Source organism: Tenrec ecaudatus, chromosome 12, assembly GCF_050624435.1.
Source record: "Tenrec ecaudatus isolate mTenEca1 chromosome 12, mTenEca1.hap1, whole genome shotgun sequence".
Taxonomy (NCBI): Eukaryota; Metazoa; Chordata; class Mammalia; order Afrosoricida; family Tenrecidae; genus Tenrec; species Tenrec ecaudatus.
In genome coordinates, this window is record NC_134541.1 from 53,049,819 (window position 1) to 53,193,997 (window position 144,179).

At 38.4% G+C, this 144,179-nt stretch overlaps 2 protein-coding genes and 3 pseudogenes across 2 annotated transcripts; 3 read left to right on the forward strand and 2 right to left on the reverse strand.

The window, feature by feature from the left end:
• The first annotated feature begins 461 nt into the window (after positions 1-461).
• XRN2 (5'-3' exoribonuclease 2) lies at positions 462-95,675 on the forward strand. The gene is made up of 30 exons (XM_075564048.1): positions 462-646; positions 12,251-12,378; positions 12,457-12,568; positions 15,417-15,528; positions 17,843-17,901; positions 17,978-18,067; positions 19,492-19,564; positions 19,699-19,749; positions 20,207-20,364; positions 22,775-22,849; positions 22,936-23,069; positions 23,175-23,232; positions 23,317-23,424; positions 27,729-27,773; positions 31,105-31,236; positions 37,718-37,836; positions 39,566-39,701; positions 41,298-41,405; positions 41,490-41,579; positions 42,154-42,226; positions 48,117-48,200; positions 49,089-49,186; positions 49,269-49,348; positions 52,232-52,288; positions 64,354-64,422; positions 64,513-64,644; positions 67,564-67,691; positions 80,017-80,080; positions 89,247-89,391; positions 92,747-95,675. Exons 1-30 carry the CDS (start codon positions 572-574, stop codon positions 92,810-92,812), a joined length of 2,859 nt encoding a protein of 952 aa, XP_075420163.1. The 5' UTR covers positions 462-571; the 3' UTR covers positions 92,813-95,675.
• On the reverse strand, positions 30,050-30,773 carry LOC142422480 (centrin-4 pseudogene; annotated as a pseudogene).
• Positions 95,676-99,098: 3,423 nt separating the features above from the next.
• Positions 99,099-100,378, reverse strand: NKX2-4 (NK2 homeobox 4). The gene is made up of 2 exons (XM_075528724.1): positions 99,925-100,378; positions 99,099-99,700 (listed from the first exon to the last, which is right to left on the reverse strand). Exons 1-2 carry the CDS (start codon positions 100,376-100,378, stop codon positions 99,099-99,101), a joined length of 1,056 nt encoding a protein of 351 aa, XP_075384839.1.
• Positions 100,379-104,726: 4,348 nt separating this feature from the next.
• Positions 104,727-105,958, forward strand: LOC142422664 (elongation factor 1-alpha 1 pseudogene; annotated as a pseudogene).
• Positions 105,959-130,616: 24,658 nt separating this feature from the next.
• Positions 130,617-131,414, forward strand: LOC142422482 (upstream stimulatory factor 1 pseudogene; annotated as a pseudogene).
• Positions 131,415-144,179: the final 12,765 nt, after the last annotated feature.

The window sequence follows — 144,179 nt, forward strand, 5'->3', positions numbered from 1 at the left end:
GATGCAAACCAGTAGCCATCATTACTGTAAAAATTTTTCAAATACTCCTTTTTAATATTACCTAGTGGCACAAAACTGGGGGGAGGGACGGTAAATTGAAAGAAGTAGTGGACTGAGATGCCTTGAATTACTCTGTGTGGACAGGAGTAAGAAAGGCGAAGAAAGTCATGCTCTCCCAACGAAGTGAGCAAACGGTTCCAGGGTACCAACGGAGCGCAGGAATTCCACCTCAGAAGAGGCGGACGACTCGAGAAGAGAGATCGTGGGAAAACCGAGAGGTCCGGAAGTTCCCGGGCTCAGGTACGCCAGTCTCAGCGGTCCAGATTATGGAGCTATAACGCGCCAACAGATAGCCTTCACTCTCACTGGCAAGAGCCGGCGGTTCACGCCTCCGGAAACCCTCCGCCTGGGCGGCTCCTCCTCTTCCCGGCTTACCCCGCGGCGCCGCTGTGACGTCATTTCCCGTCGCCGTCAAGCACGTGGGAGGAAGTACCGGTTCCCGAGGCCGTCGCCCGTCTCTTTGGTTACGTTCTCCCGCCCGAGTTTGACCGCTTACAATTGTGCTGGTGTTATGGGAGTCCCGGCTTTTTTCCGCTGGCTCAGCCGCAAGTACCCATCCATCGTTGTCAACTGCGTGGAGGAGAAGGTGAGTTTTGTGCAGCTTGCCGCCGAGCGACTGTCAGGGCCCGGATGCGTCTAGGCGGCGGCCCTCGGCGTCCAAGGCCCGCGCCTTCCAGCCACTGCAGCGGGTAGCCACAGCCCGACACGCGATTGGGCGCTGTAACTACCATTCGGGGCCCGGAAGAGGGGATTGGGCGGGTGGAGGACCGAGTGGAATCCGAACTGCGGGGAAGTTCGCTCCTCCTCTTCTTCCCCTCCCCTCGTTTTCTCTACCCGGAAGGCCCCGCCCACGGCTTTGTTTCCTTCAGGACCACACTACGGGAGTCTCTGATTAGAGGCCCCCAGGCCGGGTCCGGCGAGTAGACTGATTAAGGATTTTATCAAAATCAACTTGCAAAATGATCTCTGGTGGCGAGCCCCTTGTTGTTTACCATTTGTAAAGGTTTTCATCTAGTGCTATTTCTTGCTGCTGCTGGAGTTTAAATCAGGACCTTAGAAATAGCTAGAACAAGATTAAAGCCTGCTGAGTGCCTCCTCTGCTAGGCGCCCCTACCGCGAGTTTTGTGTTGATTTGGATACATTTGAACAGTAGAATTTTGTTAGTAGCTGTTAGCCGTTCTTGAGTTTTTAAATGTTTCTGTATTTCTGTTTGCGTTTCCTATTGTATCTTTAATTGGAATGACTGAATTGAGAAGGCTCTGGTGCAGATCATGTTCCACATCCCCCTCATTCGAAAGAATTTCCAGTTTGCCCCTTTAAACTTTCAAAAATTACATTGGTAAGATCTTGATTTTTTTTTTAACTTTCCTAGCTGCTGTCCAAAGAGGAACAGAAAGCTTTGTTTGGTGACATTCTTTTCTTTATTTTTCTACAAGAGAAACCGATGAACTAAATACTAGCTTAGTTCCTTTTTAATAACTGATTTAATAATTAGCTCATTAGTAAGTTTTATTGAACATGATATAAAGAAAAATAAAAAGTCAACCTTTGGCCTACCTTTTCTCACCCTCGTTTCAGAATCTCAAACATCTACTTTTAACTGTCTTGATTTTTTCTTCCCATACTTATATTTGCTTATTGGTTTTAGACCCAGTTATTAACTTTTAGCTATGGTACAGGACATTTTCAGACTGTTCTTCCTTTTCTCTTTTTGTAGTAAGCCATTATCTTTATTATTAACATACACAATTCACTAGTTTAATTGTATTAAGAGCATTCATCACCACAGTCAACTTTGGAACACTTTCTTTTTGTGCCCATTGCTGTTGACTACCCATTTCCCCCCTACACACACACACACACACACACACACACACACACACACACACACACAACCACCACCACCACCCCCCTCTCCTCCTGTGACTCTCGGTTAATTAATGCTGTCATGATTCACCTATATGGAAAACATCCAAAACCAAGGCAAAAAGAAACAAAAAAGGGCCCAGCATCAATGACCTAAAACGATAGCTTAAAGTAATAAGCTTTTTGTTGTTCTTATTCCATCACATGTAATCAAGATGTGCTGGTTATTAGAATATAAAAGAAACAAAGAGTAATCAATAGTTGGAAAATATGGTCTTACTGATAGATATGATGTTAGAGATTACATGATGGGCTTTTGTTTTTCTAAATTTCCTGTGCTCTTTGTGCTCTGCCTCCTCCACCTGCCAATACTATATATGAGGCGACTCCAAAAAGTTCATGGAATGAAATGGTTATAAAATTTTTCCACCAACTTTTTGGAGCCCTTTTGTACCCTAGCAAGGAGTCACTTCTACATAACACTAACAGTTTATGGATTACTGGTGTGTCTTGTGAATTACCATGTGTGGTCATATACTGTTTTATACAAAATTGGTGCATCCTCATTGCATCGCACTATATTCCTTAATCATATTATGTTTGGTGTCAAAATGGAGATAATATCATTCTCCCATGTAAATGTTAGGCTTTTTTTCCTTGCATATAAATGCTCCCAAATATTTCAAAGATGTTAGACTTTGGCAAGACCCAACAACATATTCATTGCAAATACTTTTAAGCAATATAAATGGTGACAGGTACCTCACAGAATAAACACGAGTCAATAGACCACATCTGTGCAAAGAGATGATGTAGAAGTTCAGTATCCATCAGAACAAGGACGTGCCCACCTATCTTTGTCCAAATTTGAACAACAGCTAGCCAACCAACTAAAAGAGATACGTATTCATGCCCATTACAAAGACAGAGAATATAGCAGTAACTGAATCATATTAATATCAAACACAGTTAAATTTTGCTGAAGATAATCTAGAAACAGTTGCAGCAGATGGTACATAGACAGGAAGCGGCCAGAAGTTCTAGTTGGATTCAGAAGAGAATATGCAATGGGAACTATCATTCTTGCTATCAGATAGTTCCTTGCTAAAAACAGAGGATACCAGAAAGACAATTACCAGTGTTTTTTTGACTGCATACGCTGTTGACTGTGCGGATCATAACAAATTAATGGATATCCTTAAGGAGAATGGGAAATCCAGAGCTCCTGGGGAAACCTGTACCTGCCAAGAGGCAATTGTTCCAATGATAAGGGAATACTGCATAGTTTAAAATCATACTCACTCTGTGTGCTGAGCAAAGTGTCCAAGAAGCTGGACTATATAAGGAAGAATGTGGCATCAAGAGTGGAGAAAGACTTACTAATAACCTGCAGTATATAAGATGTTACAGCATTGCCTGCTGAAAGAGAAGATAAAAAGTACTTACAGATGAAGATCAAAGATTACAGACTTCATTATAGATTACATTGCAAACTAATAATACAAAAAGCATCACAACAAGATCAATAAGCAATATTATTGTAAATGGAGCAAAGATTGAAGTTGTCAAGGATTCTGTTTTACTTAGATCTACAATCAACTTTAGTGGAAGCAGCATTTAAGAAATGGACACAGAAATCAAATTTTGAAAAAAAAATCAAATTATGTATTGCATTGGACAAACTTTTTTTTAAATCATTTTATTGGGGGCTTGTACAACTCATAATCCATGCATGCATCCATTGTGTCAAGCACATTTGTACATTTGTTGCCATCATTATTCTCAAAATATTTGCTTCTTGAGTTCATGGTATCAGCTCCTCATTTTTTTAACCTCTCTCCACTACCCCCCTTCATGAATCCTTGATAATTTACAAATTATTATTGTCATATCTTACACTGTCCGACATCTCCCTTCATACACTTTTGTGTTGATCATACCCCAGGGAGGTGGTTATATGTAGATCCTTATAATGGATTTTCCCTTTCCACCCTACCCTCTCACCACTGGTCCTGAAGGGATCATCTGTCCTGGATTCCCCGTGTTTCCAGTTCCTATCTGTACCAGTGTACATCCTCTGGTCTAGCCAGATTTGTAAGGTAGAATTGGGATAATGATACTGGGGGTGGGGGGAGGGGAGCATTTAAGAACTAGAGGAAAGTTGTGTTTCATCGTTGCTACCCTGCACCCTGACTGGCTCGTCTCCTCCCCGTGAACTTTCTATAAGAGGATGTTGGACAAACTTGTTCAAAAGCATATGCCACCTTGAGGACTATGTGGTATTGGATGCAAGTCATATTTTCAGTTGCCTCAATGCATTTGAAAACTGAACAACTAATAAGATTGAAATAGAATTAATAGATTTGAATTAGGGTGTTAGCAATGAACATTAAATATAACATGGACTCCCAGAGAAACCAACAAATTTATCTCAGAAGATCTACAGCCAAAATGTTCCTTAATGGGAGCATCACCTCAAGTATTTTGGACATGTTATCAGGAGGGAGCAGTCATTGGTAAAGAATATGATGCTTACTATATATCATGTAGAGGGTCTGGAAAAAAGGAAGGCCCTCTGTAGGATGGGTCAGTGATTGCAGCAGTGGACTCAAACCTTGTGAGGATGGAGCAGGGCCAGAGTCTTGTTCTGTTTTTAATAGGGTTGCTTTCAGTTGGAACTGACTAAATGGCACAAAAACAGCTGTTCTTCTCTTCCATCCCATGGTTCTGAGCTGTTGATATCCATAATTAAATTTATGTGACGCTGGCAATACAGGCTACTGTATTTATTATGGTAAATATATGGAACAAAAACATTTTACATGTATAATTCCATCATTAATTATGTTCATATTTTCCAACCATCACCACTATTCATTTCTAAGTTGTGTTACCTTTAACAGAACCTAACTGCATCTTAAGTAGTGAGTTTCCCTGCCCTTTCCTATTTCTCTCCTGCCTGTGCAAACTCCTAAAAACCTTTGGTCTGTATATACTTTTTTACTCTTGAGATTTTTTATGGGCTGTACAAAATTGTCTTTTTGTTACTTAATTTAGCATGTTTACAATGTTTATAAATTTTGCTGCATGTGACAATTTTATTTCCTTTTATGGCTGAGTAATATTTCACTGTATTCAGGTAGCACATTTTGCATATCTAATGAGCATTTTGATGGTTTCCGCCTTTTCATTGTGAGTAGTGCTACAATATCATTGTTGTACATGTGTCTATTTGTGTTTCTGCTGTACCACCAGACTGTTTTCCATTGTGGTTGAATCATTTTATAATCCTATTAGCAATGGATAAAGGTTCATGTTTCTTCACATTCTTGCCAATCCCCAAGCAATCATACTCATTGCCATGAAATTCTAAGAGATCTTAGGTGATAGTTTGTGTGAGATAACTAACTGAAAGTCTAGTGATATGAAACTAACCATCAGTGCCACAGGGGTGAGGTGGCGTGCGGAAACTTGGCAATTTGCTCTGTAAAGATTATATCCGGAAAACCTTATGGAGCTCTTTCGTTCTGTAATGGATGGGGTCACCATGACATGTATATATTTTATTTTAAGTCAACTTAGTTCGTGGAAGTGTTACCTTATTATGGCTTTGATTTGTACGACTTTAATGGTATTGAGTGGATCCCTGAGGCCCTAGTGGTTAAGTGCTCATCTGCTAACCATAAATCGGGAGTTTAAATCTGTTAGGTGTTCTAAAACCAAAAACCACCACAAAACCCAAACTCACTGCCATTGTGTCGATTTTGACAGAATGGGATTGCCCTTGTGGTTGCCCAAGACTAATACTTAACGGGACTAGAAAGCCTCATCTTTTTCCTTTGGAGTGGGCTGGTGGTTTTGTTACCCTTTGTTCAGCAGGAGAAAAATGTGGCAATCTGTTTTTGTAATAATTATGGCCTTGAAAACTCAGTGTACCCCTACCCAGTCCATAAGTCATTAAAAGTTGGAATTGACGCAATGGTTTTGAAGTTGCCTGGTGGTACTTTGTGCTCTCCTTCTCATGGAAAGGTTCATGTTCCTAAACCACCAAGTAGTCCTGCTGAACAAAAGCCTGGCAATCTTTACTCATAAAGATTCCAGCCAAGAAAACCATACACAACAGTTTGGTAACCCATGAGATTATCATAAGTCAGAATTGACTAGGTAGCAAAGTGAGGTGTTTTTTAAAATATCACAATGATGTTAGCCATCTTTTCAAGTGCAAACATTTGCCTATTTTTTGATTAGCTTGTTGGTCTTTTTCTTTTTCCATTGCGGGAGTGCTTGTCATACTCTAGATAATAAGCCTTTGTTTAACATGTAAAGTGCTCTAGTGGTGGTGCAATGGGTAAGTGCGCAACTGCTAACAGAGTTTGGCAGTTTGAATACACCCAGTGTGTCTACAGGAGAAAGACATAGTGATCTGATTCTGTAAAGATTACAGCAGATATGAGGGAATTCTGTTACACCACATGCTTTAGTTGTGTGTTAAAATAGACTCAACAAAACCTGACAAAAACATTTGATGGTTTCCAAAAATTTCTCTGAATCTATAGACTGTGTTTTCATCTTATTGATAAAGATCATTGATGAATGTGGGCCATCCCCAATCCCAACTATGTAGACCTTCTCCCCCCCCCCCCCCCAAAAAAAAAGAATGCACTTTAGAAGACAGCACTGGGGCTACAGCTTGGAGAGAGGGGTGCATTTGAATAGAGCACATGGGAGAACTGTAAAGAGATAGGAAGGGGTGGACATTCTGGCCCAGTAAGCCCTGAGGATGATATTCCTGCTTGGAGCAGACAATGCACAGAGAGGAGCATAGGGCTGGTGCCCAAATTGACATGATGCCCCTCACTAAACCATAACACTGCGGGGGACAATACTGGAGACATAGTGCAGGAATTGTGCACAATCTGACCCCATCACACTGGGGCTAAACACTAAGGGCATGCAACAGAGCAGCAAGGGGAGTAAAGGGATGAAATCCCCAAGGAGTACCAAAAATAGACTTTGGAGACAGAGTGTGGCATCCCATTAGAATCGATTGGAAAATACTTGTAAAGACCAACAAAAGACTCTGAACTATTTATAGGCCTTTCCATTTTTGTCAGTGGCTTTCTTTTTGTTTTGTTATTTTTTTGGTCTTGACTTCCTTTTTGTTTTCCTTGACTTTGCCAGGTTTTTGCGCTTATTAATGTATCTGCATGTCTATCTAGATAAGATAGGCGGGATAAGACATTTGGAGATGAAAAGAAAGGGATCAATGGTTCTGGGGAGATACGGGAGAAAGGGAGGTGGGAGAAAGGAAGGGGTGGGGGAGCCAACCCAGGGACAAGGGAACAACAAGTAAACTAAAATCAATGGAGAGAAGGGTGTAGGATGCCTATTGTGGCTTAATCAAAGGCAATCTAGCAGGGAGGAATTACTACACCCGATTGAAGTCTGAACCAGGAGGCAAAGGACATTTGTAGAGGTCTAAATGCAGGAATGTACATTTGTACATATGTGTGTGTGTGTGTGTGTGTATAAAATGAGGGGAATAGAACTATGTACTTATATCTATATGTTAAGAATTAAGGTTGCAGATGTGGGGATGGTGCAGGACCTGGCAGTGCTTTGGGTTTTGTTCTGCATAGGGTTGCCATTGGTCAGAATGGACTGGATAGCACCTCGCAGCAGCAGCAGCACCGTTTATTAAGGGGCTCTTCTCTCAATGCTATTCCATTGGTTTGTGTACCTGTTGACTATGCCAGTATCGGATTGTTTGGATTATTGAGGCTTTGTAATATGCTTTGAGATTGGGAAATGTGAGTCCTCCTAGGTTCTTATGTTTCTTAAGAACTGTTTTGGCTGTCAGGGGACTCTATTCCCAGGCATTTCATTATTGTAGATGCTCTTGTCAATGGAATTGTTTCCCTGATTTCCTCATCAGATTGTGTATTGAGAATGTATAAAAACCTGATTTTTGTATTGAGCTTATATCCTGTCATTTTGCCGAGTTTATTAGTTTTAGTAGCTTTCTTTGTGGATTCATTAGTCTTCAATGCATTGATTGTGTGATCTATGAAAAGGGGTGTTCCTTCTTCTTCCTGACTTGGCTACCTTTTATTTCTGTTTTTAGCTTAATCATTTTGGTGTATCTTTCTCTTATTCCTGATCTTAAGCTTGAAACTCAGTCTTTTTCCATTGAGTATGATGCTGACAGTTAATTCATAAATATCCATTCCCATTTAGGAAGTTTCCAAGAATTCCTAGCTTGTTGAGTGTTTTTATCATGAAAGGGTATTGAATTTTGTTACATTGCATTCTCTGTGTCCATTTAGGTGATCATGTGATTATTTTTTTCTCTAGTATATGAATGTGGTATACAAGGGACTCAAAAGTTTGTGGAAAAATTTAATTGAAAGATCATGGAATTTTTTCACAAACTTTTTGAGTCCTCATATTAATTCATTTTCTAAAGTTGTACTGCTCTTGCATCCTGAGATAAATCTCACTAGACTGTAGTACAGTCAGCCCTACAGGTTATAAAGATCTGGTTTATGTTCAACCCTTATTTACAAATTGACTCCCATAAAGCCTATTACATTAAAATTTACAGGTGCTACTTTGTGATGCATATTGAAACATTATTGTATTATTATGTTAAAGGCATTTTAGTGCTCCTGGAAGTGTTTTTGACTTTAATGCATTGAAGGTATGCTATCTACTAAGATAAATATTTGACTAATTGATGATGGTAGATATAAATTATACTTGCTTCAATTTACATGTTAATTTGACTTAAAGGATACATTTAGGAACAGAATTCATTTTTTGATCTGGGGACTGCTTGTACCCTATTTTATCTATTCACAGATTGATGGACATGTGGGTTTCCAGTTTTTGTGTATTATAAGTTTTTGCAAACATTCATGTGCAGGTTTTTATGTGTATATATAGTCTATTTTCATATGTACGAGTAAAATGTTTAGATGACATGGTAGATTACAAAATAATCGAACGACTAGGCTATTTTCAAAGTGGAAAATAGTTAAAATTAATCTGTTCTTTGGAATTGTATACTTTTCATGGTTCTATTTTATCTCCTTTTGGATTATTAACTACTGCATGGCTCTTAAAGTTATCCATTAGATATCTCTCTGGCTTTGGGAAAATTACTTCAACCAGATGCTTCAGTTTTTTTCCACTGTAGTATGGTGTGTTAACAAATGCCCTTCATAGTCAGCAGTAGTGTGATGTGTTAACAAATGCACTTTATAGAGAGCTTCTCAAAATTAGGACCCTCCCACCCTCTCCCTCAGTATAATTTTTCCTAGGTATTAGAAATTCTTATTTGGTTATACTCAACAACTGTTAAAAAGCTGCAGTGTGCCTTTGAGGTGCTAGGTTAGGCTGTATCCAGCCTTCTGGTTTTGTGAAGATTGGAACACAGCCATGTTCAAGCATCTATGTGTTGTTTGTGGCTACTTTTGGTCTACGAACAGAGTTGAGTCTTTTCAGAAGAGGTCGTTTGGTCAATAAGTCAGAAATATTCACTATCTGGCCTCCTATGGAAAACAAAGAATCTGGGTTTGAATTCTTCTCATGTGGTAATTGCTTGGTGCAGGAGAAAGCAGTATGGAGAGGCAGTGTGTAAAGCTAAGATGAGGAGGCAGAGCTGCTTGCCTTCATAGAATTTATTTTTTTTAATAGCCATCAAATTCACCTACATAGTATCCTTATTCCACCTGCTAAGAATTGATCGTCCTGCTTACCTTACCACGTATCCCACTTAGGATTTCTGATCAAGCCCCTTTTAATTGATTCACAGCATATAATCCCAGTGTAATAGCTTTTTATTTTCATTTTGTCCTTAAAACCTTTTTGATATGTTTTTCTCCCATTATTAGTATAACTTGAAGCTCAGTCACGTTCTTTGCCCTCCCTCTCAGAGATACTCAACATCCTGAATTGGGGTTCATTGTGTCCTTGCTTCTATTTGTTTTGGGTATTTCTCTCTCTAACCCTGATCATTATCTAATATTATTTCTTATATTAAAGAAATTATATACTGTATGTGTTCTCCTGTAACTTGCTTTCTGGCTCATTTATGACTATCCATCTCACTGATTGACTGTCTTCTCACTTGGACTTGGAATGCGGGTATGTGAACATGCCCGTTTATTAATCCATTTTCTTCCAGTTTATTTCAGCCTAATAATCTTGAACTTGTACTTTTATTTCTTTGTTTCTAACAGTTTTTTTGAGAAAAAAGTATACATCATTAAGACTCATCCATTTGAAGTATACAATTTAATTTTTCTTAACTACTTTGCCAAAGTTTCCAACCATCTCTACTATCTATTTTTAGAAAACTTTTGCCACCTTCAAAAGGAATAGTGTGCCAATTAGCAGTCAGTCACTTGTAAGTCTGTGGATGGCACAAAAGTTCAGCACTTGTCTACTAACCAAAAGATTGGTAGTTTGAACTTACAGGTAACTTGGAAGAAAAGCCTGGTTATTTGTTTCTGAAAGGTTCACAGCCTTGAAAACTGTGGCGCACAGGTCTACTCTGCAACATTGGATGATCATGAGCCCAAGGTGCCTCCTTGCCAGGGCACTTGTTTTGTCTTTTATAGCAGTCATTCTCATCTTTCTCATCCTGCACACCCACCACTTATTGCCTCTTAAATCTGTCTATCCTGGAAAACCCATTTCATATAAGTGGAATTAAATAATTTGTGGTCTTTTATCATGAATTTCTTTCACTTAGCATGTTGTTTTTGAGGTTTATCTATGATATAGCATGATAGCCTTTTACGTTTTTAGTTGTTTGCTATTAAAAATGATTCTTTGTATATGTTCAGGGATGTTATATTTTAAGTGATATATACATTGCTGTTGGCAACAGTAAAAACTCCATCACATTCTTTTGCTAAATCCTAAATGTGGAAAAGATTCATTTACAAAAATATAATTGAGTGCTTCAGTAGTGAATAAGGCAGTCTTTACCTTTTGAAGAACCTCTTACACTATCGTTGTGTTACAATGACAAATTATACTATGGGAGTACTAGTGCTAGAAATGGGTAAAATTTGACGAAAACACAAGAGTGGCTAATTACTTGGGAACTATGTACAAGATATTACAAAGGGAATGACATTTGATCTGAGTCTAGCCCTTGGGAAATAAAATTTCAGCAAGTGGGGGTTAATAGAGAGGAATAAATAGGGATCCTAAAAGGAGATAAAGTATGCAAAGGCATGAAGAAATGAACGGAGCCCTGCTTGTTACATGTTGGGCTGTAATCTGCAATGCTGGCAGTTTGAAACCATCAGCAGCTCCACGGGAGAAAGATGGCACTTTTGACTCTTGTAAACAGGCACAGCCTTAGAAATCAAGGGGGCAGTTCTACCCTGTACTATGGGGCCAATAATGAGTTGGCATCAACTCGATGGTCATGGGTTTGGTTTTGAGGACTTGAAGCAGCCCGCGTAGCACTGTAGGATGAGTGCTGTACTCCTAACCACGAGAGCAACGGCTCAAACCCACGAGCTGCTCCTTGAAAGAAAGAGGACTTCTGCCCCTGTAAAGATTTATAGGCTAGGGAACTGAGTCAGAAGCAATTTGATGGTAGTGTGTTTTCTTTTTTAAAATAGAGATGGAGCAGACCTGAGGATATTGTGAAAGGACAAGAGATAGTAGTAAGGGTCCGGATTTACTGGTCTGGACTTGGTTTTGCACAGTTGAAACCACGACGCAAGATGGAGTCACAAATACAATTTTGTTTTCATAAGAAAACTCAGGGTAGGGTGATGAAAATATAGAGGTCGAGGGGTCTACAAGATCTTTTAGGTGGGAAATGAAGACCCACCCGATGATCTTGTCAGTGGTAGGTAGTAGGAATGAGAGGAGATGGAGTTGGAGAAACAGTTTTTAGGTTCAATAGGCAGGACTTCTGATTAAGTCCTTGGCTGTTGTCTAAAAGATAGGAGGTTTGAACTAGTCATTTCTCATTAGAAAAGATAAACACATAGCAATATTGATTTTTTTAAAGGCTATGGTAAAGTAATAGAAGATAGGAGAAAGAATAGAATGAAAAAATCAGACACATTTCATAGTAACATGCTCACCTCAGCCCGTCTTGTGGTCTACCTCCCCATGGAGGTGGAGTAGAGAGAGAGAGAGAGCGCGTGAGCGAGCAGCAGCAATATTGATTTAATGGTAAAGATATTAAAAGTTTATCTCCAGTTCAAGAATGACATGATTCATACTGAGCCTGGACTCTTTATCATTTTTAGACCGGAGCAGTCAAACTATTATTATCTCTTCTTTTTAGCCAAAAGAATGTAATGGCATAAAGATTCCAGTGGATGCCAGTAAACCCAATCCCAATGATGTAGAGTTTGATAATCTGTATTTGGACATGAATGGAATCATCCATCCCTGTACTCATCCTGAAGACAAGTATGTATCCATTTTTGCCAGTGATGTCACAAGTACCAGAAGTACTATGTTGTTTACATTGTTTGCTTATAATTATAGACCAGCACCAAAAAATGAAGATGAGATGATGGTTGCGATTTTTGAGTACATTGACAGACTTTTCAATATTGTAAGACCAAGAAGACTTCTTTACATGGCAATTGATGGAGTGGTAAGTGCTAAAATAATGAATCTAGAAACAGTCTTACTTCTGCATGTCACCATTAAGAATGAAAGTTAGCTAAGTAATAAAAATGTTGGCCTTGGTTAGTTTGAGAAAGAAAACCTCTTCTGTTATTCATTATTCTTTAATTCATTATATTTTAATTGCCTAATTTGTGCCAAGGAATGTGAGATATTGGTGATACTGGTAACAGCCCTTGGTTTTGAAGTACTTACACTAAAGGGAGAGAGGTATAGATCAGTGAGTTAAGTCACTTACAAACTCTACAGACATTAGATATAGCATGATGCATGGTGCTGAGGGAAGAGGTGGGGGAGCTTCCTAGAAGAATCGGGAAATAGAGAAGAGGTTTGTCCTGTTGTCTGATTTCTTGCAGGGTAAGGAATTAATGCAACATTTATGGGAAGTAGTAGAGGATGGGTGAGACAAGCAGGAGAAATGGGGACTGTCTACAGTTTCTCAGATGTGCTAGGGAAACACAATTTCTATGTGTTTGACCACATGGACACATTTGGGCAGCAGCAGATGGTTTGAATTGTAAAATGACGTAGAATGAATAACTTGTATGCCTCATAGGAGTTTGGATTTGACCTTGTATGCCTCATAGGAGTTTGGATTTTATCTTTATGTTCTGAGTAGTCATCAAAAGATATAAGAGGAAGGTAGGGCATAGCTTAATGACCTATAAAAAATACTAAATACCGTATATACTCGACTATAAGCCGACCTGAGTATAAGCCAAGGTACCTAATTATTACCTGGGGAACCAGAAAAACTGATTGACTTGAGCATAAGCCTAGGGTGGGAAATGCAGGATGTGAATTAACACAGAGACCAGAGGAGAGAGACGGAGCACAGCCACAGACACATCCTTACCAGTTCAGCTGCCGGGGTAAGTGAATCACTACGGGTGCTTCTGCCTATTGGAGCCGCACGTCATAGGACGGCTCTGCTTGGTTAGATGTGAGTAAACAAACATTCAAAGCCCTGCAGTGTCAGCGGGGCTTTGAATGAACAGCGGAGGAGCGGCAATCACCTGCGAGATGTTAACACCTCGCTGGGGTACCACTGACCCATGTATAAGCCGAACCCCAGTTTTTCAGCATATTTTTTGTGCTGAAAAACTTGGCTTATAGATGAGTATATACGGTAGTTTAGGTTATAAATGATCAAGAAACTGTATATATGTATGGGTTTAGGGAAATTTAATGATTTTTTTTTTTTTAGATTTAGTACATGTTAAGGGCTGATGGAATGATTTTGAAATGCCAGAGGAAATAAAGTCCAAGAAGATTAACTTTTCTATAAGCTTGTATTTACTTAATGGAAAAATCGTAGTTACCTATTAACTTACTAAGTTGCATTTATAGTGACATAAGAATAGAGTAGGCACTTGTTTTATTTAGAGTATTTTATTGATCATATTCAGATAAAATTTTAAAAAATCTTTTAACTCCAGTATGCCCTTATTTCTAAATAAAGAATAAAATGTATGCATATTTTTGTGTGTGCCTATGTAGATGTGCATGTGTATGCACACATAGTTTGGTTAAGGTCAGCTGCTTTTATTATATTTTGCCCTTGCTTTTTAAAGTATATAGATCATAGACATGGTATTTGAAGGGACTAGACTAGATAGTCTCATTGGAAAGTTCAAAGTCAAATATAAACAGAACTTTCATTTACATGGAGCCATCCCGTTCAACCCCAAAGTTCAGCTGAGTAACTCCCAAAATATTACATTCAAACTCACTTTATTTAGCCTTATCCAATGATTCCAGTTGCATTTTTGTTAGAATGATATAAAAGTACTTTTTTGCTTGAAACAGTACCAACTAACCAAACAAAAACTCTTCTGCTTTTCGTTGTGCCATGGAGTGATTATTATAAAGCATGTTGTGTAGAACATATAATAACTGAAGTGTGTTGAGGTCCTATAGATAGAAATAGTTTTCTATTGTGACAAATTTATTCGCATTTGGAGACCATCTTTCTTTTTATGTATGGACTTAGGAAAGGCCTTCCTTTTCCCCGGCAAGGATTATTGAATGCTGGCTGGTCTTTGATTAAAATGAGTTGTACTTGAACTCTTTGAACCCCCAAGCCATTAGAATTGGTGTTAGGTCGTGGGCCTTGTAGTATTATATACCCTGACTTCCCTTAGAGGGTGTTTGTCCATGTGACATGCCATGTACTCACTTGACAGAAGTCAGCTTTTAGCTTTTGAGTTAAATGTAAATTCTCAGGATCTACTATGTCTCCTGAGAGGATTATTAAGCGTAATACACTTATCAATTTAGAGTGCCACCGTTAATAAGTAGCCTTGGTGGCGCTGGCAGGTAAATGCTGGAATCCTGCCTCACCACAGGAGAAGGATATCCTCCTCATCTTTTGCTTCCATAAAGATTTCCAGCCCAGAAACCTTATAGGGTCTTGATGAGTTAGAAATGACTCAATGGAGGAAAAGTTGACGCTATCCTGCTTCCAAGATAGCGTGCCGTAATGGCTTACACATTGAGCTTTCCACCACTGAGTCACCAGTTTGAATCTGCTCCTGAGGAGAGATGAAGTTTTCTGCTCCCATAAAAATTTAAGCCCTTAAAACCCACACAGGCAATTCTGATCACAGGGTTGCTATGCAACCATCAGAATTGGTTCAATGGCAGTGAATTTGGAGCTTGTCTTGATTCTACTTCTGTAAAGATTCATGGCCTCAGAAACTTGATAGCAGTGGGATTTGGGGTTTATTAGGAAAAAGACTGCTTTAAAATAATGTGGAGATGTATTTGTAAGTATTTTGAGTAGTGTTAAATGAATATGAAATACATGTTTTCAGGCACCTCGTGCTAAAATGAACCAACAGCGTTCGAGGAGGTTCAGAGCATCAAAAGAAGGAATGGAAGCAGCAGTTGAAAAGGAGCGAGTCAGGGAAGAAATATTGGCCAAAGGTAAAGTAGTTATGCTTTTTAAAAAAGTATTTAGAAGGTGGAGAGAGCAGAGTTTGGGGTGGGGAGTAGCCATCCTACATGCCATAGTATAGTCAGTATAGGCTTTCATTGGCAATAAATTTTGTGTTTTACTTTACTGCCCATGTGCAAGTACCAGGGGAAGTAAAAATGTATTGTTCTAGCCCAGTGGTTCTCAACCTTCCTCATGCTGCGACCCTTTCATACCGTTCCTCATGTGGTGGGGACCCCAACCATAACATTATTTTCATTGCTACTTCATCACTGTCATCTAGCTACTGTTATGAATTGTAATGTAAATAATATCTGATATGCAGGATGTGTTTTCATTGTTACAAATTAAACATAATTAAAGCATAATGATTAATCACAAAAGTTACGTAATTATATATTGTGAAATATTTATTTCTAATTACAAATTATTGTCTTGAAGCATGGTGTAACATGAGTAACAGTCTTAATATAACAACAGTACACTACATTGCCACATTTTGCTACAGTATGCGTGAAAAGCCAACATCGATGCAAGGTTGAGAGCTTATTTCTCACCATATCAGCTTATCTGCATGTGGGCATACCTGCTTGAAGACTGATGGAGGAACAGTTTCTGGGTTCCTAAGGGAAATAGGTGTTTTCTGATGCGATCCATGTGAAAGGGTTGTCGACCCCCCAAAGGGGTTGCGACCCACAGGTTGAGAACCGCTGTTATAGCATAATACAAACCTTTATTAAATTGAAATATCAAAATGTGAATTTACTTTTTTCTCATATCCTCCATCTATATATATTATTCTGAGGATGGTAATGTCTCCCTCTCGAATTCTTTCCCAAAGAATTTTATACTTTTCAATGTACACACCATCAAAATGGTAGCTTTGCTATCTTTGAGGGACTCAACTTGTGTTCTTTTTTTTTTTTCTTTTGGGTGAGTGTGAGTGAGTGAGAGTAAGTGAGGGAGTGAGAGACTGAGTGAGTGAGTGAGAAACTGAGAGTGAGTGAGAGAGTGAGAGAGAGAGTGATAGCGAGCGAGTGAGTTTAAGAGTGAGTAAGTGAGTCAGTGAGTGAGAGAGTGAGAGAGTGAGTCACTCGTGTTCATTTTGAATATGGAAAACACAAAGACGTCTGAAGGGACAAGATCCAGAGCTGTAGGGTGGATTGGGTAAGGTTTCCAGTGAATTATCACAAGGCAGCCTTTACTTCCCTCAAGAATGAGCAGGCGGATTGTCATGGTAGAAAAAAAAATACCTTGGCATAAATTTCCTGTTCTTTTTCCTCACTAATGCAGTTTGAAATTTTCTTGCTTGTGAGATGACCTCCCTGCCTTGAATTCATCTTTAGATCTTCCTGACCTTAAAGCACTTGATCTATCTAGAAAACTCTCATTTTATATGAGGTAGCATTTCTATAAATTTGTTTCAGTGATTTAGCAGAATGTTTAATTGAGTTTTGTTAACAATTTTATATTAGCCCTGACTTCAACACTTTTTTTCATTTCATTTTTCATGAGACTGAGACAAATGTGTGTCTGAGAGAACTTGTTTTTAACCATTCACTGAATGGAAGAGAGATGTTTAACATAGTTTGTTTGGAATAAATCAAGGCACGTATCTGGGACACTAGTAGTGATACTTTCTGGCATACCCTTTACTTTAGTCTCAGCTTGTAATTAAGACTAGCATCGTTTGCATTTATAATACAACGTCTTTGACTTTACGAATTCTCTCTTGAAGGTGTTGTAAAAATTACTTTTCTCTAAAGAAGCTAATTAATTAGTGATAAAAGGGGAAACAGATTCTGTGTCCACTTAGGTGAAAAGTTTTTGTCTTGTAAAATATGTTTGATTAACCCAGGCTTTAATATCTTATTTCTTTTTATAAAAAAAATTTATTGGAGGTTCTTATAGATAATAATCCATAAATCAGTTATACCAAGCAAACTTTTATATATGTTGTCATTGCCATTTTCAAAACTTAGTATCATTTTTCTAAGGTACTTTCATCTTCACTATAGATTCTCCAACACAAATGTGGGGTGTGTATGTGTGTGCTGCTACAGAGAGTATTAGGAAGAACATTATAAGTTTTGTATTCTTAATGTAAAAGCATTGTATCTTTTGTATGCTACTTGCTATTTAAAATTCTTGCTAAAGAATTATTTACATCTCAAAAAAGGAAGCATTGTTCTTCAGGCACCAAGATTTCTTTCATATTTTAACTTTTGTTGTTTCTCTAGCTTAATATTGAGCCTTCGGCCTCAATTTTATGGGGAGAACAAAACATTGCCTTTTTTTCTGTAGGTGGCTTTCTTCCTCCAGAAGAAATAAAAGAAAGATTTGACAGTAACTGTATTACACCAGTAAGTAGCCTCATATTTTGCTAACCCTTGCTAACTCTAAATAATAGATTAATTTATTTCTTTTTTATCACTTTAGGGAACTGAGTTCATGGACAATCTTGCAAAATGTCTTCGCTATTACATAGCTGATCGTTTAAATAATGACCCTGGGTGGAAAAATTTAACAGTAAGTTTCACATTTTGGTGCTTCAAAAAGATTAGGGTCGTCATGCTATACTGTGAGATGACTGGTCAGTATTTATCCTCCTTTCTCCCATATAATACTAGCTGACTGATAATAGAGAAGCTTCTGAGGTTTTTGGAAATGGGGTATCTTACGTGGCTAGGTTTTAAGTATCAGTGACAGCTGAATTTTCTCTTATGCCAATTTTGTCCTTACACGTGAAACTATGAAGCCATAAGTTGAAATTTATATAGTAAAATATATATATTACAAAATAATATTAAATGAAAATATCTGGCGTTAGAAATCAGTGTAGCGTGATTAGAGTTATGGGGTAGTATATATATTTTTAATGTATGCTGCAATCGTATTTAAGTGTAATTTAAATGAACTAGAATAATTTTTGAGTCATAAGTTTTTCTATTAATTAGATATAGTAATTGTATTTAATGGCTATCTTTTATCTGTTACTCACGAGGCTTATATAATTGAATTCATGTTGTTGGATAAGATCAAGAACTGTGAAACTTGTGAATTGATTAATTTAACTAATGCCTAACTCAGGCATTTTACTTTTTTCCCTTCCATTTTGTAAATAAATGAAATAGCTTTGGCGTGTAACACTCATATTCACACATACTTTATTCAAAAAAATTTCCATTTTCTAACTCAATCTTAATAGAATTACCTTATTAATTCATTTTTCACCCCCTGTAAATCCAGGCTTTTATTCATGCCATCTCCCGGACAGAAGTTGGGGGGCACTCATGCACAGCCTCTGTCTGCCTCCAAACCCTGATGGTGTTGGGCTGGGGTCATTAATTCATTTAAAATACCAAACTAAACTCATTGCTGTTGAGTTTAGACTGACTTGTAGGTACCCAATAGGACAGTAGACTTGCCCCTGTGAGCTTATGAGATTGTAACTCTGGGGAAAAAATTAAAAAAAATATATTTTTTAATAAATCCTTTTATTGGGGGCTCTTACAGTTTTTTTTGTTTTCTTACAGCTCTTACAACAATCCGTATATCAATTGTATCAAGCACATTTGTACATAAGTTGCCATCGTCATTCCAAAACATTTTCTTTCTACTTGAGCCCTTGGTATCAAATCCTCTTTTTCCTCTCGCTCCCTCCCTCTCTTACCTTCCTGCCCTGGTGAACCCTTGCTAATTTATAAATTATTTGTGTTTTCATATTTTGCACTGTCTGCTGAGACTGTAACTCTTTATGGGAGTGGAAAGCACTTCTTTTTCCCATGGAGCAGCTGGAGCGTTCGAACTGCTGATTTGTTCGTAGCCCAGCACGTAATCACTACTGCCACCAGGGCACCTGCAATTAATTTTAAGATATTCAGTCATGTTGATTTTGTGTCTGTGAAAAATGAAAGATGAGCTGAAGTGTTTTTTAAAAATGTTTTTTGCAGGTTATTTTATCTGATGCGAGTGCTCCTGGTGAAGGAGAACATAAAATCATGGATTATATTAGAAGACAAAGAGGTAAGCGTTACTTGTACATGCTTGAGTCTAAGCTCTGCTGAAAGAAGTAAAAAGCCATTAAGTAGGAAGCATTTGGTAGGATTTGATCATTCTGTGGAATATTAATTTCTTTTTCCCTCCCCTACTCTATTTAGCCCAGCCTAACCACGACCCAAACACTCACCATTGTTTATGTGGAGCAGATGGTAAGCTTTTTCTGTGGGGATTTGGTTCTCTGAGACTAAATCATGGAAAGTTTGTTGGGTTGGTTTCTAGAAACAGTTGTTTGGAAATTCAAAAATTGCTTACTTCATTATGTTTCAGAAGGCAGAAATAATTGACTTGATGTTTGGTGTGTGGGATTAATGCTCCCGTGACTTTAAAAGTTTCTATAAAATTTTAATGTAGCTATATGTACATGTATAGTTATACCTTTAAAATGGATTATTTTCCAGTTGTTTTCCCATGACTGGTAGTCATCTGGGTACTAAGTTGTTGATTGATACCTTTGAGAAGGTTCAGACTTTTTAATTTTGCCTCTTCAGTTTGTGTGCTCATTTGGGCACAATTGAGTTGTTCTTTCATTGAGTTGTTCTTTTCCGTCATTGAGTACTTTGGTTAAGTACTCACAAGTACTTATTTAATTCATTTTTTTATTAATAGCCGATCTGATTATGCTTGGCCTTGCTACACATGAACCCAACTTTACTATTATTAGAGAAGAATTCAAACCAAACAAACCCAAACCATGTGGTCTTTGTAATCAGTTTGGACATGAAGTCAAAGACTGTGAAGGTTTGCCAAGAGAGAAGAAAGGAAAGGTAAGAACTTCCAGGCAGTAGTTGCCCATTTAAACATGGGAAGTAGGGAAGGCTGTGGTTGATTCAGCATTCTTTTTTGCCTTCTTGTTTTTGTTAACCTTCAGAATGCGAGAGCTCTTAATCTTTTACCCATTTTACCCTTAGTCATTCTACGTTTGATTTATCACATCAGCTCACACCATGAGGAACTATGTAACTGCCAGACCAGAGAATCGTGGTCCAGCCATGGTGCATATTTCGTTGTGGTGTTGGTGGGGATAGGGAAGGGGGACAGTTTATAAATCAGCCCATGGAATCTTACCCCTTTGTGGCCCCAAATTCATTTTCTTGTCATATGCAGAACACTTTCACCCCATACTATCATCCCGAAAGTCTTTCAAGTCCAAATTATATAACCTATGGCAAATTTCTTCTTTATCTGATTGAATAGTTGTAGGACAATACTTTCACTACAAATGTGAGGAATTTAAAGATACGGCACTGAGCCAGTTAAAAAAGCTGCAGACCAGTTCCCTTTATTCTTTCAAAGTTTGAAAACAATCCTCTGTCCTACGGGCTCCAGGCTGGCCCCCCAGACGCTGGGTTAGGCCTATTAGAATGACAAGTGTGCTCCCTCAGCCTTTGGTGGCACTATTGTCCTAATACAACCACATGGCTACCACATTCTCAGAGCCCCTCGCCTCTTGGGCAGCCTCACACTCTTGAAGTCAGTGGGCAGAACTGACTCTTTCAAACCTAGGGGACTGTGACTTCTACCCCTAGAAGCTCCAGAAGCTGTGGTTCCACACTTTGAAGGCCCAGAAGTGTTAGCTCTCCCTTTCCATACCAGGCAGCTCTCCTTCCCATGTTCCAACTTCTGATTGCTAGGTCCAGTCTGGCCTTTGCCTTGCACAAACAAGTTTTAAAAGCTCTCCAGCTCTTCTGGAAAATGCCTAAAGGCACTTACTCTGCCAGTACGCCTCAGCCCTAGGGGCTCGACTCTCTCTCGGTGGATTACCTCCTTCCTTATCTTGCACTGCTCTCCCAGTTCTGCTGCGGCCTTACTTTCCACTGTTGCCCTGTCTTCAGTGTTACAACTCTCTTTACTTCCCGTCTCTCAACCAGAATTGCCTTTAAGACTCAGTTCCACCAACAGTTTTACTAATAGTTCCGTAGTACTCTTGCAACCTATACTCACTATCCGATTCAAAGCATCCCTTAGAGCAGCACCCCACTCTTCCAGTATCAAGTTTTGCCTACATATCTAGTGTAGCTGTAATAGGAATGTCACAAGTGAGTGACTTCAACAAACACATTTCTCTCTTAGTTTGGGAAGTTAGAAGCTCAAATTCAGAACACTGGCTATAGGGGGAGGGTTTTCCTTTACGTTCGCTCTGGAGTAAGGTCTTTACCTCCTTTCAGCATTTGTGGTGCAGCATTTCTTGGAGATCTTAACCTGGCTATAGGAGTTTCTCAGTGCATGGACCCCCCCAGCTCCAGAGAATGCACTCTACTCTGGACTCTTGTTTCTTGGTAGTAGTAGGTCCTGATAGTCTTGGCTTCTTTCTCTCTCCTCTTATCTTTTCTAAAAAGAAGGTATTTGGGATCACACTCCAGGTACATCAGGGCTGTGACAGGATTATTGCCTTCTACTCTTACGGCTTCTAAAATGAAACCACATCATGGGAATCGATAAGTAACGACCGCATTACATCATGACATAACTAACTGCCAGACCAGAGAATCGTGGTTCCCCCCAAGGTAGCACTTGCTTGGGGATGACACAGTTTGATCCATGGCATCCTCCTTCAAAAGCATACACACAGCATTTTTCTCTCAGTGTTTTGTTTTTTACATTCAGTTTTTCCTAACATAATTTATGTGAGCTTAAGCCTTATTGGTAATACTTTTTTAATGTGATTTATTTGTAGATGTTATCTGTTTCAAATAATTATTCTTTAGAAAAGGAACTATATATCAAATATATTAAACTTTATACAGTATAATTACTCCCTGATGACATGGAAATGTTTAAGGCATCTATATCCTATATTGGCTGGATACAGGTCAGACACTGGCAAACTGCAGCTCTATAGATTTGGCCTTTGAGCTGAAAATGGGCTTTATATTTTTAAAGGGTTGTTAAAAAACTTAACGCATAGCAAACTCTTGCTGCATAGTAAGAAACTATGCTGTTTCAAAGACTAATTTCTTTACCATCTGACCCTTTACAGAAATCTGTTTACACCAGCTCTCTGTTATTAGGATTATGAGTACTTTTTATTTTAAAGTACTTTGGTGAATTCTATCTAATATTTATAATGTTAAAATGAATCTTGCCTTAGTAAAAAGCCTTTAAAAGTTGTCATTTGAGACCACGAAGATGGAGGGCGTGTAGTGTTCATGTGTAACCGTCCTCCGTTTCTTACAGCATGATGAACTTGCAGACAGCCTTCCTTGTGCAGAAGGCGAGTTTATCTTTCTTCGACTGAACGTTCTTCGTGAGGTATGCAGAAATAATCATTGAGATGAGCAGTCTAAGGTAGGGTGCCTTTTGATGTGTATCACAGCAATATTCCTTTTTGATTTTAGTATTTGGAAAGAGAACTCACCATGGCCAGTCTGCCATTCACATTTGATGTTGAGAGGAGCATTGATGATTGGGTCTTCATGTGCTTCTTTGTGGGAAATGACTTCCTTCCTCACTTGCCATCTTTAGAGATTAGGTATATATATATGTGTGTGTGTATAGTTTTTCAAGCCGTTCTATTAGCTTTGCTGACTTTATAGTGCATACTGGTACTAATGCAGAGTTTGTCTCCTAATGACAGGGAAGGTGCAATCGACCGTTTGGTTAACATATATAAAAATGTGGTGCACAAGACAGGGGTAGGTACATTCTTGAATAATTTCAAAACAGCAATCTTTGCTTTTATAAGACAATCATTTTACATGTATTTTTTTCTCTTATAGGGTTATCTTACAGAAAGTGGCTATGTTAATTTGCAAAGAGTACAGATGATCATGCTAGCAGTGGGTGAAGTTGAGGACAGCATTTTTAAGAAAAGGAAGGATGATGAGGTAAAATGTTTCTATTGCAATAAATAAAATTTTATCCATTTCTTATAGGTTGTTATGATTTTGTGATTGTACCCTTACCCTTGTTGAATGTATTATTCTCTTAGAGTATACTAGACATTAATGTAATTGTGAGTGACCAGTACTTTATGTTTTTAAAGTTGTGATGCTTGCCACGTGGGATTGTTGCCTGTTTTACATTACTTGAATTGCATTATAACTTTTGCCTCTCTATAATCTTGATTAGGATATGCATTTAAATGCCTTTGCAATCAATATGATATGACATTAAGGGTTCTAGGTGTAGAAAAGTGTTGGGATGGAACTAGTGGTGTCATCTTTTATAGGAGATACTTATGCGATTTCTCTGACAATAGGCGCAAGAGGTCTGGATGAATTTACCTCAGCCAGGACAGAGGGTTGTAACTTAGTAAGAAATTAAAATCTAAAATTTCAAACCAAATTTACTGCCATGGAGTTGATGCCGACTTATAGCAACTCTGTGAGAGAAGAGAACTACCCTTGTGAGTTTGAGACTGTAACTTCTCACAGGAGTAGAAAAATCCCATTATTTTCCCTAGGTATAGGACTGTAGCTGGTGGGTTTGGACTGTTGACCTTGCCCTTAGCAGCCCAATGCATAACCGCTATGCCAGCAGAGCTCTTATTCAAAGTTTAAAAGAAGGCGCTAAAATAACAAAATACCTGGCCATTCTTTACATACGAGGGGTGAGCATGTAGATGAGAAGTCTACTGAGTTAGCAAGCACTGGACGGAGGAACAGATTGGAATGAGGACAGGGTAGGAATTGAATTCATTTAGAGATGTGAATTTGAGGTTCTAGGACACCTGAAAATAGATGTTTTAAAACTTAGGGCATAGTATATGGAAAGAGATTTGAAGATCATTAATAGTTCTCAGGTATTTGAAGTCATAAGAGTGACCACAGAGGCCCTCGGAAGAAGCCTTGAATGTAGGCATTCAATGACCTGAGAAAGGAACTGGCTCCTAAGCAGGGAGGAAATCAGTAACTGGAGGAGGTGCCACTGACACACAGTGCTGCCTGAGGCATCAGAACCAGATGGACACACAACTTATGCACAGTCTAGTGCAGAGTCTTCAGACAACTCTACCGATAGAGTGGAGAGGCAGCAGGCTAGAGGTTGGCTGCAGGTGTTGCCAGGAAGCCTAGTAATGGTTAAAATGACCACATTTTGATTTCTAGGAAGCAATGAGAGAAACAATTTCAGAAACTTTACTGTGCTTATTTTAAACAAAATGAAACAAAAGAAATCGCTATATTATTACATGATCTGACAGATGAAAACATCATTGGTAAGACAAATAGTGGGTGATATTTTTTCCATCATCTCTAGTGACAAAATGAGGCAACCAAGCATTCTTTCCAGAAGCTTTCAGTACTTAACACTCTTACATGACTTTAGCAAACTGAGTACCATTAAATAAGGAGCCCTGGTAGTGCTGTGGGTTAGGCATTTGCCTGCTAACTGTAAGATCTATGGTTCAAATCCACCTGGTCGAGTGAGAGATGATGCCCTCTATGCCTGTAAGATCTAGTCTCAAAAACTCCATGCCAGCACTCTGTCCTACAGGATAGCTATGCTTCCCAATCAACTCAATGCCGCTGGCAGCTGGGTCCTATTAAACTGATGGTACTTGACATTAGAGAGGATGTATAGCTTTTATATAGGTACGCTAGTGCTATTGATTTCATTAATATGGTTTCCATCTGACCTAGGAGAGAAGACATTTTAAACTAATGAATTTTGAGGGGGTGATCTTGAAGTCATATGATGTCATTTAACCTTGTTGAAATCAGAAAGATCTGCAAATCTCTCAAGTTTGATATAAAAGTTTTGAGTGTGTCCATTTTTCTGGGAAGTGTTTCCAAAGGAGTTCATAGCCCCCAAATGATTAAAGATCAGTAAAATCCACCCAGGTGGTACTCCTGTTTATTTGTGACTATCATCCTTAGAAATAGGTATTTAGCAGATAGGTTATGGCAGAACAGTTGGTAGAAGAGAGTCCATCTATCTTTATTATTATAATGGAGTAAAAACAAAGGCAGAAATGTGGTGCTTTTTATTTTGTGAACTTTGATGTTTGTCTTTCTCTTATAAATACTGTTTACTCACCCCACAGATATTTATTGTTTACTACCTGTCACTAAATGTTCTGAGTACTAGTGACAGAATAAAGCCGACAATGAGAGGGGTGGGGACAGTGGAGGAAATTCCTGTCCCCTGGAACTTGCATTCACTTTGGGAAAATGGAAATAAACTATGTAATGTGCTAGAGAATGACAAGTGCCTGAAGGAAATTAGAGCAGGCTAGTAGCAGTGAATGGTGACCAGGAATAGCCTACCTGACAGATGACATTGGATGAAGGAGTAAACCATGTGCAGACTCTGAGGTAGGTGCACACCCAGCATGTTGCCAGACTAGCAAGGACCCAGTGTGGTGGAGACATAGGAAGCAAGGAGGAAGTAAAAATGGTGGAGGCTCAGATCTGGTAGGACTTTAGAGGTCATTTTAAGAATGTTAGCTTCATTCTGCGTAAATAGGGAGTTTTTAGTAGAAGAGTAACTCAGTCTGGCACATTTGGAAAAGATAATTCTAGCTGTAATATTGAGACTCACTACAGTGAACTCAGAGTGGCAGCAGTGGAGATCATACGAGGGAGTTGAATTTTGAACATGGTTTGACAGAGGCAATGAGATTGACTAATGGCTTAAATGTGGGATGTGAGAGAGGGAGATACTGAGTGGAAAAACTGCATGGGAAAAGGTCCTGGTTGAAGAATCATCAGCATGTTTAAGGCCTAGACCTAGGTGATCACCCCCACCAGGAGTAAAGAAGTGGGAGGCTTCTAATACTGAGTCTCAGGAAGAAGAGATGCCAGTATGGGGAATTGAAATGTGAAGACACAGCAAGAGAGGAGGTAGAAAACAGATGAGATTAGTGTCCTGCAGGCCAAGTGAAGAAAGAGTCATGGTTAGGTAAATACTGTAAATGAGCTGTTGAATTTCAAATCTAGAAGTCACTGTTACCCTAACTAGGTTTCGATGACAATGTGTGCAAAGGCTTGGTTAACGAAATAGGTTGTTTACATAGTGTAATACGTTTTAGGGTAATCTGTCTGGACTCCACCTCAGAGAAGCAGACTTTATATCGAACTTTCAGCTCCTCCGGTAGAAAGCACACATTTCCATCTTGTTATGTTATCATATTGCAATTGGTAGTTCTAACCTGGAGGGGATAGAAGTGTACAACTAGTGGGGGCATAATACCTGCAGCCACCCTAACAGTTAGGCCATTCATTGCCTTGCTGGGTAGGGAAACTTGACCAGTAGAAAAGTGCTTTCTGGGGCAAGGGAGGCCTTTCAGTGGCACATAGTTAATGGGGAGTGAAATCAAACCCTATCCTGTTGAATCCATGACTGCAATTGCAAAATGAGTGGAAAGGAAGAATTAAGGCAGATTGGACTCTTGCATGAGTTAATTCGATCCAGAATATGTGGTGCGCCGATCTGAATTTCCTTCGTCCATTAGATTAACTTTTCAGAAGATGAGTAGTGTTTGCATAGAGGCGTACTTCTTTTTCCTTTGGATGCCCACATGCTACAAAGAGTTAGGAAATGCCCAAGTTTTATTTAGATTAAACTCAAACTCACTGCTATCTAATAAATTCTGACACAGCGACCCTATTGGGACAGAAAAGGACTGTCCCTGTGGGTTTCTGAGACTATAAAGAGTCCATAAAACAAAAGTTTTGGGGAGTTAAAAGCCTCATTTTTCTCCTGAGGGGAGATTAGTGGTTCCGAACTGCCAACCCTGGTTAGCAGCCCAAAGTGTAACCCACTAAACTACTAAGAATCCACTGTCTTTTTAAGTCAGTTTTGTTATGAAACTGCCATGTTGGTAAAACATTCAGATAAAACTTAAGAATTGTTTGTTTTCTTGCTATTTTGTATCTTCTCCACATTAACAACATATTTATTTACCTATTTGCTCCTTCAGAATGTCATGGCTTTTAAACTTTTTTACTGAAATGTCAAAAATTATTAGAAAATTTGTAAAAGTTAAATGATAACTATACACAATCTAGAGTTCTCTCTAGCCATTTAAAGTTCTGATAAACAACATTTGAACGCTAATTTAAATGTGTAGCTAATTTTCTGGTGTCTTTCTTTAAAACTTAAATTATGTTTTAAGTTTTTCCTGGTAATATTGAACTCTAATATTTGTGTGTGATAATGTAACAATATGTAAACTTTATACTTTTAGGACAGTTTTAGAAGACGACAAAAAGAAAAGAGAAAAAGAATGAAGGTTAGTAAATTTCATAAGATTGGCAGTATTATACATTTATAATTTGGGAGGAAGCTATTCCTTACAGGAATTCCTAAGGAGGAATTGTCAAGGACATAAGTGTCCACCTGGCTTCGCTGCTTACCTGGAGAAATAAGAACAGCAGGTAAGGGTGGCACTTAGCTATTTGAATTTTAACAGGAATTAGGTTTTTTTTTTAATTAGGTATTTTTACAATTAAAAATAGTCGACCTGTCGTATTCCCTTAAACGTTATTATATTCTGTCTTCATACATATTTGATTACTCTTTTAGACCATATGACACTATAAAATTTGTTGTTTCTCTGGTCTGAAATCACCACTGACACCTTACACCTGCAGCGCTAAGCTCTCTAACTTGGTGAAGGTCAGAATGCTTTATGTTCTGATCCTATTCCAACCTCCTCCTTCATTCCTGTTGTTTTCTAAATACAGAGTCCCTTCTGACTCAGAAGTTTGCCTGTTTGCTGTGCCCCCAATCGTTACAATTCTCCTACCTTACCTTCTTGTTGCTTCTGTTCAGCATCCAGGTTGAGCAGTTCTTTATCTTAACTCTGGTGCTCTTTAGCTTGTGATTTTTGTAGTGTAAAAAATAAATATATTTTAGCGTCTCTTAAGTGCTTTAGCTTTGTTTTCCAGTTTAGTTTTAAACTTCTAGGGCTTTAGGAACTGCCTTTTGTTGTTGTTTATTAGAATTGAACAATTTTAAGATTCTAAAGAGGAAGAACCAGCTATATTTTTTTGCAGGTAAATTAAAAACCACGTAGAGGGGGTATATTTGGTTTCCACCTTACATATTTCTTTGTGTTATTCATCTACTTTATTAGTTAATTATTGTAATCTGGTATGGCTATAGTTGTTCTTTAAAAAAGTTTCATTGATTAAAAATTCACATATATATGTCCATAGTTGCTTCTAAAAAGAATTGCATCTCCATCATCACAGTTCTAGTGCACCTTCCCCCCTCCTGCACTCATTATTGGCTCCCCAATTCCCTTAAGCCTGCCCCCATCCCCAGATATGCTGTTACACCAGTCATTGTTTCTATGCATCCACTCTTTCTATGTTTCATAAACTAGGAAACATAATAAAAACAACAAAAAAACAAAAGGGGATGGGGAGAAAAGACCACTGGCAATATTAGAATAAGTCAAAGAGAAAAATTTCTCTCTTGGAACAGTCGAGAAATATTTAATACTAGGGCAAATTTAGAATGAGTCAAAAGAGAGGTCCACTGACCAGGTGTCCATGTTACACCATCGTTCCATCTACCATAATCAAGCCTACAGTAATCTCTGCCTGATAGTAAGGCTGTTTGAGTCCCTTGAATGTGGCCAGAGGTTTGATCAAATAGGTACTCTCCAGATGTATTTTGGACTCCCACTGCCCTCCATATCCTTCGTCACAATTTAAGCTCTGATACCTTTCCCCTCATCTTTGGATTTTGTTGTATGTCATCTTTGGATCATACAGGCTGGTGTGCTTCTTTGATGTGGACTTAGTTGAAGCCTCACTTTAATGGCTGTTTGTTTGAATAATAGCCTTTAAGATCCCAGACACTTGGAGTTGATAGCTGAGTACCATCTGCTTTCTTCACGGCTGTAACACTCCTATCTTCAGTGATTAGTTCATGAAGGCAAGGAGGGTTGAGCAGGGCCATGTCTTAAGAACGAGCTGTTCTTGGATTGGGGCTAGAATTGGGAGCCCAGAATCCATCTGCTTGTCCTTGTACAACTCTGGTTTATTAATCAATTCTAATATACTTCGAAATGGTTAAATTCTGTCAGTGCAAAGGACAAATAAAAAGTATATGTCCTTCGGTGTAAGATATGACAAAATAATAATTTATGACTTATCAAGAGTTCATGAGGGAGAGGGAGTTGGGGAGGGAGGGGGAAAATGAGCTGATGCCAAGGGCTTAGGTGGAGAGTAAATATTTTGAGAGTGATGAGGGGAATGAATGTACAAATGTGCTTTACGTAATTGATGTATGTATGGATTGTGATAAGAGTTGTATGAGCCTCTAATAAAATTATTTTTAAAAGTTATATGTCCTTAATATATCTTAAACTGTTATTTTTACTTTACTATTTTTTTTGATGTGTTTGCAAAATTTATTTGCATGTTGGGCCAAGTTCATTAAACTCTAAAAAACAAAAGTCCAAAGACTGGATCCTGGAGCTTTTAAAAAATGGCAGTTGAAATTAACAGTCCTTAAAGTCCTCCTTAAAGGAAGTCATAATGTTTCCGTTGTTTCTTGAGACTATAGATTTAGCAAAGATAGACTGATAGAGACGTCACTTGACAGATGGAATAGACATCAAAAGACCAATCTGTCATAATTAAACTATTTGAAAATTAACATATTCAAATATCAAATTATGAAACTACATAACAAATACAAATTTGTTAACTTTCAAAGTGGAACAAAGAAACAGTATTAATAAAGAGTGGTCTTTTTCATCATTCTCAAAAATTCTTCCTCATTTATTTCTCCATCGCCATCACGATCAGCTTCATCAAGCATCTCCTGAAGTTCGTCTGTCAAGTTTTCTCCTAGTTCCTTAGCAACCCTCTTGATGTTATTTAGTGTTATGCTTCCTGTATCATCGTCATCAAATAATTTGAAAGCCTTCAATATTTCTTCTTTTTCATCTTTTTCACTCATTTTCACACTCATTATGGCCAAAAAGTCTTCAAAACCAATAGTGCCAGTTCCTTTTTTGTCAATATCAGCTATCATTTTTTTAATTTCTTCTTTCTTTGGTTCAAATCCTAAGGCCCGCATGGCAATCTTCAATTCTTTCACATCTATGGTTCCAGATCCATCAACATCAAACAAATCAAAGGCTTCTTTAATTTCTTGCTTTTGGGTGTCATTCAATTCAACTTTTGCTGCTCTTTTCTTCCAGTGCTCCGCACTTGGATGGTAGCTGGATGCCATCACCCCATCCAACGGCCCCGGCGCCGCCTCGAAGCACAGGGACCCTTTACTATTATTTTTGTTGATATCTTGAGTGCTTCCTGAAATAGAAAGTAAACCATAGATTAGCTTAGTGAGACTTGGGGATACAAAGTCTCTCTCAGAATGATCTATAATAACATTTAGGGGATGAATACTAAATGTTGCAGACTTACTTACAGGTTATAAGTTACTATCAAATCAGAATAATACAATCCTGATGTTAGACTCTATTTGATCTTTTAGTGGTTTGGTAGTTAAAGTGAAAATCCTGTTCCATTGCCTTCTTTTCTCCCTGTCATCTAAATGAGATTTACTTTAATTTCTACATGTATTTCTATTTATGTTAGAGAGATCAACCTGCTTTCACTCCTTCTGGAATATTAACCCCTCAGGCCTTGGGTTCAAGAAATTCACCAGGTTCTCAAGTAGCCAATAATGCGAGACAAGCGGCCTATGAAATGAGGATGTACAATACCTCCGTAAGTGACTTTCCTAATGTGGCACAGAAACGTCGTAAATGTGCCACTTTTTACAATTGTATGTGTACATGTGTGCGTGTATTTGTATTTTTTTTCTCAATTTTGTTTTCCTTGAGATCTTTTTTAACAGTTACATTATCTGTGTCAATATGAAATATTTATGTGCAAGGTAAGTATGTTCAAATGTGAAGATTCTTCGAATATAGGAGATAGTTAATGTGAGATAGATAGGTTTTTGCATGTAAATGTTTCCCTCACTCTCCAAAGAGTCTGAGTGATGCTAAAAACAGGATGGGCTATTCGTATGTCTCATATCTGGAGAAAGAGAGAAGGGTTGGGTGGGTTTTGCTTACATTGTTTCTCCTTTCCTTCCAGCGATTAGTCATGGACATTGCAGAATAATATTTTTCAGTCTATAAAACAGATATTCTTCACTGCTTAAACTCTTGTTGTCCAACTCACATGTAAAATAGATCAAAATAATATTTTAAGATAGCCCTCATTGTTTCTGCTTGCCCTGATCTGAAACTCAGGAACTGAATAGATCACCCCATGTTATTCCACCTCGTTTGAACTTTGCAGTCCACACTCTGAAGCAATGTAATGCTGCCAGAAGAAATGTATCAGTTTACTGCTGGAGTGACAATTTCATGATCTCAGGACACATGGCAAAGCAGTGTGGAGGGAGAGAACAGATCATTAACATATACAGACAGCAGATAATGAAAACTATTGTTTATTTCAGGCTAGAAATTAGTAGAGAGAAAATGGTACGTCAGATTTGGCCTCTTGAAAAAAATTGCTGCAATATATCTAAGAAAAGTACATAAGCTTAAGTACTTAAATTTATTTTTATAAGCCTAAAAATCTCAATATCCTAAAAAGACAGAGTAGAATTGGCCCTTTGGGTTTCGGAGTCTGAAAATCTTTATTGAAGCAGACAGTCTCACTTAATGCGTAGCCCATATAACAACAGCACGCCTTTTTATTCCAATACTTAACTCTGTGTCTCTTATTGTAGAACACCCCTACATGTGGAATTCTTTGTCATATCAGAAAATTGATTCCGTATATATATTCACATAAGTGTTCAACCAGAAATTTTAGAGCCTTTAGATTAGAAATTTTGAGAAATGAGCCTTTGATTATCGTGACAGAAAACAGCTTGAGTCACCATTGTGTGTGTGAGTGTTTTCTTATAACGTATATTACTAAAGGTGGGATGCAGAGCAGGGAAAAGGGGGTGGGTTTAACAGTGAGATAACTGAATACTGTAGAAAAGAAAAGATTGAATTACATGGACACACCCCTCCTTCCCCCCCAGAAGAATTCACTTCAGAGAACAGCACTGAAGCTACAGTTCAGGGAGAGGGCGCGTCTGATCAGAGCACACAGGAGCAAATGAAGAGGGAAGCAGAGAGAGTAGAACACATCCTGGCCCACCAAACCTTGAGGACGAGATTCCTGATCAGGGCATCCAGTGCACAGTGAGGACCATAGGGCTGGCCCCACCACGAGACATGACATCCCTCACTGACCCATAGTGCTTGCTATAGGGGATAACACTGGAGACACAGTGTGGAAATTGTGCCCGATCTGACTCCATAGCACCGGGTGAAATGCTAAGGGCATGCAACAGAGCAGCAAGGGGAGCAGAGCAATGAAGTCCCTGGGGAAAACTAAAATTAAACTTTGGGGTCAGGGCGTGGTACCCTATCAGACTCGACTGGAAAACACTCAAAGGTCAACAAATAGACCTAGAACTATGTTTAGGCTTTTCTTTTTTGTGTGTTTGATATTTTGTTGTTGTTGCTTTGTGTTTTTGTTTTCTTTTGTTGCTTTGTTTTGCTATGTCTTTGCATATCTATATAGATAAGATAGGCGCTATAAACAATCTGGAGGAGAAACCAGGAGGACCAACAGTTCTGGGAGGACATGGCAGAGGGGGAGACAGGAAAAGAAGAGGGATGTCAACCAATCTAGGAACAAGGGAACAACAAGTGATCTAAAATCAATGGCGAGGAGGGTATAGTATGCCTGGTTCGGCTTAATCAAGGGCAGTGTAGCAGAAAGGAATTACTGAAACCTTAATGAAGGCCGAACATGATAGTGGGACAAGAGGAAAGTAAAGGAAAATAGGAAAGAACTAGGAGGCAAAGGACATTTGTAGAGGTCTAAAAACAGGCATGTACATATGTAAATATATAACGATAGGGAAATAGATCTGTGTACATATATTTATATGTTAAATATTAAGGTAGCAGATGGTCATTGGGCCTCCACTCAAGTGCTCCCTCAAAGCAAGAACACTTTGTTCTAATAACCTGGCATTCCGTGATGCTCACCTTCCTGACAAAATCGCTGAAGACAAAATGGGCGCATAAGCAAATATGGTGAAGAAAGCTTATGGGACCTGGCTATCAAAAGATAAAGCATCTGTGGCCTTAAAGTATTTAAGATAAACAAGCAGCTATCTAGCTGAGAAGCAACAAAATACACATGGAAGAAGCACACCAGCTTGTGTGATCAGGTGTTGATCAGGTTTCAGGGATCAAAGACCCAAAGCAAAAAATCATATCAATGTGATTGAGGGGGAGAACGGAGTGGAGACCCAAAGCCCGTCTGTAGACAATTGGACATCCCCTTACAGAAGCTTCACAAGGAAGAGATGAGCCAGTCAGAATACAGTATAGCACTGATGAAACATCCCACTTTCCTCTAGTTCTTTCATGCTTCTTCCCCCCCACTATCATGATCCCAATTTGACCTTATAAATCTGGCTAGACCAGAGGATGTACACTGGTACAGATAAGAGCTGGAAACACAGGGAATCCAGGACAGATAAAACCCTCAGGACCAATAATGAGAGTAGACATACCAGGAGGGTAAGGGATGGTGGGGGAAGAAAAGAGGAACCGATCACAATGATCTACATGTAACTCCTTCCTAGGGAGACAGACAATAGAAAATGGGAATAGGGAGACATCGGTCAGTGTAAGCCATGAAATAATAATTTATAAATTATCATGGGGGAGGGAGGGAGGGAGGGAGGGAATGTGGGAGAGGGAGGGAAGAAATGAAGGTCTGATACCATGGACTCAAGTAGAAAGAAAATGTTTTTAAATGATAATGGCAACATATGTATAAGCGTACTTGACATGATGGATATGTGGATTGTAATAAGAGCTGTATAAACCCCCAATAAAATGATTTTTTAAAAGAAGAACGAGAAAAGATTGATAACCACTTTCAAGATAATAGTAACTGGAAGCCTACACAGAACCTACTGAGGCTGGTTTGAGAATTCAAATACGCTGTTTATCTGAATCAAACTTATTGCTACCTAGTTGACTTTGACTCATAGAAATTCTGTATAGCGTTTCTGTATAGTAAATCTGTACAGGAGCAGACAGCCCCTGTTTTTCTCTTGCGCAAGGTGACTGATGAGTTTGAACTGCTGACCTAGGAGTTAGCAATCCAACACTTACCAACAGTCTTACCAGAGGTTCCTTATAGAATGCTTTTTTCCTTTTCTCAGGGAAGCAGATTAAGTAAACTTATGCCAGTTGTGATGGCTTTAAGATTCCATGATTGTATTCAGGCTTCACAGGATTAGCCCCACTGTTGATTAGTAATGTCTGCCATAGGAAGATGTCTGCCATAGGGAGATGTGCTGATAAAGTTGCTTATTCAATCTTGTTTTAATCCCTCCAGACACAGTTATGTGTAAATGGTATGGAACTGGATTATTTAAATATGGATTTTCTTTGAGAATGTGCCTAATTTAAGCAATTCATGATATCAAGTTACCATTTCTTTAATGAAGCCATTAAGGGGACACTTTAAATTTATGGATTCCTGTTTTATTTTTTCTGAGATATTTGCTCATATTGATCTCTAGTATTTGACTCTAGCATAATCAACATTGTTTCATTATTTAAATAGCTTCCATTTCCTCATAGATAGGTGACTTTAAGTTTTGCATTTTTGACCACTTTTTATTCTATATGATGCTTGCTATCTTCATTAAATTTTGGAAGGTAATATTTTGGAAGGATTTGTTTTCTGCTCATCCTTAATTTAAAAGAATCGGATATGCAGAGAAAATACTGTATTTGTTGGTAAGGTAACCAGAAGAGAACAAGAGGGGATTCAGTGTTACAGGGCAGGAAGCCACTTATTATCTAGAGATGAAGTTTGTGTCTAGCTAGTCAGAATCAGATTGGGAAAGTTTGCTTTTCATATAAGTTCTTTGTACTTAGACTTTTTTGTTTTTAAACCGTCTTGGAAACCCAGAGGGGTAGTTTTACTCTGCCCTGTATGATTCATATGAGTGTGTTGGCTTTAACTTGGAGGATGTGTCTAAAGTAAACGATTTGGACAAAGCCCTAAGGATTCCTTCAGTGGCTAAATTTTGGGAGTAGCTAGCTAGCCCATCATTTTTATGTCATTGTCTGGACCTGTCCACTGTCATCAAGTCAATTCCAACTCACAGTGACCCTATGTTGACTTTTCTGGGACTGTAAATCTCTTTAAAAATTTATTTTTAACAATTTTCTAATAAACCTTGGGTAAGGGTTTAAGTTTCTGGTCATCCATTTTGTATTACAAAATTTAAGCTAATCACCAGCCCTTCTAGTAGTAATCCCCCCCCCCCCACCGCCTTCCCTTTGATCTCTCTTTTCCCTGATGTAAAATTCTGCCTTCCCCTTCACCCAAGTTAACACCTGTCTACCCTCTGCTATTGCTCTACCTTTCCTCTTGTGCCTTCCCTTTGGTAATCATCAAAGTCCTTCGGTGTGAAGCACGTTGTCTTAATTTTTTCTTTATAACAGTGGCCTCATAAAATATTTGCCCTTTGTGCTTAATTAATTTCATTTAACATAATGGGTGCTTTGTGATTCCTTGTATTTTAGTGATGTAGTCCATCATTATCAAAGTATTTGATTTGTAGTTATATTTGTATTTATCAAAGTTTGTCAGTTTTCCTATTGTGGGGCGTTTAGGTTATTTCTGTGTTCTTACTGGAGTTGGGCTATTCATGGAAATGTTACCTTCATGATTTAATCCAAACCTGTAGGGAAAGAACAGTGATGATGCTGTACTAAGTGGCTGACTGCCTCTGGGCAACCAGCACGCGCTGGTCTTTCACACACATTGTGTCATTTTGTCCTCGAAGTGACCTGTACAGAGATGAGACATTCTGATCCCCATTTTAAGATGAGGGTCTCAAAAGTTAAAGGAATTACTCAAGGCTACTAAAGGCTGGATTTGGTATTTTAGCTCAAATCGATCTGACCGAAAATACTTCATATCACAAACAACAGTGCATTTCTATTTCTATTCCTATTAAATGTTTTCAGTATTGGATACACATTATCATTTAACACTTAAATTTTATTCGCCTGTGATGTTACCTACCTTTCTGGTAGGTAAATAACCATAAGCATTTAGGAAATAGTAATATGACTTTATATAACATACATAAAACATTAGTGGGAAACATGTTCTGCCCCTTTTCTGGCGTTTTTGAACTTTTAAGTAGCTAAAGTTTAAGATTTTCTTTAAATCTTTAAATGTATGTAATCCTAAATTTGAAGTGTCATGAAGATTTTGAAGTTATAATCAAGGCCGCATTTTTATAAGATGATTAGTAGACTTTTAAATAGACTATTTTTTGAAGCCATTTTAGGATTATAGGAAAATTGTAGAAAGCCATTTTCTCCTTTCCCCCAACGTCCTCTCAGTAAACATGACATGTAATCCATTTATTATAATTGGTAAAATCAAAGAATTCTGTAGTTTACATAGGGAGCCCTGGTGAAGCAAAGGGACAAGCATTGAACTGCTGATTGAAAGGAGGGGGTGGGGTTTGAACTCAGCAGCTTCTCCAGGGATCAGTGTGTGGCACGCTGCTCCCATGAGGATTTACGGCCTTGGAAACCCTAGGGAGCAGTGCTGCCCTGTGTCCCACAGGGTCGCTGTGAAGAGGGATTGACGTAAAGGCAGTAAGTGTAGTTTACATAAGGTACATTTAAAATAATTAAACGTGCATTAATTTAATTAGATGTATCTAACCTTACATATGATATTTTTGTAGAGTGTGTGTGTTGTTTCTGCCCTTCCTTTTACTTCCCACTTCCAACTGTGCTGCTTGATGAGTGTAAAATGATTGTAAATTTGTCACCAGAAGGCACACACTCTAGGGGGAAGGATTAAGTCCTATAATTAAAAAAAATATTTTTTTCTTAAGTAGTTTTTACCCCAGTGTTTCAATTCTTTTGAAATTAAGTATGGGATATTTGGAACTATCATTCTTTCTTGAGGTGGTGTACAGTAGCTAAGAGTATATTTACCATATTTTTAAATAGCTCATAAAAATGTGTTACTGGGAAGCTTGGTGGTGGGCAATGACAGTTGGACTTAATACCGTATGCAAAATGAATAATTAAAGGCTTCTTTGTGTTGTAATTGTCTACAGAGTCCTTCTGTATCTCCCAATACAAGTTTCACTTCTGATGGCTGCCCGTCTCCACTTGGAGGAATTAAGCGAAAAGCAGAAGACAGTGACAGTGAGCCTGAGCCAGAGGATAATGTCAGGTGAAGCCATTTTTTGGTAGTACTTTGTTAGCAAATTGCTTAAATAGATGTAGTCTAATTAAAACTATTTATGTTAGAGCACCAGTGCCTGCAGATGCTTGTATGTGATCTTTTTATCCACCAGTAATTAATGTGGAGGGGTAGAATAGTCAGTAAATTCCAGTGAGATATGTAAGTGATAGCTGTTAAACCTAAGTATCTAGATTAGTATGCATACAGGTTTTCATCTTTCAAGCCACTTTTCCCTCTGAGACCAGGCGATAGATCAGCTAGATATGAGGTATTTATCTCTGACTATGTGATCTGAATGTTACGTTTTTGAAATTAAATTTTCAAGTTGTTTAACCCAGAACGTTCCGTTATACTTGGACTGCTTAATGAGGTGTGCTTTAATTCTTTCCACATAAAAAAGTTCTTCCTAAAATATTATATACAAAAATCATTCTGTTAAGAAATACATATGTATATTTTCAAAAGCTTGGCATATAAACAATTATATTTCATGACAGTGTAGTTTCCCTTTAGTTAAATATAGGATCATTACACAATAAGATTGAACATGAATTTAATCATATATTTAAATCTAAATTTGAACCCTGACTTTAACAGCAAGAAGCCAACTCTCAATAAGTCTGACTTAATACGAATACAGGAATAAAATATACAGGAAAACTTGTGAAAACCAGAGCCAATGTAAGACGAAGCCTTGTCAGGGAAGGAAAACCCAGCTGTTTCCACTAAAATGTGGAAACAGGACAAACTTGCAAGACTGAGAAAAGCAAGGTCGTCCCATGGGATTCTCACTCTCACAGGCGTTTCTGCGCATTTCAAAGTTAAACAGGAAAAGCAAAGTCGGCTACAGCACACGCTTTTTAATGAGATGTGGAAAGAGTATGGTTTGTATGTGAACTGCAATCAACCTGGAAGATTTGGTCCATGGTAGAAAATAGCCCTTAATGGAGAATCACCTTGATATTCTCTAATTGCCACCCCCCCTTTTAAAAACTTTTTTTTGTGTCGGGTGGGGGGGGGTGGGGGGTGGGGGGGTGAGGACCTTTGATAGCTTTGTATTTTAGAGAGTTAGAAATGGGTACTTAAATTATTTTTACTTTGAGTGGAAATGTGGTTTCTCACATGACATTTGTCAGGGATTAGTGATTGCTAAGTGGATGAATTGACCTGCTTCTAGGTACATTGCACAGCATACACACACCACACCTGTACATCTCCTTTCCTTCAGCAAACAAAAACGGAGAACCGAAAGTGGTAACAGGTCACATAGGTATACTTAGAATTGCTGTGGTTTTACAGATTAGTTTTTATAAGTTATTTTTTAATCTTCTAAAAATTAACTGAGAGAGCCCTTCTTTTTCTACCTAGTAGCTTAATTGACTATATAGTTAAGTATAGTCACTTTAATAAAATAAACTAAAGAACTTGGACTACATAAAATACCATTAGTACTTGGATCTTAAAATCACAATTAGAAAGCATGTAAAGGAGCATTAAAATTTGAGCAAAACATGTTTGGTATGTAACAAATGGTGGTTTTCACCTTCCCCCCCAAAAAATATGGTTTTATGATGCTCTTGTTGGAATCAGTTTTTGTTCACAATCTAAAAGTTAATAAATCTTGTGAAAGTAGACATTTTAGCAATAATTATATCAATTTATTTTAGTAATACTTCTAAAATATTAATTAAAGAAACTACTTTTGCCTAATTTTCAGGTTATGGGAAGCTGGTTGGAAGCAGCGATATTATAAAAACAAATTTGATGTCGATGCAGCTGATGAAAAATTTCGCCGTAAAGTCGTACAGTCTTATGTTGAAGGGCTTTGCTGGGTTCTTCGATATTATTACCAGGTACAAAACGATTTTTCTTTTTATCAACAGCTAATAGTTTAAAAAGGATAGTAGCTTTTACAATACTAAATATTAATTTTTGAAGTGATTCATCAAGTAAAACACAGGCCCATTTTCAGTAACTTTCTGTTCTCAAATTTATTACCTCGAATAGTATTTGTTTTACCATTTGCAGGTAGTTTTGCTGGGATAAATATTTCACCATGAAATAATTTGGTTAACTTTCTTTAAAATGATTAATGTTTTGTTTATTTTTAATTAGAAAACAAAGAAAAGGAGTACCTAGTGGTCACTAAACAAAATCCCCGAACAAAGGACAAAAGCCTAGAATTGGAGAGGAATAGGAATCACAGCAGTCTCTCCGTTTACTGTGGTGATGGTATAGGAAGTGCCTTGTTACCGGAGAACTGTGCTTCTCATTTAAACCTTCAGATTGTTGAGAAATCAGATGAGGGATTAGAGCACTGAAAGTTAATGTCTAGTTTTTTGCTGAGAGCAAACCACGTTGAAGTTGGTGGAATCTGTGAGTAAATGAACTTTTAAGTCAGAAATAACATACTATCATTTGTAAAATACTTAAGTGCAAGTTTTACTCCTACTTTCAAGAGTTAGTTCCTTAGACAAAGCCAAAACACATGTCAAAAAGATTATTTCTGGTTGTATAATACGAAGGATATAATCCACGGCACTGAATTTGTATGTAGAATTTGTGGTATTGGAGAATGTTTTACTGTGTATATTTTTGTCCCAATTAGAAAAAAGATAATTACATGAATAACAATGAGTACAAGGAAGAAGAGAATGTTCTAGGATTGAATGTGATGTCAGTTGTACAACTCTTCTTGATAATGATTGAATTGAATTGTATGATATGTGAATGAGTGCTAAAAAACACTGCAAATCTTTATAGAAGTAGAAAACTTGGTATTTTCCCCAAGGAGTAGCTGGTAGGTGGGGTTAGCAGCCCAACGCATAACCCACTATGCCAACAGGGCTCTTTAAAAATATACTAGGGAATTATAAAACCAACTTTTGACTCTTTCACTCTGAGCCACTCTGTTTGTCCATCTACGTGTTCATTAAGTATCAGTTGTAACTGCTCTTGTTGTATTTGATGATAGCAGCTCACGTGCTGGCAAGAAATGTCACCAAATATATTTTAAAGATAAAGTTTGACATTCAGTAGTGGTTATAAAAGATGCTTTTAGTGTTTTTAAAGTCGCCATTGAAATTGAGGTGTAAGGACTGTGAAATATTTACCACAAGTCATAGTTTTTTTGTTTGTTTGTTTTTACGTGGGGAAAGCATTTATGGGGTGTCAGGATAGAAAGAGTGCAGACTCCGCAGCCTCCTGCCCTGGGCTTGGGAGTCCTGAGGTACTGGAGCCGCCTGATGATTGGGTGCTCAGCCATTCACTGAATGGAAACTCACCAGCTTAGGCCACTCCTGTGTACTCCCCAGACACTGCTTAAGTCGTGTGTTTTATAAATAAGATTTTATAGGTTGACATTCTAATTTTATGTGGTTTTTTTCTTTTTCTCAAAGTACCCACCATTAACACGGGGTGTTTTTTTGCTACTGTTTTTATTATTTTAGGGCTGTGCTTCCTGGAAGTGGTATTACCCATTCCATTATGCACCATTTGCTTCAGACTTTGAAGGGATTGCAGGCATGCCTTCTGATTTTGAGAAGGGCACAGAACCGGTAAGCTTGATGATTTAAGATAAAATTCATAGAATTTTGACTTGAGTAAAACGTGTGTGTCTTTAACTTTTTTTTCTCTTACAGTTTAAGCCACTTGAGCAACTTATGGGAGTTTTTCCAGCTGCGAGTGGTAACTTTCTCCCTCCATCATGGCGGAAGCTCATGAGTGATCCTGTGAGTTTCTTTGTATTTTGAATGTGACGACGGTGATTGGATTTTTTGTCATGTTTTTCACTTACATTAGTCACAGTTTCTTTGCATCGTAGCTAAAATAATGAAGTATATAAATAAAATTAATGAATATGCATATTTTTATACCCCCAGCTTTTTTCATAGCCGACTTGTAAGTTTTCAATTTTATTTCTCAGTCACCAGTGGTGACGACCAGTGCTAAAAAGACTGGGTAACTGAAGTCACCTTTAAGCTGGCTGTGTCTACTGGCTAGAAGGAGTGGAGAATTAGACCTGGGGAAGTAGGAAGTATTAGTGTCCAGAAACTCTGCTTGACACGACCTTCGGTCTACAGTTGTCAATTCTAAAATTCTTAGTAGAGTAATGCCTTTTTAAAAAATCTTTAAGACAGTAAAGTTGTGAGATTTTATTAGAGCTGTGATTAATGAATATATATCTAAATATTTAAAGGACACTTCATTTTCTAGCTAGTTTTAGGAACTTAAATAGTTATTGCACTTTTTTTGTGACAGATGTGTAATTTTTGTCTTAATTCTATACTTGTCACCCTAATGAAGGATTCTAGTATAATTGATTTCTACCCTGAAGATTTTGCAATTGATTTGAATGGGAAGAAATATGCATGGCAAGGTAAAAATTCAACAATCCTCTCTTTAAAATAATTTTTTCATTTGTTTGTTTTTAATTCATTTTATTGGGGGCTCATACAACTCTTAACACCATCCATCCATCCATCCATCCATCCATCCATCCATCCATCCATCCATCCCATCATCCATCCATCCATTGTATGTCAAGCACACTTGTATATTTGTCGCCCTCATCATTCTCAAAACATTTGCTCTTCATTTAAGCCCTTGTTATCAGCTCCTTATATTTTTCCCTCTGTCTCCACTCCCCCTCCCTCATGAACCCTTGATAATTTATAAATTATTATTATTTTTTCATGTCTTACACTGTCTGACGGACCCCTCTTCACCCACTTTTCTGTTGTCCGTCCCCCAGGGAGGAGGTTATATGTAGATCCTTACTATCGGTACCCAGTTTCTACCCCACCTTGCCTCCACCCTCCGTCCGGTATTGCCACTCTCACCACTGGTCCTGAAGGGATCATCTGTCTTGGATTCCCTGTATTTCCAGTTCCTAACCGTACCAGTGTACATCCTCTGGTCTAGCTGGATTGACCAAATATGATTTATGGGATAAAAGAATTATCTATAGAAGATAAAACATTTTAAAAATTATATGTGAAAATTGATATTTTCCCTTTTGATTTAGGATTGGCGATAATATTTTAATGTTAACATTCTGATACACAGTAAATTGGATTGAAATACATTAATTGCTATACCTTTCTTCTCCTTTGTAGTTAATGGTTCTTGCTCTATTCCGTCAGTATATCATTATCCCCCTTTAAGGATACTGATAGATGTAGAAACATAATAGATAGCATTCAGAGAGAAATTAATTTATACTCTATTTAAACTTTAGAAAAGCTCATGAAGCACTTTTTAATTAAATACTTGTTAATGTTCATTACTTAAAGTTTATTTCCTCTTTATTACATATTTTCTCATGCCTTCTGTTAACATTTTATAAGAATGTTAATGTGAATTTATGTTAATACTAAATACATGTGAAGTATTAGCTACTCAACTAATATATGCTGATGATTGAATATAATGTACAGTAGAATCTCTTATACAGTAAACAAATTATGGTTTTATAATATGGCCCCTTAGTAACAAATTTGTTTTTTTAGATAGTTTTATTCATGCAAGCATGTTCAGAAGAGTTGTACACTCATCACCACAATCACTTTCAGAATGTTTTCTTGTAGTCATTCCTGTTAGCTCCCCACTTACCCCCAACCTCACTGTCATGCTCCTAGATAATTATAAATCCAGTTATTATTTGTATAGAATAATATACAGAAAATCACACAAAGCACAAATAGGAAGGAAACAAACAAAAATCTAACAACATTGACTAGCCTACACAGAAAACCTCAAAAGAAAAGAAAATTAAAAAAAATGAAAATAACTTTAAACTAGGTAAAAAAGCAGATCAAGTGAAAAGGTGTTACATTTTAATCTAACTACGTATGCCATATTGACTTTAGAATGCTTTCTCTCAAATAGCAAGGCTATTCACAACCTTGGACTATGGTCACAGGGAGTTAGTTCTCTGGAGGCTTAATCCATGCAGGGGTCCTGCAAATAGATTTGGGGCTTCCACTGTCATCCATAGCCTTCTGTAAAGTGGGCACTCCATTTAGATTTGGATTTTACTACATACATTTTTGGATCATATAGGCTGGTGTGCTTCTTCCATATGGACTTAATTGACACCTCACTAAGTTGGCTGTTTGTTTGAGGACAAGCTTTCAACACCATTCTTTCTGATAAGTGGGCACTATTTGGTTTCTTCCCTGTACTTTGCTGTATCACCCATATCTACAATGACCTCTTTGTGAGGGCAAATATCAAGGAAGGCCATATCATTAGAATTTACTGTTCTTAGATTGGGGTTAGGATTAAGTCATACATGTATGGTTTCTCTATGTGTTGCTGGTTCATTTTAGAGACAGTGTTATCATTTTAGCATAGAGAACATTATCCAATCATCTCCCTAGGGCATAAAGTAATTTTATTGACAGTGTCATTAATTGAGCCAGTGATACAGAAATGTTGAGAAATGGAAACTATACAACTATAGGCCAGCTCAAGATTACAATGCATGAAATGTTGACTTGTATAGACTAAACTCTTAAGTGACTGGACACTGTTTACATGAACTGTGGGAGTTGGTGATGGGACAACGCTCTCAGTAACATTCAGTCACAAAGGTGGATCTATGCCTACCAGACTAATACATGTTATAAGAAAGCAAGAGACCATTAAAATAGTAAATATATGGTGGTTCTGAGTCACTGTTAATTGGATACCCTCAAAGCAAGAGATCCTAACCAGAATTTAGTGAGTGCAAATTTCATACCTTTGATAAGCAAATTGTCTGCTTCTTCCAACACTAGAGCTTTTCAGCCTTAAGTCCAAGGGGGAAGTATATCGTTTCTTAAATCTGCTACAGATGAGTTCATTTGAGGTTAAAGCCCAGTTAGCTTTGTGAGGTTGCCAAATTGAACCATCTTGTGTGGCCTATAAGGATGTTGTTTGTCTTGGAGGGACAAGGTCTAAAGTCCCGTGGCACATAGCACATGGCCTCGGACACCAAGGACTGGGTTGGAACGAGGTAAAACGTGTCCAGTTAGGAACCTAAGACCTGGCACATTCTCCCCTTAGGTGCTCTATAAATATTAAACGCTTTTTTCTCCTGGTGGGAGGTTGCTGCACCGACAGAAACATACTGACTTATTCTGAGACATACCTACCCCACTGCTCCAGTGTTAGCTTGAATTTCCAATAAGGTGGCTTACCATTCTTGTAGGAGTGTCTTGATTTGAGGTGAGCTTAGCACCATGTTATATGGCAGCAACAGAATGGTCTACGCCCTCTCCCAGCATCTTGAAACGCTGACCCTGAGATGAGGTCTCTGTCAAAGTGGTTTTTAAGGTGTATAAATGGCTCCTGGGCACTTCATGCTCTGTACCTCGTTGTTTGAGAGATTGGACTTGAAGATTGCATGATCTAAGAGTAGAAGCTTGCCTTCATGTTGGTGTTTTTCTTTATAGAAGTGTATTTGTATATTTGTCTTCGCAATTGACTAACTTCACTCACCATAATGGTTTTCAGGTTCACTCATTTCACGTGTTTCATAGTTTCTTTGCTATTTTTTTAGGCATGGATAATATTCCATTGTGTGTATGTACTGGAATTTCTCTATTCACTTTTTCCCTGATATGTATTTGGGCTGTTTCTAGCTTCTTGATATTGTCAATTGCAATGCATTGAACATGAAAAAGCATTTTTCTGTACTTTGTCTCATTTCTTTGGGGTATATGTTAAGCAATGGTATTTCTGGGTCTTACTGTATTTCATTCCCAGTTGTTTAAAGAAGTGCCATATCACTGTCCACAGTGGCTGTACATGTTTACGGGCCCAGCAGCAGTGTATAGGAGTTCTAATCCCTCTGTGCCCTCTCCAGCTCTTGTTCTTTACATTTTTTTGAATTGGGCTAAGGATGTGGGTGTAAGGTGGTATCTCATCGTCTTGATTTGCATCTCTTGGCTGGCTAGTGATTTGGAGTATTGTGTATTTGTTAACAATTCATGTCATCCCTAGTGAATTGTCTATTCATGTTTCTTGCCCACCTTTTAATTGGATTTTTTTCTTTCTTACTGAAGTGTTGCAGAATTCTGTACATGTTAGTATTTAGTCTTTTGTTTGTTGTGTCATTGGTATCTCAGGCTCTGCCTATCAACACAGTAAGTATCTTAGGCCTGGGATCTGGGATTAGGTGCCTGGGATTCAACTCTGGGTTGGCCACTTACCAGCTGTATGACCCTTGACAAGCTTTTTAGTCTCTTGTTTGTGCCTCAGTTTCTCCTATAAATTGTAAGTAATTGCAGTACCATATAGTGTTGCTAACAGGTCAGAGTGAGGTGATGTAGTTTTTGGCACTTAAGCTTTATGTTAAGTGTTTATTAAATAACTAAACAAGGGTATAGAAAAAGCATTCCTGTAAAATGAAAGGAACCTTTATCAAATAAAAATATTCAAAATATGAAGCTATTGTTTTTCAGCATAACCTCCATCTAGGGTTATATGATTCTCTCTAGTCTTTCCTTGAAGAATTCTACACTCTCCAACTTTGCCACATTAAAACTGCTGTTTTTGTGTCCTCAAGGGACTCAATCAAATTACACTCCTTTTAAACATTCTTTACATTTAGAAGAAAAAAAATGAAGTGTTCTGGGGCAAGACAAGGCTGTAGGGTGGATAGGGTAAAATTTCCCAACAAAATTCTCATAGGAATGCATGCTACCATTAAAAAATTAGCAGTTACATTATTATGAAAAATCTGATTAACTATTCTGGCCCTTTTCTCACCAATGCAGTTTTCAGTTTTCTTAAAAGTTCTTTATGATACATCCCTATGATAGTCCTATGTCCTTTGAGAAAAGATCTATCAAGATCTCTCCTTTGGAATTCCTCAGAATAGTCCCAGCACCTTTCTAAGGTGATCTTAAACTGGCTCAGTATATCCCCTCCGAAACCACTTTTTATTGGACTCTTTTAAAAAGGCATCTTAATGAAATAAATGTGTTGCTGAATGTTTACATGTGGGATTTGTCTGCAGCCATCTACTCATTGTAGGACATGTTTAGACAGGTTTTATTTGGAATAAAACCCATGCACATATGAACTGGATCCCTAGTAGCAATCCTTTTTGACTTACCCTGCTATATGTGATACATAAGTATATTTCTGAAGATGCTTGTATATCAAATACTATACCCCTACCCCCCACGTGCACATGCAAGGTGCTGTGCCCTTCTGTTACCTCACTGAAGCTTCAAGATTTGTGATCTTGAACCTGCAGTTGACTGCCTCTTGTTTTGTTCTCTGAGTAGTCCCCTGGAGCTTAGAGTGAGTGACTTATAGTCCAGTTGAGCAGGACATGTGCCATTCATCAGCAGCCACAACTCTGATGCTGCAAGCTGCAGGAGCATGACTGCATAGCTGCTGGGCACTTCCTGACATCCTTGTAAATAAGACCCTTTTCCTCACCTCAGACATATATGTTATTGGTCAGACCTTGCCTAAATAGTTTTACATGGCAGTTGTTTGAAAATTAGCTTTATATAGGTTTTGTTTTTCATTGAGCTCTGGTGGCATGGTGGATTATGCTTTGAGTTGCTAACAAGTATTTAGCTGATATGCTATTTATATTATATCTAGAAGATTGTGTGAGTTAACAGCTTTCTTTTATTAATAGCTATTTCATTACTCAGGTGCATCTTTGAAAATAAGGCATATAGGCCCGAATCAAGCAATGGCCTAAATTCCAGTGTAGTCTGGATAAAAATTTTCAGTCATCTGCTCAGCTCTCTCCTCCCCGGGTTATTTAATCAAGTCTTTGGTTTTCTTGGCAAATAATTTAATAGGAGATTTAAAAATATAAGCAGTCTTGGAACTTTAAGAGCCCATGGTGAATTTTATTGGAACAAACTTTTGAGTCATTCTAGTTGAATGACTGCGTCTTACAAAAGAAGAAACAAATGCTTGGGAAGAGTAAGCCATCAACCACTTCCCTCCAGTTATCCTTGTAAGTAAAGTGAAAACAGACTCAGCCTCGTCGCTGCTTGTTGACTCTCACCGAAATAAGAGGAGGGAAACATGGCTTTCTATTATGAGCTGTTTCAAAGATGGAAATTACATGGAATTTTTTCTTCTATCCTGTGGACAGTATTTATAGTTGAGTTTTAGCTAAATGGATTTAGTCCCAAAATCTCTTTGTCACGGTCAGGTGTTCAGTTAGAACTGTGCATTTTGACCAGTGACCTGCAGTGTAGGGGATCCTAATAGCTCTGACCGTTCTTGTTGGTTTGTTTCCTCAGGTGTTGCTCTGTTGCCCTTTGTGGATGAGCGAAGGCTTCGTGCTGCTCTAGAGGAGGTGTACCCAGATCTCACTCCAGAAGAAAGTAAATCTATTACTCTTCTACATAGTCAGCATTCAGTCTGAGAAAGATGCAGTGTGTATTTATTTCCATGTAAATTTTCATCTTTTTAATTTTTCCAACTTTCTATAAAGGGGACATAATTTGTTGCTTACTTGTTTATAATGAAAGTTAACATTGCTTCTTAATTTACCTTCAATTGAGTAGTAATTACTTTAAAATTATTAAAAACACTTCAGGAATGTATTTTGAGTGTTTTACTTTTTATAGCATTGGACACACTGAGTATTTCTGTCTTCTGAGAAAAGCTATTGTTTATTTCCTTTATACTTTTCTCCTTTATGATCTCCTAATCCCAGTAACTTTTAGGGTAAAGCAAAAATATTTGCCTTCAGAATGGTAACTTTAAATATTATTTTGCATTTTAAAAACTGCATTTTCTCTTTAGTGTTGACAGTTATATAAATTGGCACATTCTAAAGCTGGATTGTATTGGAAAATTTATTTAAAACTGGTATAATAAGGCTATAGAAATTTCTTTTTAAGTTATGTTGAAAATAAAGCTTGTCATCAAATGATATTTTTTTCTTTATAATATTTATGTATTTCTTAAGCTTCGTGTAATAAAAAAGCCTTGCTGCTTATCTTACAAAATTATATTCAGATACCTTTCCGTGATTAATTCCTCTGAGAGTCATTGAGCTTCTTCGAAACTATATTGTTTTGAAAACATGATCAAAATGTTTTTTCTTGTACAGAGGCACATCATATATCTATTTAAGTTTTATATTACTTCTTAGCTATACAGTTAAGATTTTATATTGTAGGTGACCTTGTTTTATCATCACAGAAATTAGTCTTGCACATATAATTGTTGCTATATGAGTTTTACTCTTATTACCTTTTTTCTAGCTAGAAGAAACAGTCTTGGTGGCGATGTCCTGTTTGTGGGCAAACAGCACCCACTCCATGACTTTGTTTTAGAGTTATATCGAACAGGTTCCACAGCGGTATGCTATTTTCTTCCATTATGAATTGTTTTCAGTCTTTGTAATTATTCAGTCAATTAATGGTGAATGGATTTTTCCCTAGCCAGTGGATTTACCACCTGAACTCTGTCATGGCATTCAAGGAAAGTTTTCATTGGACGAAGAAGCTATTCTTCCAGATCAGTAAGTACTTCTTTGTATATAATTGAAGTGCCCAGCAAAGTATGGTTAGCATTTTTTCTTGTTGCTTGGGCATTTTATTTTCAAATAGTAAGAAAGTAATATTTTAAAAAACAACCTACCTGAACTGTAAAAAAAATGTTTGGGTTCAAAACCCCATTTATCAACATCATAGCTGTATCACCTTTTGCAGAGCAGCCCTGACGACCTTTAAAACCTTTCAGTGGCTCCATGAGGTCAAGACTATTCCAAATACTAGCACTGTTTTTCTTACCTACATAGTAGAAATAGTAATGTGAAAATTAAGTGGGATGTTATATGTGACTTTTCTTGTCAAAGCCCTGAGTTCGTGTGTAGGCAGGCATTGGATTACAAATAAGTTTCATTCCTCAGTCTGGGTATCCACGTCAAATTTGAATGTAAATCAGAACAGTTAAATACAGTTTGGATCTAATGTCAGGTTTTCACCTTGGTATGTTATATATACTAAAGGGCTTCAAAAGGTATAGGAAAATTCCAGTATCTTTTGGATCTGTTTTTTCCCCCCATGAATTTTTAAAAACCCCTCAGAGTATACCTTTTTTTAATATAAAAAAGATTTGGAAAAACTCTTCCAACTATATACTAAAATATTTTTAACATAAGACCATCCAAAAAATCAAATTCACTGCCATTGTCAATTCTGACATACAGTGAGCAACCTTATAGTACAGGATAGAACTGCTTCTTTGAGTTTCCGAGACTATTGACTCTTGTGGGAGTAGAAAGCCTTGTATTTCTCGCTCAGAGCATCTGGTTATTGAATTGCTGACTTTGTGGTCTACAGCCAAGGTGTAACCACTATGCCACCAGACCCTTTAAAATACAAATACTGAAATATTTTTCAAGTAATAAATAATAACAACAAGGTAATAATTAAGATAATTATGTCTTAAAAACCACAAAGTAGTGCTCATTTATTATTACAAATCAGTGTATGTACCTGGATTTTTTAATATAAGATTTGCAAGAGGTGGTTCTTAAAGTACGAGTTGTCAGATCTTTCTAACCCAAGCTCTACTTTCTATCATTTGACAATCCTATCTCATGAGATTCATATATCCATCTGTCCAAAGCAGTGCTGAATATCATTGTATATTTAGCTTAACAAAATTTCTATTAAAAGTTTGTATGACAAATTGACAAGTGCATTCAGCCCTTCTCTAGGTGTTTTATGAATTGTAGCTCATTCAAAGATTCAAGATTCAAAGATTTATTTATCAAGCCATACTCTGATTTCAGAGAGCTTTTGGATTATAAGCTTTTTATTCGAAATACATATAGAAAATGGCTATTATATATACACAAATATTTACGTATATATTCATACATACACACAAATATCAAAAATAAGATCTCTTGTAACCAACATTTAGGTAGAGTATGGCTCATCCTATCCACTATTTTGATTTTTCTGGTAGCCATTTCCTTGCTTTCTGTGTGTCTAAATAATATAGTTTTGCCTCTTTTTTGAACTTCATACAAATGGAGTCGTATTGAGTATTTTCTTTGTGTCTGTTCTATGTGTTGATATCGACTTGATGGCAGTTGAGTTTTTGACCTTGCAAACAATCTATTACTGTGAACGTTCCTGAATAGGTTTCCTGTTGCATATAAGAATGGGTTTCTCAAAGCGTGGTCCAGGAAGCCTGAACTGAAAAGTGTCCCTAAAACTCTCCAAGGGGATGCTTGAGATCAAAACTGTTTTCACAGTAATACTAAGATGTTATTTCTCTACCTCTTTCTCTGGAAAGAGTATACACTGGTGCTTTCCAAAGGCCAAATGAAGTGTATATCACAAGAGATTGATTCAGAAACAAAAAAAGTTCAGCTGTTAAGATAGATAATAAGCCAGATATTAAGAAGCATACAGAAATAGAAAACCATGATACTTTTCTCAACTTTTTGTTTTGTTTTAAAAATATATTGATAGAAATATTTGATAAAAATATCTGGATAAAAATGTTATTCGTATGAACATGTCTTAGGTTTTAGATAGATAAGTGTTGATCAGTATAATCAAACTAAAGCTCTTTGGCATCCTCGATGAATTTTAATAGTGAAAGGGAGTTTAATAAGGCTACTCGGGAAAGAAATTACCAGTCGTGGAATGCTTTCAAATTTTCTAGATCCTAGGTGGTTTTCCAGCGTGATTATCTATCTTATAATCACAATGGATCAATCATAGACAGAATTTGTGAGATACAAAATTGAGAATTTCTTTAGTTTTTGTTATTCTGGCAGATTTTTGGAAGCATAAGTGGCATAATAGATGACGAATTGGGCTGCTGACCACAAGGATAACCATGATGCTTTCCACTCCTGCCCAACCCACGGCAGTTCTATGGCCTGTGGGGTCAGTATGAGTTGGGGTTGACTCTGACAATAAAAAAGTGGATTATTATTATTACTTTGTTATACTTCCATTTTTCTGCTTATGCACAAGATTGAATACCTTTTTTCTCAATAAAAATAAATAAGTATTAATAAAAACTTTCATAAAAAGATAGTATGATAAATTGGTGCATATAGCCATCTTCAGATAAAATTTGGTTGTCTTCATTTGTGAAATACTTTTATTTTTCATTCACATATCTGTCTTCTTTTTTTTAGTGTGCAAGTAGATTTTACAAATGCTGATAAGAACCCATTGACCACAGTTCTTTTCTACTTATGAGGTTACAAACAAGGAAACAAGTCCTTAAGACATGCAGGCTTTTCATTCTTTTATCAATGCATTTAAATGATTTCTGTAGTATAGGAAACCATAGCCACCATGTACATTGAATTATCTAAAAGAAAACTAAAAAATTATAAATATATGGTTCTTCTCTTGTTTCCTTATAGAGTAGTGTGTTCTCCTATACCCCTGTTACAAGATCTGTCACAGAACACTGCAATCAGGTAAGTTTACTTAAAATTCGTAGTATTGGTATAGAGCAGGGGCTTGGTAACTACAGCTCTCAAGCCATAGGCTGCTCTTTCAGTATGTACTTGTAGCTCTGAAGTAAAATTGAAAATAAAAAGAAACCCATCATAGTTTCATGCATAAAAATTTTAAAGGCTATTACTCAGATTGTGGTGGTTTCATTTGTTTGTAAATATATATTTATGGCTCTTGAATAATTTTTAAATTGTCGTGGGGGACAGGATTGGCTCATAGATCTCAAAAGTTTGCCAACTATTGGTATAGAGCACAGCCTTGAACTTGGAGTCAAAGACCTCTAATTCGCACAGAAAATTGTGTTTATTATTCCATCACTGCTCTGAGATTAGAAAGTCTATGTATTGCAAACCTTTTGACTTAATTTTTTTTTTATTGTTACTGTTTTTACAAGCTTGTTTTATCTATTTTCTGGTTACTCATGCCAACCTAATTCTTCCTGGATTAGAAGGTAGGAGGTTTCTAAGAGCAGTTATATTTGCAGTTTTAATTCTGTAGGGCTTTTTATTTAAGGAAAAAATCATATAAATTATTTTCTTAAAGGTGAAACACAGAATGAGTTTGTGGACATTTTTGTCAACAGTTATTTCTGCAGAAAATTTCTTTTGTAAGTTTTCCCAATCTTTAGGCAAGACAAATGTATCCTGCATTTTAAAGAATTAATTCCTGAATCATCCTTTCCCACCCATGTTTTAAAATAATTTTATTGATGTACAGTGCATGTACCATACAATTCAGTGATTGAAGTATATTTAGAAGAGTTAAGTAATCATCACCGCCATCAATTTTAGGACGTTTTCTTCATTCTTTTTCCTATTAGCTCCACAGTTTTGCCTGACCTCTCGTCATAACCGTAGGGTGGCCGTCACTATAGATTTGCCTATCATGGATTTCATAAAAAGAAAACAACCAACAGCAGCAAAATAACACACACAAAATCTTCAACCTAAGAGAAAGCAGAAGATAGTAGAAACTAGAACAAATTATAAAAATGGGTCAAAAAGGAACATATGATAATATGTTATGTTTTAATCCAACGATATCTGAAGTAATTCACTTTCCAATGCATTCTACATGTAAAATTGTTCACATCCCTGGTCAGTGGTCTCAAGGAATTCAGTGGAGTCTTAATCTTAACCACTTTTTGTTATTTCTGCCGCTCTCAGCAAATAGTTTAGGTTTTTCTTAGCTTTCTTATTGTGATATAAGCATATTTATTTTCCTTCTTTAACAGATATCAATGTAGATAGCCTTTTACTTAAAAAGGATAGATGCGAGTTCAGGCGCTCTTCCTAGATTTGTTGCTTTTGTTTATCATTATACATTAAAAAAAATCTTCATACATAATTTGCCCTAGCCTTTTGTGTTTTACTATTAAGGGGTAAAGTGCACACTGAAAACGGTTTGACTCTGAGAGTGGACACTGGGTGAGTGCTCCTGTCTTAGGTGAGCAGTGGTGCTCCAGCCAGTTCTCTCTTTAGAGTGTCAGTTTTGTTTGTCTTCCTCAAGTTCTCAAGTGCCTTCCTGCTGAGTCGTCTGAATTACCCAATTTCTGGTTTCTTTTAGAATGCAGAGACTAACCCAAAGGAAGAGTTGTAGAATTAATCGACAAATCTTAGAATTTTTGTATGTCTGATGATGTTTGTGTCTGAACCTGAACTATCTTGGTATTATGTAGTATATAGTATGTTCATAAAATCATTAAATTTACACACATTTTAAAGTTTGATGCAATTGCATATATTTATTGAATGTAATTTTATAATAATGACAACTGAGTTTGTCTCAGATTATTACAGATCAAAATGTACTTTTACTTTATTCTGTAGTAGTTTTCAGTATTGGGTGATGTTCAGGCTAACATCCAATAACCTTTGTACAAATACACAAAAATTTGCATATCACTTTATAAACAAATTTCTAAAATTATAATCTTTAGTTAGTATCAAATGCTAGTTATTGCTATTTTGTTATTTGATGCTGTTTTTCCTTATATGTTTGGAAGTATCTGATATTTGCTGTTAAGTAGCTTTTTTCTAAAGTTGAGTTTAGCTGAAATTTTAATATTGGATTAAGTGTAGTGTTGGGAAAATAATAGAGGTTATTGAAGTATCATAAGTTCATTGAAGAGGCTATAGAAGACAGACCAGCTGTAACCTAGGACATCATATAATTTTTAAAAATTCTGACTAGATCCTTTATCATATTAGTAGCTAAACTTAGATTATTAACTGATAAAATGTTCTTAATTTTCTTTATCTTGGTCTTCCATATTTGTAATTTGCTTAAACTTAGTACTTTTAGAATAATTATTTGCTAACCAAAATTTTATAAAACTTTAGTGTATGATTTTAAACTTAGTTATTTTTTCATTGCAGCAACATAATTTTCACCTGGAAGCTTGTGTATACATATACATTCCTATGTTTTACCTTAGATTCAGTGGTCCAAAACACACGTGTGTCCTGTGCTCCTAACAAATGTTCCTTCTGGCCATCTGTGTTAGTTCCTCCACATTCTGTTTCTCTAGTTCCTCAGGCTCCAGAGCCTGTTATATGCTTCTGACTTTGATACTCTCCTATACTGCTCCCCAAGAGCACCCTGGTGGCTAGTGGGTTGTTACCAGCAGTTCAAAGACCCCAGCCACTGTGCAGAGAAAGACAAGGCTCTCTAAAACTCCCGTAATGAGTTAAAGTCTCTGAAACCCACAGGGCCAATTTTACTCTGCTCTCGAGGGTAGTTATGAGTGGAAATCAATTCCATGGCAACGAGGTTTGTGAGTTTATATTGCTCCACTTAACAGTGTGTGTAAGTCGGGCATATGCTCACAAGCAAATCACTCAGAAGCTGACAGAAAGGGGACTGCCTGAAAGTCCTCGATCGAGCTTAGCTCCCACTGCCTTTCCTGCTTTCCAGGACACGGGACTGGTCAAACCTCTTGTAGGGTATTGGAAAGGACTTCCCAAGTCCTATAATATAATCTCTTTTAGTGTTTTAAAATGGTGTGTACTTTCTCTGTGAAAACAGTTAAAATTGGTTGCTGATTAAACGTTTATTATGGAAATGTGTCAAGAAAGGTAGAGTAAAAGTGAAATTTGATATTTGGCATTTTCTGCTCTTTGTAAAGTCTCAAATTGTAATTGTATGCTAGTAGTCTTAAATAGTAATTGTATGGCTAATTCTTAAAGTAAAGTGAATCAGATATTGAGATGTTGTGACAGAGTTTTCTTATTAATAGTGTTTAAAGTACTAGTGGTAGAAATGAAAGCTGTTACGGTGTTCTTTTTCTCAACTGTGCATAGGTTTTAAATTTTTTACTTATTTTCCCTTTGTTTAACTTTTTTTAAAGATGGGTGATTAAAATAATAAGATTAACCGTCAAAGAGGTGAGGGACCCATTATGCTACACATGCGTCAGAGCTGCTCCGATAGCTAAATGAGTCATTTGGAGGGAATGGTTACGTGTGTACATGGCATTAACATACGACCCTCTGTGGGCAACTTTTACTGCTGGTATAATCTATTCAGGATATTAATGTCTTTTTTATTAAGTGCCTGTTTAATGAATTAGATGAAGCAGTATACAACTTAATACCGTTCTTTTACTTTAGCTGAGCAGCACTTTTTATGTCTACAGACTCTTCTGTTAACTCATTTTCTTCTCGTAACTTCTTAGAGATCAGAGTGAGTTCTCTTCGTATCTGTGTTACTTCTTTTCTTCTCTAGATAAATTAGCAATTAAGCCTCTTAGAATTTTTTTCAACTGTTTTATTGACATAATTCATACACCATGTAATTTCAGTGATGGAAGTATATTAAAAAGAATAATCATTACCACAATTCATTTTAGAACATTTTTCTTCATTCTTTACTCATTATTACCTCTCTATTTATCGCTGACCTCTCTTTTCAAAACCCTAAGAAACTTAACCCAGTTCTGCCTATAGAGTTACCTATCCTGGATTTCATACAACAAAAACCATGCAAGATAAATAAATAAAACCCCAACGACAGAACAAAATCCTTAATCTTAAAGAAAAGAAAGAAAATCAGAAAACAGTGAAGACTTGAACAAATTTAAAAAGTGTCAAAGGGAGAACAAATAATACAATCTTAAATTGTAACCTAGCTGCATCCTCTTTCTGATGCACTGTATCTGATAGCCAGGGTATTCACAGCCTGGTCAGTGATCAGAGGGGATTCACCAGAGGATTGATAAGCAATCCCCAAGAGACATATGATAATTCTATTAATAGTATTTTTTTAGCCAATGGTATAGAATTTAAAATGCTGTTTACAAAAGGAAAGTTTACATGTATACTGGACAGCTTTCAAAACTAAAATACATGGCTTGTTGACTTGTACAGTTTAAAAAAAACTAAGTGACGACACTGCAAAAAAATGAGGGTTGGAGATGGGGCAAAACTTTCAATAGCACTCATTCACTAAGGCCAAACTATGCTTGCTGGACGAAGGCATTCATAAAAAGCAAAGAATATGGATACAGCAAATAAATGGTAGTCTTAAGTTGCTAGAAAGTGGGCACTCTTAAAAAAAATTTGAACCAATGTTCAGTGACATCCAAGTATACTACCTTAAGATTAGAGTCCTCTGTTTCTTCTCATCCTAAATATTTCAGTTCCTTTAATCTACTACAGGTGTGTTTACGATAAAGCTCAGTTTGATTAGTGTAACCCTTTTTCTGAAGGTGGATTTTATCCCCTTTAAATCTTGTATGTATAAAAGAAGGAACTCTGAAAATTTGAATTCAAATAAAACATTTATATACAAAATTACCGATTGGTTTAGGTTGCTTCCTAGGCTCTCTTTACTATTAGCAAATTTATGTAGAGGCTAGTGTTTTAACTTTGAAAAGTACGGTTGAATTGTGCATAAGCCTTCTGTTGGTCTTTGATTTCTAAAATGTAACAACTTATTTTATATTTTTAGGAACATACTATTTTCTGTTGCCTTCGGTATTTCCTTTATAAAACATGAATAATGGATTTGGGGGAAACAATTTTATTAAAATTGGCATAAAATAAGTAGAATTTACAAGGAAGCTTCAGAAAATTCATTGAATATGAATGAAAGGTAATGGAATTTTTCTATGAAGTTCTAGAAGCCTCCTTTTAATCAGTGTTGTCCCTCACCCCCCAAAAGAGAGATTTAGCTCTTTTGTTATATCTTATTTTAACCATTGTCCTTTAGGAGAGAGTATTCCAGCTGCTCTTTTCTCCACAGATGCTGATTACTTGGGCTACTTTATTCATTTTCTTGCTCTTTCTGTGCATGATATGCAGATCTTTATCCCTAGCCACGCCATTCCTTCCACGTCTGCAGTTGCATTTGTTTGCCCAACATTCCTCTGTCAGCTCATGTTGAGGCATGAACATTCCAACATGATGATTTTGACGTTCTCCCTTAGCTTATGCATCACTTCCAGATAGTTTATCTGAAATGTGTCTTTGATCACTTCATTTCCTTACTCATAATTTGAAATGGCATCACATAGTGGTCAAAACTAGTCTGCATAATTCTAGTGCAGTTTAACCAACCTGTTTTACTTCCTATTCATAGAGTTTCTCAGCCGGCATTCCAGGAGATACATAAAGTTTGAGGCTCTAGGACATTTTGTTGTTCTTTTGTTGTTCTTTCCTGTCTAGGTAGGTTTTTCCTGTGTGTGTATTTTCATTGAGAGACTTTTTGTGGAAGTTACATACACACTGCTTTGACATAGTTGCATTTCACACTTATTTTCCCAAAACATTAGTATTAAATACTTCTTACTTCCTTAGAGGAAGAGACAGGCTTAGTTCCTGTTAAGTGTTTGTACCCCCACCACCATCATGAAAACACGTGCATTGTCCCTAAAAATTTGTTGGCTGAATTGCTGAAGTCCTGCGGCTCAAAGATAATCTGTCTTGACACACATTTGTTGTAGTTTTTATTTTATTATCTGGGACAGCAGATTTACCTAATGGGTGTTTGATCTCTTGACTGCTTCTGCCATGAGCATTGCTTGTGTCTCCAAGCAAGACAAAATCCTTGATGACTTCGATCTTTTTTCCATTTATCATGATGTTACCTATTGGTCCAGTTGTGAGGATTCTTCCCACTGAGTTGTAGTCCATACCGAATGCTGCATCCTTGATCATCTTCATCAGCAAGTGCCATTAAGTCTACACTTTCAGCAAGACAGTTTGTGTCATCTATATTGCAGGTTGTTTTAAGCCTACCTCCCATCTAGATGCTGCAGTCTTCTTCATAATCCAGCTTCTCTGATTATTTATTCATTTTAGCAGTTGAATAAATATGGTGAGAGGATGCAACCCTGATGCACACTTTTCCTGATTTTAAAGCATGGGATATTACCTTGTTCTGTTTTCACAGCTTTCTCTTGATTTGTGTCTAACTTCTGCAGGAGCACAGTGAAGTGTTGTGGAATTCCCAATGCCCCAAGGCTATATCCATAGTTTAGTTTATTGTGATCCACACTGAAATTCCTTTGCACAGTCAATAAAACACAAGTAAACATCTTTCTGGTAGTCTCTGCTTTCAGCAAGATTTGTCCAGTGTCAGCAGTGGTATCCCTAGTTCCATATTCTCTTCAGATTTGGCCTAAACCTCTGTCACTATTGTTACAATTGTTGTGGGATGATAATGCAGTAGAAAATTACTTAAATGTGTTATCAGTGATACTGTTCTGTAATTTAAACATTCTGCTGAGCCACCTTTCTTTGGAATAAATATAAATAAACATTTCCTCCAGTCAGTTGGCCAAATAACTGTCTTCCAAATTGCTTGACATAGACAAATGAGTGCTTTCAGTGCTTCGTCACCTTGTTGGAACATTTCAGCTGGTATTCCATCAATTCCATGGGCCTTAATTTTGGCTCATGCATTCATTGCAGCTTGAATCGTCCTTCAGTACCATTGGTTCTTGAGTATAACAACCTCTTGAAATGGTGGAGTGTTGACTCATTCCTTTTAGGATAGTGACTATTCAGTTCTTCATCTTTGGATGCTTCCTGCACCATCCAATATTTTGACCATAGAAATTTTCAAGCCTCTAATTTCGTTAGTTCTTTTCAGTTTAAAGTATGCCAAGCTTGTTCATTTTTGGTATTTTAACTCTAGGCCCAACATGCACTTTGATCTTTGTTACCCCTCTCCTGTCTTTTTAATGACCTTTGGAGCTTCTTTCATGTATGACATTCCTGATGTCCCACAGCTCATCAGGTCTTCTGCCTGTAGTGCTCACCATATCAAATCTGTACTGGAGGGGCTCCTGAAATTCAGGTGGGATATATACCTTCAAGGTTGTGTATGACTCGTGGACTTAATTTAATTTTCTTCAGCTTTATCCTGAACTTATATATGATGGCCTGTTCCACAATCTGCCCTGTCTGCTTTTAGCTATTGCTGTTTAGTTTCTCCACTGTCTCTTTCCGTAGATGCAGTCCATTTCTTTTTTATTTGTTGCGTCCCATCTGAACAAGTCCACACGACAGTCCGTTGTTGTGTTGAGAAAAGATGTTTGTAATGATAAAGTCATGGGTTTTGCAAAATTCAAGCATGTGATTTTCTACTTAATTTTTATCATAAATTTTAGACTATTTGCCAACCACTGTTCCTTCACCTTTGTTAACAACTTTTGTATTCCAATCACCAATACTTTTTGATGAGTCTTTATTACATGTTTGATAAATTTCAGACTGAAGGCAGAATTCTTCAATTTCTTCATCCTCAGCTTTAGTTGTTTGTGATTTGAATAATAGTTATATTTACTTGAATCTCTTGTATCTGGATAGATAATATCATTTCACAGACAGCCTTGTTTTTCAAGATAGATCTTGAAATGTCCTTTTTGATGATGAATACAAAGCCATTCCTGTGAATTTGTCATTCCCAGGATAGCAAACCATATACTTTTCTGGCACAAAATGGCCAGTAGCAGGCCATTCCAGCTGACTAACTTCTGAAATATTGATGTGTATGTGTTCCATTTAATTTTTTACATCTTCTAATTTTCCCAAATTCATGCTTCATAGATTCCAAATTATTAATGTATGCAGCAGCTTCTTTTCATTTCGAGCCATTTCACCCTGGTAACCACTAAAAATTTTTGGTCTATAAGAATAATCTAATCCGTCTATGGGCTGTGTTTGGGGTTGCTTGGGTTTTGTTGTTTTTTGCAGTAGATATGACAAAGAAGTTTTGGTGGCGCCCAGGGTTTAGTATTAGGCTACTAACTGCAAGGTTGGTGGTTCAAACCTATCACCTGCTCTACAAGATTAAGATGAGCCTATTTTCATAAAAATGTATAATTTCTGAAATGCTAAGTTGCATTTCTGCTCTGCCCTAAATTGGGTTACTGTGAGTGAGAATTATTTTGATGGTAGTAGGTTTGATTTGGGGTTTTTGGAATGTATTTGCCAAGAACCCCCTGGTGCTGCAGTGGCTAACGTACTCATTTGGCTACCCTGAGGCCAACACTTCACACTCACCACCTGTTCTGAGGGAAAAAGATGTGCCAGTTGACTTCCATAAAGAATACAGCCTTAGAATTCCTTTGTGTAAGTTCTTCTCTGTCTCATAGGGTTACTAATCAGTGAGAAACTCCATGTGGGTAGAGGGTGAGTGGGTTGGAAAGGGGGAACCGATTACAAGGATCTGCATGTGACCTCCTCCCTGGGGGACGGACGACAGAAAAGGGGGTGAAGAGTGATGCCGGATAGGGCAAGATATGATAAAATAATTTATAAATTATCAAGGGCTCATGAGGGAGGGGAGAGTGGGGAAGGAGGAGGGGGAAAAAAGGATTTGGTGCAAAGGGCTTAAGTGGAGAGCGAATGCTTTGAAAATGATTAGGGCAAAGAATGTACAGATGTGCTTTATACAATTGATGTATATATATGTGTGGATTGCGATAAGAGTTGTATGAGCCCCTAATAAAATGTTAAAAAATGCAAATAAAAAAGATATATTTGCTAGTTCTTATCTTTTTTTATATAAGTGAGGTCATACAATATCTTGTCCTGTTATCATTATGATACCAGTAACTTCCATCCGTAAGATAGCCTGTATCAAGATTTAATTTTTTTTCTTACAGGCTGAGTAGTGGTCCATTGTATAAGTGTACTATATTTTGTTTTTTCATTTGATTGTGGGCATTAAGGTTGTTTCCACCTTTTGACTATTGTGAATAGTATGCAGCAATGAACCTTGATATATAAGTATCTATTAGAATGTTTGCTTTCAAGTCTTTTGCATACCTATCAAACAGTGGAATTGCTGGGTTATACGATAGTTAAAGAATAACTAGTAAAAACAAAAACTAATTTGGGGTTAAACTACCACGCTTGTTTTCTCATGAACCTTTTTGTATCCTCCTAGCAAGGATAAGGCTTCCAATTTTCTCATGTACTTGCCACCTTTGAGTTATTTTCTGTTGTTTTACTCTTAGGCATCCTACCTGGAATAAACTGATATCTCATTATGTTTTGATTTGCATTTCTTTGACAGTTAATACTAAGCGTGTTTTCATGTGGTTGGTGGTCATTTGGATATCATCTTTCTGATGGTGGACATTAAACATTCTATTTTGTGAAATGTCTAATCTATTCATTTGCCCATTTTATGATTGGGTTGTTTGTAAATTGCAAAAGTTTTAGATACATTTTGATTATTAGATTTTTAATTGATATATGATTTCTAAAGGTATTCTCAGGTGGTAGATTAATTTTTTAAAATTTTTGGTTAAATGTTTTGATGGTCCAAAATTTTAAATCTCTATAAATGTCCTTAATTTGTTTTACTGATGATGCTTTTATTAATATATTTTCTAATCTATTTAAAGCTGATTCTTCAATCTTGCTCTCATGTTGCCTTTTAAGAGTTTCAGGATTTTAGTGTGCATATTTAAGTGTTTAATCCATCTTAAAATTGCTTTTGTGAAATGAGGCCTAGGTCCTGTTTATTTTCTTCATGTGTAAATTTGGTTTTCCCAGCACTTAGATTAAAAAAGATTTCTTTCCCCCATTGAATATACTCTTAGTGCTCTTGTCAAGAATCTATTTCTCCCCTTTCAGTATTGTTCCACCGGTTTATGTATCTTTTGACCATTGTGTTTCTTAATGAGTAAGTATGAGTTCTCCTATTTTATTCTTCTCTGTCATCATTACTTTTAGCTAAATTTCAGGATTGCACTTTCTATTTCTGTAAAGCATTATTTCCCAAAGTGGGCGATACCACCCCCTGGGTACTGGGACTACCCATGGAGACTGTAAAAGCAGATACCTATACTTTATCCTGGATTATGTGCTGTAGTACACAGGCTTTTCATTGCCAGCTGATGGCCGCTTGTTTATGGTCTTAAAGCTTTTAAGACCCCAGACTCTGTAGCTTTTGGTAGCCAGACACCATCAGCTTTCTTCACCACATTTGCTTATGTGATTTTATCTTCAGCGATTGTGTCAGTGAAGGTGAACATCACAGAGTGGCGTGTTAGTTGAACAAATTGTTTTTGTGTTGAGGGAATTCTTGAGTGGAGCCCCAGTGTCCATCTGCTGCCATGATACTTTATAAATAAATCTGTGTACATAGATCTATTCACCTGTCATTATATATGTGTTTGCATATATACATGCCTCTGTTTAGACCTTGTAAATGTCCTTTGCCTCCCCATTCTTTCCTCTATATCCTTTTACCTTTCTCCTGTCCCACTATCATGTTTGGCCTTTTTTCGGGTTTTGATAATTCCTCTCAGCTACATTGCCCTTGATCGAGTCGCCCCCAAGGATATTATGTCCTTCTCACCATCACTTTTAGATCACTTATTCTTCCCTTGTCCCTGTTTCTTGGCACCCTCCTTAGCTTTTAGAGTCGGCATTGTTAAGGTCTTGAAAAATACTTGAGCAGCATATAGGGGACATTTGGTAATTCTGTTAATAACCATAATTAGCTAATGGTTTTGAATTTAAAATACTAGTGTGAGAAGTAGGTACGTGTACAGCTCCTGTTTCCATCGGTCCGTCTTGAATTTGTCTTTGGACAGCGGTGCTGGGTGAGGCCTCCTTCATTTTTGTGCAGACTGTGTTCCAGTTGTGTCAAAACCATTTGTTGAAGAGGCTTTCTCTTTTCCAATGAATATTTTCTGGTCTCTTGTCATAGATCAGTTGCCTTTAGGTGGATGAGTTTATTTCTAGACTTTCTGTTATGTTCCATTGGTCTTAATATTAAGTCTTAATATTGGTCAGTCCATTATTATTAATAAACTTCAGTTTTTATGGTTTTAACATTAGTAAAAATGATATCGAGACTATCCATAAGTATAAATCTAGCTCATATTCAGAGTTTCCAAAGGTTTTTCTGAATCATATGGAAAACTTGCATTCTTGCTAAGTTTTGAAGTAGACACACACACACACACACACACACACATCTATACAGACACCTGGATAGATGTTTGACTCATTCTCCCTGAACGAAATGGGCAGTGTGCGGTTTTAAAACCCTGCCCGTTTCATTAGCAGAGGGCTCCAACCAGGGAGATTGAGTGCGGTTCTTTTCTTTTCCCCATTGCAAAATAGAATGCTCATCCACTCGTGTCCCTTGTTTGCAAATGTTCCACATGTATGTTCACCTCAGTGCAGCAAGAACTCATCCCAAGATGTTAGGAGAAAATATTGACAAGAAGAGATACAATGAGAAATGTTTTGTTGTTTCTTACTTTTTATTTTTGCTGACTTGTTACTATTAATACATCAAAATTTCTCAAGAATTGGGACAATGCTTTTATTGTTCTGTGATCTGTAGAGGTAACTGGAACGTGGCTATTCTTATAGAGAAAATGCACTAGCAATTAGGTGAGCAATAATCAATTGGCAAAAGCATTGATTAAAGTTATGCTTGGAGAAGATTTTCAAGTGTTTTGCTATTCTGTTTAAGTATGTGAAGTGCTTTAACTAATCTGATATACGAGTAAAGTTAATAAAATTATTGAATTATTATTCTCTTTCAGTATTAATTTTAAAGACCCACAGTTTGCTGAAGATCACGTTTTTAAAGCTGTAATGCTTCCAGGAGCAAGGTAACAGTAGTAAAATATTTACTGTCTAGGTTTGTTTCGTATGAACTGTGCTGTCTGTATAACCGCAGTGTTGTCATTTTCAATTGTCAGGAAACCGGCACAAGTATTAAAACCTGGCGACTGGGAAAAATCTAGCAATGGGCGACAGTGGAAGCCTCAGCTTGGCTTTAATCGTGACAGACGACCTGTCCACCTGGATCAGGCAGCATTTAGGACATTAGGGTGAGTTGCGGGTTTCTATTCCTTTGTAAATTTTGACTTTTCTGGATCACCCTACAAAGCAGTGAACATTTTTAACACAAATATTTCAGACCATAAGATACAATTATATCATAGTTAAATTACTAACCTGGATAGAGGTTTTTATTCATTTAAAAAATTCACTCCTGTTTATTTAATGTACATATTATTTTATGTATTGAATGAGAATTGCATTTAAGTGTTCTCATTAAGAGAATTTACTATAGACAGTTATTTCAGAGAAGGAAACATGCTCTTTACCCTAATGGAAATTTTAGCTGAACGGCCAGAATTCAGTTTTGGACAGAGCCAAAGCCATTTAGTCTCTTAAGTTTTTGCTTAGGCACTGCTTAAACGCCGAAATAAAGTTTTCATTGTTGCTTGAATTTGCATTTAAATCCAACCACTTACTAATGGAAACCGAGTATCTAACATGTTTAATATGTGTATTAGTCTCCTAAACTTTTCTGTGATTTTTCTTGTTGCCCACATTAACTATTCAGTTTGCTTTTCCCTAACTATAGTAGAGAGAGTGCATCCTGGGTAACTTAGTGTATCCATAAAAATTTACAGCCTTATCATGCAAAAAAAAAAAAAGAATATATATATACACACCATAGTGAATGAAGGGGGAAGTGCAGTGTGGAGACCGGAGGCCCAAATGTCGGCCACTGGAGATCCCCTCACAGAGGGGTTTAGGAGAGGAGATGGGTCATTCAGGGTTCAATGTAGTACCGATGAAGAATAAAGCTTTCCCCCAGATCCTGGATGCTGCCTCCCCCCAACTACCATGATCCGAATTCTACCTTGCAGGGCTGGATAGGACAGAGGTTGTACACTGGTACATATGAGGGCTGGAGGTACAGGGAATCCAGGGTGGACGATACCTTCAGGACCAGGGGTGTGAGGAACTATGCTGGGAGAGTGGAGGGTGAGTGGGTTGGAAAGAGGGAACTGATTACAAGGATCCACATGTGACCTCCTCCCAGGGAGATGGACGGCAGGGAAGGGGGGGAAGGGAGACTCCGGATAGGGCAAGATATGACAAAATAACAATGTATAAATTACCAAGGGCACATGAGGGAGGGGGGAGAGGGGAGGGAGGTGAAAAAAAAAAAGAGGACCTGATGCAAATGGCTTAAGTGGAGAGCAAATGCTTTGAGAATGATTGGGGCAGGGAATGTGCAGATGTGCTTTATACAATTGATGTATGTATATGTGTGGATTGTGATAAGAGTTGTATGAGCCCCTAATAAAATGTAAAAAAAAAGAAAAAGATTAGGGCAAAGAATGTACAGATGTGCTTTATACAGTTGATTTATGTATGTGTATGAATTATGATAAGAGTTGTATGAGCCCCTAATAAAATGTTTTAAAAAAAATTTACAGCCTTGACCTCCCAAAGTGACAGTGAAATTTTTAGTTTAGTATAATAGGGATTATATATAGAGAAAACGAATGGCAACTTTGAAACAGTAGCAGGTACAATTGAGATAAAGTAACTTGGTTGGAAAATATTGATGATTTTAATCATTAATTAGAATTTATGAATATGTCTTGATAATTTATAGGGTGACCTTAAGATCCCAAAGTGATATAGGTCGACTGCCATCAGCATTTACTTTATAAGTGAAAATTCAGAGATGGTGTAATGTAATGGCATTTTGGTTCAGGCATTGGAACCAGAATTTCTGGATTCAAATGCCATTTCTCCCATCCTTTGTTCAAGTTGTTGAGGCTGTGGGTATCGGTTTTCTCATATATAAAATGAGGAGCATAGTTACACTTGCCTCAGTGAGGTGTGAGATTAATTGTGGCACTGAGACTAGTGCCTAAATACTGTGTGAATGTTAGCTGCTGTCACTGTGAATTTTATAGTCTTCATTCCTTTTTACAGTAAAGAAAACACACGTTTAAAGAGTCCTGATATCTTTTCTCATTGTTTTACCAAAGCAACATCGTAGTACTTCTAATTAGAATTCGGAAAATACTCTTAAACTTTCATCCAAATTCTCACTTCATAAACACAGTGTGATATACTAAGTCTACATAGTGCATGGTAATATAGCAAATATGTGTAATTCCTTAAAGATACTGAGGAGAATGCTATACTAAAAGAAGACACATTAACATTGTGAAGTAGTCTATAAATAAACAAACAAACCAAAATCATGACCATCAAGTTGGTTCCAACTCATTGCAACCATATAGGGTTTCCCAGAGTAAATTTTTATGGGAGCAGACAGCCTTTCTCCCACAGCATGACTAGTGGTGTGAGCCACTGATCTCCATAATGCCAGCAAGACTCCTTAACTATTTCTATAAGTGGTAGTTATGCATATTGTAATTATGCAGACTAAAAAGGCAGATAACTATTTGATAAAGTAAGTTGAAAATAGCAATATGAGTAGTATTCTTTTCAGTGACAGTAACAACTGGGTTATTAGGGGAAAAAGACAAATATAATGTGAAAGGAAAAACTAGATTGAAGTTTTTTTGCATAATGTATACATGTAAGTAAGTATATAAGTGATTATCAATTAAGAATCTTGGTATGGCATATGCCTATTTGTTGTAACCATTACCACTACCTAGTTGTGAACTCTGTCAACTTCATTGTCTTTTTTCATAATATTATATGGATTACATTAATGAGTTAGAGAAGACTGCTCTAAACCAAACTCACTGCCATCAAGTTGATTGTGACTCATAAGGATCCTATAGAACAGAGTGGACCTGCCCCTTTGGGTGCTAAGACTTTAAATCTTTAGAGGAATAGAGATAGCCTTTTATTTTTTCCTGAAAGAAGGCTACTAGATTTATTTAATTTGTGTCAATTGTGATGTGATGGATATATATTTATATATTTTTCCCCCTGGTGTGCTTGGGATCTCGTTACAGCCATGTTATGCCAAGAGGCTCAGGAACTGGCGTTTATAGCAATGCTGCACCAGCACCTGCAACCTATCAGGGAAACTTATACAGGCCACTCTTGAGAGGACAAGCCCAGATTCCAAAGCTTATGTCAAGTAAGTTTTTATCTGCTAAATTAAATACGTTGAAACCTGTGAGAGCCATGATTCGGCAATACTGACTTTTCTCCGTAGATAGGGTGCAGTGCTTTTCTATTGCTCGTTCTAGTGGGACGTTTTGTCTTCTCTGGCTCTGCCGTGTTTCTTGCCTTGGACACTTCTGACTGTCCCAGGTTTGACTGTTATAAATGGCTGTGCCCGTAGTGAGGAAGCATAAATCCTCATGAAGCCTCTACTTCCTCCTTTCCTAGCCGGTGGCTAATGAATCAGACTAGTGCCAGCAGCAGGGGAAAGAAGCTGCGCAGCTTCATGCTAACATTGACTAAATCTGAAAGTCATACTACTCAAAAGAAAATCTTCTCCCTGGAGTGTCTTGAGTATTAAAAATAAAAGATTTTAAATATCTACTATATTGCAGAGAACCCTCAAATTTATTTTTAAACGAATATTACAGTTATCAAAGGAAGTATCAGTAAAATGTTGATTGTTGGGTATTATTTAATGAACACATATGTTATATATGTAGCTTACTAATTATGTTATAAACCATTTTTTAATCTGATGGCCAGATTTTCTGAATGAGGTTTTAAAAAGAAGAAATTAACTCTGCAGAACTAAGGAAAAACAAATAACAAACAGGTTTACTGATCAAATAGACTGCTAGAAACCTTGAGACTATATGGCCCTTAATTATCCTATCAGGCTTGGAAATGAACTCATCCCTGTGGTGCCGTTTTCAATAGAATAATGTGCAGGCTTATAAGGGGAACAATAACACGAGTGAGATACACCATTTGAGATCAAGGGGGTGTCATTTACCTTACCCATGGACAAAAGTTCAGAAGGGTTAGGAAAGAAAAATGGAAACAGGAAAACATAGGAAGATGGATTAAAGAATGGGACTTTGTGAGGATTGCAATCATTGACCATGTATCGAAATGTATATAAACTGATGAATGAATAACTGATTGACTCTGTAGATGTTTACCCAATTCACAATTAACAAAAAAACAAAGGTGGGGTTCTGAAAGTCTCATTCGCTCATAGTCTATATTTTTAGCGTATATTTTTTTCTCCATTCCCTTCCTCCATCACTTCTTATAGTTGAGAGACTTTTCTGGGAAGTTTAAATAAATGACAATGAATGGAATGTTGTTACATTCAAGTCATGACAATTTTGGTCCACAGTGGTTTTAGTCTTAATTATTGAAGCACCAAAGAGGGACAGGGTTTAGGGGGCCTGTGGGAATCTGTTTGGTTCATGGTTTAGATTCTTTCCCCTAAGATTTAGTAGATAACAGCTCTGAAGCATTTCATATAGAGCAGTAGTTCTCAACCTTCCTAATGCCACATCCCTTTAATACAGTTCCTCATGTTGTGGTGACCCCCAACCATAAAATTATTTTCGTTGCTACTTCATAACTGTAATTTTCCTACTGTTATGAATCAGGCGACCCCTGTGAAAGGGTCGTTCTCTCCCCCTCTGCCCCCAAAAGATTCTACAGTCTGATCACTTTCACAGGGATTATCTGCCTTGAGATTTTACCAGTCAAAGGTGAAAGCATGTCAAGTTTCTGTAATACATATACATCTTTAAAAGGGAACGTCTAATGTTGGTGACTGACACTCTTCCCCATGCTTGGCTTTGCTGTGGCTAGTTAGTTGCATGTTCTTTCCCCAGTGTCTCCGCCTTTGGTCGTACTCACCTCACATGCTTTCTCTTTACTTCACCGATCTCTACTACTGTTTGCTTTCATTACACACTTCTTTCTTTGGCATTCGTTCACTGTTCTGTTTTTAATTTTGTGGAGGAGAAGATGGAAACTGAGATGATTTACTTTAATTGTCTTTAACATATATATATATATATATAAATAATCTATGAATGATCTTTCAGCCATGACTTCAGTGCTGTCCCACAAGCATTGTCAGATTTTATGTAGTTCATAATGCTTTATGACTTTCATTGTGTTTTGTTAAATATTCATGAATATTCAGAGCTGTAGAGTTCCTGTGTGCCTGATAAACAAGAAATAACATCTTTTTTTGAAGATAGGAATTTTTAAATTGCTACTTTAATAGTATTCCTAACAGTTTTTCTTTTGTAAATTGGCTGTTCGTGTCTATTTCTGATTTATTAATTTGAGTGCTAATTTTCTCTTTATTTATATGAAGAAAGCTTTTTAAGGCTCCTCTTAAAACAGAGAGGTAGACTAGTGGCATCGTTTTTAGAGCCATAGCTGTGTTGGTTATGGGACAGAATTGCTTGTTTTTCTGGTGGGAGAGGAGATAATGAAGGTGTGAGTGAATCTGTCGCAAAGCAGACTGAGTCAAGAAGATGGGAGAGGACAGGGTTGTAGGGTGCAAAGTGAAGGAGAAAGAAAAATCCATGACTTGTGTTCACTGTGGACATCTAGGTCACTAATAAAAGTATGGAAAATAAGGTAAATTTTAAAAATATTGCTACAAAACCCTAAAACACTTTATTAAACCAAAAACGTAAAGCTATTGTTTCTTGGTGTATAGAGGTCTATACACTTTTGAAAATAGTATTTCCATTTCTCTAACCTTTCCCTAGAGAATTCTGTGTTCTTTGATTTTTAACAAGTCAAAATGATAGTCTTAATATCTTCACGGGACTTAAGTTGTGTTCCTTTTAATGTTCTTTGAGTTTTGAAAACAAAAAGAAGTTTGGAGGAACAAGATCAAAGCTGAATGTGAATGAAATAAGGCTTCCCAATGAAATTCTTATAGGTTTGCTACCCTTGACGAATAAGCCAGTTGTCAAGAAATATCAAAAGACCCGAAACAAACAACCATATCTCGATGGGAAAGAGTGGGGTTGGAGTGGAGACCCAAAGCCCTTCTGTAGATAATTGGATATCCTACAGTGCTGTAAGGAAAGGATGATTCATTCAAGGTATAGTAAAGCACCGATGAATCACACATCATTCCTGTAGTTCCTTAACACTTCCTCCCCCACTACCATGACCCAGTTCTAACTTACAAATCTGACTACACCGGAGAATATAACACTGGGGCAGATAAGAACTTTCAACACAGGGAATTCAGGAAAGATAAACCCTTCAGGAACAGTAATATCAGGAGGTAGGGCAGGGGTCCTCAAACTTTTTAAACAGGGGACAGTTCACTGTCTCTCAGACCGTTGGAGGGCCAGACTATAGTTTTTAAAAAAAACTATGAACAAATTCCTGTGCACACTGCACATTTCTTATTTTGGAGTTAAAAAACAAAACGGGGCAAAAACACTGGGCGGGCTGGATGAATGTCCTCTGGTGGGCCACAGTTTGAGGACCCCTGAGGTAGGGGGGTGGTCAGGGAGGGGAAGGGTGAGAAAATGGGAACCCATCACAAGATTAGATATATACCACCCCCCACCCCCCGCCACCCTGCGAAAGGCAACCATAATGGAAATGTAGATGGAAATAGGACAGTGTAACATGAAATAACAATATGTAATTGATCAAGGATATAGGAGTGGGGAAGGGAAAATAGAGGAGCTTATATCAAGGGCTCAAGTAGAAAATGTTTGGGAAATGATGGCAACATAAGTATAAGTATGCTTGATACAATTGATGTATGGAATGTTATAATTGCTGGAAGAGCTCCCAATAAAATTGTCAGGGGTGGGAGTGGGGGGCGGGGAATAAGCAAGATGCATTGTCATGATGGAAAAAAAAATCCTTGGCACAATTTTCCTGGCTTCTTTCTCACCAGTACAGTTTTCAGTGTTCTTTAAAGTCTAACAAGAGTCCCCTTCATTGTTTACTGTCCTTTGAGAAAAGCTATCAGTATTATCCCTTTGGAATTCCAAAATTTAAGTCATCCTTAGCTGACACCTCTGCTTTTAAGTTAACTGGCCTAGCAGATCCTTTGGAAGCCACTATTTTGCCCCCCCCCCTTTTAAGGTGCCCCAACCGAACTAAAATAGATGTATTGCTGAGAGAACCTGTCTGCAGCCATTTAGTGATTTCGGAGACATGTTTAAACAGTTTTTTTTACCCCCTGGAATAAACCTTTGCATGTGTGAACAAAAAGATGCAGTAGTTTTTTACCTGCCCTCATATAATGAGTCTGATTTTTATGCGTTTGAAATCCTGAAAGACATTGAAGTCATCTGGTAGTTGTAATAGGGCCTGGTACTTGCTTAAGAGAGAAGACAGATTGGAGAGAAACGCTTGGAAATCATCAACATATGAGCCAGAAATATAAAAACTTGTAAGAAGGTGTTGGATAGATTATTGAATTTTAATTACCTCTGGTTATGAAAGAGTCTAGACAAGCTAGGATGTTCAAAAGGCAGCCATTTCATTTCACAATTATTTCCTGGTACTCAGATAAGACAGGTGTTACATATGAAGGGGCTTATACATTTTGTAGAAAAGTGAAATGAAAGGAAATTAGTTAGAATGTTCATTGAGGAACAGTAAATTGGTCATAGTTGTACCATAAACACAGACTATCAAGAAAGGAAGCCCCATGTTCTAGTGTTTTCCTCAGTATTCTTTTACGCATAGTTAAGTATTTGGTTTTAAATTTTAGTTTACTGCCATTCTGACCTTTCTGGCACATTTATTTTGTGATTTCCAGATTCCATATTTACACAGAACCAATCTCTCCTTGTCTTATAGTGAATAAACTATTGCTTTTTCCTCTCACATTGTTATACTTTTAGATGGACTCATTCTTATCATTTTATCTACCTCTCTTAATTTCTTCTATGACCACAACATTTAATTAATTTTTTATCTTCCTCTTCACACAAGCTAATATTTTACCCTTTAGTTAGTAATTTACCTTTTCCCCATACCTTTTTTTCTGAATCTTGTTGTAGTTTTTAAAATCCGGTGTTACATAGCCCTTACTAGCCATGTGTCTTTAGACAAGTTTTGTCTGGGCCTGGGTTTTGTCATTGCTAAAATAGTATAGACAGTACTCAGAGGGCTGTTAATTCAGCTGGATGAATTTGACTAGTTAGGCACTTCAAGCAGTGCCTGGCACAGTAGGTACTCTGAAAATGTTAAATAAACAAGAACGACTTTCCTTTTTATAGAATTTTGAACATTAGAATTTCAACAAAAATATAGTTGAAGTAAAATTACGTTCTATCCCATTTAATCAGTTTTTTAAATATGTGTAGTATCATAGCTATTTTCTTTTATATAAATTGTAGTTTTTTAATAGAGTTTTTAACTTATACACACTCTTAGGTGTGTGCTGTGGTTGCTTTTTTTAAAAATCATTTTATTGGCGGCTCATACAACTCTTATCACAATCCATACAAACATCCATTGTGTCAAGCACGTTTGTGCATTTGTTGCCATCATCATTTGCTTGATGAATAATTGTCTGGTACTGATCACTTGGTGTCAAGTGCAGCTCTGAATAATCAGTGTGAATAAAAACATTTGGTTTTTCTACAACCAGAGAGTCTGAAATGTGACTTTCTCTTAATTTCAGTCAGTATGTCAATTAGTTGCATTGAAAAGTGATTTTGAGTAATGCAATCAGCAAACATAAGATCTTCCTGGTGATTGCCACTGTGATAAGGTAAATTGGCAACGTGAGTAGTTACTGGAGAAGCCTTGGCTTGTGTGGCTTTAGAACTCTACAAAACAAAATTTTGAAGACCAAAAGCAAAAAATAGCTATCATTTTACTCTCAAGTCTACACATATCTGGAGTATAATTCAGTATCTCGGAATTTTTTTCTCCTCAAATAAATCTTCTGTTAGAGCCATAAAAACAACGGTCATTTGTTTTACTTTTTAGTTCATTACTTATAGATTATGTAATATTTCTTTGTGAACACTTAGCTCCCTGCCATTACATCAGTTCTGACTCATTAAGTCCTATAGAATAGGGTAGAACTGCCCGAGAGTTTACAAGACAAAGTCTTTATGGGAATAGAACGCCTCGAATTTAACAGCCCAACACATAACTACTGTGCCACCAGGACTCCATATTTATTGCCTAGACCTGCATGAGCAGGTTTGTTTAAAAGAAACCTTGCGCTTTTTCTTTGCTCCTTTTTTCTTCTTTATTGGATTTAAAGGTAAAAGATGTTCTGTGGAACATAATTTGCCACCACCACCCCAAGTCTTTTTTCACCCCCCTTCTGATTTGGAAATTTTTTGTTCATTATCCTTGGCTCACACAAGCGATGTGCTTCGTTCATGTCTACTTAGTTGATGACTTGTTTAAATGGCTACTCATTTTAAGACACTCTTTTAAGACCCCAGACATTCTTTTTGCTAGCTGTCATTATGTACCTTCTTCACCACGCTTGCTGTAGCACTTTTGCCTTCAGCGATCTCTTGGGCCAAGTCATAACCAATTGTTCTTGGATTGAAGCTAGAATTAAGTGGAAAACCAAAATCCATCCACTTGTTTATAGTGTATATAGGTCTCTGGTTTACTTTATAGCAGTGGTTCTCAACCTGTGGGTTATGACCCCTTTTGAGGGTTGAACAACCCTTTTACCGGGTTTGCCTAAGACCATCGAAAAACATAAATCTTTCATAATACATAATTGCATATTGGTTTGTGATTAATCACTTTGCTTTAATTATGTTTAATTCTGATCAATTTATAACATTGAAAATACATCCTGCTCTCAATAAAATGGTTAAAATAAAATGTTTAAAATGATTAAAAAATACATCCTGCATATTACATTACAATTCAGAACAGCAAAATTACAGTTATGAAGTAGCAACGAAAATAATTTTCTGGTTGGGCGTCATCACAGCATGAAGAACTGTGTTAAAGGGTTGCGGCATTAGGAAGGTTGAGAACCACTGCTTTGGAGACTTCATCATTTTGTGACAAAGAACATTATCAATCATTCCTTTGAGACAAAGTAATTCTATTATTGGTGTCATTAATTTAACCAGTGGCATAGAACTGGCTCTGAACTACAATCCATGAGTTACTGGTTTGTACAAATTAAACTCTTAAATGAGTGAGCTTTGTTTATGTTGATCATGGGGGTTCATGATAGGGGAAATTTTCCAATAATATTCATTCACATGGGCTAAACTTTGATCAATACATGTCTTAGTAAAGAAAGGAGGGCATTAAAAGAGTAAATATATGCTACTTCTTGGCCACCTTTCATTGGGCAACCACAAAGCAAAGCATTCTAAATGAAGTCCAGCTACTGACAATTCCACAGTCTCGGGGGTGGGGGGAGCAGTCATCTCTTTCTTCTCTTATCAGGGAGTTTCAGTTTTAAATCTAAGGACTGCAGGCAAAGTTGAGGTTTGTGAAGGATGCTGCTGTGTTCCATGAAAAGACAGAGTCTATGTAGTTAAGGGCATATGTCCTGGGTCACCAAGGGCTGGATAGACACTAAATCAAAAGTGTCTAACCAGGAATATAGTACTGGGCATATTTTCCCCTTGAGTTCTATATACTTATTGTCAAGCATCCCTTCCAAATCAAGTGTAGTTACTTCTCCCCATTTAGCCACCCGCGGAGGTGTAAATGCCTCCTCCGAAATACAAGTGCTCTTCTCCCCCAATCTTGACATGAATTTCCAGCAAGGTTCCCTTTGCACTCCTGTGCGAGTTTCTGTTGATGTTGTATGCCATCATATGGATGCTCTCCTCCCTTTTTCCCCTTCTTAAAGGAGCAGCAACCCCAGCTGAGGTGAGTGTCCTCTACTGAGATGGTTCTTATGATATGCATATAAGGGGGGCGATGGACGCTAGTCGGGATCTCTACTCCTCTGTTTGGGAGACGGATTCAGAAGTTTATGTGGCCTCAGAGCTGAAGCCACCTACGCCTTAATGTTTTTCCTTGCAGTACTGCACCCAGACTGTGTTTGTCTTTTTGTGATTGACTAATTTCACTCAGCATAATGGTTTCCAGAGTCTTCCATGGTCCAGGTCATAAGCTGTTTCATGATTTCATCCCTGTGTTTTGAGGGATGCATAGTATTCCCTTGTCTGCATGTACTATAGTTGTTTTTATCCATTCTTCTGTTGGGCACTTGGGCTGTTCCCAGTTTCGTAGAATTGTGAGTTATGCTGCAGTAAACACGAGAGAGAGTATACATCCATTTGTGTTGTGTCTCCTATTTTGTTGGGGTATATGCCCAATAATGGCAATGCTGAATTGTATGAGATTTCCATCCCCAAATGTCTTAAGTAGCACCTAAAACCATATTGCTTTTCAAAGTGGTTGTAAGTGTTTACAAGTTCACCAACAGTGTATATGAGTTCCACTTTCTACACATCTTCACAGAGTTCATTCTTAACAGGAAAAAGGGCACCCAGTTCTCAGAGTCATTATAGCTATTCTGAGGCATGTGAAGAATATAGAAGTGTGAGGGGGTTATGAATGAAATATGTTATACTTCTTTTTTTATTCATTAGCCAATTTTGTTTATGTGAAGCCACAAAATACAATACTGCAGGGAACATTTGGACCAATTTTCCCCCCTTTTACATAATCTTAATAGGCCAGTGAACATCCATAATGAGGGAAGGAAAAAAGGTATAAATATTGATATTTACTTTTCAAAATTATTTTATTGTAGGCTCGTACAACTCTTATCACAATCCATACATATATCCATTGTGCCAAGCATATTTGTACATTTGTTGCCCTCACCATTCTCAAAACATTTGCTTTCTACTTGAGCCCTTAATACCAGCTCCTCATTTTCCCCCTTCTCTCAGTCCCACCTCACAAACCCTTGATCATTTATAAATTATTATTATTTTGTCATGTCTTACACTGTATGATGTCTCCCTTCACCACTTTTCTCTTGTCCGTTCCCCAGGAAGGGGGTTATATGTAGATCATTGTGATCGGTTCCCCTTTCTCATCCACCTTTCCCTTCCCCTCTTGGTAACGCTACTTTCATTATTGGTCCTGTAGGGTGTATCTGTTCTGGATTCCCTGTGTTTCTACTTTTTCTCGGTGCCAGTGTACATCCTCTGGTCTAGCTAGATTTGTAAGGTAGAATTGGGATCATAGTAGTGGGGAGGAGGAAGCATTTAAGGACTAGAGGAACCCTGTATGTTTCATCGTTGCTACATCACACCCTGACTGACTCATCTCCTCCCGTGACCCTTCTGTAAGGGGGTGTCCAGTGCCTACAGATGGGCCTTGGGTCTCCACTCCTCATTCCCCCTCATTCACAATGATATGATTTTTTGTTCTTTGATGCCTGATACCTGATCCCTTAGGCACCTTGTGGTCACACAGGCTGCTGTGCTTCTTCTATGTGGGCTTTGTGCTTCTCAGCTAGATGGCCACTTGTAATATTTAGTTTTAATAGATTACTTTCTCCTAAAAGATAACTCATTGAAAATAATATTGTATGCCCAAATTAATGTATCTTAGTTTTTTAACTAGTTACAAGCAAGACTGATAAAATGAATCCTGTTTCTGCAAGCATTTCTGGTTTTACTTCTAATTGTGATTTATTAGTAGTATGTGGCTGTATTAGTGACGTAAACGTTTTCTAGAACTAAAAAAGGGAATTTTCCCCTTTGTGTTTTATGGATGTTTGACAGCTTCCTTAATTCCCATTCAGGTTCTGATGATGACCCATAAACATGACACCTCAGCACTGTTAGTCATTTGACTTCTGGTTGTTCGGCTTTTGAAAGCTAAGGAACAGATTTTTTTCAAATTGCCTATAGATCCCACACTTTCCTTCCTATTTAAAATTGCGTTCTGTGTAAAGATAAATAAAAGGCCCTGTTCTTTTCTAATTGCGTTCTGTGTAAAGATAAATAAAAGGCCCTGTTTGGTTCATGTAAACCAAGTGACCAGTGGATGAGGGAGAGAGAGAAGCAGGCCGGGTGTAGCATCTGTAGGCTTGGCACTGTGTCCGGCTACTCCTTGTGTTGTTCATATTTAGAAATCTTTCCAGACTGACATCCGTAGCTGGATAGAGGGACAGGAAGCCAGAAGGATAGTCGCCTGTTGTTTCATCCAAGAATCCTTGTTGAATAACAGATTTGAGAGAATACTATACCCCTTGACTTGTTCCAGATTCCAGGTTCTTGTGTGTGTGTGTGTGTGTGTAATCATTTTATTGGTCGGGGGCTTTTAAAAATCTTAGGACAATCCATCATTCACTTGTATTAAGCACACTTGTACATAGATTTCCATCAACATTTCCAAAACACTTTCTACTTGAGCCCTTGGTGTCAGCTCCTCTCTTTTCCCCTCCCTTCCCTACCTTCTTTCCCTCGGGACTCCTTGATGAATTATATATTATTGTTATTTCATGTTTTATCCTGTTGGTTGTCTCCCTTCACCTACATTTCTGGTATTCGTCTCCCTGGTGAGTGGGCTACATATCCAACCATGTGATGGGTATTCCCTTACCCCGTCCTCACCGTCCCCCTACCCTCATGATACTGCTTTCCCAGTACCGTCCTGAGGCTATTAGTTTTCCTGTATTCCATGTGTCAAGAGCTCTTATCTGTAGCAATGTATGTACTTTTGTCTAGCCAGATGTGAAAGGTAGACTGAGTCATGGTAGTGGGGGAGGAAACATTCAGGAACTAGAGGAAAGTTGTGTGTTTCGTTGGTGCTACACTGCACCCTAGTTGAATTGTCCGTTTCTTGTAACCCTTTGGGGGATGTACAGTTGTCTACAGACGGGCTTTGGGTCTCCATTCCAACCCTCTTTGTATATACATCTATGTAATTGTTTGTTTTGTATCTTTTGATACCTGATACATGATCCCATCGGCACCTCGTGATCACACACAGGCTGGTGTGCTTCTTCCATGTGGGCTTATTTTCTTCCCCGCTAGATGGCTGCTTGTTTAACTTCAAGCCTTTAAGATCCCAGATCCTATATCTTTTGATAGCTGGGCTCCAGCCACTTTCTTGACAATGTGCCCTATGTCTATTTTTGTAAGATAGGCAGGACAAACAATCCTGAGGAGAAAACAACGGGACTGGCGGTCTAGTGGGTAATGGGAGAAAGTGGGACAGGGAAAAGTGGAAGCCAACAAAATCAGGGATGAGGGAAAAACAAGAGATGTAAAAATGATGATGAGGAGGCCTGGTGAGGTTTGATCAAATGCAATGTATTCAAGAGGAATTACTGAGAGCCAAGTGGAGGTTGAACATGATAGTGGGACAGGAAGATGGTGAAAGGAAATAGAGAAAAGAAGTAGGAAACAAAAGCTATTTATAGAGGTATAGCTGTAGGCATACATATATGTAAATGTATTAATTTGTAACAAAAGGTATAGTAGAGGCTAATGTACATATACTTATATGTTAAAGTATTAAAATAGCAGATGAACTTTGGGCCTTACTTTAGGCCTCCCAAACACAAGAAAACTTTGTTCTAACACCTTCCTGATCGCTGGAGACAAAATGGGTGCATAAGCAAATGTGTTATAAAAAAACAACAAAAACAATTCTTTATTTTTTTGTCCTTTAAATCTAAATTGCCCTTTAAAAAAAACCCAAAAAAACTTTTAAATCAGAGGTATGCATTTGTCCCTTCTTTTCTCTAAGAAACATAATTCTGAAGAGAATGTTTCTAGTTCATATTATCATTAAAATGTGAGCCTGAATACATTACAGTAAGCCTTGTTGTCCATGGGCTGTGAAGTCGGTGAGAGGATACTGTCACCACATAGTGAACTCATTAGACAACTTCTGGAACCAGCTGTTTTAATTAGATCACACTCATACCCCTATGAGGGGCTCCAGGTAACTATGAACCTGGAAACTGGACTGCTCTGACTGAGACCAACTGGCCGCGGGCTACACAGGCCCATCCATTGTACTGATCGTTTATTTATAGAGCTGTGCTAGTTAATTGTTTCTTGTACTTAGATGTTGCTAGTTCAGCTTTGTGTTAAGGGGGAATGTTTGAGAGATTGAGACGAGTGGATGACCCTTTCATTAGTATGTCTGCTTCTCTGGCCTGTGTTGGGGAATGTTGTGTGCTCTCAGATGTGAGATATTTATTGGGGGAAAATAGTAAAATTATTTTCCCCTCCCCCCACCATAGTATGTAAAATATTAATGTGAAAAATGCCTGTGTGTGTTATATGAATAAGTATGACTAAGGTCACTAAAATTATGTTTTGTTATTAAAGGAAATAATAAAACTAACAAGATTTGTGGACATTATTGGTTATTTTCTTTTTATTTATGATATGCCTAATTATGTGTCTGGTTTATTTGATTTTTCTTTTTCCTCAGATACCTATGCCCCCAAAACTTTTCATTATAAAATGCATGTATAGTTGGATGGTGATTATTTTTTAAATTTTCTGTTTAAACTGTCCATATGTCTTTTCCAGATATGAGACCACAGGATTCCTGGAGAGGTCCCCCTCCTCTTTTCCAGCAGCAAAGATTTGAAAGGTAATGGAGCAAACCTGAGTTTAAGATATTTTCCCACATCAGCATTTGGGAAATAAAATCCTCACCCCTAAAACAAATATAGCAACAGCAAAACTCAGTTTTTCTTGCCACCTGTTATTTAAAAAAACAAGTTAACTCAACGACTCATGTGTATATAATTTTCTATCTTTTTCTTGGTTCTTGGCCTTTATTTTAGTTGAGTTTTTGAGTTGCCCTGAAAAATTTAACAAGAGCTTAAAACTGTATTAGGTTTTGGACAGGCTAAACAAATTTCTTTTTAGAAGGACTGTGCAGCTTAATGAGGCATAACTAATGGTGTTCCACTTTTATCATTTCTGTGCTGGCAACAGAGCATTAGCACAGACCAGCCATTGATTCTTTCTACAAACCTCTTGAAGGCCTAATCAGCTTCTTTGGTACAACTATTTCAAGGCTGACAAGCCTATTGTAGGGCAGTGTCACTGTAGGTCAGTAGTTATTAGTTGCCACTGAAAACAGTTTCTTTAACTACTTAAGACTGAACTGAATTAAACGCAGAAGGGACTCAGAAGAGGATTATGGGATCTGCAGTCTAATAAGTACCATGGAATAGAAAGAATGTGACATGGTTTAATAATAAGGGATGTTTTACATGTGTTCCTTCATTGATAAGTTTTGTGCTTGCAAGTCACATGTACTCTATATGACAAGACAGTTGGTCAAGTTATGAATAATTTTATTAGCATCTGTAGGATAATTTCAAAGGGCAGCTTGAAAGTGTATCATTTTCTGCTGATTTGTTCCATCACTGCTAAATGCGTAAATGAACTGAGCTCCTGTTTTGCAGTTCTCATTTCTAATCTTTTGTCCCTCCTGCTTTCGCATCCTCTGATCTGATCGGATTTGAATGAATGAAAGCTGTTTATAAGCTGGGTTCTAAATGCTGGTCCCCTTTTAACACAACTGAAATTTAGGGGTTTAAAAACTTCATTTCTTTGTTTTCTTCAAGAGGATAACAAGAATCATTTTACTGAGTTTTTTTATTAATACTTTCAACTACTTAATGCAACCTGCATGACTGGTAGAATATGCTATTTATCATCCTCAGAATAGCTTCAGTCTGAAACAAATCAATAAGGGCTATTTTTTTCCTAAATTATGTGCTATCAGATTAGAACTGATGTCATTTTAAATAACTGGACCACTTTTGTCAAGATCAATTGTTAAGACTTGATTTTTTTTTAACTTGTTGCTTACTGTTTTCCCATGTTAATAGTAATAACTGACATTTTCTGTGTGTCTATGAAGTGTCAACACTATACTAACATACTGTGTTAGTAGTTAAAGCTTTAACTACTCTCAGAAATCCTTTGAAGTAGAAGCTGTTATTTTTACATGTTTTAGAGATGAAGAAACTGAGACATAGTGAAATTCAATAACTTAAAAGGCCGCTTTCCCATACCATTCTTTAAGAAACTTTACCTATAAATAAAATTCATCAGACTACATACTCTGATGATAATGTTGCTATTCTTTCATTTTAGCTATGGTTTAGCTGATATTTTGCATTTATGCTAGTCTTTTTTAAAAAAAAACCCACCTAATATTTTGGACATTAAAAGCACATGTTTGGAAGTAGCAAACACTGAGTAATGCTACCTATGATGTGTATGGTTGGATCAACTTGGTTGGGCTGTGATTCTCCGAGGTTTGTCATTATGTAATGCTGTAGACTGTGAGTTTGCCATGTTATGGCGGCTTATGTATTTCTGTGATGCTAGATGCTAGGTCATTGGTCTTTCAAATGTCAGCAGCATCACCCAACGTTAATAGGTGTCATTGGAGCTTGCATGCTTAGAACAGACAATGAAGAAGGAATCGGCTGCCCGCTTTGTAGGAAGTAGCCACCAAAAACCTTGTGAATAGCTTTGAAACATTGTCAGACACTGAAGGTCTAATGCATGAAAGCAGAACATTAAGATAGTGCCAGAGGCTGGGGCTACAGGGCCAGAGGGCACTGAAAATGTGACTAAAGAGGAGCTAATTCCTTGGAACGGAGTCAACTATGGTGACTCCATTTATCTGCGTCAGGTAATGCCTGTAGGAGTGAAGCCTTAGGGATCTTCATTTACTGATGAGGCACAACTTTATGTGGCAAGAAAACAGCTGCAAAAATCCATTTAATTCCTACAACTTGGAGTATATTAAATATGATTGTAGGAAAATTGGAAATCTTCAAATATGAAATGGAATACATGTAAATATCGATATTCTAGGCAACAGTGAACTGAAATGGATTGGTATTGGGCATTTTGAATCAGAAATTCAAATGATATACTATGCCAAGAATAACACAAGAGGAATGGCTTGCATTGTCAGAAAAAAAATTTTAAAAATCAATCATTAAGTACATTGCTGCCTTTGATCAGATTATATCTATCTGCTTTTAAGGAAATCCATTCAATGCAACTATTCAGATTTATGCACCAACCACAAAAGCCAGTGATGAAGAAATTAAAGAATTCTATCAAGGACTTCAGTCAGAAATAGATCAAACATGGAAACAAGAAGCCAAAGTTGGTGATTGGAATGCAAAAGTTTGAAACAAAAAATAAGGAACAGTAGTTGGAAATAGGGCCTTGGTGTTAGAAACAAAGCTGTAGATTCATGATAGAATTTGGCAAGACCGATGACTTGCTTATAATAAGCAATCAAATGGACTACATTTGTGGAAGATGCAATAGAAAAGCTCAGTATCAGCAGCTACACCCAGGCCGGTGGTTGACTGTGGAATAGATCATCAGTTGCTCATATGAAGAAAATTAAAACAAGTCCGTTAAACCCAAAATAAGACCTTCAGTCTATCCTACCTTAATTTCAAGGACATCAAAAACATTCATGAAGAAAGCAAAAGGTCATTAATAAAACAGGAAAAAGAGGATCAAAGTGGATTTCAGAAGAAACTCTGAAACTTCCTCTTCATATATAATAGCTGTGGCAAATAAATGGAAGGAATGAAGACGTTAAGAGCTGAGTAGAAGAAAATCTCAAAGGGCAGCTTGAGAAAAGAAAGTCAAATATAATGAACTGTGCAAAGACGTAGAGTTAGCAAATCAAAAATGAAGAACATGCTCAGCAGATCTTAAAGCAATCAAAATTCAGACCTTTGTGATCTTAAAAGATTCTATAGGCAAAATACTGATTGATGTAGGAAGCATCAGAAGAAGATGGAAAGATCACACAGAGATAGTCACTCCACCAAAAAGCTGGTTAACAACCAACCATTTCAGGAGGCAGGATATGAGCAAAAACTATAGATACCGAAAGAAGAAATCTACATTATACTGAAAGCATTAGCCAAAATCAAGGCTCTGGGAATTAAGGGAATATCAATTGAAATGCTTCAACAAACTGATGGTGCACTAGAAGCACTAACTCACTTTTTTATGGATGACAGCTACTTTGAGAACTGACTAGAAGAGATCTATATTGCTACCTATTCCAGAGGTGACACAATATTCAAATTATAGTATAATATCATTGATATCGCATGCAAATAAAACTTTGTTGAAGACTACCCAACAACAGTGGCAGCAGTATGTTACAGGGAATCTGAATCCGCCAGAAGTTCCAGCCAGATTCAGAAGACTGGGATGTCATAGCTCAGTGGTTCTCAACCTGTGGGTTGCAACCCCTTTGGGGGTTGAATGAAACTTTCACAGGGGTGGCCAGCTTCATAACAGTAGCAAAGTTACAGTTATTAAAAAGCAGCAAAAATAATTTTATGGTTGGGGGGGGGGTCATCACAACATGAACTGTATTAAAGGGTCAAGGCATTATGAAGGTTGAGAACCACTGTATAGCTGATATCAGATGAATCTTACCTGAAAGCAAAGAATACCAGAAAGATATTTAGTTATGTTCTATTGCAATTGACAGTTTAGACCTTGGCAAGCTATGGATAATCTTGAGAAGACTGGGAATTACAGAGCATTCAATTGTGCTCATGTAGAACTTGTGCATGGATCAAACGGCTGTTGTGCGAACAGACCAAGGGAAAATGTAATGGTTTAAAATCAGGAAAAGTGTGCATCTGGGTTGTATCTTACCGTATTTATTCAGTCTGCATACTTAGCAAATAATCAGAAACTGGCTTATATGAAGAAGAAGAAAGCAGCATCAGGATTAGTGTAAGGCTTACTAACAATATGCAGTTTGTGGAGGACACAACCTTGCTCGCTGAACATGAAGATGACTTGAAGCACTTCACATGAAGATCAAAGATTGTAGCCTTCAGGATGGATTATGACTCAGTTTTTAAAAGACCAAAATTCTTTCAACTGGACCAGTAACATCATGATATGTGGATAAAATGTTGTAGTTGTCAAGAATTTGTCTTGCTTGGATCTATAATCAGTGCTCATCAACAGTCAAAAGATTGAAAGATGGATTACATTAGGTAAATCTGCTACACAAGACCACTTTAAAGTACTGACAAACCAGGGTGTTACTTTGAGGATTAAGGTGTGCCTCACTGAAACCGTGATATTTTCATCTGCCTTATAAGCATGTGAAAGTTAAACATTGAATAAAAGAAGACAGAAGACGACGATGCATTTAAATGATGGTACTAGTGATGAATATTGAAAGTACCATGGACTGTTAGAAGGACTAAACCAATATGTCTTGGAAGAAGTGCGGCCAGAATGCTCCCTTGTCTTAGATCCTTTGTGCATGTTGTCAGGAGAGATGCGTCACTGGAGAAGGACATTATGCTTGATAAAGTAGAGGGACAGTGAAAAAGAGGAAGGCCTTCAAGCAGATGGATTGACACAGTAGCTGCAACGTTGGTTCTGGCAATAAGAACAATGTGAGGATGGCATGGGCCTAGATAGTGTTTTCTTCTGTTGTGCATTGGCGTCATTAGGGGTCAGAATGGACTCCATGTCACCTAACAACAATGATGTAGTCACCCTCCATTTGGTGATCATCCTCCATTTTGGTGCTGTCATCCTCCATTTACCTACTTTTGCATAACAACCTGGTCGTTGGGACTAAGCACGGCAATGTGTGGTGGGTGGGCTTATTACAGTTACCAGGGAAGGAAAGGCTCTGTTGGGAGTTTCAGGTGCTGTTGAGTTGTTTCTTATTCGTGAGTGATCTTATATTCAACAAAACTTGGTCCTGCATTATTCTCAGTCATTGCCATGTTTAAGGACATTGTCTCAGCCACTGTTGTCATTTCACCTCGTTGACAGTCATCTTCTTCACTGAGCCTCTATTTTACCAAGCATGATACTTTCTCTAGGGACTGGTCCCTTTTGATGACGTCTCCAAAATATGTGAGACAAAGTCTTTCCTTCTTTCCTTCCAAGGAGCATTCTGGCTGTACTACTTCAAACAGAAATGTGTTTGTTCTGGCACATTACGGTAGCAGCATAATTCAAAGGCATCTGTTTTCCTTCGGTATTATTTATTTGACGGCTTTCACGTGCTTTGGGGAAAGTGACAATAGAACGTCTTGTGTTAAGTGCAGCATCAAGTTGTTTCTATGTTTAGTAGTTCACAAACATTTTGTTTCATCTCAGACATTTTAATCCCCTCAATCTTACTTATCCCACTTCCTCCCTGTTTCCTATGTTCGTTTTACCTTTCCTGTCCTCGTTGAAATATTGAATTGGGTAAATAAATTATTTGGAACACATTTGCTCAGTGCAGTACACCATCTGATTTTCTGACTGCTGCCTCTATGGGCATTGATTGTGGCTCCCAAATAAAATGGAATCCTTAACTACTTCATTATTTTCTCCACTTCCCCTGATGTTGTATTTTGGTCCAGACACAAAGATTTTTGTTTCTTTATGTTGAAGTGTAAATCCATAGTGAAGACTATTCTTTGATCCTCACCAGTAAGTGTTTCAGGTCCTCTTTGTTTTCAGTAAACAAGGTTTTGTCATCTGCATATTGTAGGGTCTTAATGAGTCTTCCTTCCATCCTAATGTTGCATTCTTCTGCATATAGCCCAGTTTCTCTGAGTATTTGCTCATCATAGAGATGGAATATGTAGTGAAAGGTATAAACCTTTCCCGGTTTTAAAGCCTGCGGTTTGCCCCTTGCTCTGTTCAAAAGCTTGCCCTTTGACTTATTTATAGGTTCTACATGAGCACAATTACAGTGTTTCCATTCTTGGAATTTTCATTCTTGTCAGTGGTATCCATAATTTCTGATGATTCACAGAATTGAAAGTTTTTAAGGAATCAATAAGTACCTAGTATTCTCTGTTTTCAGCTAAGAACCTTCTGATAACAGCATTGATTTCCCTCATTCCATGAACTATTTCAACCATTTCTTTATCCTCAGTTAAATTTTAACTTGTGATATTAATGATATTATTTGATAATTTCCACATTCTATTGATCTGCTTCCTACTTTTAGGGCACGCTATTTCTAATCCAGCATCTATTTTCTTTTCCTGCCTGCAGTAAACATTGAAAGATGTCTTAGGCTCATAATCATTTTCCCATCCCTTGCCCTTATGTCCATAGTTTTCCCTCTTAATCTGCTAAAGCTGAGTTCTGACATTACTGAGTACTGACTGACTTTGTCGAGCCAGCAGATGGGAGGCAAGTTTTATGTATTGCTAGTGTTACGCATGTTTTCTTTTTCAGGTTAACGTCATGCCTTTAAGTAAAGTTAAGTGTGGAACATCGTAGACTTCTATAGTACGTGTCTTGATTCATGCTCATTTAAGGAGTATACTATTTATTTTATCATAAGGAAAATCAAGTTTGAATTTGGCCATCCTAAACTAAACAAAAATATTACATCAGTCATATCTGTGTCACATGTCAGTTCAACCATTCAGACTTCACAAGACACTGCAGAAAATACAAGCTTATAGCTATTGTGACTTACCTGAGTTATAGTAAGTAGTGAAAATCTTATTAGAACTAAGTGTGACAGGCTCTTAGTTCATTACTTCCACAGTACATTTTAAACAATGGTGGAGAACAACATTATTTTTCTTGAATAATTTCCAATTTTTGGACAATAGATATAATCCATATATTCCTTTAACAAAAGAAATAAGTCCCTTCTGCCACCCCTCAGCAAAGAAAGATAGCCTAGCAGAGCTGCTAGCTTGTGAGTTCGCTTGGTCAGTTGAGTTCTGCCCTGTTGTTTTCCTATCAGTAGATGATGCTTCATGTTGTGTTGTGGTCTTCCTATTTTTCATCTATAATCATAAAGTATATAATATAAGGAAAATTAAATCTGTGAAAATATTTTTGTCAAAATGAGTAGGAACTTTAAAAAGCAGAACTGTAATTTTAGCATGTAGTTTTTTTTCTTAAGCTATTTTAAAATTATATTTATAATGTGTAACTTTATATCAGCAGGTTTTCCTGAAACTTCATTTGCATGCATTTTATCATTGTAAAAAAATCAATCTTAGTTAATACCATGTGTGGAGTTATATTGTTGCATGCTGGTTTTCCATTAGTGGGCCAGTTTTTGATGATACTCCCTGATCATGGCACAAATCTTTGTCCCTCATTCCTGCAAAGATTGGAGACCATTTCTGTCTCTAATGTGAACCTGTTCTTACCAAAACATGTTTTTATTTCTAATGAATCTAAAAAATAATTAAAAGCCCTAAACATGCATTTTATTTCTGAAAAACAGATATATATTTCTTTGAATCACTTAAAATTTTATGATTACACCTCTTGATTTCATCCACTAACATCACACAAAAATAATCATCTTTGGGTTTAAAACAAAGGCAAGCTATAAATGAAGGGAGAATACTAAATGTTGGAATGAGGGTAAAAAGATAGATTCAGACTTGAGTAGATGTGAGAAGAATACTTTATTGCAGAGCTCAACTGTACACTCCTACACACACACACACACACACACACACACACACACACACACCGAGAAAGTGAGATTTAAATGCTGGTATAGTTAATACTCAACTGTGCACTCTTACACACACACACACACACACACACACCGAGAAAGTGAGATTTAAATGCTGGTATAGTTAATACTCAACTGTGCACTCCTACACACACACACACACACACACACACACACACACACACACCTTAGAAAGTGAGATTTAAATGCTGGTCTAGTTAATACCGGCTAGTCATAATACTTTAACAAATTTGAAGTTTCATTGTAATTTCTTCTAACATCTTTTAACTGACCGCAAAAGCTTTTGATACTAAAAAAAACCCAATAAATTAGAGGCATTCCCTTTTGTGTACTCTTAATAGTTCTATAATATGGAAGTTGAGGAAAATGCCTCAAGGAGAATGTTTATGTATTTAATGGTTATTGCCGTTAGAAGATATATCTTTGCTATATTGTTTATGTGACAGTTTTTGATTAAGTTATAATTTAATATACTATACTTATTGCTTTGTGTCTGCAGAGTTAAAATAGGCACTTGAAGACAATTAAAACATTTCCTTTGACTAGTAATCTGGGATGGCAAACTGGGTTATAATAGCTGTTGAATCTGTGTTCCCTTGTACACTGTACACCAAATGCCAGTCAGCCTTTGCCAATTAGTGCTCATGTTGCTAGGTCACCGTGGTCAATTGAAAGCTGCATCAATAGAACTTGAAAAGGTTTCCTCCGATCAGACCTTCTGACATATTGAGCAGAATAATGGATGGGAAAAAACAGCCAAGTCCCCTACCCTGGATTCAAAATACTCAGCAGTAAGAATTCATTTGCAGCCTGCAATTAACTAGAAAGAATGGACTACCAAAGAGGAGTCAGGGTAGTTTTGAAAATAAAGCCTCATTCTCCTGTATTTTATCCATGTTCATTCTTTAAATAGTATTTTAAATGTAGCCAACTTGGTGATCTTAGGCCCAAATCTTTAAGTGACTAAAAGGGTAATTTCACAATTGAAAATGAATAAAATAATTTTTGGAACTCAAGACTTTTTGATTCATGTGCATTTAATTAAACACTCTAACAAAGGCTGTTGCTTCACAAAACATGTTAGCCTGCATTGGATATCAGGGACATGAGGACCATTACATACAGCATTTGTGGGTAATTTGGGTTATTCTAAAATTTGGAGATGGTCCCTGTCAATTTCAAACTTTTTGCTATAGAAGTAGCTTAACTTCTAATTTAATGCATATATGGTAACTTTCCACAGAAATGTTGGGGCTGAGCCTCTGCTGCCATGGAACCGGATGCTGCAAAACCAAAATGCAGCCTTTCAGCCACAGCCAAACCAGTACCAGCTACTTGCCGGCCCTGGTGGATACCCACCTCGCCGCGACGATCGTGGAGGGAGACAGGTAATAAAATGGGCTGTGGGACGGAAAGTGTGCTGCTCACTGGGCCGTGCCTCTTGGAGTTCCATATTTTCTTACACACCTGTAGTAAGCTGACAATAGCGCAGATGAACTTTTTGGTCTGTTGTTAAAAATGGATATAGGCTGAGTACCTTCCTCAAGGTTATACTTTGAGGATGTCAAAGAATTTTCTACCTACACAGCCTTTTAATTATGGCAGTCAGTGATAATAAGCACAGATATGGCCAATCGCTAAACATGTTAGGTTTCCTTTAAAGAGACTTCATTTGGTTTTTTATAGAGACTTAGATCTCCCAAAATAGATCATAATTTTCTGGAAGCCAGAAGAATCCAACTTTTCAGGTGCTGCCTGTATTCATCATGGACTAAAGATTTTTCTACTAATATTCTAATAAACTTTAGCTATACCATTGAAGGAGCCTAATTTTCTAGACAAATTTTCAAATTAAGCTTTATCACTTACTTTATTACCTTCTATTAATCATGTTCAATTTCTGCAACATTTAAAACAAAACTCCATTTGACCAGTATTTGATATCCTGGCCAATATTTTTATACTCTTAATTAAGCCCTTGCCAGAAAACAGGTTTAGGATCCTGCTGTTCAGAGTATGGAAGTGATCATGAGTCACCTGTAGCAATGAGAAGTGGGTTTTTATGCTGTTTGCATAGTAAAGTGTGCTACCTGCTTTGCAATACTCTGGGGTAATTTTTTAACTGGTGGTCTAGCCACATGTTCCTTTATGTAAGTAATACCTGCTCTCCTCCTCTTGGTAAACCCATCCCACTGCCCTTGAGTTGATTCTAACTCATAATGACCTTGTTTAGGGTTTCTGAGCCCTTGTAAATGTTTATGGGAGCAGACATCCTCATCTTTGTCCCACAGAGTGAATGGTGGGTTTGACCTATTGACCTATTGACACTTACCGGACAGCACCATGTGGGCTCTTTCTAGTAATTAAGGAAAACCTCATATTTTTGGGGTGTATTCTTAGAAGTTTCTGCCTTATTTTGCTTTAATCACTAATGGTTAATGACTTTTAAGAGGAATATGTTATACTTCATTCAAATGAATTAATAGAATTTTAGTATAAAAACTATCAACTCCAGGTCTCTAAAATTTTTACTAGTAGATTGATGCTATTTACATGACTGTAGTCACAATGAAACTAGTATCTCACTGCCATTGAGTCGATTTTAACTCAGCAACCCTATAGAGCAGTGGTTCTCAACCTTCCTAAGGCCGCCACCCTGTAATACATGTAGTTCCTCGTGTTCTGGTGACTTCTCCCAACCATACAATTATTTTCGTTGCTACTTCATAACCAATTTTGCTACTGTTAGGAATTGGGAAACCTCTGTGAAAGAGTTGTTTGAACTCCCAAAGGGGTCGCGATCGACAGGTTGAGAACCGCTGCTATACAGGATTTCCAAGACACTAAATCTTGGTAGCAGGGGACAGCCTCATCTTTTCTCTCAAGGAGTAGCTGATGTGTTTGAACCAGCAATCAGGTGGTTAGCAGCTCAGTGCCTAACTCATCTCATTTGTCAAATTAGGAGCTGTTAAAACTTCACACAATGTGGCAATTGTATAAGCTGGGTACTCTTTGACTCCCCTGACTACGGATCCCAATTCATTGTTTTTCATTATCTTCTTCAGAGGAGGGAATCTATTAAAGGAATTCTGCTGTTATAAGAAGTAAAAGTCTTACTCACTTAGAAGATATAAACCATTTGGTAAACTTACCACTTGAGAAACCTATTCTTTTAGGATGTTTTAGAAATAGTTCTTTTTTCTAGTCACTTATCTTGCACTAAATACGACTGTGTATTAATTCATAATTTTTGGAGCACTACACTATTAAGCTGCAGAAAATTGTTCTTAAAGTAAAATCATGACATCACTATGTGTAGTGAAGTTTATGTACCTAAACTAGGCCTTAGCCTTCATTGTAAACTTGAGAGTCTTCATTTACTCATAATCTAAATAACTTTAGTACTCTTGGGCACATTAGGTTGGAAAGAGTGTCATTTGTCTTGTTCGTAAACTAGATATATTATAAATGTTATCAGTAATTCAGTAATTCAGTAATTACTGAATGTATTAATGCCCTACTCTTGTCATTGATAAATAAAACATCCTCCCATTTAATTGTTCATTAGGTGTTCTGATTTTGTAAACTCTTGCCTTTTGTAAAGCAAAGTGAGTACTCTGTGTTAGACTGAGTTGTCTAGAGAAACTTATATCAAGAAGTAGCTTTACATCATAAAGGCATCCCAGCCCAGTCCAACTCAAGTCCGTACGTCCAGTGCTAGTCCCTCTTCAGATGCACGGAGCTTCATGCTGGTGATGCAGAATGGTGAAGCAGGAAGATCGCAGAGTCACATGGATCCAGTCACTGGAAACATGGCAAGACACTGGCAGCTCTTGGTTAGATCCATCCCTAGCAGTAGACACAAGAGTCCCAATGATGTCCCAGAGAAAAGGAAGGTGAAGTGGCAGAGAGCCGTTCCCAGAGTCCCTCACTCTTAATAAAAGGCCACAAGCCAAAGGAGGTATCATCAAACTACCACCTGATCGACAAGTTTAATTCCACCCCTAGCCAGAGGTATCTAGTTGACAAAAAATTGTCCAACTACCACACCCACTGCTGATGAGTCTAGTCAAAATCATAGTGACCCCATAGGTCAGAATAGAATTGTTCCTTGGGGTTTCAAGACACACATTTTTACAGGGGCAGCCTGCCTCATGTTCTCCTTCAGAACAGCTGGTGGTTTTAAATACCAGCTTGTGATTAGCAACCAATGCTTACCCCATTGCATCACCAGGGCCCCTATGATCGCCCAATACCATTGAGTCAGTCTGGCTTAAAGTAACTGTATGTGGCAGAGTAGATCAGGAATAGAAAGCCTTTATCTTTCTCCCTAGAGGCAGCTAGTGGGTTTCTACTGTCAGCCTTGTGGTTTAGCGGCTGAATGCGTAGCCCCTATACCACAAGGACTCAGCATACTATGTCTGAACACTGTATGACAAGATAATTGTGAATGATCAGGAAGGTTCAGAACTACTGTTCTATACATGCTATTTAACTGTTTCATTTTAGGGAAGTTCTTCAGTGATTGTTAAAGCTTTCTTTTTGGTTACTATTCAGTAATGGCATGTGTACACATCCCCAATTTTCCCATCCCATTTGTGAACCAAAAGCATCTAATTATGGAGGTCTTCCACACGCCATGCCTTGAAGACAGCAGCCATTTATGCTTTGTTTTCCTGTAAAAACGAAAGATTAGTTTCTTTGCAGCGCTAATAATCTTTGTGTGTGTGTGTTTATTTTCAGGGATATCCCAGAGATGGAAGGAAATACCCTTTGCCACCACCTTCAGGAAGATACAATTGGAATTAGGCTTTTGTAAAGCTTTCCCCAAACATTTCATTGTTCTCTGTTTTATGCTATTTGTGGAAAGATTTCTTTTTTGAGTAGTTTTTAATAAAACTACAGTATTTTGATTATTTTAATTGTGTAAATTTCTACTGCTCTGATAACTGTTTTATGTTGCTTTACAAATCTGAATTTATTATTGCTTGTGAATCATTTGATTGAAATAAGACTGCTGGTTTTTCACTGTGGTTAAAAATCATCCCAGCTGTGGATTTCAAAAGAGTGTATTCTAGGTCATTTAAGATCCATGCTCTTTCTTAATGCATAAAAACTAGATATAAACTCTTGGAACCCTCAGCCAATGAGAGTATGTATATGTGTTCAAGAACACTTGTTCGGTATTTCTTTGGAAACATTTCATTAATGTGCTTGTCTTATGAAAATTTCTGCATTTTAGTTAAAAAAATTTTTTAAACTGTGGTCTCGTATTCTGATTATTTTTTTTATAACATTTCAGTTTGACCATCTGGGCTACGTATGATTTTTAAATCTACTTTTGAAAACAATTTATTTCTACAGTTAGATGTCCGAATCTGTCACTGGACAGAGATATTTTAAATATGGTTAACAACACAACTGAAAAAAAAGCTTTATAGGAAATATATATTACTATGTCAGTTATTTGGCTAATTACCAGATCTTTCTGAAAATAAATTTTCAAATTTCATGTATTACCTGTACTCCAGTTTAAAGACTTGCCTTAAATCTTTAAGAAAAACATTGAAACTGTAATTTATAGCTAAATAATAAACGATCCTAGGCGCTTTTTTTTAAATGGGACTGGGGGGAGGGGCACTATTTCATAATAGATTTCCATTTGTACCCTTTCTTTTTATGCTAGTAAGTGTAACTGATCCCTTCAATCTATTTGTAGTTCAGGCATATTCTCATTTGATTGCTACTGTAAATTTAGGCATATATGTAAACTTCTTGCTTTGTTTACATTTTCTTCGTCTTGGTTTTAGAGTCTTAAGATAAAGTTTCTCTTTGATCTTTTGGCTTAGACAATTTGCAGTAATATTCAACTAAGGCACAGTAGTTAATCTACATGGAAAAAAAATCCCACCTTAACCTTGAATATTTTGAAGCACAATCATTGATTGGTGAGCACAGCAGGGTCCTTTATTGTTGACAAAGAGACTCTTCACCAGAAATTAACAACACAGCTGGTTATTTATCACCAGTGTACATTAAAGTGATATTGCCTTTTGCTTTTAAATTTCTGACATTTATCTTCCAAGTATCAAACATGTATAGTCACCTAAAGTATTACAAATTCCAAAACAGCTCATAAATGTCTTATTGCGTAGAGCTTTCTAGGTGCCTCAAATCTCTACTCCTCCTACCCCCATCCCCACCTCCATGCTTCAGACTTGGAGTTTTATTTTAAGCTATTAGACTCTCTTGGAAATAATCCATTAGGGGTGTGGCTTCCTTCGTAAGCCCACCAGAGAGGGTGTCAGCCAGCTGAATCTTCATTTCAGGACCCTTATCTCTTGCTGCCTTTTTTCACTATGAAAAGTTCCCCTATCCCTATCTTAACTCTTCCCACCTTTGAATCTTTCAGAGAAATTACCTGTTAACTTCAACAATACTTTCTGTAGCTTCAAGAAGACTATTTGAAACAATAAATGATTCCCTTCATAAACTGATACCCAAAAAAGCCAAGGGACCAATTACACTCTACCTTTAAATGGAGCACTTTTTTTTTCAGTCTCATTTTAAGGTTTTTAAAAAAGCCTTAGCATCTGAAATCAGCCTGAACTTTTATTGTCCCTTAATGAGTAGTTGTCTACATTTTAAAGATCAAATGGCAGTGTCCTAAGAATGTTCAGGTACAAAGCCAGCTCACAGTGATAATCGCTCGCCATTTAGCGTCACAAAGGCAAATTGAAATTAATGACATGTTCTCCTTTGGCACTGGAGAGCTTCTGGAAAGGTCCCATCCTGCTCCTGGGAGGCCGGTCCAGAATTCTTCTTTTTCCAGGTCCTCAGTGGAGGTTGTCTGCCTTAATGAGGCTTGGAGACACCGCTGACAGGAATTGGGTGAGGTTAGCACCACAGGGAAAGGCTAGCGGCTCTTTTAAAGTGAAGGTACCACGTATTTTGGACACAGTTTATGTCTGGCTAGCCACAGTGCAAGCAGAGCGTACCAGCACTAGGACCTCCCTTGAAGTGGGGCTGTCGAGTCCGCCGCAGACCTGGCCGCCGCTTCGGAGCTCTTGGAGCTGCAGGGCCACCTAGGAGCCCTTTGCTGTCCTTACTCAGCACTCCGCATCAATGCAGCTCCTCAACCTGCGCCGTTACTTCGTCCCGATTCCCTGTACAAAGGGAAAAAACGAAAGTATAAAGAGAATTCGGAAGAAAGCTGCAAGGCTAGTGTTTTAAATGTTGAAGTATTAATGTACCGATTTAACTATGCTTAGAAATTAAAATCTGAACATTATCCGAAGACTGGGTTTTGATTCCACATTCCTCAACAGCAGCGTGGTGGGCCCTCTTGTTTGCCGGATGTCTTGCCCACCCCCAAAGCCTAACAGCTGTGATTCAGACCCATGTTCTTCCTGATCCAACTGCTCTACCATTTCTAACCAGAACAGAAAGGTCAACAAATTCTTGGTGGGCTTTTCCTCCGCTCCTGGTGAAGTTGAATGCCTGTGAGGCTTAGCTCCCCACACTGTACTTAAGGAATGATAGCCCATCAGAGAACATGCTTTAGTGTTCTGTGCAAAGTGTAAATGGAGCTATTACACTACACTACTGCAGAAATAGCCCATTTCTAGTTAGATTATGTATTAGAAGTCGCCTAACACATTGAAATAAGAGATCACATGGATTAAAAAACTGAAAAGAACTCAATTTCAAAGAAACATTCAATTGCAGTCAAAGCGAACAAAAACATGTTTTGCATTCTAAATTTAAAGTTGCTTGAAATCACAGTTAAATCTAGTACTCACCAGACGAAGTATATTTCTGTAGTTACATCTGTGCGTCTTTGAAACTTCCCCAGGTACCCATGAATTCTGACAAAAAAAGACTATCGATTTATATCCCTAAAATGCATCCTAGTTGTCTGTCCAACTGGGATTTGGGATAGAAGGTAGTCATGTTTCACAAATTGGACTCAGAAGTCGAAGGGTTTTTCATGGGTGAGGAATCACCCATGCTTTGAACTCCATAGGGGGGTTTCTGTGGACTCCACAAAATGCATTCTTTTAACTTGTGCACAAACATACATAAAAATCTAATCTCTAGGAAGTTTTCTGAATGTCTATTTGGATCAATATTAAATGCAGTTAACCAAGACAGCTGAAGTATTTGGGGCTATCCAAAAGGTGAAATTCAAAAAATTGCTTCCATAAGGATCACAAACTTGAAAATGATGGGATAGTTCTGTAAATACATCGACAGTGTTTGCATTTATCAAACTGGATTGAGTCTGATTTGCTTAAAATTGGTCAAAGTTGTTAGCCGAAGGGAAATTGAGCACATCTATTTTCAAAGAAGTCAACCCTTTTTAAGGCTTTAATTCTAAGCAGAGACTTAAATAGAAGACAACTGGATTCCACCCTGCCTTCCCTTATACAAAATACTCTTTCCTCTATGCCCTTCAAAATTACAAGCACACTACTTCAATTTACGTTCCAACACATTACAGGAAGTATATGCAATCTCTTCTGTTCTTTGAAACTTTTATTCTGGATTTTAGCATATGCTCTTAAATTGTAAAAGCCAAACCAGGTTGTTGTAAAACTCCAAAACATTTAGAAAATGTCTCATTTGCAGTTCACTAGCTCGCTTTGCAATGAGAGGTTTTGTTCAACAGACCCTGTGGCCAGTCCTTCCTGGTGGTTGTGGACACTTAGCCTCCTCTTCAGTTAATGAGTTTCACCTCATTCTGGCTGTTTTATGTTTTTATAAAAGATCTGCAAAGCACTAATGTAAAAAGAATTTTAAAAATAAAAAGCTTATGTTTCATATTCATCAAAACTTCAGATTCTATAGTAAAAATTGTATTTTAACATTTCAGAAATCAAGTCTCCTAATTTTAGGATGTACACACACAAAAATAAACTTTATACTTCTCAGTTAAGTCCTTGTGGCATTTTTTCTCCTGGTTTAGGTCATTTGGTACTTAATGCTGAAAGAAAAACAAAAACAAATGCCTACATCAAATACAGTTTCGGAAAATAGTGTATAAAAATAATCTTTATACGCACACACTATTGCTGGAGTTCACTTCATCAGTTTAAGGGGTTTTCTAAAAAATGATCAAGGAAAACACTCCTGTTCATGAGGATTTGTTTTCTTTATGTTACCTAGAGCTCTTGGTTAGAAAGCTATTATTTTTATAACAAAATAGCAAACCATGTGAATTTTGAGAGAAACAAAAGAGCAAACCATGTGAGCTTTGAGAAAATAGTTTATGGAAGTATAATTTCAGAATTCGGTTACTCCATGGGAATCGCAAGATATAGGCAAGCATTTGGCAGCATGGCATGTCAATAATAGTACTAACTTGGTTCACGTTGCTAAAGTCATGCTACTATGCAGAAACCTAGATTAAGATAATTTCTGTTAAAGAACTATTGCATCAATTTCATAATTTTTTCTGCCCAGATGGTTATTCCTTATATAAAACATTTTAAAACTCTATCTTGCCCAGATACATTCATGGTCCTTTGATAAAGGTGATTTTGCTTGCCTAATTTTTTTTTCTCATGGTGAAAATGACGAGCTATTTTTAAAATTACTATAAAAATAGGTTAGAAAAAGTAAAATTCTAGCTTCAAACACACCTTTAAGACTCATTTTGCATATTCACAGATGAGAACAATGAAGTGAAATAAAATAGTCCTGCTTCGAACTATAATTATAAAGCCATAAATGTAAATAAAAAGAGCTGGGGACCTTTGGAAATAATTTGAAATTTTTAAAATTGAATTTCATCCATGCTATACCTTTGTCATTAATTGTATATGCTCATATTCTTCAGATTTATTTTAATTTTCTAATTATTAAAATCATGTAAAGGGAGCTGTATTATCACAGCACATCAATTAGTGCCCCCAAAAGAGACTTTATAACAATGAAAAAGAAATGACACTTGATTACTAGAAAAAAGTACTTAAGATTCTCTTGTTATAATTAAATATTTAAAAGCATAGGAAGTATAAATTGGCATAATAAAAACGTTGATATAAACAAGACAAAATGAAGTCTCAACCTTTTGATGTCTAAATAAAGGGGAAATTCCGAATATTTTAGTGATGTTTTAAATCCTGACTAGAATCATCTTATTCTTTATTCTTCTCAATGTGCTTTCAGAGATGGGGTGACGTATCAGTTTTAGCAGTTTTCAAATATCGTAACAATTGTGAGGATGGCACCGGACAGAGTGGGCGCTAAGAACAAGTTCTATGACCAGACTCACAGCGCCTAATAACAACATTCTAGCACTTTATCAAGGTATTCAAATCCAGACAAGAAAACACATCAGATAGGGTAAATGAAATCTACAGAAGGATGGGCTGTTTTTATCAGCTCATTTTGGGAGACTATAGAGTCCATATAAAAAGTAATTTACAACTATCGTATTATAAGCAGCATCTTAGAAAACAAATCCTTTTAAGCTAATGTACAAACACGTTTGCCAAATGGTGAAAACATTTTGAAATCGGCATTAAACTTAAAAAGCAATATCAATTCTTATAACCAATACTTCGATTACTTTTACACCTAAGTGGCAGCAATTCCTCTGCAGTAATGTTGCTATGTGCATGATTCAATTTACTTTCAATCAAACATTAATGAAATTGCACTTGAGGGGAGAAGGGCTTTGAAACGTAATCTTCCAAGGTCAGTTCCGCATCAAAAAGGCGTCATCGTCCAGGTTGGGTTGATTTTTAGAGCTACGAACACCAAGTGTCCAACTTCGAAAACTGTGAGCTTTGGTCAGGAACGTGGTGGGCATGAGTTAGGGCATTCCATAACGAGGAATCAACAATTCAAAACCTCGTGGAGTGACAGCATAAGGTCTCCTGCGCTGCGGCTGTCGCCCACCTCCAGCAGAAGAGTCCCCTCTCCCGTGGCCCTTTCGTTTTGGATTGCCCTTGACACAACGGACAGCTCCCGAACCCGGACCGTTCGTTCCGTTCCCCGTCCGTTCTCACAGTTTCTTGCAGACCATTTGGGTTGCAAGCAGGACCCAGTCCGGGGCTGGGGTGCGGGTGCGGGTGGGCTCCCGTGGTCACCAAGTCCGCCCATAGAGCAGGTTGGAGCCCAGCACCCCGCCGCCGCCGTAGTCTCCCGCCGCTGCGTCCAGGGCCGCCAGGCCGCCCGCGGGGCCGTGCATGGCCGGAGGGCTGGGCGACAGCTCCTCGAGCTCGGGCGCGGGCGTCGGGGCCGGCGGCTGCGGGCCCGCGGGCCCCGGCGTCGGGGGGCCGGCTCCGTTTTGGCACGGCTTGCCGTCCTTGACCAGAACGGGCACGGCCACGCGGCGCGGCGACGGCGGGCCCAGAGCGCCGTCCTGCTGCAGCTGCTGCGCGGCCTTGTCCTTGGCCTGGCGCTTCATCTTGTAGCGGTGGTTCTGGAACCAGATCTTGACCTGCGTGGGCGTCAGGTGGATCATGCTGGCCAGGTGCTCGCGCTCGGGCGCCGACAGGTACTTCTGCTGCTTGAAGCGCCGCTCCAGCTCGTAGACCTGCGCTTGCGAGAAGAGCACGCGGCGCTTCCGTCGCGGCGCCGCCGCCGCGTGCAGCGGGGCCAACGACTTGGCGGCGTCCGCGATGCCCGTCAGCGACCCCATGCCGGCCACGTTCACGCCCGCCGACGGCCCCATGAACCTGGAGACTGGGGAGGGGGCCCAAGAGAGACGGCCCTGGAACGCGCGAACCCGCCCGCCGCGGCCGCGACGCCGGCCGGCGCCCCTCGGAGCGGCCCCCCAGCCCCCCGCGGGCCCCGGGCCGGCCCCGCCCCGCCCCGCCGGACGCCGCGCGCGCGCCCGGCCCCGCGTGGTGGCGGGAAAAGCCCGCGCCGCCCGCCTGCCCCGCGCCCCGCGCCCGGGCCCCGCTCACTTGACGAGTAGCGCGGGTCCGCGTTGGCGCTGTACCAGCCGGGGGCCGCCGCCGCGCCGCCCAGCATGCCGTCCGTGTAGGCGGGCAGCTCGCCCACGTTGCCCAGGCCGCCGTTGCAGTAGCCGCCCATGGCTCCGGGCGCGAACTGCGAGACGCCCGGCGGCATGTGGTAGGTGGCGGCGGCGGCGGCGGCGGCGGCGGCAGCAGCCGCGGCGGCCGCCGCCGCGTTGTGGCCCGACATGGCGTGCGGCGGCTGCCCGCCCGTCACGGCGGCCGCCTGCGACGAGGGACCCGGCGGCGGCACGCGGTAGGCGGCGGCCGCGGCGCCCAGGGGCGCCCCTAGTCCTGGCGGCGCACCGTCCATGGAGCCGCCGAACCTCTTGTACGTCTCCTCGATGGGACTCAGGATGTCGGACACGGAGAAGGGCGTCGTGTGCTTGGGGCTCAACGACATGGCTCGGCGGGCCGCCAGGGAGGGGGGACGCGGCGACCGCGGCTCGCCGCCACCTGGGCCGCCGCAGCGACGGACGGCGCCCGGGACCGGCAGTCGGCGGCCAGCACCCGAGCGCGGGCGTCTGAGGTGGATTTTAGTCGGGCGCCAGGTTTACGACAGACCCGGGGGGCGGAGCAACCTCGCGAACGAGCAAACAATGGTCATTGACATCTTTTCCCGCACCCCCACCCCCGCTTGCCATCATGGAGGCCACGAAAGGTAAAGGGGTCAGTTGGGGTTTCTTGGGAAGATCGTTCCCCTCGGCTTTCCCCTTCCTTCCTTCCCGACTGGATCCCAGGCCGTCAGCACCGGCGGAGCTGGGGCAGAGGAGCTCCCGGACTGGCGCCGCGGCACCGAGCGAAGGGCTCTGCCCCCCTCCCCACCGCGCCCTGATTTTTCTAAAGCGTCTCCGTGGCCAAACCCAGCGTGTCATTGGGGAGGACGGCGCGCTCCGGAGTTAGGGAGTTGTGTGCAGGGCTCACCTTGCCCTCTTGAGCGGCCAGCCCTGCACGCACTCCATCAGCTAAAGTGTGGACGAGGGAAAAAAAGGGGAAAAGTGTTATTTAAAAAAGACCCTTGGGTCTCCCCACAGAGCACATCAAGAGAAGTGGTACCACGACAGCCCTCTGCCTTTGTAGGGCTCCCTAATTTATGCATCTTTAGACCCTTAAGCATCACTTTGTGGGCACTTCCAAATTAGCTCCAAGTATCCAAATCCAAAGGGGAGAGAAAACACCTAACAGAGACACAAATAGATGCTAACTTGTACGTATTGTGTTTTCACTCGGTGGGGATGGAAGCAGGATGAGGGAAAGAGAGTACATTTTTATTTCTCGACTCTATCTCGTTCAACTTACACCTGTAAGGTTTTTGCCTCTCCTTTTCCTTTGTGTCCCCTCCCTCATTCTCTCCTACCTTTTCAAGAAAATGAACTGCTACCACGATCCAGTGAGCGGGCAAGAAAAAGCCAAAGTATTCCCAACTGTTAAGAGCGGGTCTTTCTGTGAACCTGGTCAAGGAATATGAAATAAATGCAGAAATCGGGCCAAAACAGTAGTTTGCCCTTGAAAAAGACAAAACCCGGTAAGCAGATTAGCTTTAAAGAAAAGTTTGCTACCCTCTAATTTGGAAATTTACCTGCTTAGCGCAGAAAAACTTAACATTGTGAAAGCTCACCAAAAGCTGAACAAGACAAAGAGCAAGTAAGACAAAAGAAGTATACAAAGCATATTGGTTACATTTGGTAGTGCAAGAAAACAATCCTGTAATTAAAAATGGTAAGGGACACAATGCAAGTTTTAGGGTTTCCTTGGAGCTCTCCGACAGGAAAAAGCCAAACCTGATTAGTGCTTTCTTCAGCAAGAGTTTCTTTTTCTTTTTAAAGGTGTGTGAGTAACTAAGTTTAACCTGCTTTCCCGTGCCTTATGAACACTACGACTTATTTTTTAACAGTTTAGTTTCAGCCTTTTTGTTGTAATGTCCTCTGAGGGTTTGCTCATATTTCTTTGTCCATTTCCATTTGGTTTTGCAAATGATCTGCCATTTCTAGAGGGATAAGCCAGTAGGATCACCAATTAGGGAGAAGGTGACAACAAGACATATTTATGGAGTCTTATTTAGGCATGTTAAAAGAATAGAGGCAGTTACATGAAATATTTGCAGACCTCAGTTAATGGCTTGGCTAAACTATTTCCTCTTGCTACAATTTTCACATGCTGTTCCTTTTACAGGTCTTTCCTGAGCTTGAGTTACTTGAACTAGCTCTTCAGCTTCACCTACACTGGAATTGCTTACCTTTCTTTCTTTAAAAGTTAGTGGGATGAAGCATTTTGGTGCTTATTTAAATGGTTTTGATTTTTCTGAATTTTGCGATTTGTCTTTTAACTTTTTGGTTCGATTCAAACTGTATTGTTTACATGTATTTGTTATCTTAAATTTTAAAAAAGGAAAGAAAATTTTGCATTCCAAATTTTTCTCAGAGAAAATAGGTTAAGTAAAAAATAGTTGTCATATCTATGAATATAGAAATAATTTCCAAATCATGTATTGTAAAGCTCAATTATACTTAAGAAATAAAGCCCATTATCTCATTCTCCACATCGATGTTGCCCAAACTGAAAACGTGTTTACAGTTTCATTTTCATCATATTGGATCCTGCGACAAGTGTTTTTGTTGGTAAGATTACCATCTTTAAATGAGAGCACTTTATTATGACTGAAAGTTCTCTAAAGAGAGCCGCTCTTAGGACCTTGATAAGACAAATGCTACTCTTTTGTTGGTGGTAAAAGGTTGTGAAGAAAAAGAAATTCCACAATCTTCAACATTTCTCCCTATCAATTATTGAGTCTCACTTAGCTGCATGCTGGAAACACTGTGCAGAGGGTTCTAAAAACAGGACAAATCTGGAGGATGTATAATTATATTGTCTGCCTAAATTATGTGTAAAAATTTATGCTCAATGGATTCTTAAGTACTATGAGTAAATTGGATTTCACAGGAAATATATCTCTCAGTCATTTCTCTTTTTGGACCTTGGTCTCCCACCACCCGTCCCCCCACCCACCCCCAGTATCCTTTTTAAAAATAATGTTAGCCCTCACACACACACACACACACACACACACACACACACACAACCAAAATGCAAATACTACCAAAGGGATTACAGTGCAATAAGATGTCTTTCTTCCTCTTGTCCTACAGTCTCCTAGTTCCTCTCCTCAGAGTCAGTGAGTGTTATGTTTCTTCTGGAAATTGTCTATACATCTTGAAGCACACTAACATGTTTTACCCAGGTAACCCCTAAGTTATGACATTAAGAACGGACACTTTTTGTTACTGTTGACATTTATAGTTAATAACTTGTATGCAATTATAAGTTAAAATATATGTAATGTTTCCAACCTCCTGAGGCAAATAAAGTGAGATTTATAAAGATACTAATAAATGGCTATCGTAAGGAACACCGGAAAACAAACAAGGTATACGATGTACGTCATTACCTGTCGTCCAATGGACTTCTTGGAACCAAACCTTGTCATCAGTCTAAGACCTACCTGTACACTGTTTGCAATTCCTATTTTAGGATTTTGTTCTGTTTTTGTAGTTTCACGCATCAAACTTAACACTGAAAACATATAGACTGTGACAGCCATAGAAACATTTCCTAGACAAAAAGATCTGTGGACTCCAGGTGCAGGGTTATTTCCAGTGGGCTTTCTTGACTTTCTAACGAAAATGTGAAATTTATTAAAAATTTCTTATGTTAGCAAGACTAGAATTTGTTTCCCCAGAGAAAGGCGACAAAGAGGAGTTGAGAAACTGTGAGATATTATCAAATCCCCTTTGAAATGGAATTCCAACCTGTGCTTAGAGAAATTTTTCCTTGATTTATCTAGGGTGGCAAATAATTTCCAATGTGTGAACTTTCTGATAAAGACAAACTGAATATGAATATATGCACTTATTTTTGATACAAAAGAACAATGCCTTCTAAATGTGGAAAACTTTGTACACTTGTGATTCATTTAAAGTAGCTGTGAAGCAATTTGGTTAATAAAATTTTCATTTTGTGGAAGTAACTTCTAAAGTATTGTTTTTCCAGTTAGGAAGAAATAAAGACAAAATTTGAACTTAGAAGCAATTAAAACTGCTATAGAGATGAAACACAAGACTTATGTTAATTATTTTTGCTAGCCAATATTACGGAAACCTGCTCTCATTTATTTTCAGTATCCCTAAATGCTTTCTGTTTTAAATGTTCATTTAAATTGTTTAAGATCGCTTATGATAATTTTATACTTGCATGGTTTTGTTATTTCTATGTTACACAGAAATTCTTCCATGATTTTTTTTTTCACACGATTTGAAAACGTTTCTAGACAAAAAGGATTTGTAGACTCCAGGTATATGGAAATTTCCTTGCAATTTGGCTCTTCTTTAGTCATTCTTTAAGTCGCCCCTTCCTTGAGAGTCAGATACTTTGAATTGGAACCCTGGTGGTGTAGTAGGTTACTGACTTGATGGGCTGCTAGCCACAAGGTCAGCAGTTCCAGGCCACCAACTCATAAGGCCATTGTGAGTTCGCATCTACGCGATGGCAGTGATTTTTGGTTGTTGTTTGGTAGCACTGGTGGCATAGTGGGCTGTAGGTGGGGCTGCTAATCACAAGGTCAGCAGATCTAAACCAGGTTTTCTACTCATGTAAGAGTTACAGTCTGCTGCTGCTCTTTTTTCTTTCTCCCCCACAATGGACTTTCAGCCAGGATACAGGTGGAGGTGAAAACTATTGCAAAAACCTTGGCCAAAATGGGAAAGGAAAATGCCCATGTCAATAGCCTTGTCATTGGGCACATCGGTTCTAGCAAGTCCATCACAAGGCGGCGTGGGGAAGGAATCTGGTGAAGTGGGAAAGGGCTCCTTCAAGTCTGCCTGGGTCTCGGATAAGCTGAAAGCCGAACATGACGTGGCATCACCATTGACATCTCCCTGTAGAAATTTGAGAACAGCAAATTTTACATGACCATCATCGATGCTCCTGGACATAGAGACTGTATGAAAAACATTGATTGCAGGGACATCACAGACTGACTGTGCTGTCCTCATGTTGGTGCTGGTGTTGGGGAATTGACGCTGGAATCTCCAAGAATGGGTAGACCCATGAGCGTGCCCTTCTGGCTTACACAGTAGGTGTGAAGCAGTTCATTGTTGATGTTAACAAAATGGATTCTACTGAGTTAACATACACATATGAGGAAATCACTAAGGACGTCAGCACCTACATTAAGAAAATTGGCTACAGCCCTGACCCAGTAGCATTTCAACCAATTTCTGGTTGGAGTGGTGACAGCATGCTGGAGCCAAGTGCTCACATGCCTTGGTTCAAGGGGTGCAAGGTTACCCGTAAAGAAGGCGATGCCAGCGGAGCCACACCCTTGAAGCTCTGGATCATATCATGCCACCAACTTAACCAACTGACCAGTCCCTGCACCTGACTCTTCAGGATGTCTACAAGATTGGTGCTTTGGGCACTGTCCCTGCAGACAGAGTGGAAACTGGTGTGTGAAAGCTGGCATGTGGTCACCTTTGCTCCAGTCAACGTTACCACTGAAGTGAAGGCTGTTGAAATGCACCATAAAGCTTTGAGTAAAGCTAGGCTTGGGGACGATGTAGGCTTCAATGTCAAGAATGTCTCTGTCAAAGATGTTCCCAGGGCAACGTGGCTGGTGACAGCAAAAATGACCCATCAATGGAAACAGCTGGTTTCACTGCTTGCTTCCCTGCTGACCATCCTGAACCATCCAGGCCAAATCAGTGCTGAATGCTGTGCACCTGCATTGGATTGTCGCACTGTCCACATTGTTTGCTCATTTGCTGAACTCAACGAGAAGACTGATCGCCATTCTGGCAAAAAGCTGGAAGAAGTCCTAAATTCTTGAAGTCTGGTGATGCTGCCATCGTTGACCTGGTACCTGGCTAGCTCGTGTGCGAAGAGCTTCTCTGACTACCCTCCTCGGTTCATTTTGCTGTTTGAGTTATGAGAGAGCCTGCTAGTGTGAGTGTCATCAAGGCAGTGGACAAAAGGGCAGGGTCACCAGCCTGCTCAGAAGCCTAAATGAATAGTACCTATCACACCTACCGTGCCATTCTTAATCAGTGGTGGAAGAAGGGTCCCAGAACCGTTTCTCTCAATTGGCCATTCATGTTCAATAGTAAACGATTGGTTAATGATAACAATGCATCATAAAGCCTTCAGAAGGAAAGGAATGGTTTGGGGCCACTTTTTTTAATGTGGCAGTTTTAAGTTTTTAAATCAGTACTTTAAAAATGGAAAACAACATGACCAAAAATTTGTCACAGAATATTGTGACCCATTAAAACAAAGTTTAATGAAAAAAAGAGGTACAGTCTCAGAAATGCACAGGTCACTAAGAGCATGGACTTGATGACAGTGAGTTTGGTTTTTTGATAGAGAAAAATATTAGACTCTAATAGTGGAGTAAAAATATGAAAATGGGCTACTCACAATTTTCTCACTTTTAGGAGTATACACTTTAGCTAGAAATTTTAATTATTTTTGTTTTTATGATTAATTTTTCAAAGCAAATGAAAAGTACATTATATGAGGAAAACAATGACAGTATTAATATATAATTTTGATAATAGTAAGTTTATTTGTATATTTTACTTACATAAAGAGTTTAAAACTTATTAGAATACAAAATAATTTTTATTGAGCAGCGCCTTTGAAAACTAGACTTTTACAGGTGTTTTGAAATAATGTTGAATGACTATTGGAAAAAAACACTTGACTTTTCAGCAAAATCATTTTTCTATTTACAATTTTGTGTAGAATAAACCACTGCACATTTCTGCTCAGGGTGAGTGATCCCTCTTTTCAAGAAATAAATATTATACTTTTATTATTTTATCATCATATACCCTCACTTATTTCTAGTCTAAGTGGTTCAGTGAACTTAATATAAATTCTTTTTCTTTCCCACAAGTCACATTTTAAAGATGTCTCATCTTGAAATTAAAAATTATCAATTGTTTAGCACCTTGCCCAGCTAAACGGTCATTCCATGATACCCACCTTCCCGACATGATCACTGAAGATAGAAGTGTGTGTAAGCAAACATGGTGAAGAAAGCTGATGGTGCCTGGTTATCTAAAAGATATAGCGTCTGGGGTCTTAAAGGCTTGAAGGCAAACAAGCGGCCATCTAGCTCAGAAGCAACAAAGCCCACAGAGAAGAAGCACACAGCCTAAGTGAATACAAGGTGTTGAACGGACCAGGTAGCAGACACCAAGGAACAAAATCCATCATTGTGTGATCACCTTCCTCACGTAAATGTTGAAGACGAAGGTGCATAAGCAAGTGTGGTGAAGAAGGCTGATGGTGCCTGGCTACTGAGAGATATAGTGTCTGGGGACTTAAAGGCTTGAAGGCAAACAAGCGGCCATCTAGCCCAGAAGCAACAAAGCCCACACAAAAGCAGCACACCAACATGGGTGATCATGAAGGGCAGAGGAGACCAGCTCTCAAACAACAAAGGAGGGGGTGGGGGATGGGTGGGGGGAAATCACACCACCGTGAATGAGGGGGAGCGCGTGATGGGGACCCAATGCCCATCTGTAGACAGCTGGACATCCCTTGCAGAGGGGTAGTGGGGAGGAGATGAGTCACTCAGGGTTCTGTGTAGCCACAATGAAACTCAAAACCTTCCTCTAGTTCTTGAACGCTTCCTCCCCTCCCAATTATCATGACCCCAGTTCTACCTTGCGGACCTGGTTAGACCAGAGGATGCACAGCGGTGCAGTAGGGATCTGGAAACACAGGGAATCTAGGACGGATGAACCCCTCAGGACCAGCGGTGGGAGTGGCGACACCAGGAGGGCAGGGGGTGTAGAAAGGGAGTACCTATCTTGGAGATCTATGTGTAACCTCCTCTCTGGGAGATGGGCAATGGGAAGGTGGGTGAGGGGAGACACCGGGCAATGTAAGATAAGATAAAATAATTATTTATAAACTATTAAGGGTGCAGGGGGAAGCGGGGAGGGAGGAGGGGGGAAGGAAACCGAGCTGATTCCAGGAACCCAAGTGGAAGGCAAATTTTGAGAATGACGAGTGCAATGAATGTTTAAGGGTGCTTTGCTCAATTGATGTATGTATTGATTGTGATACGAGTTATATGAGCCCCAATAAAAAGATTTATTAATAAAACAAAACAAAATTATCAATTATTAGTCATGAAGTAAAATATCAGTCTTTACACTAGGTAATTGGATTATTCACTACCATCACTTCCTTGAGGGAGAAATTCCAACTTTTAGGCTTTGGTAAATTATTTATTGCATTGTCGCATAAAAATAGTTTTACTGGATGTATTTTACAAGAAATAACTATGACAACAATGTAATTAAACTTTTGTTATTCTATGTACTGCTAATATTGAAGAAGTACTTGATGGGCATTTGTATGTATCTACCTGGATCAAGAGGCAGTTGTGAGAACAGACTGAAGGAATACTGAATGGTTTAAAATCAAGAAAGGTGTGTGTCAGATTTATATCCTTTCACCATACTCATTCAATCTGTCTGCTGAGCAAATGACCGGAGAAGCTATATTATATGAAGAATATAGCATCAGGATTGGAAGAAGGCTTATTAACAAGCTTTGATGTGCAGATGACATACCCTGCTTGCTAAGAGTAAAGGGGCCTTGAAGCACTTGCAGATGAGGATCAAGGATGGCAACCTTCTTTATGGATTACAACTCAATGTAAACAAGTTCCAGATCCTCACAACTGGATAAATGGGTAACGTCATGAATAAGGGAAAAAAGAAATTGCCGAGTATTTTGCTTGGTTCCACAATCAATGTTCATGGAAGCAGCAGTGAAGCGATCAAAAGATGTATTGCATTTGGTAAATCTGCTGCACCAGGTCCTCATTAGAGGATAGAAAAGCAAGGGTGTTACTTTGAAACCCAACCAGTGTCTAACCCAAGCCAGGGTATTTTTCAATGGACTCATACGCATGTGAAAGTTGAACATTGAATAAAGAAGATGGAAGAATCAGTGCATTTGAATCGTGCTGGCAAAAAAATATTGAACATACTGTAGACTACCAAGAGAACAAATAGGTCTCTCTTGGAATAAGTACAGCCAGACTTCTCCTTAGAGGCAAGGATGGCGAGACTATGTCTCATATATTTGGGACATGTTGTCAGGAGAGACAGTCCCTAGAAAGGACATTGTGCTCCATGAAGTGGGACACTGACGAGAAGACCATCAATGAGATTGACACAGCAGCTACAATGATGGGATCAAATGTGACAATGGTTGTGAGGGTGATACAGGAGAACTGGGCAGGGTTTCATTCAGTTGTACATAGGGTAGCGATGAGTCAGCCCAACCGGATGGCACCTCACAATGTATCACAATCACCCCAATTCTATGCTGAAAAGGAAGCAATAAGCTAGTATTCACCACATAAATAAATGTTAGTTTGGGTGGGTTTTAAGCAATTTTTATTATTGGTTCAGTAATTTGCATTAAAACTTAATGTGAAATGTTTGTTTATTCAGACAATGATTACTATAAGAATTTGACTAAGAAAAAGTTGCTTAATAAGGGTTCTTCAAACACAGCTTTCCCCCGGATCCTGGATGCTTCCTCCCCCCAACTACCATGATCCGAATTCTACCTTGCAGGGCTGGATAGGACAGAGGCTGTACACTGGTACATATGAGGGTTGGAGGTACAGGGAATCCAGGGTGGATGATACCTTCAGGACCAAGGGTGTGAGGGACGATGCTGGGAGAGTGGAGGGTGAGTGGGTTGGAAAGGGGGAACTGATTACAAGGATCCACATGTGACCTCTTCCCTGGGAGAGGGACAGCAGAGAAGGGGGGAAGGGAGACTCCGGATAGGGCAAGATATGACAAAACAACGATGTATAAATTACCAAGGGCATATGAGGGAGGGGGGAATGGGGAGGGAGGAGGGGAAAAAAAAGAGGACCTGATGCAAGGGGCTTAAGTGGAGAGCAAATGCCTTGAGAATGATTGGGGCAGGGAATGTATGGATGTGCTTTATACAATTGATGTATGTATATGTATGGATTGTGGTAAGAGTTGTATGAGTCCCTAATAAAATGTAAAAGAAGAAAAGAGAAAAAAATGATTATGGCAAAGACTGTACAGATGTGCTTTATACAATTGATGTATGTATATATATGAACTGTGAAAAGAATTGTATGAGCCCCAATAAATTGTTAAAATTTAAATAAATAAATAAATAAATAAATAAATAAAAATAAGGGTTCTTCAAAAACAAACAAGAAGCAACCTAATAAAATAGATGGATATGAAAATTATGGAGGATTAATTATTTCCCCCAAATGCCCAGTTTAAGAAGTAAATGAATAATGGGACCTGATTCTTCAGTAAAATTAATATTTACTATGGTATTTAAAGTGCAGCGATAAAGATAATTTCACTTTGTTATTGTGTAGAAAACTATATTAGGATAATAATGAAAAGGTGTTTCAAACTTTTTATTTCTGAAGAAATAATGAAAATATAACAAAAGTTCTACAAGCCATTGGGATTTCACCAAACCTCAAAAACAAAACAAAACAAAAGAAAAAAACCAAAAGGCAGAGGAATGGCTTGAAAAATTAGCACCAACTTATAAAACCAATTAATCATTGGTATGCAGTATACCCCGATGGTACTGTGGGTTAACCAAAGTCAGTCAGAGTTCAGGGGTTCAAATTCAGGAGAAATGTGAGTCTGTCTCCTCCCTAAAGAGTTCCAGTCTTGGGAAACCTGAGGAGGTGTCTGCTCTAAATCAGAGTCAACTGGATGGTATTAAGTTTTTTATTAGAGGAAGACTAAATCATCTTCAAATAAAAAGGACATGTATTCAAAATAAGTTAAAACAAGCAAGCAACAAAATAAAACTAACCTTAATAAATGGTGACACAGGCTGGGGCAGGGAAGGTGAAGCAATAGGCTAGAACCAGTCAACACACTACAGCTTTGGGGCCATATGCAGCTCTTTCAGTAAGTACATGTGGCTCTGAAGTAAACTGAAAAAAATTAAAGGATATTATTCATATAATGGTGATTTCATTTGTTTGTAAAATATACTTATGATTGTTGAGTAATTTTAAAATTATTGTGAAGGACAGGATTGGCTCTTTTGTCTCAAAAGTTTGTCCACCCTTGGACTACACAGTAGACAGGCGTTAAAATGAGCTTTCCACAAGACGGCATAGATATCAAAAGATGGGCAGGGCAAGTCATTGGGAGGTTTGGTAAGCAGTTTAAGTTGTTGAATGTAACATTGACTATCTGAATGTAACCCCCCAATCCCTGCTAATTCACAATAAAAAGCTCACTTCGGCAACACATGCACTAAAATGGGAACCATACAGAAAAATTTTAAATTAAAAAAAATCTGACTAAAGTGAATGAATTTAATGGTGTTATAGTATCGATGCTGATTTCTAGATTTTGATGGTGTACTATGGCTCTGTATGAGAATGTTCTTGATTTTAAGAAAAACACAATGAAGGATTTAAAGGTCATCAGATTTGCAACTTAATATCAAATAATCCTCCCAAAAGAAGTGACAAAAAGGTTGATAAAGATAGAGAAAGAAAAAGTGAAAAGGCAAAAGGGAAGCGTGTATAACTAAAGAATCTGAGTGAAGAACACAAGAATTTTGTACACAATTTTTTCAACCTTTCAATAGTTTACAATTATTTTAAGAAGGGTTAAATATCTTTTTTAAAAGGATAGATGGTGAACCTCAAGTGAAATATTTTTTTCTTTATTGTAGTTTTTAAAATCTGTAAAATACTTAAAGTTCCTTTTTCAATTGGATAATTAACCATGAAGATTATATTATGGTTGAATTTTGTATTTAAATTGCTCTAGATTTTGGGACCCTGATGGTGTAGTGGTTTAGTGTTGGCTGCGATCTACATGATCAGCAGTTCAAAACCACTAACAGTTGTGTGAAAGAAGGACTGGGCTTTCTACTCCTGTAAACAGTTACAGTCTTGGAAACCCACAAAGGGGGGTTGCTATGAGTCAACATTGACTGGATGGCAGTGAGTTGAGAGTTGACAATATAGGTAATAGGATAATTTACAAAGTAATCGTTTTAATATATTGTGATTTTTCTTATGGACTTGCCATTATAAATACATAAGATACTGTGAAAAAAATGGAATCACATGAAATTTTGATTTTCTATAGCAGTGGTTCTCAACCTGTGGGTCGCAACCACTTTTGGTGTCAAACAACCCTTTCACAGGGGTCGTCCAATTCACAACAGTAGTTAAAATTACAGTTATGAAGTAGCAACGAAAATACTTTTATGGTTGGGGCACCACAAACATGAGGAACTGTATTAAAGGGTCGTGGCATTAGGAAGGTTGAGAACCACTCTTGTGTTTATGATGATATTTTCTAGACTTGGTTCTCTTAAATGCAATATTTCTTTAGGACAAGGCATGATTGTGAATATATAATTAAGTTACAGTTGTGTACATAATTGATGACAGACTGTCTTGATATAGCTCTTACACATAATTTGTAAAGATTAAAAGGGTAGTGGAAACAGTGACTTAGGAATTGCTTTATAAAGATGTTAGAGAAATCTGGTGTTTCCAGTGACTTTGCAAGTAATTTTCATATGATACTCAGGTTTAGTGTTGCTTAATTGCTTAGGAAGGAAAAAAATAGGTGGCATAAAATATTTCTTGGGTATGGATATTAGCAAATCAGAATTATCTATGTTTTACCTATTTTATTAGGAGAAATGGAGAATATTCAATCTATTCAATATGCCATATGGAGTTGTATTAACTGCTTCGGTAGTATGGGGCTATACAGGGAAATGCTCATGAAAAGTACTTTTCATACCAAAGAAAGTCTCATCATGAATTGTGCCCACTGGCTACGGTGGTGGGTAACATTTGGAGCTGCTAACCACAAAAAAGGCTGTCTGCTCTAGTAAACATTTAGTCTCAGAAGCCCAAAGGGGCAATTCTACTCTACCTTGTAAGGTAAGCTGGAATCAAGTGGGTTTTGTATAACATAGATTGCTACATTTCCATGTCCTATAAAGTAATTTGAATCACTTTCATTTAGAAGTTTTGTGGTAGAGACATTGGTGAATTAGATGAAGCAAACTGTCTTACCCAGGGTTATTCACACTTTTTCAGCTTGCGAGCTACTTATAAAATGATCTACCAACTACCAAATATGCAAAAAAAAATTTTAAATTTATTTATTACATTTATAAATGCATTGAGAATTCTTTATATGTACAATGTTTATGTACCTTACATAAACCGCACGAGTCCATATTGCACAACACAACACAATTAACTATGTACATTTTTTGTCATGACCTGAGTTTACTCTGATGACTTGCACTGAATGGAAAGAGCCCGGGATGCATACATAGTCCAGACAGTAGCTGCGGACAGCCAGCCTCAAGCGCACTTCCAAATGATCATCAGTCATGGTGGAACGGTACTTGGACTTAATGATCTTTATGTGGGAAAAGGCTGACTCACATAAATAAGTAGAGCCGAATAAAGCAGTCAGGGAGGTAGCACATTTTCTCATGTTTGGGTACTTTCCTTCTGCGAGTACATTCCAGAACTGTTCATGTGCTCTGGACTTCAGCTGAAGTCCAGTAGTGTGAAAAATCTCCCATTCCGTATGAAATGATGCGTTTTTGTCTTCTTACTTGGTCCAGCTCCCCCACTCATTTTAATTCCCTTTCTTACATTTAAGAGAAAAAAAAACTAAGGTCTAAAAAGTGGTGATAACTTAGCTTGTCAATTTTGCTGTACTTAGCGTAGTTGTTTGCGCATGCGTTTGACACCTTAAATTGCATCTAAATAGGCTTACGTCTATTTTTTTCATGCCTTGTGATCTACCCACACTGCATTTGTGATCAACTAGTAGATCATGATCGATGTATTGAGCACCCCTGCTCTTACCTATACGGAATTTAGCCCTTAAGTTTGTGATTTGTTATATATTCTAGCCTCTGCAGCTGTGGGTTATAGTCTGTGTTCAAACAAGAACTACTGGTTTTAAGCTATTCCTTTAATAGATAAAATGCTAGCTCTCAAATCCAGGGCGGATGATCCCTTCAGGACCAGGAGTGTGAGGGGCGATACTGGGAGGGTTGAGGGTGAGTGGATTGGAAAGGGGGAACCGATTACAAAGATCTACATGTGACCTCCTCCCTGGGGGATGGACAACAGAAAAGGGGGTGAAGGGAGACGCTGGACAGGGCAAGATATGACAAAATTTTAAAATTATCAAGGGTGCATGGGGGTGCGGGGAGGGAGGGGAAAAAAGAGGACCTGATGCAAAGGGCTTAAGTGGAGAGCAAATGCTTCGAAAATGATTAGGGCAAAGAATGTACAGATGTGCTTTATACAATTGATGTATGTATGGATTGTGATAAGAGTTGTATGAGTCCCTAATAAAATGTTTTTTTTTAAAATGCTAGCTCTCTGCTTAATTGAGAGAAACAAGCTGGGAAACAGCTAACTGAGATTAGACGTGGCCCACCTTAAGATGTGTGGAAGTAATCAATGGGTCCTCTACTTATTGATAGCAGCTGGCAAAACCAAAACCTCCACCAAAGTCCCAGATGTGGGCAAGATGCCATCTTTGTGACTTCCCTTAAAGGTTCTTGGGTTCCATAGGAGATTGCAGTGATTTGTGGAACACTGATTTTTCTCACGTTTTAGCATGCCTCATAATTTTTGTTGAGAACTGGCCATGATGAACCAGATAATGAAGAGAAAGGGACTTTCAGTGGGAAGTTCTGTTAGGAGCTTGGTTGTGCTTTATATTTGCTGTAGCTTTAGGTACTAGAGCAGCGGTTCTCAACCCCTTTGACCATCAGAAAACACATATCCGATGGCCTCAGGAACCGAGACACTGCTCCTACATACAGCCCCAGACGGGCCCACCCACATGCAGATATGCCCACATGTGAGTACCCGGCGTGAAGACTGTTACCCATGCTACACCAAATGACAAAATTTCTTCATTTGTCATTAGAAATAGATATTTCACAATATGTAATTACATATTTTTGTGATTAATCACTATGATTTAATTATGTTCAATTTGTAGCAATGAAAATACATCCTGCATTTCAGACATTTACATTATGATTCATAACTATCAAAATTATAGTTAAGAAGTAGCAGTGAAAATAATTTTATGGTAGCCACTTGTGTCAATCCATCTTTTCCAAGGTCTTTCTCTTTTTCTCTGCCTCTCTACTTTACCAAGCATCTTATCCTTTTCCAGAAACTGGTCTTCCTGACATTATGTCCAAAGTATGTGAGATGAAGTCTTGCCACCCTTGGCTCTAAGGAGAATTCTGCCTGTATTTCCTCCAAGGTAGATTTGTTTGTTCTTTTGGCAGTCCCATGGTACTTTCAATATTTTTAAACTAGCAGCAAAATTCAAATGCATCCATTCTTCTTCTGTCTTCCTTATTCAGTGTCCAACTTTCACATGCGTATTAGGCATTTATGAGGCAAATACCATGGCTTGAGTCCTCAAAGAGGCCTTAGTCCTCAAAGTAACATCCTTGCCTTGCAATACTCTTAAGAGGTCTTCTGCAGCAGATTTATCTAATGCAATCAATCTTTTGATCTCTCTTTATTTCATTTTTTCCCTTCTTTTGATCTCTTGACTGCTGCTTCCCTGAGCATTCTGAAGCTGTTAGGGAGCTAGCTGAGGGACAGGGGGGTTGTCCCTCCCATGCCTGCAAGGACCCCATAGAGAAGGTTGAAAGACATCAGGCAGCCTTTGGACACCTATGGGAACATCCCAAACTAAGCATGCACAGACTAGGACCCCTTAGCACAGGTGAAATTTAAAACCTAGCTTCCACATTAGATACATCACACAGGTGGGTCTAACTCAGCCAATGAGGTCAACCAATACCTTCAACCATGTCTCCCCAGCCAGAGATGTTAAAAGCTAGCTGCCGGAAAGCCATTTATCTCTCTTTTCACCCTGCTCCTGGTCAGCTGCAGATGGACAGTGATGGTGAGTGGACACATGTGCCCAGTATGGGCCTATTCAGGGCCCACAGCCTCTTGGCCCACATGCTCTTAGCTTCTAGGGTTTGGGGGCTTCTGGCGTCCTGGGATCCCTACCGCCCCTCCCCCAAGTTCCACACGTGTGGGTGCTTTTTTCCACTGTGAACCCAGCTGTGAACCCCAGCGCGGTTTCTGCACAGCTTGGCGCGCTTTCCAGAAATAGTGTGTACCATTTTTGAAACTAAAACCAGAAAATTGTCCTGTCCTTCATTAAAAATTCACTTGGATGAGTGCTTTGGCGTGAATTCTTTCAGCATGCAGAGCAAAGAACCGAGGTATAATCCACTCCAGAAACCTAATAAATCCAAGGAAGACAAAATCCTTGACAATGCCAACATTTCTCACTTTTTCATGATGTTACCTACTGGTCCAATAGAGAGGATTTTGGTTTTCCTTGCATTGCTTCTTAATCCATTCTCAAGGCAGGAGTCCTTGATTTTCTTCAGCAAGTGCTTCCAAGTCCTCAAATTCAGCAAGCAAGATTGTGTCACCTGCAGATTGTTAATAAGCCTTGCTCCAGTCTTGAGGCTGCATCACTCATATAATTCAGCTTCTCTGATTATTTGCCCAGCACACATCTTGAATAAATATGGTGAGAGGATGCACACCTCTCCTGGTTTTAGACCATGCAGTCTTCCATTGTTCTGTTCGTAAAACTGTCCGTTGAATGACACACGGTCCCATGCATGAGCACATAGTCCCATTCTTCTCAAGACTATCCAGAATTTAAGATCCACTCCGTTGGTTGCCTGACGGGGTTACTGCTTGTACAACCCACAAAATTGTGGCCCCAGGAGTTACTCACTTTTATGCTAGTCTACACTTAGCCACTAGTATTTCACCAAGTTTAACATTTAAGTGTTCCTGAATTTTATGTCTCTAGTGTTTTTTGCTCTCAGTAAGCAAATCCCTGTTGTTACTCTCTGGAGTTACATTAAAAAATTTAGATGGAAAATTGAAATTATCCTTAAATATGTAGAGAAGGATAATGTGAGAGGACAATTAAGCTTGTTCTCTTTGGCATCAAATTATCAGTGGAACTTAACATGTAAGCAGATCTTAATGTAATAGAAGACCCTTAGGCAAAATTATTCAACAGTAATGTATATATAGGTGATACTTATATGAGTTTTAAAAATCCACTCCTAACTGTGAATTGGTTTAGGAATACCACTAAAATTTTCATGATTTTATGCAGCACCATGCTCCTCTGGGTAGGTATGTTAAAAACAACAAACAAAACAATTTAAAATCACAAAAATTGTTGACTCAATTCTGCCTCCGGTGACTCCATATCCATTAAAGTAGAACTGCGCTCCACGGGGCTTTCACAGGCAGATTTTCTGGAATTAGATTCCCAGGCCTTTTCTTTCAAGTCCTTTGTGGGTGGACTCAAGTTCCAAAGGGGTTGATTTTTTTTTGGGGGGGGGGTCCACAGTCAGAAGTTAATTGTTTGCATTATCCAGAGAGTCTGAATATGTTAACCTGGAAGCTAAATGGCAATTCATACTTATGGTAAAATATAAATCACCTTGGATGAGAAGTGGGGATATATAACTTTCCTTGTGAAGATTCTTTGATTCACAACCTTTAATATCCAGGAAGAAAAGAGTTCATTACCTTACAATAAAAAACCTCACTGCTTTTGAGAATGATGATGGCAACAAATGTACATATGTGCTTGACACAACGGATGGATGTATGCATTGTGATAAGAGTTGTATACGAGCCCCCAATAAAATGATTTAAAAGAAAACAAACCTCACTGCCATAGAATTGATGCTGACTCATAGGACCTATATAGAACAAGGTAGAACTGCCCCTGTGGGTTTCTGAGGCTGTAATCGCATACAAGAACAAATCTAATCTCATATTATCCTTTTCTACATATTTGAAGATCACTTTAATTTTCCATCTAAATTTTGTTTTTGTTTTTAAATAAACTGATGATTTTTTGAGGGGAAGGGGATGAACCAATAGTTCATTTAATGGCTACTAAATTATTAGTGCATTTCAGTTTCAACTGTTTGGAAAGCCTTATCTTTCTCCTGAAGTGAAGTTGGTGGTTTCATACAGCTGACCCTGTGGTTAGCAGCCCAACATGTAGCCACTATGCCACTAGGGCTCCTCAAATCATAATTTAACTAGAGTTTAAATCTATCCATTTATAATGGTGGTGGCCTCTAAGGAAACTGGCTTATGGTGTCCTAAAAGCCATTTTAGGTTTGTAGCTTATGGTTAGGCATGGAGCTTCTCTATGACAGAAGAATATTAATGAGTTACAAGCTCATAGCTTATACACCTAAATGAGACCCTTGTGGTCTTTCTTGAATGTATGTGTGCTTCCAGGCCATAGCTCACACGCGTATTCTATGAGGCAAAGGAGAGAATATGTCTTGCATGAAAGTTGTTTTAGAACTAATTCCCCTTTTGTCCAGGGAAGTTTTGTCCAGGGAAGTTTTGTCCAGGGAAGAGACAGGCTGGAGATGCTTTAGAATTTATATCCATCGTTGGGAAACTTCTGTAAGTAGCCAGCTCTTTGAAAACACAAAGCTTGAGGGCAATATTTTGCATTGATTTTGTATTAAAAACTTTCTTGTGTATTATTGAAAAATCTTGGTTGGTTGGTTGTTTCTGGCTGTTTTATTATATGCTTAAATTACCCTCTTTAGGAAAGTAAAAGGAAATAGAGGAAAGAACCAGGAGGCAAAGGACATTTATAGAGGCCTAAATACAGGCATGTACATATGTAAATAAATGAATATCTATCTATATATCTATATAAAATAAGAGGGGAATAGAACTATGTACTCATATCTATATGTTAAGAATTAAGGTTGCAGATGGACATTGGACCTTGACTCAAATACTCACTCTCTCAACACAAGGACACTTTGTTCTAACATTCTGGAATTCTGTGATGCTCATCTTCCCCCACACTATCACTGAAAACAAAATGGGTGCATAAGTAAATGTGGTGAAGAAAGATGATGGTGCTCAGCTATGGAAATATATAGCATCTGGAGTCATAAAGGCTTGAAGATGAACAAGAGGCCATCTAGCTCAAAAGCAACAAAGCCCACATGGAAAAAGCACACCAGTTTATGTGATCATGAGGTGTCGATGGGATCAGGGACCAGGTATCTTAGACCCAGAACAAAATCATACCCAAGGTTAATGGGGGGCATGGAGTGGATAACCAATGCCCATCTGTAGACAATTAGACATCTCTCCTACAGAAGGGTCACAGGGAAGAAATGAGCAAGGTAGGGTGCAGGATCATACTGGTGGAACACATAACTTTCTTTTAGTTCTTTGGTGCTTCCTTCCCCCCACTATCATGACTTCAGTTCTACCTTACAAATCAGATTGGACCAGAACATGCACACACACTGCTACAGACAAGAGCCCGTAATATAGGGAATCCAGGATAGATACCGACCCCCCCCCCATGAATGTATGGATTGTGATGAGATGTAAGAACCCCCAATGAAGTATTTTTTTAAATAATGTGAGAGGTTTCCAAAATTCATGAAAAAATTTCATTACCTTTTAACTACATTTTTCCATGAACGTTTTGAGGGTCCCTCCTGTAATAAAACCAAAAACTCCTAACTTACTGCTATTGAGTCCATGTCAATTCATAGTGACCCTATTGGGAAGAGTAGAATGCTCCTGTGCGTTTCTGAGATCATAACTTTATGGGAGTAGAAAACGCCATCTTTCTCCTTTAGAGCAGCTGGGGGGGATTCGAACTTCTGACCTTTCAGCTAGCAGCTCAATAGGTAACCACCACACCACTAGTACTCCTTCCCTTCTGAAATATAATATATAATCTCCTGATTTTGTGATCATTAGAGAATGCCTTCACTTTTAGGAAATACACACTGTAATTACGGTTCACGGGCATCGTATGTGCAACTTCTTTCAAATAATGGCAGAAAAAATGTGTATATAAGCAAGCCAATTGCCACTGAGTAAATTCTGACTCATGGTGACTGTGGTAGTTACATAATTTGGTGTCAGTGTGGGATTTGAGAGGATTACGAGTGAAGGGGTGATGTCTACTCTGTCATTCGGATTATAGTTAATGAGGTCTCTGTGTGGGCATGGCCCACACAGAATTCTGGGAAGTCCTGTATTCCTCCTTGGAGATGGGAGACACTATCGCTCTCTTGGCTCACTTTATGGGAGACATTGCAGTTGACAAGACATATGGAACTATGCTAGGGCTCTGAGCTGGAGAAGCCACTTGGACTTACCCTGATACAACACAACTTCTGAAGTTGGAGAAGCCACTTAGATACCCCTGACAGCATTGAGATACTTACAATGCCACTGGATCGAAAGACTTTCTACCCACTGGCCTGTGAGCGTCATGCATTTGGTGTCATTGCATGTGTTTCATGAGTCTCAAGAGGACTTTATAGATTGGTATTGGACATATGGGCTAATATTGGACTTATAACCTTGAACAGGACTGGGTTTGGATGCTTTCTTAATGTAAAATCCCTTTATATAAAACTCTCTCTTACATTAAAAAAATTACCCTCTTTAGCCTGAGGCAGACAGTCTCCAGATTATGAACAAATTCTCTTCCTAAATCTGTCTTTAAATCCAGTTTGTACGTAAATCAGAACAACTTGTGTTTAACATTAGTTAGTTAATGGCTTGTATTATTATATAGCATTGCATGTAGTTTTTTATGCATAAGAAATATTAAGGAAACACTTCAAGATGCAGTAAAACATCTTCCATAATACAGCAGTAATAATGTTTTGATGTGTGTGTCACAAGGTGGTATCTATTTGTTATGTGAGCCATGTTGTGTGTCTTGACTTTTTAATGTGACAGGCTTTACAGGGGTTAGTTCATAACTATGGGTTCTATGTCAATGGGATGCTCAGAAACTGCTTGTATAGTCTTTGGTTATTGCTTGCTGCCCTTCAGCTCAATATGATTTCTGAGACAAGCCCAAAATGAGAGGAGAGGTCTTTCTTCCTTCCTTCAGGTATTCCCTAGGCGGAAGCAATCATTTGTAGATAAAATAGGCTCTGCTTCTTCCACAGCCTGTGACCACTATTTAAAATGGCTTCCTTTTAGAATGGCTAGAGATGGGGCGGGAGATAGGCAACTATTAAAGCTTTCCTACTATTTAGAGATGGCCTTTTCCAGCATTTAGTTGCTGTAATCCTTCGATTAAATTTTATATTTAGAGATGTTAGTTTTTTTTGTGGGGCTTGAGCACATGGGTCTACTCATGTCATCTTGCTCTGGACTTCTTTTTTTTTTTTTTTTTTTGCTCTGGACTTCTGTAGGCAGGTTTTCGATTTGGTCAAAGGAACACAGCTCTATTCTTTTCTGTTCTCCAGGAACTCTTATTCCTTAGCCATCCGCTGAGTTAGCTTTCTTGGCCTTGGAAATTTTTGCTTTTGACCTGACACTGGCTGAGTGTGCTTAATTTTCAAACTGAAACACTGTGTTCCATACATGGTCAAGCACCAGCTTCAAGAAAGTTGTTTGAAGGTTTCTAGGTATGATCAGGTCTTTGTTGTTTGAGTCGTCTGCAGGTGACAAAGAAGAGAGCGCCTAGGATTTCTTATCAGCTTGGCTAGATGTGTGGCAGAGAGGAAGGAGGACTAAGGCTTAACAGCCAACCGCAGTCAAAGGGAGAAGAAAATGTAGTCAGACTCTATTACAATCACTAGTCATTGGGTAGTTACAGCTTTATATTCGTATGTTCCTCAAAATTCTGAAAGGTGAGAACATAGTATATTGAAAACTTTGCTTCCCTCAAAGTGTTAATTTACAACCAAATCCACTGCCATCAAGTTAATTCCAATCATATTGACCCTTGAGGGCAGAGTAGAACTGCTCCCCGGGGTTCCTAAGGTTGTGAACCCTTGTAGAAGCAGAAAACCTCATCGTTCTCCCTTGGATCAACCGGTGGGTTAGCAGCCAAAGGGGCAACCTACTGTGCCACCAGGGCACCTCCTTAAGGTATATGTTTATGCTACTGCTAATCGCTGGACACAACCAATTAAATGTTGTTGTTTTTTTTAAATGAAAAATGTGTTAGAAATTCCAAATAAGCAAATGTGGATGCTCGCCATACCTAGTCTGAGGCATCTTGATAGTCCAACTTGAGAAAGATTTTAAATGACTTTCTCAGCCACAAGAAAGTAAAATGACCTTAGACTCCTCTAACAATAATGCCTCTGTCCTCCGAGTTTTTCCATTACTTGGTGATTTAGTTACTAATGTCCTATGATTCAGATACCAGCAATGCATTTCTTTCTAGAATGTTGAGTATCAAACCGTAGGTAAGCTGTGGCTATTTCCCTTTGTGAAATTCCATTCATTGATATATGATTTTCTCATTCCCCCAAAAATCGCTCTGTCAATGTCAGTAATTTTATTCTCTCTCTTTAGGCAGCAGTTACTGCCCTTGGCTGCTTGCTCTTCAGATTTCCTGTGTTTCTCAGTAACCACTTCCAGCCATACAGATGGACAGAATGGACAATTTATTTCTTATTTCTCCTGTTTTTGTTGAGAGCATAAATGGACATTTGACTTCAGTGGCTTCTTTGACTTGTATTAGTTACACATATCTTTGTGAACGTAGTTGGTCCTGTGATAAATTAGACTTTGTGTGTAATATTTTTTCATGGCATGAAAAATTGGTTTAGAAAACTAAAGAATCAACACCCTTTTATCATTTAATGTTTTGCTACATGGTTAATTTTTGCTTTCTGTGAAAGCTTGTCATATACTAGTTTCTCTTGAGTTATAAATTCCTTGGTAATTATTTATTTTTTAAGTGTTGGTATTCCATCCTTGCTTTATGATTCTACATATTTAGAAGATAATTTGTTCCCTGCTTTCTATATAGACTTTTATTGAATGTACAAATAGTTTTCTTTGTTTTTCAGGGTATAACTCAAGTACCTTTCCTCACAGACATCCTTTGATTACATTTCTCTACTTGTAAAAATTTCAAACCAGAAATTTTTGAGAAATCAGCAAGAATTTTACTCTTTGTTCACAGGATAAAGAGGGTTATTTTTCCTTAACATATATGGTAAAAATAAAAGCTTTTAATATAGAAACCTTAAAAATGAAGATAGGAAACTAACAATCCTTCAGCAAGTTTTCTTGGGAAATGTTGAGCATAGTTTTAGCTTTTAAAAGGACAATAATCCTCCAATAAAAAAGTGATGTTAACTTCCTTAATCTAAAACCCAGAAACCTGATAGTAAAATACAAAGGGGTTTTGTTATCAGTGTTAACATGAGTTATTACTTTCTTAAATTAAATAGGATTAGATCACTAGGCTCTTAGCTCAACAAAATCCTACTATCTTGATAGAACTTACACTATAACATGATCTATGGTATAATTATAGTATTTTATTAAAATTGCATTCAACTTACCTCTGCTTTGGTTATTGAAAGATAGCTATATCTTGTTTTCTATGAAAATAAACATACTAATATGATGAAAAATGCTTTAAAAATGTAATTGTGCTATTATCAGACATAGCATTCAAAAAAGATGTCTCAAATCTTAAACTTTAATACAATATTGTAACCTTTCTACATTGCTATTTAGAGTTCTAGTTTACACCTGAATTCTAATTCCTAAGGTAATATGGTAACATTAAATATTCTTTATCTCATTCACCATCAGAATGTTCCTATTATCCTTTAAGAGGTTTGAATAAATCATGACACCTTGTTCAGGGACAGCTATCTGGTGAATGATTACATTTTCCTCTTGGTCAGTGAATCAGATTTCAAAATGCAATTTCATGGTACTATAGTAGCATCACGTTGTCCATACTAAAGATTCTAAAACTCTACTGGCATTTGAAAAATGAATATTTTGAATTATAAAAGAATCTATTTCCAATATATTGTGTTGTATTTTTTCACAATATTTTTTGCCCAGCCTTTCATTTTAATCCAAAACTTTTTAGAAATTGGCTACTTCTAACTCTGTTTGTTCCTGAACAATTATATTTGCATTTTGGAATGTGTTGTATCTTGTGCTGAAAGATGGCTATATATGAAATATTAGAGGTAAGTCTCAGTATTAATTTGTTTATTTTCTACCTGAATAAATGAACACATTGTGGGCCTTCTCCAGGCTTTGAAAAATACCTTGTTCCACCTGTCTCCTGAAAAGTTATAAAATGAATGTGCCTAATGTGCTAGGTAGGGCTGAAGTGTAGGGAAAATTATGCTCCTTATATTCTCTTATATTTCTCTCCCTTCGGCCCCAGTAGTTATTATACAAGGTAAAATCAAGTTAACTTAGAAGAGGAAAGAAGACACAGAAGGGTTATGTGATCTGTGTGTTGATGTGAGAAGAGGCAGTTGTGTTTTGTTTTGTGGTGGCAGTGGTAGTGTCACTAGTCAAATAGGTTCAGAGAGCACCAATTGATTCTGTATCTTGCTAGCCTCATTGACATTCATTAATGAAATAGCATACAAACCTCTAGAGCATGCGTCTTCAGATGATCTTTCCCTAAGATTCTAGTCATTAGTTTTACATGCTATCACTGTTTATTGAGCACCTAGGATTAGCTAGGACTGTGTTAACAATTGATGTTGTGGAATAGGAGTAAAATTCAGTTTCTGTTTTTAGATGAATTACGCTCTAGTTTACATTAAATCAAAGCAAATTCATTGCCATCAAATCAGTGCTGACTTACATCAACCCTAGGGACTCCTGGGCAGAACTGCCGCTTTAAGTTCCTGAGACTGTACCCTTTAGGCAAGTAGAAAGTCCTGTCTTTCTCATGAGGTGGTTTCGAGCTGCTGAGCTTGCAGCTAACAGCCCAACACACACACTATGCCACAAGGGCTTCTAGTTTACAATAAAGCCTGACAAGTATTAGAACGCCGATTTGCACACAGCAAATCGCTCATTCACTCTTCATGCCTTTGCAATCCACCTTTGTCACAAATGTCTATATAAGCTGAGTTTTCCAGAGAAATAAAACTAGGTAGATTCATATAAGAAATAACTTTATATAAAGAATTATTTTTTTTTTATCAAAGAAGCACCCCAAACTAATCCAACTCAAGTCCACCGGTCAGATGCTAGCTGGAGCTCCCTCCAGACTCACAGCCACCAGCTGGGAAGCAGGGCAATCACAGGCTGGCGGGTGCAGGGTTGCATGGACCTCAGGTCAGCAGGAATGTGGCAGGGTACTGCAGCTCCCAGGGCAGGCAGACCACATGGGCCACTGACTCCAGATCCAGATGCAGAAGGAAGGTAAAGAAGGGAAAGATGGGACTCAGCTCTCCTCAGTGTCTCCTATGAAAAGGCCACAGTCCCAAGGAGGTGTCTGTCATCAGGCTGTGGCCTGATTATAGATCGGACTCCATCCCTACCTTCAAAAATATGTGGCAAGTTGACATAAAATCTCGCCATCATAATTGGATTTGTTTGTGGATTCTACTCTTTCCACTAGTTAATTTATCTTTCCATTCAGACTATCACACTCTCTATTGTCATTTTATAAGTTTAAGAAGTCTAATTATTTTTGATAGCTGATTAAATCCTCCTGCTTTTTGTTTGTTTTCATGATTGTTTCGGCTATTCCTGACCTATAACAATTCAATCATGAACTTTAGAATTAGTTTGCACTATCCACAAAGAATGTTTTTAGGATTTTTTTTTTTTTTGGAACTGTGATGAATGGCTCTTCTATTCAATCGTTATAACTTCCACCCACAGACTTGGTGGGAGCATGAAAACAAGGGCTCGAAGTTGGGCATTGATCTGTTTTGTCATCCTGCTGGCTATAAAAGTGAGTCAGCTCAGAAGCAGGAACAGGAATCATATAACCACGAAGAAGGAACCACCTGTGAACCCTATGAGAGACCCCTGCCTAAAGTGGTAGAGGCACCAAAGGCCACATGCAGCACAAAGATCATGAGACAGAGCAGAAGAGCCACACCAAGACTATGAGGCAGAGTGGTAAGTGTCCTGGCCCATGAAATACCTAAAGCTGAGTACTTTTGAGCATGAGATTGGCTTGCAGAGCAGGGTGACTCTGGGGCATTTATCAGTGGTAAACAAGTTTTGTAACACCTGAGTAGGGTAGATGCTAAGGGATGGCATGGTATAGAGACTGAGGACAGAGAGAGACATGGCTACTCACAGGGCTGGGAAGAGGTGCCGCTGTGAACAAAAGGCCTGTACCCTAAATGTTTTCTGATCCTTTCTTGTGGTGACCTGTTCCCTAACAACTTGTTAATCATAAATATAGTCAGTGAGTTCCATGTGACCATTGCAATGAATTACAGAGCCCAGCAGAGAAGTTATGTGTGAAGGATCATTGGTGTCTGGATCAGGAAAAGAAGGATGGAGGATGGATGGATTTCTGAACTCTGCTTTATGGAAATCTGCTTTGGGCTGGTGTTGAGTTGGGTTCTCCTTCTCCTTACTGAATCTGGAGGTCAGATTTGGCTGCCATGCCTTACTTCAGGAACTGAATTCATTTCTTTATAATGCTTTCCAATTATTTAATGGTATGTATGTGGATTGGCAGAACATTTGGGGTCATTATCCTTGATTCCTGTGATTTAAATTTTGGAGAAATTAAGGTATTTTTGTTAGTCTAGAGGAACCCTTTTGGTGCAGTGATTAAGCTAATCAAAAAGTTTGGCAGTTCAAACATACCACTGGCTCCAAGGGAGAAAGATGTGGCAGTCTGAATCCATAAAGCAGTCTTGGAGACTTTGGGGGTAGTTCTAATCTGTTCTAGAGGGCTACTCACTGACTGATTCACAATCAATTCAGCAGCAGTGAGTTAGTTATTAATTTAAACAAAACCTGGTAGTTTGTGCTAATAAGTGAAGACTGGCCCGACAGAAAGACTACCAGGTATCAAGTAACCTCATCATGACTGAGACCAATAAAAGCTCTGAATATAGAGGATCCAAGAGCTTCCTGGGTGGCGACCTGGAAGCTTCACATGGGAACTCCCCCAGACTTTGGCCATGTGTTTAATAGGATGTTTTTAGTGTTATTTTGCTATAATAATCTCCAAATAATTGTGAGCTCAGAGAAAGTACTGAGTGAGCAGCTGGTTTCTGAGATGATGGTCTTAGATTCATAGGTCTTGGATTTAATTACGTACAATCAATCATTGGATCGCACTCTGACTGATGTGCTTCTTTGTGTGGACTAAGCTAATGCATCACTTCAATGGCTTCTTGTTTTAAGACAAGTATTAAAGATCCCAGACACTGTTGCACACTGAGCCTACAGGACACCTTGGACCAGCTTTGTTTTTTTCTATACATTTATTCACTGCCATCCATCTAGCTCAGTGGTCTCAACTGTCCTAATGCCGTGACCTTTTAATACAGTTCCTCATGTTGTGGTGACCCCCAACCAAAAAATTATTTTGTTGCTACTTCATAACTAATTTTGCTACTGTTATGAATCAGGTGGCCACTGTGAAAAGGTTGATTGACCCCCAAAGGGGTCGTGACCCACAGGTTGAGAACCACTGCTATATGGGGTTTTTGAGACTATATATGTTTCTGAGAGCAAAGAATTAACCTTTCTTCCCAGAGCTGCTGGTGGGTTTGGACCACTGACCTGTGGTTATCAGTCCAACACTACTGAACTTGGGAACTTCTCAAATTCACTACCATCAAGTCAATTCTGACTCAGAGTAACCTGACTTGTAGTAACCATGAAGGACAGAGAAGTGCCTCCTTTGAGGTTTTGCATCTGTAAATCTTAAATAAAAAAAAGAGAAAAAAGAGTTTCACAATCATTACCACAATCAATTTTATAACATATTCTTCCCCTCACTCCCACCATGGTTAGCCTACTTTTAAAATTAGTTGTGTAATCATCATCAGTTCTAGAGAGCGCTCCCCCCCCCCACATACATTGTTTGCTCCCTAACCCCCCTCTCTCTCCGTATCTCCCACCCCTCACTCCGACCTCCCTATAAATCCTTGTATCAATTCTTGAGGCTGTAAATCCTTTCCCCCCCACCAGACTGTACATCTTTATGGGAACAGAATGCCTCCTCTTTCTCCTGAAGAATTGTTGAAATAAAACAACAACAAAACAAACTAAAACAAACTCACTGCCCCTGAGTGGATTTTGACTCAGAATGACCTATGAGTAGACAGATTAGAACTGCCCACTGGGTTTCTAAGACTATAAATCTTTATAGGAACAGAAACCCTTATTTTTCTCCCACTGTATGACTGGTAGGCTTGAATTGCTGACCTTACAGGTAGTAGACCAAGGTGTAACCTACTATGCCATTTAGGTGCCTGGAAAGTCTCAAGGAATCTTTTAAAAAGCTATTAGAACTAATGAGAAAGTTTAGCCAGAGAAATGGCAAGGTGGTGGGCTAGGCAGGCAGCTTACCTAGATCCTCTACAACAAAGACATGGGAGACAAAATTAAGCAGAGACCTAGATAATCCTAGAACCTGGCGCTTCAGTGGAAAGGATAGAATGCCACTATGAGATAAAGCTGAACAGAAGCAACAAACAAGGAGATAAACGGAATGGTGGATTGTCAACTGGCTTGACACCGGTGGCCATTTGGAAACTTTGCAAGCAGCCTTCTGATCACAGCATCAACCCAATAATTGGCTCCACTTACCAAGAACTGCAAAAGCACCCACACCACTAAATGATGACCACACGGCTATGGTTTTTGCGCCACACACCAGCCTGCCTATCAAGTGTGATCAGCCCCGACACTCACTTACCCATTCCCACAGGAAGGCTGTACTCCACCTGAGGTTAGAAGGTATTTGTGCTGGGCTTGAGCTCTCCATCTTGGGCTAGCGTAGTGAGCAGTGCCAGACAGACAACTTGTCTCTAGCATTGGCTAGAGACAACCCCTGGGATTACTGGGATGAAGAATCCTAACCCCATCTGACCAGTAGGCAGGCAGGAACTTCTGACCAGTAGGCTGCTAGGAACCTTCTAAGCTGCTAGGAACTCTGGCCAAGACTGAATATCTCATCTTTTCCACACCCATTATCCCCTTGGCTAGTAGACCATAACACCTGGTACCAGGTCCTCTGCCCCTGCCACCTTCTCAGACGGCAAGACACAATGTCTGGATGCTGTGCCCACGCCCAGTTTTCTCTCTTTTTCTTCACTGCTCATTTAAAATTTTTCTGGTTTCGATTTTTCTTTTATTCTGTTTCCTTCTTTTTATTATTTTTGTTTATGATATACTTTTTTTATTCCTCCTCCCCTGATTTTGCTTTACTTTCTTGTATCTTTTTAACCTTTATTTCCCCCTTTTAACATTAATTACTTTATTTTTCTGTTCTTTATTTTCTCCTCTCATTTTTTCTTTCAAATTAAAATACATTCTTTTTAGTTTTGATCACTCATTTTTACTCTTTCTTTATTTCTCTCCCACTCGAAATGGGACAACCATGCTCACACTGCCCAGACACACCCATAACTCCCACAACCCTCCCTACTAAACAAAGTTCGCCATCCACTCCTAAGCTACCTGATCAACAAAAGACAGTAGCTAGCACCAGCCCAAACCACCCCCCAACTACTCAATTTGAAAATCAGAGAACTGCATACACACTCCCATCCTCTGTCACACTTAACTGAAGACAAATGGTGAAACCAAATTCCTGCCAAACTAGCAAGTAGTGTAACACACCCTCTCACTCATATATAAAAACAAAGCAAAACAAAACATCAACTAGTAATCATGGGCAAAACACACTAACATACAATGACATGATTTTTTGTTCTTGGTCTTTGATGCCTGATAACATCCTATTGACACCTTGTGATCACACAAGCTGGTGTGCTTCCATGTGGGCTTTGTTCTCAGCGAGATAGCTGCTTGTTTATCTTGAAGCCTTTAAGACCCCAGACGCTATAGCTTTTGACAGTCGGGAACCATCAGCGTTCTTCACCACATTTGCTTATGCACCTACTTTGTCTTCAGCGATTGTGTAGGGAAGGTGAACATCATGGAATGCCAGTTTAATAGAACAAAGCATTCTTGCATCGAGGGAATACTTGAGTGGAGGCCCAATGTCCATCTATGACCTTAATACTAAACCTATAAATATATGCACAAAGAACTATTTCTCCATCCTCAGATATAAATATATTTACATATGTACATGCCTGTATTTAAATGCCCTTTGCCTCCTAGTTCCTTCCTCCATTTCATTTTTACTTTACTCTTGTCCCACTATCATGCTCAGCCTTCATTTGGGTTTCAATAATTCCTCTCAGTTACATTGCCCTTGATCACATCCTTCTAGGCCTCCTACACCCTCCTCACCATCAATTTTAGATCACTTGTTTCTTGTCCCAGGGATTGTTAACATCCATTTCCTTTCCCCTGCCTCCCCCTCTCCTGTGTCCCCCCTGAAACTGTTGGTCCTGTTGTTTTCTCCTCCAGATTGTTTATCCAGCCTGGTTGGGTCCTCCCCATTTGCCACTGCACCTTCCTGAATCTGCACTGTGAAGTGGCAAATGGGGAAGATCCAACCAGTGTGGATATCACCAGCATCCAGTTAGCTGCCACCTTCCCTGACACCAACACCAAGTGATGTATAGGGTGATCCAGGTGTCTAAGGGGCAGCTGGATGGCCAGGCTTAAGGCACTTGGGCCATTGGTGGTTGCCCTGCCACCCAATCTGTGACCCAGGCAGTGATCCAGGGTGCATTCACCAGTGACCATGCAGTTTCCACAGAAGGGACAGCTGCTGAGATACATTATACATATTTCCCCAGCACTGCAAGTGAGAGATGAGGCAGGGGGCACCATGTCAGGAAGCACAGTTGCTGTTGTTACTACCCAGGGCTCAGAGGCACTACTGAGGCAGGAGACTCATCCTGGCACTGGTCAGTTCTTTGTCATGATGTGGTGTAATGTCACCACAAGAAGTGTTGCAAAGAGCAAGTCAGCACTCTATTGCCCCCAAGACCCACCCTTATTTCCTGAAATCAGAAGCTCCCTGGGGCAACTGGAGATGAGAAACATAGGGTCAGCCTAATGAAGTAGAGCGCCACTGCCGAGACAAGATCCAAGGTTCTCCCAGACTGCTCCATGGAGAGTGCCAACTCTGGCCAGAGGAAAGGGGTTTCTGTCCAAAGTTTGTGATTATATCAAGGAGCTTCGGCAGAGTAACCACTGGTTGTCTGAGGAACCACAGGGGCTTGACCAGCTGCAGCTGAAGCTGCTGCAAGATCTCAAAAACAACAATCTGCTGCTTCGAGCCCTGCTGTAGCACCATGGAATAGAGGTTGTCATCAAGAATGACAGAAACTAACCTTGGGGACTCAGGGGCTTTGAGCTCTATTGCCCCTTTCTGAGAACTTCGGATAGCCCAGGAGCACCAGTCTAACCCAGTGTCCCTCTCCTTCATTGCCCACTTCTGGCATGGGACTCAGGGGAATTCAAAAAGTGTGTCTTTGAACTGAGACCCTGTCATGTAGCGGCCTGCCATGGTATGAAAAACCCATGTAGCTGTGGACCGATGACAGCCATGATCACTCCCACCAAGCAGACCCTGGGCCCATGTGCTCTTCTTGCAGTGCTTGTGCTCTCCCAATGCTGATACTGGACACTAAACTGGAGGGCTTGTCCTGGGCTTGCCTAGGGTCTGCTAACCGGGATGCCTTGGCTTGCTCAGAGACGCCAGCCCTTCGGCGGGTTGTTCTTTCCCTGGAGCTGTGGTCCACATTCGGACCTGGCACCGCTGTGGAACAGGCTTTAGCAACAGGTGAAAGAAGGGATGCTGAGCCGTGGCTGCTGCCCCTGGTCAAGGAGCCTCCCAGCAAGCAGCTAGCTAAGGCCTATGCAGAAGTGTGTGGAGCCAGGAAGATCTAGAAACAGAGGCCCACTTGGGGCCTTCCACCTTGTGAAGGAGTTTTTGGGTTTGCTTGTTTTAAAAAAGCAACAACAAAAGAAAACATAAAAATGTTCAGAGCCAAAACAAACAAACAGAAAAAGAAATTCAAAATAATGATACTTAGGTACCTTCAACAGATTGGGAGAAAGATTGTGGAAACTGCAGACAAAATGAAGGAAACACAGACAACACTGTGGAAAGACTCAGAACAATACTAAAAGAAAAACTGACCAAATAAAAAAATAGAAACCATGCAAAAAACAGCAAATAAAGGGCCAGAACATTAATGCTGAGATTTCAGAAATATACAATGCATTTAAAAGATAAAAGAGTACACTGAATTGATAGAAATATGAATTAGCAAGATTGAAGACAATTTTCTCAATACTAACATGTTAGCGGAATAGTAAGAAAAGGATTTTTTTTTGTTTGTTTCTTCAGTCACTTTATTAGGAGCTCATACAACTCTTATAATTCATACATACATCAATTGTGTAAAGCACATTTGTACATTCATTGCCCTCATCATTCTCAAAGCATTTACTCTCCACCTGAGCCCCTGGCATCAGCTCCTCATTTTTTCCCTCCTTCCCCCCTCCCCCCTCCCTCATGAACCCTGGATCATTTATAAATTATTATTTTGTCATATCTTTCCCTGTCCGATGTCTCCCTTCACCCACTTTTCTGTTGTCCATTCCCCCAGGGAGGAGGTCACATGTAGATCCTTGTAATCGGTTCCCCCTTTCCAACCCACCCTCCTGGTATCGCCACTCTCATCACTGGTCCTGAAGAGATCATCTGCCCTGGATTCCCTGCATTTCCAGTTCCTATCTGTACCAGTGTACATCCTCTGGTCTAGCCAGATTTGTAAGGTAGAATTGGGATCATGCTAGTGGGGGAGGAGAAAGCATTTAGGAACTAGAGGAAAGTTGTATGTTTCATCGTTGCTACATCGCACCCTGACTGGCTCGTCTCCTCCCTGAGACCCTTCAGTAAGGGGGTGTCCAGTGGCCTACAAATGGGCTTTGGATTTCCACTCCACACTTCCTTCCCCCATTCACTATGATATGATTTTTTGTTCTGATGATGCCCAATACCTGGTCCCTTCAACACCTTGTGATCACACAGGCTGGTGTGCTTCTTCCATGTATGCTTTATTGCTTCTGAGCTAAATGGCTGCTTGTTTACCTTCAAGCCTTTTTTTTTTTTTTAGTTTTCCATCTTTTTTTTAAATCTTTTTATTGGGGCTCATAAGGCTCTTATCACAGTCTGTACATACATCAATTGAGCAACGCACCCTTATACATTTGTTGCACTCATCATTCTCATAATTCACCTTCCACTTGGATTCCTGGAATCAGCTCGGTTTCCCTTTTAAAAAAAATCCTTTTTTTAAAAAAAAAGGATTCAAAAAAAAATTAAAAAGCCAAAGTATTATATGAGACACAACCATCAGGAAGAACTTATGTGTGATTGGTCGTTAAGAACAGGAGAAAAATGAACAAACAAACCCTAGAAAACTATTGAAGATATTTGGGAAGAAAGAATATGTACTATTATGAAAGGAAGATATCCATTCCAGAAGCTTGATGATCCGCAAACAAGATGTATCCTAAAAGAAAATGACCAACATATATCATAATCAAACTTTCCAAAACCAAACACAGAAAATCCTGGAAGCAATTTTGCAAAATTTTATAAAGAAAACCAGTAAATCGAAGCGCGCTGATGTTTTTTCAGAAACCATGCATACAAGGGGCTTTAAAAGTTCCTTTGGGAATGGAATCAAAACTCCTTATAGAAAGACAGGATAAGCAAAGAACACCCCAAAAGACGAACAAAGCAGGATGCTGCACACTACCCTACCTCAAGCCTGTTAAACATACGCATAATATTCAAAATCACCCAGTAGTGGCAGAATGACAGACACATACACCAATGGAGTTCCCAAGCTCTCGATTATTTCCAATAGCCTTTTGTTGGAGCCTTTTGGGTTTTCTATATATGGGATCACATTGTCTGCAAATAGCAAGTGTTTCGTTTCTTCTCTACTTATTTGTGATTTCTTTTTGTTGCCTGATGATTCTAGCTAAGATTTCCAGTACCACGTTGAATGAGAATGGTAATGGGTGACATCCTTGTCTGATCCAGATTTCCAATGGAAATGTTTCTAGCTTTTGAACTTGATGTTAGCTGTTGTTTTTTTTGTGCATAGCTTTTGTTTTATTGAGGAATTGCCATTCTATTACAATTTTGCTGTTTTTATTTTAAAAATGGCTATTGGATATTGTCAAATGCCTTTTCTGCATATATTGATATTATATGATTTTTGTTTTTACTCATTTATGTGTTGGATTACATTGATTGTTTTTCAAAAATGTATTGTTTTAACCATCCCTGCATCCCTGGGATGAATCCCACTTAAATCATGGTGAATTTTTTTTGATATGATATTGGATTCTGTCGGCCAGAATTTTGAAAATTTTCGTGTCTATGTACATGAAGGACATTGGTCTATACTTCTCTATCTTTATGAAGTCTTTGCCTGGTTTGGGATCAGGGTTACAGTGGCTTCTTAGAATGAGTTTGTGAGTTTGTTGTCTTTTTCTATGTTCTGGAGTAGTTTGTGTAGTATTGGTGACAGGTCTTTTCTGAATATTTGGTAGAATTGTTCTGTGAAGCCATTTGGTCCTGGACTTTTCTCTGTTGGGAGGTTTTGAATGACCAGCTCCTTTTCTTCTTTTGTAATGGGTCTGTTGAACTTTTTCAACATCTGTCTGCATTAATTTGAATTGGTGATGTATTTCTAGGTATCTGTTCATTTTTTCATAGTAGTGTGTCATTATTCTTCTTATTTCATTTAGATCTGTTGCAATGCCACCCTTTTCATCAATTATTTTGGGTATTCTGGGTAACTTTTCCTTTTTTCCCTTTGTTAAGTTTGCCAGTAGTCTATTTTGTTAATATTTTCAAAGAAACAACTTTTGGGCTTGATGTTTTCCATATCATCTATTTCTACTCTGATCATTATAATTTTATTTTTCTTTATTGGAGGGTTTATGTTGTTAGCCTTGTTCCAGTTTTTGTAGGTGTTGTGTTAGGGTATTTATTTTGAATTTCTCCTTTTTTTCATGTGTGTATTAATTACTATAAATTAGCCTCTGATTGCTCCTTTTGCTGTGTCCCAAAGGCTTAGATATGTTGTGTTATAGTTCTAATGTCTATCAAGGATTTTTGTTTGTTTCTTTCTTTCTTCCTTTATTTGCTTTGTTATCCAATCATTATTATTATTTTGTTCAGCTTCAGTGTTTGTCTTTATGTTTCTGTTTTATTTAATTATTGATTTCTAGTTTTATATCATTGCATTTTGGGAAGATAGGTTGTATGATCTCAATTAAAAAATTTCGTTGGAGCACGTTTTGTGGCCTGACATGTGGTCTATTCTTGAGAATCTTCAATGTCCATAGAAGAAAAATGTATACTGTGTTTTTGTTGGATGGAGGGTTCTGTATACTTCTCTAACATCAAATTTGCTGATTGTGTTGTTGATCTCTTTCGTGTCTTTATTGAGATTCATTCTGGTCTCTTATTTTGTTATTTTCATTGAAGTCTGTTTTCTCAGAGGTTAATATTGCTACAACTGCTTTCTTTTGGTTGCCATTTGCTTGGTATGCTTTTGTCGAGCCTCTGCTTGTTAGTCTGTTTATGTCATTATTTATCAGGTTTGTTTCTTGTAGGTAGCATGTTGATGGATTGTTTTCTTATCTAGTTTGCTACTCTTTGTCTTTTAGTAGTGCATTTAACCCATTGAGATTATTTCTCTTTGTGCATGTTGTGTGTGAGTGTGTATGTCAGGTGTGATTAATCCTTTGTTCTCCTATATTACTTAATTGTTTTGAAGTTTGCTATCTGTGTGTTAGCTTTTGAGAAGACTTATCCAGTATGTTGGTTGCAGGTTTGTGTGTTGTTGTTGATTTTTTGGCCATAGGACTTCATCGAGTATTTTTTTGTAGTGGTGGCCTTGTTTTTGTGAATTCCATTATTTTCTTCCATGTGGACTTAGTTGACTTCCTTACTTAGATGGCTGCTTCTTTCCTGCCTTTTAAATGACCTTTTGCTTTCTTCATGAGTGATGTCCTTGATGTCCTCCCACAGCCTACCAGGTCTCTTCTGTCATTAGTGCTCAGTGCATCAAATATGTTTTTAAGATGGCTTGAAATTCAAGTGGGATAGAGTCAAAATCATATTTTAGCTTTCATAGACTTGTTTTAATTTTCTTCAACTTTATCCTGAACTTACATATGAGCAATTGATGGTCTGTTCCACACTCAGTCATTGGCCTGGTTTTAGCTGATGATCTTCTCTTCCCACAAATGTAGTCATTTTGATTTCTGTGTATTCCATGTGGGAAGTCCACCTGTATGGACTGTGCTGTTGAAAAGGGTATTTACAAGGAGCAAGTCGTTTGTTTTACAAAATTCTATCCTGTGACCTCCAGCTATATTTCTATCACCAAAACCATATTTTCCAGTTACCGATCTTTCCCTTTTGTTTCCAAAGTTTGCATTCCAATGCTCAACGATTAACAGTGCATCTTGATTGCATGTTTGATCAATTTCTGACTGAAGACATTAGTCTTAAAGTTCTTCATCACTAGCTCTTATTTTTGTTGCATAAATTTGATTAATAGCTGAGTTGATTGGATTTCCTTGAAGGCATATAGGTATAATTCTATCACAGAAAGCATTGTACTTAATGATTGATTTTGCAATATCCTTTTTGACAATGAATACTGCACCATTCCTCTTGATTATGTTATTCCCCGTATAGTAAATCATGTGATTTTCTGATTTAAAATTGCTAGTATCAGTTCATTTCAGCTCACCAATGCCAGGATATCAATCGCTAGGCATTCCATTTCATTCTTTACCACTTTCAATTTTCCTTGATTCATACTTCCAAGTTCCAATACTTAGCATATTTTTTTGCAGCTAGTTTGCCTCGTCTTGAGCCATGTCTCAACAGCAAATGAAGATCTGGAAGGCTTTACCAGACTCATGTCACTATGGTCGACTCCACTCCAAGAAATCAGCTTCTCCTCAGTCACATTTTGAGTGCCCTCTCATCCAAGGCGCACACCCTCCTTCCCTATCTCTGACAATGTTATGCTTCCATTTTTCATCCCTTCAGTTAACTGACAATTTTTTTGAGCTATGCACTTCCACTTGTCTGTCAGTTTGTCATACTGTGGTGGCTGGTGTGTTGCTGTGATGCTGGAAGAAATGTTACTGGTATTTCAAATATCAGCAGGGTCACCCACAATGAACAGGTTTCAGCAGAGCATCCAGACTAAGAATAGACAAAGAATTAAAGACCCAAGTCCCCACTTCAGAGGAAGGAGCTATTGAAAACCTTGAGCATAGATGGTTATGTACTAACTTACAAAGTGGGGATCATATGGAAACTTTTTATTAATTTCTTAATTCAACCTGCATCTGTCCTCTTAGAGTACTGAATGGAAGGTGGGAAGGGCTTCATTAGTGAGTATATAATTGCAATGACACCTGAAATCATTATGCTACCTAGTTAATTTAGATGCGACATTGTAGGAGAGTTTGTAGTCGTACTTCTTTCACAAGGACCTTGTTCTGAGAATCTAGAAGGGCCTTTGAAATAATATGGACAGATTTTACCTCCTTTCCCCTAAGTCACGAGGAGAAACTAGTGTATTGTTTTAGTGTTGAAATGGTGCTGATACAAATATTTATCCTTTTCTTTACTCTGATGACTTAGTGAACAATCTGAAAATGTGATTGAAGAGAAGGTTCATTGCCAGGAATGTAAAGTGTATAATAAAATAATTTAATAAGAAAAACTAGTTATTGCTTACCTATGAAAAAACTAATCCTAATATTACACTAGGAGTCCTGGTGGCCTAGTGGTTATGCATTGGACTGCAATCTGAAAGATCAGCAGTTTGAAATCACCAGCCAGCTCTGTGGGAGAAAGAGGAAGCTTTCCACTCAGCAAACAGTTACAGTCTCAGAAATTCATGGGACAGTTCTCTCCTATCCTACAAGGGTCACTTTGAGTCAGCGTCTACTGGATGGCAGTGAGTTTGTTTTTGATTTGGAAGATTGTACTGTATTTTCTTACTACATCCTTCTTTTACAAATTATCATTATATTTCCCTCTAATATTTTGTCATGTTCATATTACACAAGGATATAATTAATTATAAATATGTGATTTCATTCCTTTTCTAATTTAAGATATAGTAAAAATGTGTCTATGCTATTATGTGTTTTTTGCCTTTTATTTTTAAATTTTTTTATAAATCATTTTATTGAGGGCTTGTACAAATCTTATCACAATCCATACATACTCCACAGTGTCATGCACATTTGTACATATGCTGTTTTCATCATTTTCAAAGCATTTTCTTCCTACTTGAGCCCTTGGTATCAGTTCCTCAATTTTCCCCCTCCCTCCCCCTCCCTTCCTCATGAACCCTTGGTAATTTATAAATTATTATTATTTTTTCATGTCTTGCACTGTCCAATATCTTCTTTTGCCCCTTTGTCTGTTGTCCATCCCCCTGGAAGGGAGTTATAGTGGGTCATTGTGATAGCTTACCCCTTTCTCCCCCTACCTACCCTGTCCCCTCCTGGTATGGCTACTCTCAATATTGGTCCCAAGGAGTTTATCTGTCTTGTATTCCCTGTGTTTCCAGCTATTTTCTGTACCCATGTACATACCCTGGTGTAGCCATATTGGTAGAATTAGAGTCATTATAGTGGTGGTGGGGGGAAGCATTAAAGAACCAGAAGAAAGCTGTATGTTTCATCAGTGCTATACTGCACCCTGACTGGCCTGTCTTCTCCCCACGACCCTTCTGTAAGGGGATGTCTAATTGCTTACAAATTCCTTTTGGGCCTCCACTCCATACTGCCCCCTCTCATTCACATTATGATTTTTTACTCTGGGTCTTTGATGTCTGATAGCTGATCCTATTGACACCTCAGTATTACACAGGCTGGTGTGCTTCTTCCATGTAGCCTTTGTTGCTTCTCAATTAGATGGCCGCTTGTTTATCTTCCAGCCTTTAAGACCCCAGATGCTATAGCTTTTGATAGCCAGGTATCATCAGCTTTCTTTACCACATTTACTTAAGTAGCCTCTTTGTTTTCAGCAATCGTGTTGGGAAGGTGAGCATCTCAGAGTGCTGGATTATTAGAGCAAAGTGTTCTTGTGTTGAGGGTGTGCTTGAGTAAAGGCCCAATGTCCATCTGCTACCTTAATACTAAACCTATAAATATATGTCCATAGATCTATTTCCCCTCATCATATATAAATATTTACATATGTACATGCCTGTATTTAGATCTCTATAAATGTCCTTTGCCTCCTAGTTCTTTCCTCTATTTCCTTTTACTTTCCTCTTGTCCCACTATCATGTTCAGCCTTCATTAGGGTTTCAGTAATTCCTCAGTTACATTGCCCTTTATCAAGGCCTACTAGACCTCTTACACCCTCCTCGCCATCGATTTTCAGTCACTTGTTGTTCCCTTGTCCCTGGGTTTGTTAACACCCACTACTATGTGGTTTTATACCTACATTTTACTACACTTGATCTTAGCCAAAAGGACGAGAAAAGATATATATCTGCATTGTAATGGCTAAAAAGTTTTGTTAATTTATAAACTTATAATTATTTAAATTCAGTTTAGTTAAACATAGTTTAATTTAACTTAGTTAATTTAGTGTAAGAATTTGACATCGCTTCAAATTTACTATTTAAAAATGCCATTTTTACTAACATAAGATGACATTTTGCTATTATAGACATTTATTTTTGTGTATATAACTATTTGTTATTTTAGTTACTTAAGAGTAAATTCACAAAAATTAAATTTTAGGGTAAAATGTTTGGAGTCTTTTAGATTCTTGGTGAAATACAAAATTCATTTCCAAAATGGTTATACCAGCATATTATTCTACTATCTATAAACTTCTTTATTTGGTCTCCGTTTATTTACTAAGAAAAAAGTGGAGCCCACTGTTTTGAGTATGTATATACTTGTGTATATACAGATATAGATACACCATTACAATATCATGTTTGTGTGTGTTTATGTGTTGGGCAGTGTGTAGAAAATTGGGGCTTAATGTGTCTAAGAAACAATGTTTTCCTGAGAAATAGGCTGAGTTAGCCAGGTGGTGAGTGGGATGAAATTGCTTTCCTACTATTGTGTGTACATTTTTACTCTTTGTCACCCTCTCTGTTCATAGGCAGTAGAGTCAATGGGGATGCTTGCTTGAAAATACAGAAGGCAAAACCTCATCACCACTCAGATTTTTCAGCACTTGCTCAGGACCTATTCATCTAGACTTTTGTTTTAAATATGTGTATTTTCCTTTGGCAATGCCACAATGTCCTCTTTTCTGTCACGGTCTTCATCATAATTTGTGTCCAATGCACACAAATGTAATGGACAGAGTAGTCCTTCATTTGAGTCTCTCTTTTATGCTTTTAATTCCAAACTGCTGCTCTTCCTGGAGCACTGGGTTACAAAAGACCGGAATTTTCCAGACAATGTTTAGTACATAATAGTTTTAAGGGTCTTCATATTTGCAAGAGACAAATTAAGCAGCTTCCTATAAGATGTAGACAACATCTGTTACACAAAGTCGCCATTAATGATAACACCAGGATCCCCTTTGTAGCTGATTTCTACCCAGCTGCACCTACCCATAAGAGGTTCCAGAATGAAGGCTACACTTTTATCTGTCAGCTCCGAATGACTTCGGAATATGGCACATAAACCCAAAGTAAATCTTTGTTAACCTCTGAAATAAATCAGAGATAAGTACCACTGCTTATAAATACCTTACAGCTAATTAATCCTCTCCATTTGTTTTTTTTTAAAAGATGTCCCAGATCTCAGATTGGTGATTCAGAAGGAAACCACACAGCAAAAAGTAGAGACTTCTTGCACCTACATGAAGGGGACAGATATGCCCATTGACTCATCAATGACACGCTCTCACTCCAGAGTTTCACTAGGATAACAGTCCCATTTGTGCCAAAAGGTCTGTTATTAAATACTTACCTGATGAACCCTGATGGTGTAGTGGAAACAGGTTGGGTTGTGATCTGCATGGGTAGCAGTTGTAAACCACTAGCTCCTCCACAGGAGAAAGACGGGACCTTAGACTGTCCATAAACAGTTATACTCTCGGAATAATTATCCCTCTGAAAAATTCCTAATAGGACTAATTAGCTATGGCTAATAATGCATTATCATCATTTAAGTCGATACTAATTATTAAGATTCTTAAATGCATATCATATAATTAGGAGGCACTGACACGAGTTATCAGAAGAACTCCATTTCATTTCACGACCAATCTGTATGAAATATCTGTCACAATTTGTTGTTAAATTATTCTGGTATATTTTCTTCTCTGGATGTGTACATTATCGTGTAATATCAATTTATAAATTTAATACCTACTCAAGTGTCTTCCATGGTTCAGTTTCGGTGCTACATGCCAGGAGGATTTATTAGAGAACAAAATTAGCAAAGTCTCTAACAGCATGAAGTTTTACCCACTAGAGAGGTAAAGTTAACAATTGTAGAGAGAGACTACAATTATAAAGCAACTGTGATTGAGGGATGTCATGTTGAATGGAGTGTTTAGAGAAGGTTCTATTTCACAAAATTCTAAATAAAGCAATGCAAATTTGAAAGAAAGGAGCATTTTAAGCTTAGGGAACAGCAATTGCAAAGACCTCAAATTTGTTGAAAGAAAGAGGAAAATCAAAAAAAGAACTGACATGTTTGAATTTTGCCAGTCACTTCAAGAATATTGAATATCCCACGGACTATCAGAAGGACAAACTAATCTCTTGGAGGAAGTACAGCCAGGATGTGCCTTGGAAGCCAGGTTGGCAGTACTTCATCTTACTTGTTTTAGGTATGTCACCAGTAGGAGACAATCATTCAAGAAAGATATGCTTTTAAAGCAGGGGGTCAGTGATAAAAGAGGGAGACTCTCAAGGGATGGATCGACACAGTTGCTGCAACAGTGGACTCAAACACAGGAATACTTGTGAGGACGGTGCATAACTGGACTATATTTTGTTCTGTTGTGCATGGGATCAGGAATTTGCGTCAATTCTAAAGCATCTAACAACCACAAACTTGGCAAATGGAAGACAGAATATGGAAGCTGGTTAGTTCTGATACAAGAAGGATAGGAGATGAAAACAAGCTGAGAAGGTGAGCAGTTCTGTTATGGTAGGAGGGTCCTGAGAGACATAGTAAGGATGAGGGATTTTACATTGTATGCAGAAGAGCCTTCAACGGTTTTATGATCTGCAGAACACACAAGGCTAACTCAGAAAGTTTAAGACAAGCTGAGCCCCCCACCCATGGCAATGGTGGGGCACCCCAAATGGTCTGCCAACCAAACTTGGTGGACTTCACCATGATGGGGAAGAGGGACTGACAGCACCACATGCATTCCTAGATGAGTTGGCAGGGTGAGGCGCCTTGTGGAAGGTGAGTAATGGGTAGAGGTGTGGGAGGGTGGAAAGACACTGGCATGAAAGACTGCTTTCCTACAGAGCTAGGCTAAAGTGGACTCTGCATAATTATCTGCTCTCTGATACCTAACCATGTCTCTCATTGAGGAATGGATATACACATATTGGCGGTGTTTAATTGTCATAGGAACATTCTTTTTAACCTGCAGTTGAATTTTCTCCTTAGAATTTCAGTGTATTGTAACTCCTCCCTCATTAAGCACATGCTTATGATCAGTGGTTTTCAAAGTTTTTCAAAGTTTGCTTAAGTTTCACTTCAGATGCACCATCATCAACAGCACGTGTATCAACTCTTTTGAATGCTTCTGAACAAAAGCAACAAATGCTTCGGAAGCTCATAAGGCATCGATTACACTTTTGCTTCAAAAAGAACTTAGCACTGGAGAGCCAATCTCACTTGGTTGAGAGAGTTCCAATAGCATATTTTCATCCAAGATTAAATCATTTTTCTGAAGAATTTAAAAGAGGCCAACATTGGACTTCTTAGGAAACGTACTTGGTAAGTAGCTCTCCAAACATATGAAATTCCAAAAAATCTTTTAGCATTTGATATATTGTTCAATACCATTTTGAATATCTGTGACTTGATTTTTCAGAGCAAGGGCAATGTAACCAAGAGGAATTACTGAAACCCAAATGAAGGCTGAACATGATAGTGAGACAAGAGGAAAGTAAAAGGAAATAGAGGAGAGAACTAGGAGGGAAAGGGCATTTATAGAGGTCTAAATTTAGGCTGTGCATGTGTGTGTGTATGTGTGTGTGTGTGTGTGTATGAAATAGATCTATGTGCACATATATTTATAGGTTTAGCATTAAGGTAGCAGATGGGCATTGGGTCTCTCCTCAAGTACTCCCTCACTGCAAGAACACTTTGTTCTATTAACCTAGCATAGCAAAACAAAGCAACAAAAGAAAACAGAACAACAAAAACCAATGACAAAAAAGGAAAAGAAAAGCCTGTAAATAGTTCAAGGTCTGTTTGTTGACCTTTAGGAGTGTTTTCCAGTAGAGTCTGATGGGGTGCTATGCTCTGGCCCTACAGTATTTTTGGTATTCCCTGGGGACTTCATTGCTCTGCTCCCCTTGCTGTTCTGTTGCGCGCCCTTAGTGTTTTGCCTTGGTGTGGTAGGGTCAGGTCAGGCACAATTCCCACACAGTGTTTTCAGTGTTGTTCCCTATAGCAATATGGGTCAGTGAGGGACGTCGTGTCTCATGGTGGGACCGGCCCTATGCTCCTCTCTGTGCATTGTATGCTCTGAGCAGGAATATCGTCCTCGGGGCTTGGTGGGCCAGGTTGTACTCCACTCTCCTACCACCTTCATTTGTTCCTGTGTGCTATCATCAGACGTGTCTCTCTCCCTGAGCTGTAGCAACAGTGCTGTCCTCTGAAGTTAATTCTTCAGGGGGAAGTAGGGGGACTGCTGTCCATGTAGTTGGGATTGGGGCCAGCCCTTCAGAGGAAAGGTAGTTATTTAATGACATACAAGTTCTTTCAAATAAACACACACACACACACACACACACACCTTTCATTCCTGAAATGAAATTAAAGGCCAAAGAATGATTTAGGA

What these genes read in the sequence shown, in the direction of transcription:
- XRN2 (XM_075564048.1), top strand. Translation starts at nt 572, where the DNA reads ATGGGAGTCCCGGCTTTTTTCCGCTGGCTCAGCCGCAAGTACCCATCC. An exon ending in GCAGCATTTAGGACATTAGG is followed by an intron (nt 64,645 to 67,563) that starts GTGAGTTGCGGG and finishes ATCTCGTTACAG; the next exon opens with CCATGTTATGCCAAGAGGCT. An exon ending in CAGCAGCAAAGATTTGAAAG is followed by an intron (nt 80,081 to 89,246) that starts GTAATGGAGCAA and finishes AACTTTCCACAG; the next exon opens with AAATGTTGGGGCTGAGCCTC.
- NKX2-4 (XM_075528724.1), bottom strand. Translation starts at nt 100,378, where the DNA reads ATGTCGTTGAGCCCCAAGCACACGACGCCCTTCTCCGTGTCCGACATC. An exon ending in GGACCCGCGCTACTCGTCAA is followed by an intron (nt 99,701 to 99,924) that starts GTGAGCGGGGCC and finishes CCCCCTCCCCAG; the next exon opens with TCTCCAGGTTCATGGGGCCG.